Genomic DNA, 142,502 nt, shown 5'->3' with positions numbered 1-142,502 from the left:
ATTAAACAACAATTATAAATCAACTAGTAGATAATTTATCAAGTTCCTTTTTTCTCCATCTGTACATAACAGATTAAATGCTATTGTGAAATCATGAACAGGAAAAATGATTCACACTCTGAAAGTAGATCACCAGTTTCATGTATACATTCATTTATAACATTTTTCTCAGCTCATTTATCTCGATATGATCACGCCTACATGATAAATTCTATCACAATAGACAAAATCTAAAGTATGTGATCGGTATATATATATATATATATATATATATATATATATATATATATATGTATGTACAATAAAAATTATTGGTTTGAAGGAAAGCTGTAAGAAGAGAATGGAAAGGTGAAAAGAAGGGCAAAGAACTGGGCCTGGCGCAAGCTTTCAGTAGTATTGATTACAGTCTCCTATCCAGGTGCAGAAGCAGGGTCAAATCTCCCCTCTCTTTCTCTCACTCTTCCGCCCCATTTCCATCCATGTCGCGCACCCACTCTAGCTTGATTCACCTTTTCCAACTCTCCGCACTCTCTCGCCAAACCTGTACTGCCTGCAATCGCAGCTTATCCAGCTTCTTCCCCGCTTGATATCACTCGTTCCGTATCACCTGTGGGGAGCTTCAGTGTACCAAGACCGTCACGCACTAGAACTCATGTCAAAAGACGAGGAATAGAAAGGGAAATCAAATGCAAAGATGCTTTTCCATCAATATCACAAGCTTAGATCATAGGATCTGATCCAAGATGGGCAAATATATATATCCTGAAACCGCATATAAGGGAAGATTTATTTACGTACAAATTATAAAAGACAGATAAAGAAACAAGGAAAATATGATTTATTTCCGGAAGATAAGTGGATTATCTCTACTTCCCTGAAGCATCTGTTGATGAATAACTCAATTATCAGCTGAGTAATTACAACTTTTTTTCTTATTTTTTTTCTATTGTTATTATTGTGTTCATTAACGAAATTGAATAAATTATTTTTTTGTTTAAAAGGAGTTATTGTTTTTGTGGAATTAAAGTTTTATATTTAAACATTAATATTGTAGAAATATACCTGAGTTCATTGGCACTTAATCGTATTAACTATCATTTGATTCTTTGATTGAGTGATTTAATTCTATGGTTCCATTCATTTATTGTGTATTATAGGAGGATTTTATCAACAATAAACTGCTCCAATTTGAAAAAAAATATTTCTATTCATATAACTACTGTAGGTTAAATAAAAATAGTTTTAAAAAAATAGAAAAATCTATAAGATTATAAAATAGAATACATAAAGATGTTTTTTCAAAATAAAATGAAAAATTCATTAAAAAAAATTATCATTATAAAACAATTACACGGTCTATAAAGAACTTTTTTTTTTATCAAATAATTAAAATATAATTACATATTTTTTCCTTTTTTTTTGTTATTGTATAATTTTTATCCTGTTTCTCATTATAAGCTACTCAAGGAACTCATCACACTCATTAATCATCAAAAAAGATTGTTTCTCTTGTAGAAATAATTAGTGGAAAAAATATAAAGAAAAGAAGGAAAAAAAAGAAGCGAGAAGACGTCAAGTGTTCTATTATCAGGCATGAATATAGGAATATAGAAACATGGGCGTAGAAGGTTCGATATCGTAACGTTAACCCCAGAAGCAACTTTCGAATTGCCAAATACCACCCACTACATGTTTTGCATCCTCTGACTGTATATTTGAAACTATTGCCTCTAGTTTGTATGAGAAGCTTCAAAACGAGAACACTGTTGAACCCTGACCTATTCAACTAAAGCCCCGTGAGTTCGTTTTGTCGGTGGTACACCTGAAATATTCACGCCACGCCCCAGCCGATACGTTGAACGTCCTCCAACGTGCATACAACTCTACACTGCTGTCTGACTAAGCATTTATCCACTACCTATCTATATTTTTCCCTTGTTATACATTATTTTTTCTGACTTTTTATTTATTTCCTATCTTTCTGGTATTATATACACTATTAATGATACAATCCTTTGACCAATACCATCAAAATAAAAAAAATAATGATAGAAAAAAGGTCATATAAAATGATTCTACGATCAAGGAACTAGTATCCAGCTAATCTTTCTGCTCATCGTAGGAGATAAGTATTTGAAAAGTTCGTTATCGATTTCTAAATAAAGTCTGCATTATATATGAAGATTATTGAGTTAACTGATGCTACTGTTGATGAATAAATATTTCCAAATTTAAAAATATAAACTAAATTGGTTAAAACGTTAAAGAATATGAGTTTATTTGTAACAATAATCAATTAAAAAAAAACATGTAAAATCTAGAGTAAAAATAGGAAATTGACAATCCTGTTTCAATAAAATACCAAAGTATTTGAGGAACTATTTATAATTCTCTTTTGATAAAAATAATTTTTGATATATTTTTTAATATTTTCTGGTAAAATTTAGTTAAATACCAGAATTATTAGAATATTTACTGGATTTTTCTAATAATTATTGAAAGATATAATAAATGAAATTGCCTTTGTTTCTTGAATTTTAATATTATCAATGAATAATTATTGATAATTTCTATTTAATAAAATGTTGGAATAAATGGAAATCATTTTACAAAAATACAAAAAATAATTTAGGTGTTTTCGAATGAACAATAAACCGTTGACATCGATTGAAATTTAATATACTAGTAAACACAGAAGAGGATATGAGATAATAAAAAAGTCAGTAGTAAGCTTTAGACTCCATATAGTATGGGTTATACGTTGTCATTTATCTGAATTATACGTCACGTTTGACAGTTGCAAAATAGGGTAAACATAGTACACCGGAAACTAGAGATTCGTTTGTCTTTGTGGTTATATTCGATCCTGAGCTGTCCATGCTATTGACAGATGACCGTGGTGCCTTTAACATCGTCACCAAATACTGAAGTCAACTCGTCTTCTAAACCAAATATTTATTACTTTGGTCTATCTCATTCAGATGAAAATTTTATGAACATCTAAATAAACAATCTAATTTTTTAATTATTGATTTGGTAAAAAAAAAAAATAATTTCAATCCATCCATAAAATTTTTTTCATGATCTAAATTTATTCCAATCACTGGATTTGAAATATAAAATATTTTACTTCCAACTTCAAGTCTAGTTTTCGTGCTAATGAGTATAAACATAGTTGAAAACAGGTCAGAATTAATTTTGGTTTTGGTTTAGTTGACGAATTTTGTAGTTAAAACTAAACTTCAAAGTCAAAAGTAAGACAATCTTTTTATTCTCATGTTATTTCAAAGCTGAAAATTCAATTTTTTATTTTTACTGTAAAGTGAAAAAATTCTTCTCACTCAGAAAATAAATCTTATAAAATAAAAAAGTAAAAATAAAAATATTTCAAAGAAAATTCGAAGAGAATGTACAGGAAATTTCAATAAATTAAATTTCGATCAGTTATGTCATGTAATGCATAAAAAAACCATTGATTGTATTGACACACTGAATTTCTTCATTCACAATGATAAAAATGAATTCAAATAAAAAGGATAAAATTACTTATCAAACTTATATTAAATTTTATCTTCATAGAAATTTTCCATTTTCAACGATAATCTACATCTCGAAATCCACATTGGTTTGTAACAGTACATAATCTTTGTACACATTGTCCATTTCAGATTTGCCAGTGGGCTTGGAATTACCCTAGGGCCATTTGGTCTCGAGATGAGTCTGCTTTTCGATTGTACTTTACACGGAAACTTTGGTGCTATGATGGACCTCAGGGATAAGAGAGCAAAATAGAGGTCACCCAAGAGAGAAGAATGAAGAAAACGAATATGTAACGACAGGATTCCCTAGTCGACTGTAGAAGTAGCAAGAGTCATGAAGATTCCACGAAACGATTTTTATTTAAATTCGTCATAATCATATTGATGTTAACATCTTATCAGCCACTTTTTATTCTACCATTTTATAAACTATTTACTCTGTAATCAATTTTTCAATCATAATCATAAATAAAATTTTAGTGGCATACAAATGATGTCATTACATATTGCATAAAATATTAGAACAAAAATATGATATTATTTCAATGAAAAAACGAACTTACAATCAAATAATTTTAATAAAAATTTTTCAGAATAATTCAACATCTTATTGCCTTGAATTATTGGTAGTACTGATTTATAATGAAATGAACTCTTTTATCCTTATTCATTTTTATCTTATAACAGGTAATAAAAATATATAATTCATTAAACTTATTAAATTTATGACTAAAAGCTTGCATTTAAAATAGAGATTCATAATCTATCCTTTACTTCACTCTTACAAAAAATTGCAAAATTCTACTTAGCTTGTTAGAAATATTTCTTTTAACAAGAATTATTGCAGATTTACTCTAAATAAAAATAAACAAAAAATTTAAAGTAAAAAATAAAAGCAACTAAACTTAAATCCTCTCGATTAGCAACGATTCTATAAATTTAAAACAACTAAATGCTCCAACTATTTGAAACATAAATCCTTATTCCATTGCATTCTTCAAGAAGTACCAATGAACAACTTGAAACAATAAAAAAACTCATCTTCAAGTTAAATTCTCCAACTTAATATTTAATTCACTCATCCTGATAACATAGCACTGTGTTTCTTGATTTTCATCAACAAATCTGAAGGTAACAAGCATGTGAAACTTCATAATACTATTCTAAAGTCCAAGAGACATGATAAGCACAAACGAAACATCGTGGTTTGTAGCAATCAGAGGAGACAGGTTTAAGCACGCGAGAAATGCTGATACGAATGCAATGGTTTGGACAATGGACCCATTTAAAATTAGCTAACTTAAAGCATTAACAGACTGTGCAGACGCATGATATCTGGACTCTAAACTGTTATGTCCGGTCTACTAGGATATATCGTTTTAACATGACTGCAAGTTTCCAAGTAACTTCTATTTGTCGTCAACATGTTTGCCGCATATCTAATTCTCTTTAGCTGTGCTATATGAATTTTAGCTTCAGAATATAGCAGAGATTATTTAAAATAGATAATCTAAAAGGTTTACATATATATATATATATATATATATATATATATGTATTTGTCCAATCGAAATGTAAAACTCAATGAATCAAAACACTATTCAGCCTTGTAATTCCTATTGCAACTAAAAAATTGCCTTCTTGTGGCCTCCTACGCTCCATGTTGGCAAAAACATCAAACGAATGTGGCTAGTCAATTTGAAGATTGGCTAGAATTGGAATTGGAAATGAAATTTGTTAGATGCAGAAATAAGGTCACGAAAAACGCGTGGTTTATCGCTCGTCAAGAGAAAAGAAAGAAAGAATAGAGAGGAAAAGAATGGTCATCAATTCAACGACTTCTAAAGAATCACGATCAAAGTGTAGGATTTTCTTCAACTGCCGGAAATGGAGTTCCACTTATTTTAAATAGAGTGTAGTAAAATAGAAGTTCGACAATTGAAATTCAAGTGAAAAAATAAATTAATACTATCATGTCATTCATTTCCATCACATCTAATAATACAAAAAAAATTATAGTAAAAATATCTTCAATGTACTTTACTTAATGTTTCCTTTAACGGTGAAAAAAAAATCTTCAAGTAATTGGGTGAATCCATTAGATTTATATTTTCATATTTTTATCTCAGTTATAGCGTCATAAATTTGAGCATAACATTATTAATGTTGAAGTTAAAATTATCCTGATGACTTTTCTATTAAAATTCAATATCAAACTTTCCAACAGCACAATCTAGTTTTAAAACTAATAGACAACTACATTATTTCTTAGAAAAATTAATAACACTAATCCAAGATAATTATTTTGAAGTCAATGACCAGTTTTAATAACACCATGGTTGTTACTATGAACATTATTCTGAAATAACAATGTTTTTTGTCGAGAATTACATTGAATCTAAAATATGTAAATTCAGCAAACAAATATTGGAGTCAACCAAATATAATACTTGAACAAAATTATTTTTCCAGATTAAAGTAGATACAAAAAAATTCCTATTTATTTTTACAAATAGATATTGAAGTCAGAGGGTTTAGGATTAACTTAAGAAGATCCTTACAAAAAATCGGTTGTAAAAATACTATACTCAATTGATCGAAAAAGAAAAAAAAATAACTGCAAATTTTTTATATTTACATGAGAATAGTTTGCATGATATTTATTAATGAGAAGCAGTTTAAAATGACTAACGAATTTCCGATTATCCAAATATTTATCATAGGTAGGCATAATTAATTAAACTGTAACTCCAATTAAAACGAAGATAAAATACATGCGTAATGAATAAATATAATATCTAGATGAAAAACATATACCAATGCAGCTTGCATAATATCAACAAAATCGGGAAACATTATAGCTCAGCAGGGACCAGTTAAGTAGATGAAGATAAAATCGATACCAATACCAGCTCGAATAGATGACGGCGCCAAAGGGATTTCCCTAAATACCAACTTTTATATCTGTATATTCAGGGATAGAATACTTAAACTTAAACCATGACCATGTGGGCGGATTGAAAGTTAAGTATTTATGAATACCAATCTGTAAATCTTACTTTTAACCAGCTCTCAGAGTCCAGATTCGTATAACAACCGGAGCATTGGCAGTAATTTTTGATCCTGGCCCAACCACATATTTTTATGAAACACATTTTCCATGTCGTCCTGAAGATTTATAATGTCGACGTTAAATCGTGACCCAGCAGGGAACATCTTTCTCAGCCCCAGTGTAAAATTCTCAATGAACGTAGAGACGTTATACTTTTATGACTCCCTGATGATTGATAACCAGGTGTGTATATGCATGTACTGCATTGTATTAAAACATTGAAATTAATTAAATGGTTGATATTTTAATTAATTTTAATCCTCCTTGTTCATTTACTTTCGACAGATATTTAATCAAAAAAACATTTGTTTAAATAAAACAAATTTTACCAATTAACATCATGGACATTAAATTGATATTATATAATGATAATGATAATAATAATAATTATTATGATTATTATTATTGTAATAAAATGAGATAATGTTATGAATAAAACAAAAAATGAAGAAATCCTGAGTGTTTTAAATTTACAGTTTTTGATAGAAGAAGCAAGGAGTTATAACTATGATAAGCTTACGGTACCGCAGTCAGAAACGACCTGGTGATTTATCTTTGATGCAATAAAAAGCATCGTTTTGCCTCGCCTGCATTCGCTATATGATGCATAGTGTTAATAACGAAACTTCTATTTTTTGTTCATTTCTCTCGCCTCTGACCTGAGCATAAACTAATCTAGTTGAGATACACCTCTATCTACTGTGTATAAAAGCTTCAATACTTGTCTTGATGACGATTTGTGTGAAGCATAAATAAAGTTGTAAATATGCTTATATATATAATAAATTTAACCTATTTCAATCTTTTAATGATGTTATTGCATGATAGATTTATATCAAATTAATCTAAAAATGGCATTTAAAAAAATCTAATCTTATTCTTTAAAATTTATTTAGTCTAACATTAATATCTTTATGAACTAGTTCACTTAAATATTTTATCTGCGGAAAAATATCTTCTAAGTTTCAAAAGCAACTAAGTAAAAGGTATTGTACTCGTGTTGTAATGTATTTATTCTCTGGAAGTAATGTAGTCTACACGCAATAGCAAATGTTATTTTCAGTTAAACTTTACTCTGTTGTATTTACAATCCAATGAGTAGTTTCTAGGGATAACATTTGCTGTTTAAGAATTGCTTTAAAATAATTTTACATTAAATTAACAGCTGCATAGAACCTGGTTTGGATTAGCAACGTTCATGATCATCATACTTTCAACAAAATTAAGATCCTTTTCGTCCAAATGTTAACTATTTATGTTGGAGCAACTGGTCAATAAAAGATTGCACACAATAATAAGATTAGCTACATGTTCCTGCGAATTAATCGAATGGAATGGATTCCTTGTGCATTGATAAAATATTTACAGACGTTGATTGACGAAATATGAATTTATTTTTAATCTTACAGATAGTAAAAATTAAAACATCACTTAATGGTGACCAGCCTTCCTGATTTGGACAAGAATGTTACCCAATTCCTCACGCTTCCTTTTTGCACGGATGTGTGTGCCCAGCTACAAATGATTTATTGGCTTATTTTTTTTATTTTAAGGTAACATTTTTAAAATAAAGAACAACAAAAGGATAAAACACTGGAGAATAAGTACGAATAACAAAAAAGCAGGAAGTGATGGTTAGGAGTAAAAAAACAATGTCAGTACAACGACCCACTGGATTCTAAACTTACTAGCGTGTTAAAGTGATTAATTTTTTGCACGTAAACACTTAAGGTTTATTTTCTACCATGTTAAAATTAAAGAAGTGATTAAATCACACTTTGCAACATGAGTTTGTTAAATTTTTCTTGCATAATTAATTTAAAAGTAGAAGTTAAGAGCGGCATACGAAAATCGATAGAAGAAAATTAATAAACGTCCAGAATGAAACGGTTAATATTATAATAATGTAAAAAAGTTAGGAAGTTAAAGGAAGGAAATCATGCGTCAAATAAAAAAACAGAATTAATTTTTTACATTCAAGTACTTACTCTTCGTTTCAGGAACTTGAGAGCACGCTTATCTTTTGATACTTTCAACAACTCCATTGCTCGTTTCTCATAAGGAGCATGTCCAGTAACTTCGCGAATTAAATCTCTGACAAATTTACTATGTTTTGTTTGACGCTGGAAAACAAATGATATGTTAGATATTGTCAACATAATGTTTTTGGCAATAATATCAAGTGTACAGCAGACTTACTCCCTTAAAACGGGCTGGTCTGATAGCAACTGTTTTTTCTTTTTTGGATGGGTTCTTCGCAACGCGAATTTTTGTGGTTTTATGTCCTTTATTAAGGCCTACAGCCAATTCATACCTCGGTGCCATCCTGCAATACAACCATTGAGGTTAAACGGTACATGTCAACGATACATAAAAAAAATCGAACCATTTTCTTTAATATTTATAAAAAACTATTGTACGATAGTTTTTTAGGATGATACAATTGTTTTTTATCATAATTAATTAAAGATTCTTTAAAATTTCATGGATTAAAATATCAACGAACCTTACGCCGTTTCACCGTTGTTTATGAAAGAAAGACACTCCGTAGATTTCTGCGCATATCACGTGGCCATAGATCACGTGAACTAATATGGCTGTTAAAGCGCACATATTCAAATTTAAAAATATTGAATTATTTCAATTTAACTAAAGATTTAAGTTAATATAAAGTAATTTATTTTCCTATACAGAAATTCGAAAAAATAATATCTAGAAGCTCTTCAGTGCTAATTTGACCAGTAATTTTTCCTAATTCTCGCATCGCATTTCTTATCTGTTGAGCAGCAATTACCATATCGTAGTTTTTGTGACTAGAAATTTGTAAATAATTTTGTAAATATTGTACACAATTTGTTAAATGAACTCTATGTCTAGCTTGACTTATGGTTGGATTCTCTCGTGAAGGATTTCCACATCTGAAAAATAAGAATTTAATTTATTTTTTATGCCAACAATAAATAATTGTATAAGTTTAATATTACTATTGGTTTTTACTTACATATGTTGGAATTTTTTTGTTAGGGATTCCATTAAATCTGAAAAACCTTTCTCATGCTCACATGAAATTAAAATAGCTTCAGATTTCTTCAAATCTTCGAGACTCTTGTCGTCAATTAAGTCCATTTTGTTGACAACAATAATAAAATTATCAGTTAACTTTCCATCTCCTTTTACCAAATCTTCAATTTCCAATACTTTTATATAATTATGAACATAATCACTAAAAGACATTTTACTTTGATAATATACATTGGCATCAATCATTAAAATAATTAAATCTGCCCCTGAGGCATAAACTTTAGCTCGCCTAATCCCTTCTTGTTCGACAATATCTTCTGTTGCTTTAACAAGACCAGCAGTATCAGCCAGAATAATTGGATATCCAGCAATATTTACATTCAATTCAACAATATCTCTAGTTGTTCCAGCAATGGGAGTAACGATAGCCGCATTTCTTTGAACTAAATGATTTAACAAACTACTTTTCCCAACATTAGGTTGTCCAATAATGGCCGTTCTCACACCTGTCCTCAGTATTTCTCCTTTTCTTCCGTCAGAAAGATGTTGAGAAATATTGTCTAATAAATTTATTATGGAAGTATTGCATTCTTCTAAAATTCCATCTTCAATATTATCATCTTCACTAAAATCAATGTATGCTTCAATATTTGCTAAAGACTTTGATAATATTTTTTTCCAATTATTATATAATTTGCTTAGACTACCATCAGCCTGTAATAATGCTTGTCGTCTTTGCTGTTCAGTCTCAGCATGTATTAAATCTGCTAAACCTTCTATTTCAGTCAAATCCAATTTTCCATTATAAAAAGCACGTTTAGTGAATTCACCAGGTGTTGCTGGTTGAAAATTTAACTTCGATAATGCAGACATCAGTGCTTCTAAAATAGCTGAACCTCCATGCACTTGAAACTCTACACTATCTTCACCAGTAAATGAATTTGGACCTTAAAAAGAAATTAAAGTTATCATTCAATGAATGTGGTAATCATTAAGTAATTTGTACTTATATAAAATGAATGTAGCTTTAACAATGTAATTTAGTTTACTGCTCATTTATTTAATCGAGTAATTATTTACCAGGAAACCACAGACATAATCCTTTATCAATTATTTCTTTATCATCTGGGTGATAAATTTTTCTCAAGTAAGCTCTCCTTGGTTCTGGATTTGATAAACTTGTCATTCTTTTCAATGCTTCTGATGCATTGTCTCCAGAAATTCTTATTACTGCTACTCCACATTTTCCTTGGCCTGAAATAAAAGTAAGAAACTACCCTAAAAATGTGCTGATAATTACTTCAAGTTCAACTCTATTTGAACATGATTAAATTTAATGTCAAAAAGGATAATTATTTTATATGGAATACAAATGATGTATACAGATCATATAACAACGAAAACATAGAGTCAAATAAACAAACAATAATTTTTAAATGGTTAATATACATACCTGAAGACAACGCATAAATTGTAGGAGTAGTTCCACTCCCTCGAGCTGAGAAGATCCCGCCAGTATCGCCTGAATGCGTCGTGCAGGCAACAAGTCGTAATAAGATTTGTTTACACCAATTTTTACGTAATATTATCATTGTTTTTACATAAACAAGTATTGTCAATTGTTTATTTATTAATAATAATCAATTAATTCATAAGTTTGATATTTATTACAGGCTTACTTGCTGGAATATTATGATACAAAAGTGAAAATTGTACAGCATAACATTGGTGGTGTTGATAGAAAATCATCATGGCGATCGCTCAGTGCTAAACAGACGACCAACATAGAAGCTAAATTTGAGGGTATTTAAAAATTAAAGACCAATATTAATATCGTTATTTCAGTAATTTAATTCATATTGATTGTTTTCAATATTCTAAATTATCATTTTTGACATGTATCAATAAAAAAGGCGGGCTTTTTAAACTCATTCTTTGTCAGCTGACGTTTCTAGATTCTTTCATTGTTGTGAATGTTAAATATATATTAATTAATTATATATTATTTGATTATTGATTTTAATTATTGTTCTAGGTACTGATTAAAAAAAAAATTAAAGACTGAAACAATAGGATCATAATGGCAACGCCTCCAAGAGAATTAACAAAAAATGAAGAAATTAAAGAAAGATGTCAATTATGGGTGAAATCTCAAACTGAATCGCACCCTTTATCTAGTCCTTTGTGTTCTGAAAGAGGAGCCACTTGTGAATTAGATGATTGCATTGATACAGATTCAGAATTTGATTCTGTTTCGGAATGTGGTGGTATCAAGAAAAGACGAATAACTGTGTCGTCTAAGGATGAAGTTCTTAATTTATTGTGTGAATGGAAAAATTGTAATTTTAAGAGCATATCCCTCGATAGTTATACACGTCATGTAGCTCTTCATGCACCACATCTAGAGATTAAAACAGTTGATGATCAACAAGTTTACGCTTGTCAATGGAAAGGGTGTGAATATTTAGATGAAAATGCTGCTAAAATCACTAGACATCTTAATTATCATTCTTATCATACTAAATTAAAAGTGCTGGGCGCTAATCTCAGAGGAAAAATCAAATTACCGGTAAATATCAATTGAGTTTCATGGAAAAGATTATTGCAATTTTTTCTATTATATATTTTTTTTAGAAATGCCAACGTGAATCAATGACAACCAATGTATTTGACCCAACGCCCATGATACTCTGTCAATGGGGAGAATGTTTAAAATCTTTTAATAACTTTCAATTGTTTTTGTACCATGTTAGCCATCATCTAGAGAATTACCCACGTGGAAATAAAGTTGAAGGAGGTGTAAAATGTGAATGGGTGGGATGTAAAGGAAATTTTTCAAGTTTTCATAAGCTTAAGGATCACATAAAATGTCATACCAAAGAAAAAGTAGTTGCCTGTCCAACCTGTGGAGCAATTTTTGCCTCAAATACCAAGTTCTTTTATCATTGTCGTCGTCAAATTTCTATCGAAGGTAAGATAATAAAAACAAAATACAGTATTAGGAATCCTTAGAAATTTTTCTCATAATAATCAATATTTTACAATTATTTTTATTCATAGTTCAAGGATTTCAATGTTCTTACTGTACCAAATTCTATCCCACTGAAAGAATTCTCCGAGAACATATGAGATTTCATGTATTTAAATATAAATGCAATAAATGTGATATGAGTTGTGAATCTCCAGCAAGTTTAGCCAAACACATTCGATACAGGCATGTTTCTTCAAGACCATTTCACTGCCAATTATGTTCACATTCTACTAAATCTCAACAGGATCTTGATTCTCATATGACAGTACACACAAATGGTCCCAATTTCTTCTGTAATAATGAAGGGTGTACTTATACATGCAAGAATGCTTATGTACTTGACAGGTAATATTAAGAATTGATTGAATATATAAAATAAAACTCTGTGTGATTTGTTGAAATAAATTTTATTTAGCTTTATTTTATTGCAGACATATTGAAAGAGTTCACAGATCAGAAGTTCGATGGTATTGCTGTCATGAATGTCCAATAAAATATAGAAAGAGTTATACACTCACAAAGCATTTGATAGAAGCGCATAACTTACAGTGGCCTACAGGTCACAAACGTTTTCAATATACAAGAGATGATGAAGGTTGCTATAGATTACAAATGGTAAGATACGAATGCTTCGACGAAGATGCTGATGATTCTGACAAACAGATAGGCCTTCCTGATAAGGATTACAAATTAAAAATTGATTCAAATGCCGAAATTCCAAGGCTGGAGGTAAATGATGTTAAAAAATTGGACAATTCATTATTTTACTCAAGATAAATTTCAACATAATTTTCATGATTATTTACAGATCGTAGAAGACAAGGGAGAAGATGACAGTAATACAGCCTTGGAAGTTAATACAGATGTGGATGACAATATTGGAAAGTCAATGCCTGTTATTTCAAATATTTTGATCTCTATTGACGAGTTAGATGCATATGGAAATATCATCGATAGCAAAGTAATTGAAGCTCAAGAAACAAATGTTTTACCTCCTTCGGATGAACCTCCCATTATTTTAACATAGAAATATAGTATTTTAAAATAGAATTAGAAGAAAAAACAAGTATTTTTCATCAATTGATTATTTTTTATAAACTTTCGTAGTTATAAGAAAATGAACAGTTTGGAGTTTAAATAATAATAAATTATTTAATTTTCAATATTTTTTGGTTTTCAACTCATGAATGCTGAGTAAGTTTTTCATTATAAAAAAATGCATTTGGTAAAAAGCTACGTATTACAGAATTTTATATCAATTTCCGTTTAAATTCGACTAGACTTAAATAAACCATATCCAATTAATTTTAACAATCAAAACTAAATTCATTCTCATGTAAAGTATTCTTAATTTAAATTCATGTAAATACTTTTCTTGTATCGTTCATTATGCAAATCAGACAACAGAATAAAATTATTTTATTTTACTAAACAACAACAAAGCTTTCATAATTTTCTTTTCAATACTTAGAAAAATATCTTATCAAAGCTAATAAATATAAAAAATTTATAAATATATATATGTATATATATATAATCACGATTTCAAAGAATAAAAGATCAATCGCAAAATAAATAGATTAAACTGACCAAAAATCGGTGATCAGCAACCAAGGAAGAATAAAAAAAATTAATTGACAATAAGCATTTAAAATTAATATAATAATTACTGATGCGATCATTTACTGGTAAATTGCGAAGTATGAGAAAAATGCTTAGACCTGATGATCAAGTAAACGATCATCTCGACGAAATGAATAACGTGGTGGATTATGACAAGGAAGCAACCAAAAAATTGGATGACTTTTGCCGCATACTTGAGAAAGAAGAGTGAAGGCGCGACGAGATTTATGATGATGATAATGGTGGCCACCTTGTAGACGCTCTATTGCAGTTTCATCACCGAGGATTGCTTGAAATTGATCTACTAATATCGCTACCACGAACATTCCGAATAAGGCTGATTCCAGTACCAAGATAACGGAGTGGAGACTGTAACAAAAATATAAAAAATAAAATATTGTATTTCCTCTTATTATCGATGATTAAATTAACATTTTATGAGCAATGATATCAACTTACATCCTGCTTTGTTTTACCGTTATATCAGTGCTGCATTCTGGACACTCAGATACCCAAGATACAATGACCAAAGAAATTGCATAAATAGCTAGTATTCCAACATAAACGAGGAATTGAATAAAATACTTTTGATTTCTTTCTCCAACACAATTATTAATCCTATAATATTCACAATGACTTAAAATTATTTTGAAAGATTTTAAAATGTATTCATGTATATAATTTGAAAATTATCATTGTTTTCTACCATGGACAATGATGATCCATTCGTCTTATACATCTCTCACAAATTCTACAATGATGAGCTCTAGGGGGTCTATAAGTTTCACATCTTGTACAAACACTCCAATCATCTCTTTCTTCACAATCATCGCTAGCCCCTGAACCACCTGTGTGAATATCTGAAAAATCCATCCTTGTCTGTGGCAAAGGAACAACTCCTGGATCACTGCAGATAGCTTTCAGGTGAGACATCATTAATAGGAGAAGTATAGTATTGAAGAATATCACATGAAATGGACCCCACAAACTGCAAGAAAGCCATTCAATATAAATTAATAAAAATTTGTAATAATCAAGCTTTCAAATATCTGAATAATAGAATACTGACCTATCTTGCATAGTATGTAGGATAATCCATCGTATCACAACATAGTCTGCGTAAAATACAGCGACATACGTCACAAAAATGCAAACGATTCCGCATGGATCTTTCACAAACATTATTGCTCGTTAAATAATCAATGAAGGATACTTCAACTCCCAACTCAATCAAAATAACAACAAAATAATTACACGATAATTGCTACCCATTTAAAATCGTTTTTCTCTCATGTTTATCAATACAACTTTCTGCTTCGTGTCTGTTAAGTAATCAACACATTTTTTTGTTTCAATCTAATTAATCAAACAATCGCTCCAATTTATCAAGCTAAATCACACACTTAACTGTAATTTATATAACATCAAAATATCCAGTCAACACAAAACGTTACGTTTATTTCTACTGAAAAATCTATTTAAATTTCCAAAATAACAATCAATAAAATGAGTATTTATTTGTTGATATGTTCTTAATAAATAAATGATTGTTAACAACAATGTATGGTTATAATATACAAATACAATTATCGTGGTTGTCAGTTAGCAAATAAACTGAATAACATATGGCGTTAGTTTTTTTTCACTAGAAAACTTTCTTGGAACTTGTTTGCTTTTTCCATCTCTGAACTGTCAGAATTTGTTTATTGTTATAATCAGCAGTGGGCGACACTTGCCAAAGCCAATCATCAGTCGGTACTGATTTTGTATTTTCGCGCCACCAAATTATTAAACAGCTGTTCGCAGTGAAGTTATCTAATCGAAACTTCAACTCCAATCGATATTCCAATTCAAAACATTTGTTTCCGGAATTCAAACTGATGAAAAAAAACCAATATTTTAGATTCTTTTCATAAAATAAATAATACATTACATGCAAAAAAAATGTTCATTCAAAAATGATGATCACAGAGTATTCAAAGTAATTTGAGTTAAAAAATATGATAAAAATAAAAATTAGGGGTGGGGAAAAAATGACAGTAGAAGGGAGGCTTCGGATAATTTACGACAAATTCCGATGTCAATTCTTTGCTCATTTTTACTATAGTAATTTATTAGAGTAAATTCAGTACAGTTTTGCAATTGGAGCAATTGCAATGAAAGTATATGGTTTATTACTTTGAAGTGTCATTATTTCTAAAAAGTTTACTTTTTAAATGCATATAAGTGCATAAGTACATACATATATATACATATAAACACATGTATGTATATTCATTGATAATTCTCACGAATTTTGTTTTTTATGAGTAAGAAAGCACCGTTTATTATTTTTTACAACAATGAGAGATTTTTAAGAACTTGAACTGTAATAAGTGAGTGTATTGAACTATGGGTGGAGTCAATTTTAGTTGGGTGTTTTTAAGGAAATGAAATGGAAATATAGTCTAAATAATTTGTTAGTTTAAATCTTACTGTATTACGTCAAGCACAATGGCCCGCTCGATTCTTCCTAGTCAGCAGAAATTAGCCGAAAAAGTAATTATCCTCAATGACAGAGGTATAGGAATGTTAACTCGTATTTATAATATCAAAAAAGCTTGTGGAGATGCTAAATCCAAGCCAGCTTTTCTTTCTGATAAAACTCTTGAATCATCGATCAAGTTGATAGTCAGAAAATTTCCTAATATAGATATAAAAGGATTACAAGCTATCACAAATTTACGAAATGAAATTATCAAGTCATTATCTTTGTATTATTACACATTTGTTGATTTATTAGATTTTAAAGACAATGTTTGTGAATTATTAACAACTATGGATGCCTGTGGAGTACATATGGATATTACAATTAATTTTGATTTTACCAAGTTATATTTAGATCTAGTTATTACATATGTCAGCTTGATGATTTTACTTTCAAAAGTAGAAGATCGAAAAGCAGTTCTAGGTCTTTTTAACGCAGCACATGAAATGGTTCATAGTCAGTCTGATCCTAGTTTTCCACGATTAGGCCAAATGATAATGGACTATGATGTTCCACTGAAGAAATTATGTGAAGAATTTATACCACATGCAAAATTATTACGGAATGCATTAACATCATTATGGACTGTATATCCTGCAAAAAATTTATCAGCTGACTCATGGAGGGCAGACCAAAAATTAAGTTTAATTGCAAGTCCAAGCCAAATATTAAAAGCAGCATCAACTGATACAATGTCATGTGAGACATTAAGTTTGGACAGAATTGAAAGATGGATCATTCTTGGGTTTACACTGTGCCATTCATTCTTGAATCAAGAACAATCAAGTAAATTATGGACTACTGCTTTAGAGTCAAGATGGGTTTTGCCACTTTTTCGTGATGAGGTAATATATATCCATCAATATATTCAATCTTTTTTCGAGACTATCAAAGGATATGGTAAAAGAATATCTGAAATTAAAGATTGTTACAACCAAGCTATACAAAAAGCTGGCTATCGTCATCGAGAAAGGCGAAAATTTTTGAGAACAGCTTTAAAAGAACTAGGATTAATTTTAGCTGATCAACCAGGTCTTTTAGGACCCAAAGCATTACTAGTTTTTATGGGATTATCTCACGCACGAGATGAAATTTTATGGCTTTTGAGACATGCTGATAATCCTCCCAATCAAGGAAAAGGAAAAGGTCGTGGTAATGAAGATTTGTTAGACAGACAACTTCCAGAATTATTATTTCATTGTGAAGAATTACGAGCATTGGTTAGAAAGTATTCTCAAGTTCTTCAACGTTATTATGTACAATTTTTATCTGGCTTTGATGCACCTGCACTCCATCAAATCATTCAAAGTTTACCTATTTGTCCAGAAGATGAAGGCGCAATTCTCAGTGATTTATGCTCAACGATGTCAAATGTTACAGTAAAACAAGTGGAAGATAATGAACTATTTGATTTTCGTCCATTAAGACTTGACTGGATAAGATTACAAGCATATATGTCAGTCACAAAATGTAACATGAATCTTATGGATAATCGTGAATTAGCAGCATTTATGGATACTGTAATATTTCATACAAAAATGATTGATAATCTTGATGAAATGTTGATCGAAACATCTGATTTATCCATATTTTGTTTTTATAATAAAAATTTTGAGGACCAATTCCATATGTGTATAGAGTTTCCTGCTCAAAATAGATATATTATTGCATTTCCACTTATTTGCAGTCACTTTCAAAGTTGCACACATGATCTTTGTCCTGAAGAACGACATCATATACGTGAGAGAAGTCTTTCTGTTGTTAATATGTTTCTTGATGAAATGGCCAAAGAAGCAAAAAATATCATTACAACCATTTGTGATGATCAGTGTAATATGAGTGATAAACTTTTGCCGAAACATTGTGCTCAAATGATTTCACAAGTAGTAAATCGCAAGAAAAAGGATAAAAATAAGAAAAATATTTACGAAATCCATAAACCTGGTATCGAGAGCTACAGAAAAACTCGAGAAGAACTCACAACAATGGATAAATTACATATGGCATTGACAGAACTTTGTTATGCTATTAATTATTGTCCTACTATAAACGTTTGGGAGTACACTTTCGCACCAAGAGAGTATTTGAATCAACATCTTGAAACTCGATTCTCGAGAGCCTTAGTTGGTATGGTTATGTTCAATCCAGAAGCTAATGAAATAGCAAAACCTTCTGAGCTTTTAATTAGTGTAAGATCATATATGAATGTGCTTCAAACTGTAGAGAATTATGTTCATATCGATATTACTCGAGTATTCAACAATGCTTTACTACAACAAACACAAGCACTAGACAGTCATGGAGATAAAACTATTGCTGCTCTATACACACAATGGTATTCTGAAGTATTATTAAGAAGAGTTAGTGCAGGAAATATCTGCTATTCTCCAAATCAACGAGCTTTTGTCAGTTTGTCTGTAGAAGGAGCGATACCTTTTAATGCAGAAGAATTCTCAGATATCAATGAACTTCGAGCATTGGCAGAACTTATTGGACCTTATGGAATGAAAATGTTGAATGAAACACTCATGTGGCACATCGCTAGTCAAGTGCAAGAATTAAAAAAGCTTGTTGCAAGCAACAAAGAGATTCTTATAGCTTTAAGAACTAATTTTGACAAACCTGAAGTTATGAAAGATCAATTTAAAAGATTACAGCATGTGGATAATGTTCTTCAAAGAGTTACAATCATAGGTGTTATATTCAGTTTTCGTCAGCTTGCTCAATCTGCTCTTGTAGATGTTCTAGAAGAACGTATACCATTTTTATTAAGCTCAATATTAGATTTTCGTCATCATCTACCAGCTGGAGATCCCATGCGAGTGGTTTCTGAAATGACATCTGCTGCAGGATTAACGTGTAAAGTAGATCCAACACTTACTACAGCTCTTCGAACTCAAAAATCTGAAGTTGATGAAGAAGAACATGTACTTTCTTGTCTACTTATGGTTTTTATCGCTGTGTCCATTCCAAAACTTGCACGAAATGAGAATTCTTTCTACCGAGCATCATTAGAAGGTCATTCCAATAATATACATTGTGTAGCAACTGCTATAAACAATATATTTGGAGCTCTATTTACTATTTGTGGTCAAAATGATATTGAAGATCGAATGAAGGAGTTTTTAGCATTGGCATCATCAAGCCTCTTGCGACTTGGACAAGAAGTTGACAAAGAAGCTACTCGGAATAGGGAATCAATTTATCTTTTACTAGATCAAATTGTTCAAGAGTCTCCTTTTCTAACAATGGATCTATTAGAAAGTTGCTTCCCTTATGCACTGATACGTAATGCATACCATGATGTATACAAATTAGAACATAATCAAATATAAAAAAATCAAGTAATTCATTGAAATAGATACAATAAAACTTTTTACTAACATATATGTTAGAGATAAGAAATATTTTTAATCATGAAGCTTGAGAGTACCTCTATACTGAATGTAGTGTTGAAATAGTAGCATTGAATACAAATATAATCGCAATAATTTATTTCTTTGATATACTAATTATCTTAATGTAATATTTAAAATTTAATTTCTTATAAATTCATTACAAAAAATTTTTTACTATTGATAAAAAAAAACTTGTCTGTAAACAAAAAAAAATGTTTTTTAAATACAATATTGTTTATAATTTAATATTTAACTGCATAGTTAATAAATTATGTAATCAATTCGTAGTTTTTTTACTAAGCCTTTTTACAAAATATTGTATGTGACAACAATAAATGTACAAAAAGAAAATGAATTTTGCAAATAGTTTTTTGGGTCAATAACTCTGTATTGAGAATTGAATTTTTAATTATAAGTAGAAAAAATAGTAGTTATTTTTTACGGTTTCTATTCTTTCCAATAATTAATTTTCACACCTGGAAAGTATGAGATAAATCAAAAAGAATAACTAGTAAAAAAAAATAATGATAGTGCCGATTTATGTATTTTTATGAATTATTACATGACTGGATAGTGTCTTACTCCAAGTCAAGGATAGAAAAAATTATAGTGTTTTGTTCAAGGTTTAGTCTTCAACATATACCGTTTCAATATTGCAAGATAACTAACAAACGTTAACTCCAATCTATCATTAATGAATTGATTTTGATATCTATTAGTAACTATATGTTGTTAATAATTTTTTACGAATATTTATTAAATCTATTCACAATTTTCTTTGGTTAAATACGTACACAATTATTAGTATTTAAAATTTTCTATTAATAAAACAATGAACACTTTATCAGAGTTATGAAATATCTCTTACAAACAAAACAATAAAATATCTCTCTTTCTCTCTAATTACAAAATTAAAAAAAAATATATAGATTATTTAAGTACTTAGTTTTACATGTATACAAAATTTATCTAGAAAAGTATCTTCATTTGGCATTTTCATAGAATCAAATAAGGGATCAATGATGCATTTTGTAATCTGCTTCTCATTGTCTTCAGGCTAAAATAGAAATATTTTAACTAGCCGACGATTCGTTATGATCAGCCCACCGAACCCTTCGAGCAATTTCGAAATTTCCTCCGTGAATTCCATAAAGATGTCTTGCTAAGATATCGGCTCTATCTTCTTCAGCTTTTCTCGCTAATTTTCGATATCTTCGAATAACATAAATGCAAGTCACGGTTAAAAGGATTTGGACTATAAGCCAAAAAATCAATAAACCTAAAGCTAATGCCGCATTTACACAAAGTAGACCGTCCATGGATTCTAAAAAAAATTATATACCATGTTTACATAACATTATACACAAAAATAAAGATTAACAAATGCATTTAAGAAAATACTTACGTTCACCAGCGATGAGAACAGTATCAGGTCCTTTTCCTGCTCTCAATGGATCAGCTGCAACTTTAGCATCTCTCACAGTGAGAAATGATTCAAGTGATAATTCATCAATTGTTCCATTAGTAGAGTTTGGATTAATTGCACTAATTGTAGTAATTGCTCTCTTAGGTTTTGCAAGGTAAATTATGTCATTTCGACAAATCGGAGGCTCACAATAAGTCAGGCAAAATCTGACAATAACATTAAACTTAACACGGTAACTTTCAGGAAATTTGAAAGCTGTGAAAGTTGATATTAATGATCTGTTATCTGTAGGATCTTTATGCAACCCTGGGAATATTTTAGGATCAGTTGGACAACCCATTTCATCTAGTAGAAGAATAGAATCTTGACCAGATGCGCTACTTGCAACAAGATGCCCTGCTGAGATATCATAAGGACCTACAAAAAATTTTTAATTTAACAAAACCATGCGAGAAATATTTTTAAATCATTTTTTACCATTTGGTGGAATGATTTCAATTTTTAGAGTAAGTCTTTGGCCCAGCTCAGCAGACGTAATTTCATTCATGTCGTTATTGAGGATTTTCATTATAACTAAAGGTGGATCAGTTGTATTAAATACTGTCCCAGTTACTGGTGGTAATCCAGCACTACATGAAAATAATAATAAAAAAATATCATCCACATAAGATATTAAATTAAATTAAACTAAGCAAATACGTACTCGACATCCAAAAAACTAAAACTTGAGCCAACAGTAACATTTCTTGGATGAGGAACTTCTCCACTATCCAAAGTACATCCAACTCGGAGTGACTGATCACCTTGACGTTGAATTATTGGATTGAATTGCACGACAACTGTCACCCAAACTGCGGTTCGTGTTCTATAGTCATAAGAATGAGTTATTAAACATGATGAGAATATTGATGAGTATTAAATCAATAAATAGACAACTCACTGATTGTCATCATCAATGGCAAAAGCTGGAAGGATTCCACAATCAAGATTTCCCATTGCTATTTGATCTTTGCTAGGTAATTTAAGCTCTAGAATAGTCGCATTTGAACCATTTCCTTGAACGTTACATGTATCGCTATATTTATTGGCATAAAGTCTTCCAACAAACGGCTCAGGTGTATTCAACTCGATAATTAAACTTGTGTTGCCACAAGAGACTTTTACTGAAAAATTACATAGGTATTTATTACAAAATATGTGATAAATGTAACAAAATTAAAATTCAAATAAGAAGAAAAAAATGTTTCAAAGCCTTCACCTAAATATTTGATAGAATAGTTAGATGGATATTGACTTAATCAGTCAATTAATGTAGATAATAATAAAATTAATTGATACAATAAGAAGTTATAGGATAAATTAGAAAAATAATGAACTTACGATTAAGACAAGGTTCTCGTTCTCGGTATACGACATTGTTTCTTTTTATAAGTGAACTCACACCTGCGCTTATTGTATCATCAGAATGTAATAAGCAAACAGGTGAATCTTGTATTTCATAATTCACAGTGAATCCGCGGCATATAAATCCATCATTTGCTGCGTTACATCTTTCCTCGCACTGTTATTTAATGATTAATCATAAAGTTTTATCAGTAAAAATGATCGACAATAAAAAAATATTCACAATATTACCTGTCGTTCATTTAAATTTGATAGTTTTATATCTGAATAAGGTAGTGTCATATTTTTAAATTCCGCATATGAACAATAATCAGTATTTGCTGAAATTAAAAATTAAAAAATCATTTAAATAAACAGTTAGTGTTAATTAACATTTCATAATCTATTGATTTAAATATTTACACAACTTATGGCACTCAGTCTCCAAATATTCATCACGGTACATAGAAGCTCTGTAAGCTTGAGGTCTAGTTCCTCTTTGTATAGATAAAAGAGCACATTTCCCATTAACATCACCAATAGCAAGAGGCTTACTGGTTTGAAATTGAGCAGACTTACATGCTGGACCTAGAATAATCAATGATTAAAAAAGGCTAGAACTTTTTTGTATCATAAAAAAGATTATATCTTGCCTGCTGCTAGACATTGTTGATAACATTGACTTCTGGTCATCACATCAGGTAACCAGTTAGCTGCAGCGTCTATCAGGATTGCACCCAAGGTTCTTTGAACTTGCCATAGTCTGTCTATATTGCACTGTTGTAGAACTAATTACCCACAAATTATTTCATTATTACTATGATGAGTCTTTAGATGATAAGATTTACGTAATTTCCTCGTAAAATTATCTAAGTTGAAAATTTTTTGTTACCTTCTTTTAAGCATATTTTATGAAAAAAAATGGAACTCGGTGCCAGTACAAAGTCTTCACTACTTATCATGACCTTCGAGCAAGTACTTTGAACGATATCGACGTAAAATGCACTACAATTTGCTTTCAAACACCTTTAAAAAATATTTTTCTTGATTATTATTTTCTATTTAGTTAACAAAAATGTTTTTATATTTATTGGTATTATTTATTTGTTTTCAATATGAATACATGAATATCAAAAGAAGTAAGTATGCAATGTACCTGTCAAAACAAATGTTAATAATTCCATCAGAGTTCCCACTACTGTAAAGAATATCACCAGGTACATAATTTTCCGGCATCATTCCATCGACCTTCTCCCATCCTTGACAATTTTGTGAATTGACTATGAATCAAAAAGTGAAATGAATTAAATTAAATAGCTTCTTTAGAAAAACTAATGCAATGAGAAATCAATCATGTGCAACAGTAGGAGCACGTGGTTATTCAGCGGAGCGAATCAAAGATTAAACTTACACTAGGTCGCGATTGTAGGAAAAAAAAAACAAGCACATTGGACACTCACCTAACTTGATGTTGATGATCAAGAGAGTGGATATTAATTTAAATACAATATTTGGCATGGTTGTTTTGACACAATATATACACTAATTAAATAAATTTAAAACACTTTAAATGTTTAATAAAGTGAAAGTAATTTTGTTGTTAAACTAATTAGAATCCTGTCAAAGTGATCTTTGAATGAATTTCTTATGTCTCGCCATTCTCATGCGAATGAGACTCATCGTTTTAATTATTGTTACATAACACTCGTGACACGTGGATTATCGTATTATTGTGAATAGAGAGCAACAAATAAGGAAGAAATAATAAGAAGACGATGATGAACAGGATATACTAATTAGTCAACAGTCATCACCTATGATAAAATAATTATACAAAGTTCTCCACCACTTGATCACTATTTTTTCCAACTGCTTTCAACACTTCTGAAGAACTGACAGACTGCATCAAAAGTCTAATACATCTACACTCTTTGAGCTCAGGATTCGAACTAGGAAAATCAAGAGAAATATCCAACAGTCAGTGAGGTTTACGTAAAACAGCTTTGTTTGCCTAGTAAACGCAATTGGGTCACTTATTTTCACGCATCGTAGCAAGGTTTCGTTATCCGGCTATCATTTACCAGGTCCTTTAGTTTGCTCATCAATTTAGTTATTGATATTTCTGTATTAATGTCACATTTGATCAAGAAAATAAGTAGAACTCGAACACGATATGTGGCAATAGTTTGTAATGATTACAAATTTTATTATTAGTCTTTAGGTATCAAACTTATCACTTATTTTGCATCACAATAAAAAGAATGACGAGACGGCGATTGAAATGACGTGACAGAGCCAGTGGAACGTGAGCAAGTGTCTGCACAGTCAACCATTCCGAACATTAAATGCAACACAGAGTGGAAGACTGGGACACCTGTTTAGGTTCAAATGATTTCACGGATTCTCCCATCAAGCTTTATGTTTGATTCATTTTTATGTCGACTTGGAATCATTTTCAATTTTCCTCGCACTTTCTGTTCATGACACCTGTGTTTACTTGAGCTATAATAAATGACTTACTGATAAAATACCACCTAGCATAGACGAAGAAGAATTGTTTAGTCAGGTATAGACGATGGCAGAGAAATCGACGATTGAATATCATAAATATTTAATTTTCATCTTTCGAAATATTGTACTAGGTAAATCGTGGATTTAGGAAACAACCCGGTCTTTTATTCATCCTGACGATTTTTAATGAGTAGTCTGGTGGGTGCGCTCCGCTAACTCTCTGGATGTCTTCCCTTCTCACTCACTCCAGGAGACTGATCTTCATCATCTGGGTTTGAAAATCGGAAGTTACGTGGAATCAACGATAGTCTTATTATTATTCTAGTGAATAAAGAAAATGAATTTTTAAGTCAAGTATTGTTCAAGGTTGTTTTATTTTGTTTTAAGTCTATTGAGTTCAAAGAGTTTCATTTTCATTTACTGTAGCGTTAACACCTATTCAATTAAGAAGGAAATATTAATTTTATTATCAAGGATATTAGAAATAAGTTTGCTAGATAGCCATTCAATAGATAATGATAATATAATTTCATGGAAATATAATTATTGTACATAGATATGTATATAATTTTTTGATAACAGTTCATATATCTTATTGAGCATGTGTTGAGCATACATGATAATAAATTGAACTATTTTTTTCATGCATAGGAGTAAATATTTGAATTGAACAAAAATATTCTCCTTATTACAAAATGTTTACAGTGTAAACTGAAGTCTTTCCTAATTGTTGCTCAATGATTCCATACCTTTCATAGTCCACTTTATACCCACATGATTTTAGTACCGAAACTCCTTTTGAAAGATGTCCGATCTCACATCAGTTATTGCGAAAAATGCGTGAAACTTTGAATAAGATGTGGAATAATGCAAATACACCTGAGCATTCGTTTCCATGCTTGACGATGCTTAAAATAAATTTTCTGTTGTAATCTGCCTTTGAAGAGTAGTCAAAAAAAAATACGTTGTAGTTAGACTTATCATTCATGAGTCTTCTTCAATCTTGTATTTTTTTTTTTTATTCTTATTCAATACAGCTTTCTATTACAGAGTTATTTTGTTTGAATATAGATGTGAATACTGATCTATCCATCAGTTACAACTCCTACAAATGACACCTATGTCATTATGTTTTACCTTCTATAAGTGTTTAATTACTCATTAACTGTACAAGTAAGAGTTGCAACAAAGTCTTCTAATGTTTGTCAGCAAAGCAATTTTATTTTTATTTCTTTTTTCCGGATAATTCTTGGGTTATTGCTTCGTATTGAGAAAGACTGAACGCTTTATGCGGGCTTAAGTTGATGCCCGGATGTAATGAAAGGTTGTAGGTCAGTAGGGAAAGTTCAGACAATGAGTAAGAGTCATACATTTGTTTTTTGAAGATGTACAAATAATTGAGGTCTAATTTGCATATATTTTTAAAAACGTGTGTCATCAATGAAAACCTACAAAATATTAAAAAGGTTTCAATAATGATATTACAAAACCCTGAACATTTGATAATTTAAAATAACCGGATTACCTGAATCCTGTCATCAAGGGCTGCTCGTAACATCCGTTTCCTTTACTCTACCTTGGCATTCCGCTGCATCATAATCATATCAGTATACAAAATCTCGTACTCGATATAAATATAACATTGAGAACGTGCCAATGCAAGTGCAGGATAGCGTAACATACTTTTCTAATGGTCAATTTTTATATGTAAATTTATTTTATAATAAATAACCATTTAAAAAACAAACGTTAAATAGTTTAAAAAATTTTATCTTAAAAAAAAACCAAGCATTGAAGACTTCAACTAATAGAATTTTAATTATTATGCCGGAATTGTAAAAGAATTATCATGTACGTTATCATTGTGCTGAAAATCTAGAAAAAAAATCTTTCATTGTTAAACTTATTTGTGTTTAAAAGAAGACTTTTATAGTATTATTTAAATCATTCTTACGGATCTTAAAAGACTATTGTCGAGAGGGAATAACCCACAGGCACTGAAGTAGATGTGTTGATGTAATAATTCCACAGAGAATTGTTCGAGCTGTCAAATAAAAATAAATTTTACTTTTATTTCAAATATCTTACTTTTTATCTATTCTAATGCTCACTTCGTATTTTATTTGTGAATGAGTTTCATTTTCAATTATTGCTTTGTAGATTACGTAACTCGTTTTTCTCATCTAAAACAAATTGTTGAAAAAAAAAATTTTTTCAATTTTTAAACACAAAAAAATTATTTTATCAAATAAAAAATGTACTTATATACCTGGAGAATGATGTTGGTGACATTAGTCGTCAGAACAATAATTGGAAAGGCGGGTCTTATAATCCATAGCCAAGAATTAACTATTCTAAGTGTTTCAGTATAATTCATTATATCTGCTATAAACCTGTAGCAACTGTATATAATTCCAAAACAATAATAAGATAATGTTACTAATATAGGCCATGAATAAAAGTCAGAGATATCACGAGTAATTTCATAGAGATTTCGATGAGCTTGTCGAAGACCACTGAAATTTTTTATTGCTAAATTTTTCCTCATGATTATTGCATAATCACCCATTTCAATTGTACTATCAATTTGTGACAATGTAGGCATTACAAATAATTTATTCAATGTTTTAAATTTCTTTTCAATAAATGATAGCAAAAGTGAATACTGCAGTAAAAGACATCCAAAAATAAATACTGGAATGGTAAATATAATTACGTTGATTTCACCTTTGACAGGAGCAACTATCAGTTCAGTTATTGTGTGTATTATAGCAATTATAACGTGAACACCAAAAATGAAACATTCTTCATACTCGTAATGTTTCAGTCGATTATGAGGTATACAAACGTTTTTCAGGCCTTCACATTGATACTGAAGAAGTTTATTTCCTATTTTTACCATAGATTGTTGTTTTAAACAATAACTTATCATCAAGTTAACAGCAACACTGCTAATAGCAGCAGTGAGTCCAATTTCGTAGATGTTTTCGACTTTTTTTTCTTCTTTAGATAATTCAGCCGCCAACGTTGGCATGATGACAAATGCTATGGTTATAAAATAGATAGCTAAAAAAATGTTATAAACTGATCCAATAAAGGAGTAATTAAATTTCAAGTCCCACTTGGTTTTATTTTGATCATCGGATGTAATACTTAAAGTAAAAGGAGCCAAACCGAGAATTTTAAACATATTAATTGTTAAAGATAAGAAATTAATATGAGACTGAGTCGATTCATATTCGAAAGTCCTAGTATTTTTTGACATTGTGTATTGTTTGTTTGAGCACTAACTATGTTAAACTGATTGTTTTGTTGAAATATGAATTCGGAAGCCACTGTCTGCAAGGTGTCAAGTTCTCACGATGACGAATCAGTAGTAGTTTAAATAATTTATTTAATGGAAGTTGTAACTACTCATCAGCTATAAAAAGGAGATTTTCCGAAGATAAGATTAAAATCGATTGATAAACTCTAAAAGGTGAATATCCTTTCAGCCAGTGTTTTGGCTTTTGGAGATAAATGATTTATTTGAACAAATTATTAAACTTTTTTTTGTAACTATAATTACAGGTCTGGAGAGTATCTTCTTGGATTTGAATGGTTTATATAAATAAATTATACATCTCGGAAGTTGATTCTATAGTATTTTATTTACATACTAACTCTACTCACGTCCTTGTGATTATATAATTTTTTTATTTATCGTTATTGACCCATTCTGGTGAACAGAACATTAACTGTTGCTTTAATCATTTTTCTGATTACTTAAGATCTTTTTTCAATAAATTAATTATAAAGAAATGACATGGATTAACTGGAATGTAATCTTTATTTTGTAATGTCCAGGCTTACATTGTATTCTTTAATCCTTGTTAACTTATACTTCAATTTCGAACCATTTAAAATCCAATTATTCGTTAAATAATACTTTTATAAAGGAAATTATTAACTCCATCCTTGATTTAAGTTGTCACATAGAAAAAAAAGAAAATATTATAACAACATGGCAGAAATACTTATCAAAATAATCTGAAATATTGAACATTAGGTTTGGAACTCTTTCTTTTGTGTAACTTTATACGAACCTCTTTTCACGCTTAGTCGAATCATTTTAAGAGTAATTTCCTGCCGGGCCTAGCTGCGTCCGTTTGCTGGTTCACATTTAGAGTGGTTCTTTTTTTTTATATTCCCTAGTCTTTATGCCGGTCAATGGCCCGATAAGTATTCACAGATTTTGCATAAAATTGATCGTGATTTGTCAATGAATAATCGTGGGGTAGGACTAAATAATTGGGTGAAACGTGTAACTTAGTGATTTCAATCATGGGAAAAGTGAAGTAAATTGAATTCAATCATTGAAAACGTTTGCTTGAATTTAAAATTCTAATTATTTAGCATAACCCAATTGTAAACAAATTAAATAAAATTAATAAATACAACATTTATTATTTTTCCAATCAATGTAATTTTTTTTTTTTACTTAAATCTAAGGGTTGCAATAGCAGATTTATAGCAGCAATTAAGATATTTACGTAATATCTTTCATTAAAGGATGTATTGTTAAAATTACATTTATGTATAATAATTATTATAATAATAGTTTTAATCATCATGATTATTATATTATATACATGTGTATCTATATGCTTGTATACACAATCAAGTATTTGAAAAAGATAAAATGATTTTTATTAATAAATTCATTTACTTTGTAAAAAAAATAGATAATCAATATATCAAAGCTACATAATTTATTTCGATTGTGTGTACATTCACATACTTCACGTGCTGAGTTTTATAGCGAAATAGTCATTTTATTTATCAGTATAACTGAAATATAATTTTGAGTCATTAGATTAGTATTAATATTTATTTTCACAGATTTAATTTTTTTTTCTTTTTACGGAATGAATTGTGGTTAAAATAATCAAGTAGTAGCATAAAAATTAAGAAAACTTCAAAAAAATAGATCGACCAATGTTACTTATGTTATTAAAACTTCATTTTTTAGATGTAAAAGATCAGTCAGATTGCTTGAAAAAAAAGGTTTTGAATCGATAAACGTCGAGTGATATTGATCACTAACAAAAGCGACAATTATCGATATGTGAATGGTCTTTTTCTAATTTGTATTCAATAATAATCACAACAAATATTTTTTTATTACTTGCACTTACATTAACGTACGACAAGATTGACAAAACTGATGATAAAATTTGTGATTAAAATTTTACTTGCTTTATTCACACTAGTTTTAAATTCTAAATTGATTGTTATATGAAAAAATTATAACAATAGCCGTGACATAACGAAATTATACATCAAATTGTCTACGGCATAAATGTTTTTTTTCCATGCATTAACAATCTTGATAATCTATTCACAAATTCTAACATCAGTGAAGCCAATAGTGATTCCTTGAGTGTATTTTTTTTTCAATATATTTTTTTTTATTACTAAATGTTTGTTTTTTGCTATTTGCATACTTAATTCTGCACTAAAACTTTTGCAGGACATTTCATTTTCTATACTAAGCCGTGTGATTGCCACTCAATGAGGAAAATTAAAAGAAAATGTGAGAGGAAATGATTGTAGAAGATAATTTTACAGGTTTATAGAATAATATATGTTATTAAATATTGTATCGAATTGGAAACCAATCATCTTTTCGAGATGATTGATTCTATAGTTCGATGCTTAAATTTAATAAATGAAAATATTTCAAATTTATTACAATTAACAAAAGTACCCCCTTTTTAAGAATGATTATATCAATATTTAATTCGATTTTTTTCTAGATAAAAGTTTTTCAATACCTCAATTCACTTCATCATATATGCTTGAAAAAATGTTCTGTTTTTGTTGGATTCTTCGATTGGAATTAATTTACTAGGGAAATTAAATAGAGCAATGAGAAACAATTTCTGTGCATCCTCAGCTGTCTCATAGCAATAATTCCCTCCATAAACATACAGAGATTCTCACTAAGCATACAATCTGACCTGCATAGTTTTTTCCCCATTTATGATTGATTAAGTCATCTTTTGTAATCTTTATAACCCTAACAAGCACAAGAATCACCTTTGCCATTGGATCTTTGGTCATTAGTGAGTTTAATCTGATCTGGAAACTCGTTATAAAGTTCCACCTGAAAATTTTAATCTCAGCTTTAAAAACATTGAATAAAAAAAACATCATCAAGATTAGAGACATAAGCAAGTGAAAACTTTTTTACAAGTTGGAAGTAGTTATTTTTTAAAATAATTAAAAATGAACATAGACATTTAAATAAATCAAGAGACTTAGTATTAAATAAATTACCTCGCTCTCTTGAGCCAAAGCATTTTTTGCTATCGTTTGGAAAGCTTGCTCGACGTTGATTGCTTCCTTTGCACTAGTTTCAAAGTACGGAATATTATTTTTTGATTGACACCATTGATGCGCCCTTTTGCTGGAAACCTTGATAAATTTTTTATTTAATTAATTTAACCAAAATAAAAGAATTCTTTTAAGACCAATTCATTCCAAACTTACTGCTCTGTTCTCGAGATCAACTTTATTGCCCAAAACAACAAATGGGAAGTTATCTGGGTCTCTTGGTGATGCTTGAATTAAAAATTCATCTCTCCAAGAATCCAGGGACTTGAAAGAAGTTGGAGCAGCAACATCAAACACTAAAACACAACAATCTGCTCCTCGATAAAACGCTACACCAAGTGATTGGAATCTTTCTTGTCCTGCTGTATCCCAAATCTTAAAAATGATAAAATATTAAAATAATATTAATTGCTAGAGTATTGAAACAAAATGTATGACAATATCTTTTCTTAAATTAAACAATTTTTACCTGCATAGTAACTATCCTATCGTCAACCATGACTTCCTTAGTCAAAAAGTCAGCTCCAATAGTTGCTTTATATTGATTACTAAATTTTTTGTTGACATATTGGTTCATGAGCGAGGTTTTGCCAACTCCAGAATCACCCAGGATGATAACTTTAAGGAGTACTTTCTTACGAGAGGCCATTTTGCAATCTCTTCTGTAATAAAAAAACTTGTTTTATTCGTTTGATAAATGATAATTTAGAGTACGATTAGAGAGTTAAAATGTCTACACGAAGCAAACTTAAATACTGTCTAGCGTGATAAAAACTTGGTAGAACTAACAATAAAAAAATAAATGAATGTAATTATGTAAAAAACAAAGCAAATAGAATGACTAGTAAGCTAATGACCACACATGAAATCTGATGATAAATGTTTTGTTAAGAAAAACAGTCATTGAATTCTATAATAAGCTAAATAAGATTGGTAATACACAGCTGTAAATCACATACATATGTGTAATGCTGTGATTACTTTAACAAGCTATGACACAATGACATAGACGAGATTTTTGGAAGAGAATATACGTGATTAAAGTTATTTATATTTCTATAACTAGATAAATTGGCATAAACTCGTATTACTTTGACGTCTTAAATTTTCCTTACAAACAAAGGAAAACAACTAAAACACTTATTCATATAGCTAATAGTTAATGAAATCACAATCCATGAAACTACCAGTAGAAAGTGACGGATTAAGAGAAAGCATCTTGGAGTAATAAAATTTTCATAGTTGAAGATTTATTCTTTTTCATTTATCTCAACTATTTTGTAATGAATCATCCAATAATAAGCAGAATCATACTCCCCTCTATGACGTAGATACTTTGAAAAAAATACTTCCGTTTAATCAAAAAACTCTAAACATTAAAAACATGTCAATTTTAATCAATTGATTCTTTAATATTAATAGCCAAAAAAGTATATCAATAATATCCATCGACAATAATCGATGAATAAAAGCTTATTAAATTACAATCAAATCAATTTAACTGTGATAGCTAAAACCTGTCAACACACGAAGTGGTTGTTACTTTCTTTTGATTAACCTTCTATTGGGAAGGATAAATTAACGAGACAAATAGTTTTAACTGCTTATTAATACATCTGAGTATAAATTTTAGGAACAATTATGATTGATTAATCAAATTACCTTTAATTTTAATGAAAATACGTAGAAATTTTCAGAACTCGACACAGTGCACACAAAGAAAATGGCGTATTACGAAACTATGTGTATGAGATTGACACTGGTGTCGTCACCTGTTCATATCGAAAATCGAGACCTCTCTCTTTTTGTTGGTCGATAGTCGAAGAAGCAATCGAACCACCATCAGAAGCTGAGTTCATGTTGTAGTTTAGTCAGTCAGGCGGCAATCAAGAGTCAGAAGACGTTTGAAATAAATTTTTTATTATATTAACAAAAAACATTTGAAATTGACTCAGGTAATTATTTCTTTCTTAGTAATTACAATTTTTCATTTGAATATATAAAAATTATCTTAAGAGTTAACCTTATATCAGGTTTGTCAATGCATTAATATGGTATCTTATTTATAATTCGAGCTGTAATAAATCAATATGGATTAACGCAGTTTGCTAAGTATACTCAGTAATTATATTATAATTTTTTTTTTATATTGAATGCAATTATTCAGAAAATTGTTGAAAAGTTGATTAATGCATTGACATCAGCAATGACGCAATTGTTTTTATTTGGCTTCTATTTACTAAATCTTTAGTTTTGCTTTTCAACTGTATAATATATACAGGTTGAAGAATTTTTTTCTTTTACAGGATTTATTTATATTTCTTTGGATTCTTACAAACATGCGGAACGGTGTTGAATTACTAGAAGTTTTGTTAAAAACATCAGAAAAAGCTGCTAACATTGCCAGAGCTTGTAGACAAAATGAATCTCTTTTCAAATTATTAATTCAAGAAAAAAGTGATGATGAAAAAAATCCTCGATTCTTTCGAGATTTTAAAACTCTAGCTGATGTTCTTATCCAAGAAACTATTCGACATGATATAGGGCTTGAGGTAATCTATTTTCTGTTAATATATTTCTAAAATAACTTTAAAGTACAATTAATGCGTAGTTGAAAGGCTTCGAACATTGTACAGAAAAAAACAGTTTCCAGAGCTAGCCAAAATGGTAAAAGGTGAAGAAAATAATGTATTCAGTAACACATTGGGTAAAACAGTCATTGTTGAGGTCTGCCCGACTATTGAAGAGACAACAAAATTATTAACTGAAGTACTAGATAACAATGAAACAACAGCAAAGATTTTAGCTGATGAAGTTCATCGAAATATTGCGCTCTCAGAAGTTCCAACTAAAACAGAACTTGATGGCTGTGATGTAAATATTAATATTGATGATCTCGGAATATGGATAGATCCAATTGGTAAAAAAAATGCATAAATTTTTTTATAAAAGAACTATATTATGTAAAATATTAAAAAAAAGAATCCTTTCAGATTCGACTGCGGATTATATAAGTGCAAACACTTTGATAGATGAAGCAACAGGTCTACATTTAAGTGGGTTGCGATGTGTTTCAGTACTTATCGGTGCATATGTAAGAAGTACTGGTCTTCCGGTCATTGGAGTGACTAATCAACCATTCCATAACCACGATGGTACTCAGTAAGTGTTTATTTTATTTTATCAACCAAGGATTTCCTTGAATTATATGATAATCAGAAAATTGTTTAGCATTCACTTCTAAAAGCAAAAAAAAAATCAAGTCTGCGAACAAAATTTCTATGGTAAAATAATATACCAATAAATTAAGTAAAATAATTTTAAGGAAATCCTCAAATTAAATTATGTGCATGGTTAAAATTTTGTATCATAAATTCAGATGGAAAGGTCATTGTTATTGGGGTTTTGTGAATGAAGGAAACAGTCAATATTCATTCTCCAAGCCTGATCTTCTAAACAAAGTAATTGTATTAAGTCGATGTGAGAATTCAGAGATAAAAGTAAAACTCTCTAATAGTGGATTCAATCTAATAGAAGTAGCTGGCGCAGGCTATAAAATTTTAAGTGTTGCAATAGGCCAAGCAGATGCATATATCTTATCGAAAGGCTCGACTTACAAATGGGATACATGTTCACCTCATGCAATTCTTCGTTCTCTTGGTGGAGGAATTTTAGATTTTGTAACATTTAGTAGAAATGAAGGTACTGATTGTGAAGTAAAATACTGTGATAATGAAGATGATCATTCCAATAAAGGTGGGTTAGTAGCTTATCGTGATACTGAGACGCTAGAAGCTTTACGAAAATCTCTAGTCTTGTTGACAAAACTTTAAATAAATGGATAGCTATGTAATTTTTACTGTTGTAATTTTGAATTTTATTGACAATATATTTTCAAATGTTAGGGTTCTATATGTGGAAAATATTTTCTTAAATCATTCATGTCCAAGAGGGTTTAAATTGACTTTATTGACTTTATTATTACTCTTGTTGTAAACATATTTCTCTCATAATAAATATAACGATTATAAATAGTTTCAGGAACAATATACATGTGTTAAAGTTTATTATGTTTAAAATGATAAATGACTGTCATATATGTACATTGATGAGTGTATATCTCTTAAAAATTTTAACTAATATATACAAATGTATTTTGATGTTCAAAAACAATATTTCTCAATATGTTTAATCGTATGTTGATGGTACATACGTATTGTATGGCATAGATGTTGAGCAATTTAAAAAATTGTTCATGTATATTAAATGTTTATAATTAAATTCAGTCAATTAATATTAAAAATTCTGATTTTTATAAATTATTTTTGTTTACAATAAACATTAATTGCCCAAGTTAACTACATTAAACGACATTGATTAATCTTTTTTTCAACAACAATAGTGGCTCTGTGCCATTTTTTTATTTATATATTTGAAAAAGTTTCTTAATTACTTTTTTGTTGTAATTCAACTTATTTCAATTGTTTCATTTTTTTGATTGTAGTTTTTATTAATTACGTTAAATTTATTTTTTACAATTCTTCTTCTCGTTGACTTTCTAGTTTGAATAGATGTCTTTGTGTTTCGTGCATTGGTTTTAATGTTTCCGTATTACGAAAGTTAGCACCTTTTATGGGAATTCCATAATTGTAATCAGGCTTCCTCCGAACACTCACGTATGTTGTACAAGTGTTTATTCTTTTTAAAGTTGAATTATTTGTACCATCAAAACCTAAAATATAACAAAAAGTTAACATAAATATTTGTTTGAAGTATCTAAAATTGAATTAAATTGATTAACTTCAAAGTACACAAGCTATTAAGAATTCACTTTTTTAACTAATTTTATTAAATCTCAAATAGTATAAAAATAATTTACTACAGCTAGATTATTCGAAATAAATTATTTAAAAAATTTTTTTGTATGACAATAAGTTTTCAATTTTAATTTTACTCTATTCCAATAAAACACATTAACTACTTCATTTGAATGCTATTGTTCGAACGAAGAAGTCCATTTTTTAACTATTTAATCGGTAATTTCATTTAGAATCTATTAAACATTGTGATATTGTCATAATGAACTCTATAATAATTTTTTTTACATTATGTATTGTTCTTCACATACTGTATAATGAAAATTGAGATACTGGTTATTAATTACTATTTTTAATTACAATCTTAAAAAATGAATAGAAATATTTTTCATTAATAAAACTCACAATTGTTATGTCCATCAAATTATTAAAAAAAAATTTTAAAAAAAAGACTGTAGTGAGTTCGAGCAAGCACGATAATTTGTCTTTTATTAATCAACTTAAAAAATGTTTTAAAAAAATTCTTTAAAGTTGAAAGTTTTCAATTTTAGTTTAATCGTAGCTAATAATATCATTAATCAATTTTTGACATTTACAAACAGATGTTTACTTTAATAAATTTGTTTCTTATTTATTTTTATGCTGACTATTTTTACTCGACTTAGTGGTGACATTAGATTCTAGTTAGAAGTCTACAAATCTCTTAGAACAGCTTGAATATTTCATGATATTGTGATCGATAAGTTGGTTCAAGCGAAAATATTAACATCAGATAAAAGTTTAAGCATTTAATGTTTAGATAAAAATATCATATCTTATTTTGTAGATTTCAAAGAACTCGGTTTCAACTAAATTAAGCTATTGAAAGATGAATAATTCAAAGAGATCAATTTCTGTGAAAAAATTTTCTCACAGAAATAAATTTAATCTGTACATTTCTTGTCGATTATGAAATTTTCCATTTTTATTCTTAAGATTTACCTGTAAGTGCAATAGCTGCAGTACTATTGTTCTGACTATACCGATAATTTGGTAAAAATCTGTGGACTCCTGGGACTTTAGCAAGAGCGATTATGAAGCCAGATCGGAATCTGGCATTCATCCAGCAATAAATGACTGGATTGTAACAGGAATGAGACATTGAAAGCCAATGAAGAGCTGCCCAAGCATACGGTAACCCTTTCCAATTGGATATACTCTCGTTGTTGTCGAGTACTAACTGAAACAAAGCCACAGTCTGTCAAGAACTTTGGTAATCACAGCAGGATATAATTAAATAAACTTTTAAATTATATTAATATCACTTCAACTACTGTCTTACTTGATCGATTAAAAGTCGACGAAAGTTAATTGAATTCAAAATTAATAAATAAAATTCGACTGAGAATGAATATTCTTAATTATTTTGCACAGATATCTATAGATATTTAAATGATGGAATGAATCTTTTGCTTCTGAAGGATACTATAATATAAAATTTTCGATCAACCTAAGTGCTATGACAGAAGTTATTTAATTATGAAATTAATACTTGACCTGTGGAATATTGAATTATTCTTTTCGAAATTACTAAATAGTTATTGCTTTAGGCATATTGTATAAATGAATGCTTAATAATGCAGAATTTCCAATTACGAACTAAATAAGCTTCAGTTTAATTAATTTGAAGCAATAGTTTGGGGGAAAATAAAAATATTAGTTTTAAAAATATTTTTTTTTTATTTTCAAACCTCTGTTTTATACAAATATGATTTAAAAATGATTGAAGGTTCAGTTACATACTTATTTTTAAACCATTTAGAAAAATATTTTTTATAACAGAATAAATATCATTTGAGTCGATTTTTCCCTTTATCATTTTTTTTTATGTACAAATAACATTGAAACTTTCATTTACTTAACCAACGTAACTCAAAAGACTTTAAAATAATGAGATTTCTCTTGGAACTTGAAAATAATTTATTCAGTTAGACTTTTTAATCTTTCCAATAGCTTCAATTGTACAACTGTTTTTTGTAAATAATTTTTATTTCATTGAATCTTTTGTTTAAATGAAACTAAATATTAAAACTTGATTATTTTAATTTCATTGTAATTGTATTTCTCGTTCATTAAATCACACAAAAATTAAATTAAACTCAGTATTTATAGTGAAATTTTCTACTTGTCATCTGCAGAAGGACAACTTATCTATTTTTGTTGACTTGGTGTTACAATAATGACTACTGAACAATTGTGGCACAACCGTAATTTATTGGTATTCAATTGATTTTAACTAATGAAAGCATTCTCATCGATCACTTTTGTGGTTTTATTTTAACTCATTGCACATTTAACTGATAACCGATAATGATACGCAATCCAAATTGTGCAAAATGTTGAACCTGTTAATGTGATAAGAATATAAATTCATTATCACTTGAGCTTCAATGCGTGTGTTCATCAACCATTTATTTAAATATCCTACCCTAGTTGATAATTCAATAAAAGAGTGAGTTTCGCAAAAATCTGATAAAGTTAAACAAAAATCAAAATAAGATGATAAGAATTAAAAGTTTATTTTGGTTGTTAATATTTAGTTGAAGCTTGAGTTTGATGGATAAAGCTTTGGAAAAATATACTCATAAATGTATTTTATTGACTATTGGATTTTGCTTTAATATGCTACTGACCTAATTCTTTATTGAATGATTTTAAAATTGTTGAAAGATTTTCATGAGATTATTGATACTTACCATAAGTACGTTGAATGGTAACCAGCAAACTGTAAATACAGTTACAACGGTCATCATCATCTTGATCATCTGTAATGATAAAAATCAAAATTAGTATTAATAGTTTGAAATGAGAACTTAACAAATTGATACATAATTTCAAGAATATAATTCAGATTAGTGTACATTTTTTCAAAAATGAGGTAGTACAATTGTGAGGTGGATTTAAGTAAATTTATCTACAGTGAATAATAATGTGAAAAATTCTGTACTAAATTATAAAACAAGAATTTAATTTACTAGAGACTTTTTCTAATGTTTTTTATTCATGTCAATTAACTATTTTTTTAAATTACAAATTTCTCTATTAAGTTCAACAATGTGTAATTTTTTGTTATTTTTAAATCAATAAAATCCACATTTTGTTTGTTTTTTATGGAATATCAACAAAAATAAAAGATAAAATTTAACGTGGACATAAAGATTTATGCTTTCCATTAAAATTGTATTGATATTTAGCATCAGTAATTTTGACTTAGCTAAAAGCTATAAAAGTGGTTGTGACATAATCGACAGTATTTATTCTAAGGTTAAATTTTACAAGTAATAAAAATTATTTAAAGCTTAGAATTAAGTTTAAATTTCAATAAGAAATATTTTTTAGTTCTGAATGAAAAAAATATTTGGATTTAATCATGATTGAATCATACTGAAGTTGAAGATTCATTATCTTTTAAGCTTTGATTTATTGAAAATTTCTTTCAATGTCATGGAATTTAGACTGAAATTTGAATTCAATCTCAGCTTATATTCATTCAATAGCTGTTATTATTTTCTGTTGACAATTAAATTAAAATTCAAAATAAATAAACTAAATGTAAAAATATTATATAATTTTTTCTTGTTTTATTTTATAAATAAATACAGATTAAATTTTTTTTTATATCACAAATTGATAGGTTTGAAAAAATTATATCTGCTCACTATCAGTTTATTTAAATTTAACGAATGTTTAATCCAGCTCCAATCTTCCAGTTTTTAATTAAATTAAATTATATTTTTTTATAAAATTTTTCAAATAATTTTCTAAATAAACATAGTTTTATTCGTGTAATTCTAGATATTTTTATTAGTTCCAATCAGTAGAATTTCTTCGCAATGAGTATTTTAATTTGTTCAGAAAGTATTCGAATACAATGTAATCTATAAAATGCGTTCCAACAAAGTTTTTGAGGCATTAATTGAGTAAAAACGACTGAAAATAAAGAGAAACCTTTCGAATAAAATTAATTCTTTGTAGCGAAGCGTATAAAATTACTAGCTAGTGATCTCGAACTTTAGTGGACATTGCACTTTACGTTTACACGATAGTAAATTTTAATGAAAGCTTTCATCAGTATTTTATGTATTTTATTGTTCTTCTCTATTCAGTGTTATTTGAAAAAACGTTGCAATTCTATTTTTATTCAAAAAATGGTTGGAATGCTTTTTTGTTGAAAATATTGTAAAATATGTGACTATTTCTATATTGCTAAAATATCGAATATTAAAAATTGTTCAAATAATTAAACACTAACAAAAAGAGAAATTTCTTCATCCTTTATAATATTTTGTTCGATTATTATTTTTTTTTTATTTCAACTTACAAAGAGCACTGAATGATATTTCTCTGCCACAATAAAATATAAAGACTGTTTGAAACTAATCATAGAACAATTACCAAGATCCCGAAAGAAATGAAACTTTTTCCCTTTTATATATTTCTAGATATACGAACGTTAAAGATACAACTTTGCTCCAAACTGAGAATATATACACATATGTGCAAATATACTTTATGTCCTAACTTGTGTACATATTGGTAAAATATTTCATCAATTTGATATAGTATTTTGATACATTTTTCCAAACTTTTTCATTGATTTTCATCTAAACTTTAATTCTTCGACATTCTTTTCCACTTTTAACTAAACCACTACCGTTAAAAACAAATATATCTTGTCGATTTATTTTAAAAGCGATGATTATTTTTGTAGAGATATTGGAATAGATTGCCATTGGCTTTATGTTTTCATTCAGAGATCAAACTAATGGTATATATCTATATGGCATTTACATTTCTAAATTTAGAGTTAGAAAAGAAACATAGGCACTTCATGAACAAGCATGAAAATCAAAAATTTTATTCATTTCAAAATCAATATGAATTTAATGTAACTCTATGGGCTCGTTTTGGAAAAATGTGTATTCAAATATTTTCTTCATTTAAAATAAAAATATTCGAAAAGTTTTATGTTAAAGTAAACCTCGGAAACATAAGCGTATAAAATCTGATGTGAGACGGTCTTATTATCATCCTACTATCAGATTGTAAAAGGTATACGTATTTTGATACGATGTTAGCGTCGGATAGAATATATTATCGTTTTTTTGATAAACTTATTTTTATGCTTATCTACTTCAAAAAAATTTTATATCATTTTAATACTTTTTTTAATTTTTTTATCGTAAGAAATATGATATATTATTATTATTATTATTATTATATATATTATTATTATTAGTATGAAAAGAAGAAGAATTTTTTGATGTTTCTTATTTAGGTAATTATTATGGAATTAGAGTTTAGCACATCAAAGTATCAGTATTTAAAAAAGACTTGGTCCTTTCATTTTTTTTTAATTTAATGAATTTCATTTATGCTAGTAGGGAAAGGGTGGGCAAAGTGAAACACTCGAGAAAATGTACTAATTCATTAAAATAAGAGTAAAAACACTTATTGCACTTTTTATTTATAAATTTTTCAATTTATTAATGCACTAAAAATTGTAAAAAATTTTATTATTATGGATAATTTGTTGATTTAAATTTTTTTGTGGTGTTCCACTTTACCTCTTCTTCCCCTACGTTTTTTACTCCATCATATTTGTAGTGGTAGAAGGTTTCTCTCATTTTCACATAAATTTCTATAATTATTCGTAAACAACATCATTAATGAAAGCGAGAGAGAATTCTTGTTTTATTTCTTTACGCTCTTCTATGTTTTTTTTTTTATATTTCACAATTTTTATCGTATTTGCTGAAAAATTATTTTAAACAATAATAATTATATTCTCTATAAAATTTCATTCTGAAAAAAAATTTTTGAAAAGCATTTTCTCAATTAAAAATTTTTCATTATTTCTGTTGTCATAAAAAACTTTTCAAATCTTATCTCAATGAGTATTCGTTTGCAAGTTAGTTATATTTTTTAAAATATCAAACTTTTTTTTAAAGAATATAATATCATTATTTTTAATACGATTTTTTATTGTTTTCATCTGCTTAGATTTCTCGGCAAATGGAAAAAGGAAAAGACAATATTTTTTGTTGTTAAGAAAAAAAAAAATCTCTATCACACTATAAATAATAATAAACCATTCTTTATTGTTCATATTTACGTTGATTTTATCTTAAGTTAAAGAAGATAAAATTAGGGAGTGTTTGATCCCTCGGACAATAAATGGTTGCACGCCCTTGCATTTGAAGCAACGTAAGGGGAAACTCGAAGAGTGATGGAAATGAAGGGTAGACGACGGTTATTACTATTATAGGCATAATCGTCGCCTTAGATACACATAATTACTATTAATGATAAAGCAACAAGCTATAAATAATTAACTTGAGCACTATAAATTAGTCGAGTAACGATTAGTTTCTCTACTGACTATTTGAAAAGGACAGGCTAATGAAGAAGAGAAGGAAATGAAAGAAAATAACATGTGAATAGAGAAACATTAAAAATGGAAAATGGTAATGAAATGTATGGTATCACATTTTTTTGTCGTCGCCTTTCAGTAACAAGTTTTAAGAGGCTTGTCGACCAGGATAAGGATAAAATTGCCATAAATGTTTGTTAAAGTGATTTGAATAATTTTCTACCGTTGATAAGACTCAATTATATGTACCATAAGCACTAAAGCCACACACATTAACTGCTCGTTAAGATTTTATCCAATTTTCGAAATGTCGAGACCGTTGCAGAATTTAGTGATTTTTATTCTTTTTATTTTTATTGGTAAATATTAATTTTATTTTATTACTTATACTGTGCTCTTTTTTGCTCATTAATACTTTGAATGCTTTCTTTTGCATTCAACTTTAAAACAAAAAGAAAATTTTTCTTTAAAGAAAGATTGAAAGCATTTCTTTTAATGAACAGTAAGACAGACTGTGATAAATTAATTAAATACCAATCAAAGTATTAGTGGCAAAATCGAATTCTATTTTCAATGAATGAATGGTTAAAAAAATATAAACTACTTACTTATTTTTTATAATTATTTCAATTTATTTTTTACATTATCCCTAGAAAATAATCAATTTTTCTATCTTAAAAAATGTAATGAGTTTTTTTTATTCACATCTTTTTTTTTTTTTATTTCACAGTCGATGGAGCACCTTCCCAATTTCTCAGTACTATATTTTTTCGTCTCTATACTAGGTATGAAATTATATTTTGATCTTTTTTTTTAAATAACGAAATAGAAGCAAAGTAATTGATAAAAACACTCCATTCACGAGTTATTTAATTTTACTTTTTACTTTTAATATTTTTAATATCTTCAGCTATCATTTAACTCTTTTTTATTTTTTCTAAGTAATGATGTAAATCCGTTTATCGATGAATATTTGGAAAATACTAGTAATCTCGTTGCGCATATAGACACTAGAAAGAAAACAGTAATTTATATTCATGGTTTTACTGAGAGTATAAACAGTAGCAGTGTACGAGCAATCGTTGACGGTAAGTAATAAAATAAACATAATAATATCAATCCAATTAAAAAAAAGTACTTCAATGACACTTATCTATACAGCATAAATATGTTTCTTATACGTTTAGCATTTTAAAAAATTTTACAATTCTTCATTCGTATCAAATCAAAATATGTTTTATAAGCTACTTTGTAAAAGTATTCATCATATAAATCTACTAGAAATATTTATTGAAGTACTATAAAAGTTATTACTTTAAAACAAATAACATCAAATGTGTAATTTTCTTCGATAGGATATTTAGCACGTCAAGATCACAACATACTCGCAGTAGATTGGAGTGTATTAGCACGAGAGAATTACTTTCAAGTAGTGTCACATGTCGAAGACGTAGGTACACAAGTTGCAAATGCAATCACTTCAATGTTAGCAGCTGGTATTCCATTGGGAACGATTCATATCATAGGACATTCGATGGGAGCACAAATTGCTGGTGCTGTTGGAAGGAAGTGTCATTTTAAACTATCACGAATAACAGGTATGGTTCCTATCAACTTTATTTCTCAGCAAGAAGTTAAAAAAGTGTATGAAAGTCTAAAAGTTATTTTTTCGTCTCAAGGTCTTGATCCCGCTGGACCTTTATTCAATCTTCTGCAAAGTCCCCTTTCAGCTTCAGATGCCAAGTTTGTGGACATTATTCACACAGACGCCGGTCTCTATGGAATAGCCCGTATAACTGGAACTGTTGATTTTTGGCCGAATAGAGGCATAAGACTTCAGCCAGGCTGTCCTGAGAATGCACAGTTTTATACTCCAGAAGGTGAAATGTTCCATTCCTTTTTAATTTATTATAATCTATTCATCGTTTTTACTAATAAATAATATTCATATCGTGATATAAATATACAAGTATTTATATCTACTTTAGCTCACTGTTGTAGCAAAAAAATCAAAAGTATTTAAACGTATTCATGTAGAGTAAAAGCTTGCCAAAAGTTCTAGTACATTTTTTAGGTTTTTTATTTATTCATGCATTTACTCTTTTTTGGCTACATTCTTTATTTACTTCTACCTTCAAATTCACTCTCTTTTCATTGTATATAGATTTTTGCAGTCACCACCGGTCTTGGGTATTCTATGCAGAGTCTTTGGTGCGAGAAAACGCTTTTCTCGCAGTTAAATGTTCATTTAACTCTGACTACTCAAAAGCAAACTCTGAAATTATTCCAATGGGATATTCAACGCCTTTTAATGTGTAAATCGGTTTTTTTTTCTTTTGTTATCACATAATTCTATTTATCAATAAAAATTTATAATTCATACTGGTTTTAATTAAATTTAATAAAATAATAATGTATTTCAAGCGATATTAATTAAGCTCATAATTTTTTCAGGAAAGGAAGCTTCTGTCTGATTACATCTGATGAACCACCCTATGGTCTGGGCCAAAAGGGAGCTCAAGAGCAATAAATATTTCCGTGGTTTGCTTTAATTTTAGAAAATTACATGTACTAATATGTATTAAAAGCAGGATTAAAAAATAAATTGCAAAAAATGACAAACCTTTCTTTTTGATTTGGCCATCCTTTGATCTCTGATATTTTCCGCTTCACCAGGAGGCCTCTTTCCCCACACTTTAATTGCAATACTGCTATAGGTGAATATAAGAACTATAAGTGGCACAAGGTATTGGAGGACCAACAGTGCAATTGAGTAGTAGTATCTGTTGATGATAAGAGAGGAATTATTCAACAGCCATAAATAAATAGAGAGAAAAACTAAGAAAGTATCATAAGTTCAAGATTGATAATACCCTGAGCAGAAACTTATTAAGGTTATTACGACCATATCAGAAACCCCAGAAATTTTAAAGGACCCTTATTAAGAATGGAGCACCTAAAAACATAAGATCCTGATCAAGCTACTTTATGAAGCTGAAGAAGAATTAGGAAGTAATTGGATTTTTTAAACTAAACGTTATTTCGTGTTCAGTTTGATGATGTAATTACACAAAATTAACTACGGTGATTTGAAAATTTAATATAATTTAACAGAAATGGTAAAAAAAATCATCTTTGTTTCGACAAGATCTAATGAAGTATGACTTTCTTAAAGAATTATATTATGTGATTTTTTATCAGGACCTTATATAAAATACGATAATACAGTACATCCGGTCAAGTCTGATATAGTCCTGATCATAGTGTTGTATATTTTATCATTTTTCTGCTGCAGAAGGAATATCAAAGTTGAAATGAAAAAAAAACTAATAATGATATATAAATTACCGTTGATGTGCTGAAGGCCATTGCTCTTGGCATATGTATCGGTTACATTTCTGATATCTCTCGCTCGGTTGAGAAAGACGAGATACTACTGCAATCGGTGAGGAAACAGTCAAAGCAACTAACCAAACTGCCAAGATCAATAACTTAGCTTGACTCTTGCTCATACGTGGCTTTAACGGCCACATTATCGCAACATATCGATCTATGCTGATAGCAATCAGTGTGTAAGCACTGACAAGTACAGACACTGCCTACGAACACAGTAAATGACCAGCTGTAAGTTATAAATTAATAACGTCTAGTTTAGGAGCTTGTTCAATTGGCTTTACCTGAGAATAATTGACACTGGGACACATTTCAGCACCAAAAGGCCAATATTGTAAGATTAGGGTGCTTACAAAGCTTGTTGGAACGCAAAATAATGTCATGAGAATATCACCAAATGCAAGATTAACTATAAAAAAATTTGTCACTGTTTTCATACGTGGATTACTCCAGACCACGTAACATACTAGAGCATTTCCAACCAATGCTACTACAAATACTATTGAATAGAGTAAATAAACAGTTGTTTGGAACCAGACAGATGCCAAGACACTTCCTTGGGATAAAAAGTGATCACAGCAGAAAATGTCTTCTTCACTGACATTGGGAAAAAATGACGTGTGGTTCATACTATTTCCCCTACAGCTCGAGAGCTCGTAAATATCAGGAGATGAAGTCGTGATGTTCATGGCTGACTGAAGTAGAACCAGGCTTGCTTTATTATTAGCATCTTCAAATGTTATACCATCATTGTCTCTTATTGGTTTCATAGTCGTGCATTTCATGACTTTATTCCCTCAGTTTGTTGACTTTTCGGAGAATATATTGAATGAGGGAATTTTGGAATTGACATTGTTCTAAAGTTTCTGTTGTTCTTAACTTGGTGACTTATAATTCTCGCACCTGCAAAAGATTTACATGTGTTTATACATGCAATGAATTAGAACTATTCACTGCATTTATTTAATTAATTTACATGTATGAAATTATACGTGTTTATATGTAGAATACTATATTTCATGCTGTTTTAGACATAGAAGTTTTTTTAAAAAAGTTTAAAAAAAGCTGTATGCAATAAAAAATCTGTAACTTTGAGAATTATTAGACTTTGATAGACTGAAAACAGTTTAAAACATAGTTCTTCTACTTTTAAAAACTTCTCATAAATTCTTTACTTTCATCCAGCACTATATTATATTATGGAATAAAAACAAAAAAAAAATACAATTGATTTTTTCGTCTCTTTTATGAAGTTTCACATTTTTATAACTTTCAAAAGGAACATTTACACTACTTTGTATGAAAGGGAACTAAATGAAACAAAAGAATAAATATTTAAGTATCTAAGCTTATAAACAAAACACGATTTTTCAGGTTCAATAATTTTTGTTCAGATTGATGGAGTTTTCATTGTTTCCTTGTGACGGTTATTTGATACTACAAAAGTTTAAAGATACATAAAAATGAAAAATTTAATATTATAGCTAAAAATAAATCCGATACTCTGGAAATTCAATAAACAATAAATATTTTATTCAATATAACTCAATTGTTAACGAGTGAAAATTGAGTTTCCAATATTTTTTGCAACTTGCATTTATAAGTTACATAATAGAACTTGAGATTTTATTGAATAGACAAAGATAGCCGTTATGCATTTCGTTTATGAAAAGTTAGAAGTAATTCATTGAATTCTCGTTGATGAAAAGTTGAAAATTGATTTTCGATTCTTAAATTATAAAAGAAATTTATGAAGATTTTTTATTTTCAATTAAAAAATTTTTTTTTTCTATTAATTTACACATGAATTCTTGCGTTTATTTCATTTTCAACTAAAAAAATATTGATACAGTTAAAGATTTGCAATTGAGAATGAAATAGCCTGAAATATTTACTCAAAAGTAAAATGTCAATTTCAAACACTCAGAATAAAAATTTGTAATATCCGATGCAAATGAATTTATAAATAGTTATTGAAAGAAGAAAATTTCTATTTTTAATATCAAAGTATGCAAAACTACAAGATTCGAATTAATATTTTATCAAAAATGTCTCTAACAACGATAATTTAAGTGCATTATTTCATTTTTCAACTGCTACTGGATATAAAATTATTTTCTCTTAGCTCGTACCTACTATTTCTGTACAATTCCATTTTCTACAAATAAATTATAAGAAAGTGCATTATTATTATTATTAAAAAACTAATCTTAATCCTTAATTGGATCTTGAGATACACAATATGAACTTTATTAATGACATAGTTTTCAACAACGATCATCTCAATAGTTCCACAATAATTGGAACTTTATTGGAATGTTATATGTTAATATCGATAAAGTACGTTGTAATACTAACGTAAAAGATATCTATCAGGTGAATAATTTTATTAATGACATATTTGTCTGAATTATTTATCATAAAAGAAAATTAATAAACGAATAAGCTTTTGATACAATTTAAATCCATTATGGAGATTAAAAAATATGCCACGTATACGTTTTATCAAATGGGTTATGTTTAGAAACTAAAACTTGAAGAAAAATAGAAAACATAGTTTGAAAGTATGCACAACATAATCAACTTCAGTTGAAAGTACTGGACATTTTTATGCAAAATTTTTCTCAAGTTATTCCCAATGACGGGAATACTAATATTCTGGTACTTGAAGTTTTTCGTCAAATTGTATTGAAAATGATTATTAATAAATAAATTCTTCACTTATTATTAAATTATACTAATTCTAAATTCTATTTTTACGATCATGACGTTTATTAAATATGTTTTTATTCATTTTTTATTACTAATTAAATTTTTTACTGCCTTTATGTTAATTTATTGGTCCAAGAATCTCATTGGAATGTTGATAAGCTTCTACTATATAGCCAAAGTATGTCCATCTGTTTAATATTATAACTTGAGTACTCCAAAAAACTTTTCATTTTGCTGTAACAACAATCATAACTTTTTCTATAAACACAATATTTCAGACGAAAGAAATTTAATATAAAAAAACATTCATACTTGAGAAATGTCAATAGAACTAACGGATATGTATGATATATTTGGATGAGTAAACTGACGATTGGCAATAGTTTGTAGAGAAATGAGAGAATCTTGATCTCGTAAATATTGATTTGATCAAATACTTTAAAGTGCGATCGGCATGTAAATTTTTCTATCTACGTGCAAATTAAAAAAAGTTTGATATTTCAATATCTGCGTAGGCTTTTATATGTTCTCATTGAAAAAATTTTAGACTTTTTCGAGTTTCGTTTGAAATAAAGAATTCTCGAGTTCATTCATGGTTAAAATATTCTATAAAAGCTGGGTAATGTTTTTCGCATGAATGATTAAAATATTTCTATATGAAAAAAGACAAAACCTGAGGTGTATGTGTTCATTTATAATATCAAAAGTGTGATGTGCGTATTTATCGAAATATCAATACTAAGAAGCGCAAAAACTTAAGCTTTCTCATCACGTATCTTCGACGCTTTATTCATAAAAAGTATGTGGCACTGCTATACGATGTAAAGAAAAATATATTTTTCTCATAAATTTATCTAACGTAAATTTATATTCTTGTACAATGTAATCATGTTTGATTCATATTTCAACACATTTTCGCAGCTTTGGCGAATATATAGAAAAGATCTAGAGGCAAATAAAATATCTTAATTAAGTCTGCGTTACTTTTAGTTGTAAGCGGATTTTTTTTTAAGGGAAAATATTAAGTAGAACTTGAGATAATTTATAATTTCAGAAAACTGAAGGTTAATTTTCTTTTGCTTATAATTTATATTGGCTTGTATATTTTTTACAGTAATGTATTAAATTATTATTTTGTAACCTAGATGAAATTGATCACAAATTTTTTAATAAAAATTTTCTTTAGTCGAATAAAAATTGCTTGTTATTTACGATTATCAAAACTAATTAAATTTTCATTTTATGCTCTTTTCACTGCCAAATCCAATTTGTGTTATCTGAAAAACTTTAATTGACTTTTATAGAGTTTATTTTAAATAAAAAAATGTATAATTTAGTTTGTAATTCGATTCAAACTGATAGATTGAATAAACCACATTTAATTTTTTTTCATTAATAAAAAAAATGCATAATGTAATGAGTTGATGTAGTCACATAACTGATAAAATACAAAAAACAGAACTTTGAATAATTTCAAAGCCTGTGAAGTGTTTTGTCTTGAAGTAAATTGATGCCTTATTCTTTCAACTTCCTACACGTAGTTCAACTATAATTACACAGGGTAACCATATATTCGATTAGAACATAAACCACTGCTTCAACCTATCAAATCCCTTGCTATCGTAAACAACGATGATCTTTAGAACAACGCTATTATTCGATAATAAGTAAACTAGTTACATGACTCAAGATGAAACTTCATTAAATTTAGAAAATAATTATTAAATATTTCTATAAGAATCGAATTTTATTAAATTCATTCAGTTTTAAATTATTCCAATCAACTATCTCATATTATACTAACTTAAAGCCAGGAAAATAATTCACAAATATTTTTCACTTCATGTTTATATCAGTTAAAATATTATCATCTGTGTATTGTTATTCATAAGAATAATTGAAATAAATAAAATTCTCATGGAAACAACAGCAAAGCAAATCACTCTAATGGATTGATGACATTTTGAATAATATTACAACTGAATAATAGTGAAGTATGAATATTTTATTGTAAATAAATGTAAAATAATATTAAAAAAAAATATGTGTATCGTTCAAAAAGGTCATTTTTTTTATTTTAAAGAGTAATTGAACGTACATTATATAAATATTACGATTGGCTGTTTCATTTATGAGGTAAATACTAATTTATCAAAACCAGATAAATACCAGTCCCAGATTTAAAATCTAGAATCTAATTGTATAATTATTATTTATTAATATATAAATCTCGTGTACTACATGATTTTGCTCAATAATTCTGATATTAATTCTTCTGCTTATTCCAATGTAATGACATTTCAAATTGTGTAATGGCCACAAAATAAATGATGTAAACAATAGGTATCACATTAATCATAAACTGAGTATTATTATTTCTACATACTCAGCATGTTTTGGCATAATAACATATATTATTCCAATAATTATTAGAGCAGATTATGAATGACCAGTTGTAGAAAAATAATTATTAATATGGAACATTTAGCTGCATTATCATAATTCATTGAAAATATACTGAAATTGTAATATTTTCTGATACCAATTAACTTTATCATGAAAGATGCAGAAAATAGTTTGGTTATAATTGTAAACATGTCACTATTGACCATGCAAACACATTATTTTGATGATATAGAATGTTAGTATTATAGTAATAATAATAATACATCAACCCAATTAAATAAGTAAATACTAAACATATTGTAATAATATCGAAATACTTTTATTACAAAGGTATTACAAAGTGGAACTAATCTATTACAACTATTAACGCTTCATGTGATAATATTTAAATAGTTTATCATAAACATTAACTGGTAAATTAAGTTAAAAAGTCAAAAAAATTTCAGAATGCCCCTATTATCAGTGTAGTCAAGATAAATTATTGTATAAATACAGTCATCCTTATTGTTGGATTTATCTGTATCGAGGTGGAATAGTCTGGTTATTACTCAGCAAAATAAGTAAAAAAAGGTCATTGCTATAGGAGGGTGGAAATGTCATCACATAATAAAAATTTTTTTGGAGAAATATCTTAGAAAGTTAAATAATAATTTAAATGATTTTTATATTTAGTAAGAGTTTAGAATATTTAAAAGATTTACTAGATAGAGTTGAGGAGTCAATGTATTCACTGAGATTATAACAGAGAAGATAAAATATTAGGAAAATTGTGATTTATAAAGATAATGATATTTATTCAATTAATGATATCTTTAAGTTTAAGAAATCTGATAAAAAAATACTTGAATGATCAAAGTAAAACAAAATTCTTCTTTAAACCATCAAAGCTTTAATTAAATTGCCAAGAACATCTACATCTCTTCCTATAAGCTGGGTAAAACTTTTTATAGAGACATTGTCTCTGTAAGAGTTTAACTAAATGGTCATAAAAAAGTTATACTAAAATTATTTTATCAATGCTTAAAATTTTGTTAATAAAAATTTGGAAGTATTTAGGAATTGAAGTTAAAGTTGAAGAAAAAAGTTACTCCTTACAAGTGAAATGCAATTTACGTGATAGGAGCTATTCTTGAACTATGGAAATCATCATCGTTTGACGTCGTTGCTTTCATCGACAAATTTAAACTTCTATACTACTTTAGTATACACGAGTAGTCCCATGAGGAAATACTGAAAGTAAAATTATAATAAATATTTGATCTATGTCAAAATAAAGTATGAAATAATATTCCTCATCATCTAAAGGAATGAATGTTTATATTATTAGAGATAATTAGAGAATGGCAATATCGATTGAAAGACAACTTCATTTTTTATTTCTCCTCTTCAAGGGTTGATTCATATCATCATTTATCTTATGTTTGCCTATAAAGAACCCAGAATTCCGAAAATTTTAAATTACTAAATTTTCGTCATATGAAAAAAATCACCATGAGGATAAATAGCTCTAGTGCTATGGAATTCTTTTGACAATAAAGTTGAGGTTTTTTTTTGTACTAAACTTACTGGTATTAAAATTTTTTATAAACAACATTTTTCTTAATTTTTTTTTCTAAAAAGCATACTGATTTTGTTTTATAAAAAAATAAAATCAAAAGCGTTTTTTTTTTTCGTTTCCGAGTAGAAACATGAAAAATTACAATATTTTTCTAGTGAACTATTTTTATCAATAACCCTAGTTTTAACATCGACAAAAAAATTTCCTGATACTCTTTTTTTTCGTTTTAAATAAATAACAAAAAATTGTGAATTCATGCTCGATTATCTAAAAAATCTTAGTGAGTACTCTGTTTATTTTTTTTATTTTTATTTGGACTTGAAGAATATCTTTTTAAATTATGCTCAGCAGTAATACTAAAAACAGCAAAGGCATTAACACTCTCTTAGTTTTCTCTCAGTGAGAATAAAATATTTCTATAAATAATAGAGTTTTATTTGTAGATCTTGATGTTACTAAATGATAGACCAAATAAAACTTGCTACTGTTATTTCTACAGTGGTTGACTAATTTTACTTCTACTTCTTTGAAATATTCAAATTTCAAACGAAGCATTACTGAAAGCTTTCCACTCAAATTAATTATCTCGATTGTCTTTTTTAACATGAAAATACTTGGCTTAAGAACATTGTAAATGATAACAAAGCTTTTTAAAATTTTTTTCATGTCCCTCTTAAAACAAAGGATTCTATTTTATTTCTTTTTCTTACACTTAACTGTTATTCACTCATCGATTAATTGATTTATTCACACTCTTCAATTAGTAAACAATTTATTATATAAACGCTCATAATAGCAATTATAACATTAATTATTTGTTTAATTAAAATTTTATTCACTTTCGAAACATTTCATTTTCATTCAATTTTATAAAATTAAAACTAATGATATCTAATTCTATTAAATTCACATGCCTAAAATTAATTATGAAATTATCATCTAATTGAATAAATCTCTTCCTAATAAAATGCATCAACAAATTATAAAAAAATAAATATAACTTTAATAACACTTAATATTTAGATATTTTTTACATGAAGAAAAACTTAAGAAATCATGTATTTAGAGTTTAATTGTGAAGAAAGTTGTCTAGAAGAAGAATAATATTTTCAATTGAGCGATAAAAAAACAATTAAAAGTAAGGTAAGCTTATACTCTTATTTATTCATGGAAAAGAATAAAAGTGATCTTATATAATTGGACGTTATCAATTACCACAGAAGTATGATAAAAAATATAAGGATTTTTTTTAACGATAAAAGTTTTTGATAAATGTTTTTTTTTTTTTGCTCTCATCTATCACAGACCACAGTTCCACATATGTGCAAATTATAAAATTCACATACATGCAAAGCAAAAAAGTTTCCAAGTGTTTTATTTTTTCTGTTGAATGATGAGACGTGTACTAAGTTAATGAAATAAATGAATACATGAAATAATTAGCAAAAACAAGTTGAACCAACAATTGTAACTAAAGGAAAGAAACTTTTAATACTATACCTATTCATCCAGTTAAGTAGTCATAATCAACACGCAGTCAGGCTAAAATAAACATTTTGCACTTGAAAATTCATCGTGACTCCAGATAAGCAGTGAAAGCTCAGATGAGAATTTTATTTTATTTGCAAATATTAGTAGGCCATGAATTTTAATCAGAATACCAATAATCTCTTTTCATGTTTATTTTAATCAATTAAACACTTCTTGAATTATTCTTTGCTGTCACTTTACAAATTGGTTGAATTTATATGCACTTTTCACCACTTAACCACTATAGTACGTAATTCAACAACGGTTTTCTGTATCAAAGAAAATCAAAAATAGTAATAAAAAATTTTTTTACATCAAATTTAAAATACTGCTGAAGTGAAAATTTCAAACTTATGCAAATAGACACACGGTTTGTTTGGATTTCAGTAATTTAGCCTTTGATTGAGTAAGACGTACTTGCAACGAAATCGACGCGGATCTAACTGACTACAGTTTTGAAATGCGTCAAGGCATCATAGAGTACCGCGCTTCGACGAAACTCCGCACAGACGCACTAGTAAGATTTTGTTGTTTTTCTCCCCCTTGATATATTTTCTCTTTTTATATATTCTGATTTCTTTTAGTCTCTAGGGATATGCATAAGCTTTCCCATCACGATAGAGTGACATGTTGACCTGCTTATTCTTAAATTTTTTTTCTAGTGTAAATTAGTCTCAAAATAAAGTAGACTCGGTGGATTTAAAATCCCATCTACCATTTTTTTCCGATAATTATCTAAAATGGTATTTCTAATTCAATAATCATAGAATAATATTTTAATAGAACTAGAAAGGTAAAAGCTTTTAGAGAAAAAAAGCATCTTGATATTACTTGGATGAATGGTAATATAGAAAATAATCCTAAAAAGATTTTTATAAAGTTGGAAATGTATATATTCAGTATGTGCAGAATACGAAGTAGTTTATCACAATAAAAAATTTCTCATTGTGATTTCTAGTGGTGAGTTATTTTCAAACAATTGCCTACATTATCCACAATACATTTCATATTGATATCATCTATTTCATTTTATGAATTAATTTTTATCACGTCCAAATTCATTTATTTTTATCCCCATTTTTTACCAAACTTTATATTCATTATGTCATTTTTTTACTCAAATTTATCAATCTTACTCTATCTCATGCAAAATATTTGAAATTCAAAGCATCCTGCTAAGCTGTAGATGAAAGAGCACTGAAGCAGTAATGAGGATTGCAATGAATGTAATCATTAACGTCAGATGAAATTATCATATTCAACTCTGATACATATTAATCATTATTATAAGCTTGCTGTACTATAAAGAATTCTATTTCTTAATAGTTAGCCATAAGAATAATATCTCTTTTATCTATCTCTAATGCTGTGAGCCATCTTTTGGATGCAAACGGCTTTCACCATCAGTCGCAATTATTCTATGTAACTAGTATATTACTTTGAATCTCAAAGAAGATATTTCTTGTTTGAAAAACTTTTTGAATAAATAAATATGGAGTTTACATATGGGAGAAGAAATATTATCTCAAAAGAAAGAAGGAATTGTATGTATACAATGTCTCGATAAAATAAGCAATTGAAAGAATTTCTTTTAGAAAAATAATTTTTTATTCTCTCTGCTTAAGTTGTTTTTTATTGGAATATAATAATAGAAATCATATTACCATCAATACCACTAGGAAAATCTGATTTTTATGATCAATTTTATAACCTGAAAACTTAAAATGTCAAAATTCGAAAGCATTATCATTAAAACTATCTGCCAAACTTGATATTGGAAAGAGTTATCGATATTCAATCTTCTCTGGTACAACATTGGAGATACTGCTAGATGTACCAACTGATTTTTTATTTAAATCCAATTCCAGAGCTTGACAAATCCTAAAAAAAAAATTTACATAATTGTTTAGACCAGGAAAAATGTTGAAGTGATGATAAAAAAAATATAAGGCAGAGTAAAATAAATGGAAAATTACGCTGTAAAGTGTTTAATAGCCAAGTAAAAGGGATAAACGTGATGACCATAAAGACTCAAAAGATCACGAAACAGTGAAATAGTGTCCAGACAATTTAGTTAGTCTTCCAGAATATTCCAGTATTCTAATTTTATTAATGTCAGTGGATAATGTTATGAAAGGAGAACGTAATCCGCATATAATCCAGATCTGTCTCTATCCCAAGAGTTACATTCTGAAATTCTACACTTGAGGCCAATTACCACCGTTATGTATTCAAGAATTTTACTAAATTATGCTTACGGTTTTTTTAAAAGAAGTTATGCAATAAATTTAGGCTTATTGAGATAATATAGTATACTCTCTAGTTTTTATTATCCAAAATTTATATCATTTACATCAATAATCGAAGATGACATTAATTATTCAGTGAGGTGGCATTATCAAAATGTCATAGTTAAAGTCCCCAGCCATAATAGGTCTAAAATGCATAGGGTGCGTACAATAGAGATCAATGCATTATTATATATATACTGTATATAGATATGTTATTATGAATAGAAACGTGCCTGAAGCAACAAGGACGAGAATAAGATGAAGCTTATAAGCATGTAAAGACTGGATATCACACTTTATTTTGAGTACTTTTCTCCATTTGATAGGCTTAGTTAGTTATACTTTTCTATTTGGATATTCATTTTTCTTTGACAATCATAATTTTGCCCTTATTTTTTGAAAAATAAAAATATAGAAATTTAAATAGAAACGTCTAATTCTTATGTTATCTTTTGCTGCCAAAAAATTGTGCAAACATTAAATGTTCAAATGCAAAGTATGAGTCAAATGTTTTGAAAAGTTCACATTTTGTTTTGAGAGAAAAGTAATCTTTTTATTTTTCGTAACTTTTAGTAACATAAACTGTTTAAGTTAAAGAAACTCTAAGTTGAACCTTTTACACACTTATTTCAAAATACTTTTGGCGAAAAAAAAAACGTCAACCTTCTGATGGTTTAGATATATTTGTAATAGTCACTATCAATAGTTGAAAGAAAAAATAAATAAATAGTATAATTCTTGAATGTGGATCTAAAAAAAAAAGAATTGATCTATTTATTCACATCATTATTAACGAACATTTACATTAAATTAACTTAAAAAATTTTGCAGCTGGCTACCCACTATTGATTTTAGATATTTATTTTAATGCAATAAATATTAAATAATATGATGGGAAATTAAGGTTCTAAATTATCTCAATGATAAAAATATAAATAATATTCAGTCCATGCGTTTGTATGCATGTATTCAATGAAAAATGTATGACACAAACAGCTCTTAATTTGGCGTCATCTGCACTTAAACCATATTTTTTTATTGCCTATAAACTGGATGCCACAACGAAAGAATGAAAAATATTTTTCACAGTAGAAATCAATATGTGTGACAATCAAAAACTCACCTATCTTGGATGTCTCACAGAGATGTTATCAAAATTAAACGATTAATCTTCAATCTTGCAACAGAAAAAATTATGAATATATGATATCACAAATTTAGTGATTTCCACTCATTGATTGTCTATGTACACATAGAATGTATACCATCATCTCTGAATTTCTTACGTTAAATATCTATATAAGATTTTTTTTAATATAAATATAAGTCGTACTTAATTCATATAAGATTCATTAATATTCAACATAATATGTTAACTTAAAATAACTCCTTTTTTTATAGTTAACAGACAAGTATCTCTTCAGTATTTGATCTGAATTGAACACTGCATGCAAATATTCATCTTCCCCAGAGTGATGCAGAAAAAAATTTAACTTAGCACCGGAATTTCACTGTCATTCAAGCATTACTTGTTTGTTTCACTCTGTAGTCAATTGAACAATAACATGAGAACAATGGATAGAAAATTGAGACGATAAACATTTCACTGAAAAATGTCAATATTCATTAAACTAACGACAGGAGTGATTCGGTCTTGTAGGTCCAATCGAATTCCAGTTGTTTCAGGAGCTTAGATTATTCTTGTTCGATAATGGTTGAATATTATATATCCTAGCTGTAAGAAAAAATGAAGTGTATCAAATAAGAAATTACTTGAATCAACTATTTTGAATCAATGAATTAAAAAATATATTACTGATGCTGTATATATGTATGCAGTATTGATATATTGAATTCATATTTGTTCAAACTGAATCAATATTTATTTAATTCAAGGAACAAAATTACACTTAAGTATTTGGATACTTAAATGATCGATTTCAAGAATACTTCTCTATTTATAATATTTTTAACCCTCAACACAAAAAGAAGGGTGTGATAAGTTTGAAGCTTCTGTTTGTCAATGTATTTGTCTGTAACATTGGAGCTCTCAAAAGATGGACTGACTTTAATGCAACTTTTTTTGATTGAAAGTTCTTTTAATCAAGATGGTTCTTCGCTATCTTGATGACAATTATTTGAACCATTTTAAGATCATCAATTTATCATACAATTAGTACATGGGAAAAAACAAGATCTGAAATACTTGAGTTACACTAAAAAAAATTCTAGTCGTAGGAACAATCCAAATTATAGGTTAAGTAGATTGCTGTCACGACAATCCTTATGCCTACTCTAATTAATAATACTTAGATAGTCATTATAACTATCTAGATAGCTGCACTACTATGAATTTTAAAGGTGTTGCTTCTGTAATTATAGAATTTTTTCAGTGTATAATATGTAATATATACTGTATATTATTTTAACAAATTTCAGATAGATGCTGTTATTATAACTCAAATTTTGTTGCAGTAATGGAATTATCCTAGAATTGTAACAAGATTTGGCTTATTGAGAAGAAATTCTTTATATCAGAAAACCAAAGAATTTTATTATCATAAAAATTACTGTTGTTTTCTATTTTTTAATTTTATCTTTCTGGAATAAATATGAGAAATCTAATGCGAAATTTGAAAGATTTCATCATGTCTAATTAAAATTTGCATTTTAATCATTTATTTTCACTGCCTAAAATAAGGAAATTTCTGAAAAATTTTTTTTTTATATATTTTAGAGATAAAGACTATTAAATACTAAATAATTGGAATACATAATAAAAAATTTTTGATTCTTAAGAAATTCTTAATCTTTTAACTTCCAAAGAAGTTTCATTTAATATTCTATTTCTAGTTATCTTTAGCTTAAACTAAATTATTATTAAAGGACAAGGTTGATACATAAAAAGTCAGTATTTCAATAGCCCACTTTTCGTGAGACTTAGACTTTATTTAATACAAAATGATTATCCTAAGTAATATTATTTAAAACGTAATACATTATAAATTATTTACAGCATAAAAGAACATATTTTTCATACAATACTTTAAATTTCAACAAAAATTTTAACATTTATTATACATCAAGAAGAGAAGTTGCTATATTAAATACTTTCAAAGGAATTCTGATATATTTTAAAATCATCTTCTGGACCTTCGGATGGAAGGAAGTAAACATTCTCTCCAACTCCTGTATAAAATGTGGATATTTCTCCACAAGTCCCATGTAGAGAGCCAAACAGGCTCTGACAGTTGAACTGGTCCATTGAGTTTCTTGCTTTTCTCTCCCTTGATCTTTACTAAAAAGTTCTGATGGTGGTGCTTCCAATCTGAGGTACTGAATATGGAGAAAAGCGAAATCCGCAATCATCTTAGTAAAGGTGGGGTTCTCGTAGAAATTCATGGATATTTCAACGGCTCTTTTTCGAATAATGGAAATTTCATGTTTCGAAAATTGAAGTAAAACATTTATGAATTTGCGTAGTTTCTCTGGTCTCTTCATTATGATATTCCTCAGAAGCTCTATGACAACTAGTCCTCTCTCGTCGGGGATGATATTTTTCCAGCATTCAATTGCCTTGTCCGGTACTTCTGGAGCTTCTAAATACAATTTAGTCATCAACGGTTCTCGGTCTTCTTCTTTGGTTTCGCAGATAGCCGTTGTTAACATGCAGAAAAGAATCTTATAGGAAATTTGATTCTCATCTTCTGGTTTGTCATCGTGCAAACTGCGAAAAATGGCATATTCTTTGCTGAGCCATTCTAAACCCAAGTCCAATCTAGTTTTTATCTTGTCAGTGATGTATCTTATCGCTGACTTTTTGATAGAAGGGTTGATGTTCGTTGTAATGAACATCAAAAACTTTGATTTCACTGATGACCTTGATTGGGCGATGCTACATTTCTCTATCTTGAGGATCCTATTGATGGTGAGCAGGATAATGCACTGCTTAATTTGTCGTAACAGAGAAGTTTCACCCGTTGGTTGTGATAAAGTTCTCATGGCGTCCATCTGGCGGAGAAAATCGCTAGGATGGAAGTCCAAATCTTCACTTTGATCGTAAACCCAGTTGCTCTCATGATTTATTCCTTCCTCGCGATGTTCCTCTATTTTGTTGTAATATAAGGAATTCGAGGTGATCTGCAGCTCTGCATTTTCTAACACCGCCTGCAGTTTCGGCTTCTTCGCAGTTGCCATTGTACCAGAAGATACTTGAGTACGTTTTCTATCAACACTCAAGGATCTATCTTCCTCCTTTTTGATGTATCTACTAGCAACTAGTGGAATCATCTGTAACATAAAAATAAACACTTTATTTTAGTAATTTTATAAAATTCAATTAACAAGAGTAAACTCTAAAGAGGATACTTTTAGAGTTTAAGAGAGAAACACTGTTGAAAATTAAGTGAAAAGTTGAAAATTTTATTAGGTAAATATACTTACAATTTCTGGATTCATGATGAAACTTGAAGATATTTGCTGGATTCTAGATGGTGAATCAAAATAAGCTGCGTTCAACGAAAACGAAAAATTAACAGCGATTGCAAAAATACACAGTGGTAGCTCGATAACTAATGGTGATCGAATAGTGTGTGATGGATCGGACTGTAGGTTCGAGAAAGTTGTCATCCCCGGTCATCAGAGTCGAGAGGATAAGGGTAGGGCAAAAAGGTCAAGCAGGTAGTTGTTCTGATAGTTGCAAATTTTGGATTGGTCTGCATAAGGGCATCGCTCCTCCTTAGTAGAAGAAAGCCCAACCTTAGAGAAATTCTAAGAAAACTGGGAAAATCGTCGAGAAACGTTTTAAAATACTCACGAATACTTATGGCTGTTGGGAAAAACTGATTATTTATTAAAACAAGAAAAATTTCCCTGTATAAGAAACTTAATCTAGAAAATTTTCTATTGTTCAATATTTCTTAAATATTTAAAAATTAAAATAAATTAATTTGATAAAGTATATACTAGTAAAATAATTACACTATTTTACTATTACACAAATAGTGAATAATTTTTTAAATTAATAATTTGAAATTATACTTAAAATGTACATTACAGTAGTGCTATAGAGTATGAGTGGAAAATAAATTTGTCAACGCTGCATCATAAATTTATAGATAATGAAAGAACATCTGCCAATATCGTGGTGCTTCAATACCTGAAGAGTAGGTATTTTCGCCCTTTGCTAAGATCCTTTTTATTAGACTAAAGCCAGTTTTGAATTCTTCGGAGTGAAGAAAGTTAAGAGATTTATGGTAATTAAGCAGATTAGTGTTATTCTCACTCACTTTTACAATTATTGTAGGTACCTGGAAAGTAACCGAAAAAGCTATTTTGGTACTAATGCTGCTAAGTAAAAATGAAACTGGATTAGGCTTTCTTGAAGAAATATTACTGCTATATTTTTAAATGGAAAATTCGCTTATAAATAATCTAAAAAATTACTTTTACAATGTAGACAATAATTCAGATTTTACATTTTTAGGTAAACTGAAAGATATTTTTTAAAAAAATTAATTATGTAATTGCAGCTGGGCTGTTTAACTTAAAGTAGATCACAGTGAATTTATAATATAAAAAATAAGACTGCATGTATTCATAATTTTTGATGCACCGAAAGAAGTCCAAAAATAATACCCTATTGAAAATCTTAGAGTTGGAGATTTATACTTATTTTATATTTTAAGACGAGTCATAAGACACGTATTTTAAATTATCTCTGCGTGATCTATTACTACAAAGTTCAATAGTTTTGTACTCCCATAGTTTTCACAAAAGTGAATGGACAAACTCTGGCCCCCCTGTGGAGTCCTGCATAAGCCTTTCTTTGTTTGCTTTCGTAAAGTCAAAATTTGTCGATGAAATATACCAAGCCTTGTTGAATAACAGCTGTTACATAGTATAAGCAATAATTCCTAGCTAATTCTTTAATTATATTGTGTGCGTATGTAAAATTTTAATGATTCATTTGTTTTCCATTCTGTTATAAGTATTAAAAATTCTTAATTAACTGCATAAAAACAATATTTACGATAAAATAAAAAATTATTTGTTTTTTAGTAAATAAATACTTTATATTGACTTTTCACTTGTTACTATTTCTGACAGTAATTAACTCATTTAACATTGAAAACATATTCTATAGGTATATACACTCATAACATAGTAATTAGTGAGGTAGAAATTTTTTATTGAATTTACAATCAATTATTTTTCTAAAATACAGTAAAATCTTTCAAAGGTCCTTGAATCATACAATTTGGAGCTCTTGGGTTTTTCCGAGAGGTGTAATAAAATTTTATACTAAAATACAGCACAAATTTGGGGCAATAATGGACCTAAATATTTTAAGTAAGGATTAAAACAATTTAATCCCCAAAAAGTTGTCGAAATCGGACCTTTGAGAGATTCTAACTGTATAATGTCATTTTTTGCCAAAGTATAAAAATCAATCACTGAGGTTTATAAGTAAAGAAAAAATTTTCTTTCAGAGAAATATTTACTCAACATAGTATTTGACGCAATTTCTTTCAACAAAGTTTACGTAAAATTCAAATAACAAATATTTCTGTGAACTATAAGAAAAATAATTTTTTTTTTCACATCAAACTATTTGCTTATAGCTTTATTGTGATTCTTTTGAAGGGAAAATATAAAGAAGCATGTTACCGTAAGGTGGACTTGTAAAACTGAAAATCTACTTAAGATTCCATGTGTATGCGGGCTAAACCGATTCCCACATTCACAAGTGTCCTGAAACTTGGCTTAAGGTTGGGTTAAAAGTTAATAAATTTCTATCACGAAAGACGAAAAGTGAAAGAAGGTAAAAAATCACAAATATACTGGGACGATAATCGATATTTTTAATAAAGTTATCTTATAAAATCATTCATTAAATATTCACTTGCAGGAAGTCAAAAACCATCATTAAACTTCACTCCACAACAACATCCTGCAGGTATCTTGAATATTTTTGGACTTAACTTCTTCGACGAATCTATGGCAAGGAGTTTACGATTGACGTACTTTTGCTCGCATACTGATGTATAACCCGCAGGAAAATTTTCAGAAAAATCACAAGTTTTTTGATGATTGCTGGAAAAAATACTTTTATAGTAAAACAAAGTCGTTGAATTATGCTTTCTTAAATATCATTTTTAATTACTTGCATATCTCCACTTCAATGATCTGAACAAAATTCTCGTTGTTGACAACGAATAATAATTCATCAAGCTCAGTTCGAGCAGATTTTGGTCGAAGATATTGTCTCTGAAATCATGTTTTTCTAATTAAAATTTACTAACGAATACCAGAATAAAATACTTTACCATGGAATGACAAAGAGGTTGAAAATCTGGTTCTCCAAATCTATTTCCAATAACCACTGAGATCTGAAATTAAAAAGCACGAATTAGTGCAACAGTTTAATTGAAAATATGATTTAGTCATAGCAAAAAAAAAAAATACATATCTTTACCTCTTTATCTGTTTCATTCACCTCTAAATATCGAAAAGCTGGATTAGCATCTAGCTCTTTCTCAAGTAAATAACTTGGATAATCAGGAATTTCCTCACATATTCCAAATTCATTCTTACATTTTATTCCATCATCTACAAGATCCGTCGTGGTATTAGAATTAAATATCTCCCAGACTTTTTTCTGTATCTCTTCACTTATAAAAATGTCGTCTGTAAAAATAATTGAAAATAATTTTATAAACCATGGTATAAAGATAACCGGCGGCTATACTATTAACTTCCTAGTGATATTAAATTGATATCAATAATATTCAATAATGATAACTGAATGTAACTTGGCCGTGGCATAAATTGAGAATCGATTTTGGTAATTAGAAAGAAGATTATAAAAAGTAACTTATTTTTAAACTTATATACTTTGCTATTTAACTAATGTCTGTTACCGTAGACTATATAATTAAATATTAGATAATTTTATTTAAATAACACTAAAGTCTTCGATTAATTCATATTAAATCAAAAAATTATCAAAGAAAATATCTATAAAACATTCTACATTTATTTAATTGGGAAATACCCATGAATCATATCATTCATACAGATCACATTTATCAATAGTTCCAATTTTTTTTGAATTTCTAAACAGTACTAAGTGGAGATTGCTGTTGTTGCTTCAAAAACTTTTTAGGTAAATTTATGCTTGAAGTAAAAGTGTAGATAAAAGAAGCACTGAGTCTTTGTTAAATTTGTTCATAAATATCTTTCTTACTCTAAAAAAAGTAAAGTTTTTTTCCACCGTGTTTTATGAGTTATATTTACTAAAGACCCTGCATTGTATGATTTGTAAATTGGCATGAATGCATTATACTATATACAACTATTTATAAATATCTCTGAAAAACTTGGAATCATAGAAATGTATTAAATTTTTAATTCCATTATTTAAATTCATTACAATTTGTCATCCTATGAAATGAATAATTAGCATATTTATAGAATTACTGTGAGTTTTGAAAATAAAATCTACTTTTCAAGTTATATAGGATTAATTAATCTAATAAAATAATCTGCTATTCATTATTTTCATTCATCAGTGACTTGTTAAGCATTATTAATGACTGTTGAGAATTATTTCAGTATTATTATTAAAATAATGAGCATTTATTTCAATAATTCTACCAAAGAAAATGCTAATAATCATTCAGACTTATCACACTACATAAGCCCTAGATTATCTTTTAAACATTTTTTTGGAGTGATTAAAAATATTCTTGAATAATCTTACTTCTGTCGTTGGTGTCTTGTCCATTTTCATTGATAACATAAGAAGAATTTGATAACTCATTGTTTTCGAGTTGCTCTGATGTCTCATTCATTGATGGGCCTATGCCCACTATTTCTAGCAAATTATCTTGATTATGAATAAATATAGATGGTTTACTGTCTTCCACATCTTTAGATATCTCTTGGGATGGATTTTTGTCGACGTGAAAAGAGAGTTGGAAAAAATTTTCAGCATTTTTAATCAGAACATGTTCATTTTCTACTTTTAACCACGGATCCCAATAACCGTCAATGTTGTGGTTCATCTGAAAAAATTCATATTTAATATAGAAATATTAATTCCAAACTATTTTAGAATATACTTCATTGTGTTCCTTCATTTTTTAAAAATATGTATGTTTTAATAATCATCTATTGATTTTATATAACATATGAAAATATATAAAAAAGTTCTTATGTATTAAAATAGCTGTATAGAAAACTTAGAAGAATAGATAAACGACTTCACCAGAGGCTGCAATAAATTCATGTTAATCATAAAGCTACTGATAAATTTCTTAACTACATTCTCAACAATTAAGTTCTTGAATAACTTTTTAATCACATTCACATACTGATCATAAGATAAATAAAAATCGATAGTTTTGATTAATTTTTATCTATAAAAAAATGTGAAGAATCTGCATAAAATGGAAATGAGATTTACACAATGCAGCCAAATACATCAAAAGCTGTTGATAGAATCAGCATATATTTCATTCACTCGATTATCTATCATTGAAACAATTTATTACACATGAACTTTTGATTTTAACAAATTTAGTATTCATTGAAGAAATCAATAATTCATAACTCAGGATATTTATAAAAAGAGTTGAAGAGAATAATTAGTTACCCAGAAACTAACCACATATACTTATGATAAATTATTAATATTAGAAAACATTAGAATAATTACCAAGCACAAAAGAAATAACAATATCATCATTAATTCTCTATTTTAAATATTTTTTCAAAAAATATTCTCCAAATCAAGTTTGAACTCTTATAAATCTCACAATCATAAACTGATTACTCTATCACGATTAAATAGTCTGTTCAACTCTACTTAAACTGATTTACTATCTAGAACTTATAAAAGTTTCGTTTGTAATATACTAATTTTATCTATCCAACAATATATACTTGGTTTTAATAGAGCATAGCACATTATACATTAATAATACTTCTATTAATATCATTTAAATGGGTATTTTTTTTTAATATTACATAATAATTAATTCTATTGTTGAAACAGGTTCAATATCTGTTTTTGAAATAATTGATGCAATTAATATCGCAATTATTAGAACACATGCAGTGTAATAAAAATCTACTATAGCTAAAACAAGCACTGGACAATACTACTCATTTATAGTTTTTGAAATTTTTGGCTCATTGAATATTATTTCACCTGTATTTATTCTTACAATGGTATATTAATTACTCCAGTCGAACTCATTGAATATGATATTTTCTCTGATGCACCATCTAAAAATAAATGAATAAATATTCTGTTCTGACCAGTAATGTTTAAAGATATAATTTTCAATTTTATAATCAAACAATCTGACATTATGTCACCTTTTTTAATAACTTTATCGTCAGTCTTTATATATTTATAAATGACTGACAACTTCGATTTTGAAATGTTCAAAATAATACACTTTAGAAAAATGAGACCAGCAGTTCATATGAGAAAAAATGTAACCTTTAGTTGAGGTCTATTTTAAACAATTTTCTGATTCTTGGAACTGCATTAAACTACTGAGGGTAGTCATAAAAGTTTCTTTCACCTGTTGCTCGACTAATTAAAACAGAGTACCTCTATGTTACTCGACATTTTTTATTAAAACAATTGAAGGATGCCTATTGACAAAAGTGTTTTTTTTTAAAACATCGTTAGATATAGTGAAAAACAAATATTTATTTAAATTGATTAAATGAAAAAATTGAAATAATATTAGTTCAAGTTGATTTTGTAAAATATTTTATAAAAAAATTGAATAAATGAATAATAATTTATCGTTTAAAAATGGCTTCCGGAAAAGTAAAAAAAAAAAAATCATATCAATTTGAAACTAGATTAAAAATATTCATGAAAAATTTTAGAAAATATTTTCTGTAACACATGAAAAGGATCAATATTATTCATTTAATTGTTCAAATAATTTTTCTTCCGTATTGTCAATATAATTACTTCAAATATATTTAACTATAGAAGAAAATATAATTTCCTTAATATAATAATATGTTTATCGTTACATTCTATTAATAATATAACGACCACAATCAATACCTGTTTCACCGTATCTAAATGGAGTAAAGTGTCTTTTACTTATCGTTACTGAAGACTGCATGCGCTATTTATTAATCATGAACCATTTCCATAATTATGTGACAACCTACTTGAGGAAATTGACAATATTGCTTATGCCTAGTTAAGGAATGTGCAATGCACCACTTTCGCAATATCTATTATCAAAAGCATTACAATTTCATTATTATATTTATTTCGAAACAATCATTCCTAGTTACATTTTCCCTTCTTTCAGTAATGAACATTGCTTGTTCGAGAATTATATTTACTCGTTAAAATCACTTAATTATCAAGGAAGATACCTTTCATATTTCAATAATAATAAATATTCATTGACAAAAGACGTTTACCTACATAATACAAATGGAGAAAGTATTTTTTTCTCCGAATTTCACTCTTGCTGGAAGTCTGCCCAATAAATTTGGGAGTGATGAGGAGAAAGGATAGTTCCGTTATAAAAAATATCATTCAAATATTTATAAAATAGAAATATTCTAACATGGATATCACACAAAAAGTGTTTGAATAATTTTATTTGAAATAAAATTTAACATGCATACTAAATCTTTTATTTTTTAGAACAAAGTTGTAAAAAATTTCACCTTCATTAGAGACCATTAAAGCTCTTACCACGAATCTTCACTAATTTTCCGCCGGAATAGTGACAATGATGCACACCTGTTGTTTTGTATGTATCACACCATATTCGTCGAGTATATATAAGGAATATCAATCACAATAATGGATATTAAGGCTTTCTTATTTCTTTTTAAATGACCACTCAAGTAATGACGACTTTATTTGCAATTTTCCATTGCTTTTAAAGGAGAAGATTTCCTGTAGAAATTCAATTTTCATAAATTTCAGAAAGATTTAGTACATAGGAAATCATTAAAAAAAATCGCAAACATTTTTATGTTCAGAGAAAATCTTTGTGTAAGTGAAAATTACTGTAACAGTTTGGGTAATAGGATTTCATAGTATGATTGTGAGAGAAGTCTTTTTTTTTTGTAAACACCCAAATAATGGAAAAAGTCAAATCTATTGTGGTAGATTTTACCCAAAACTATTGTATTTGTTGTAGTATTTGTAGAGTTGTAATATGACAATATTTGATCTCTTTGAATACAATGTCATTTTGAAATAAAAAATACATAATCTTTGTTTGAAAAAACCATCATATGCTGTGATATTTTTCCACAACAAAAATGATTTCAAATACTTTTTTCATATGTATATTCTGTCGTGTGTAACCAAGTGTTTTATCAAAAGTTGGCTGATTCAAATCATAATACAAAGTAAAACGATCAATACCACCCTTTTGTTGGGTATTAAATCTATTCAAAATGCTTTCAAGATATTAATGAATCAAATCCAAAGCAGGAAGTTGAGTTAAAGAACAGAGAATCATGTTCAAACTTTTAATTTATTGAAAATCATTTCTCTGTGAAACGAAGTAATTAAAACAATGTTGATAAGTAAGTAAAAACTTGCTTGAATTAGGCATATTATTCAATTCTCACATTAATTTCCAACTGCATTTATTATTATTATGTTTTTTTAAAGGATCCACACGTGTTTAAATGAAGTGGGGACCAGTATAAGTAAAGTAGAATGGCAATGGTCGTGCTCAGTGAGTAAAGTGAGAGTGCCCGTGAGTTGCTGATGTGTTTCATCGTGAGATTTACCATGAAGGTACGGAATAAAAATTCATGTTTCGCGTGACGGATTATTATACTGCAGATCTGATTGATTGCTACATAATTTTCTTGGATGTGCAGTGTTTAACTATCACGAATCTCACAATTCTCTAGTGAATTGTTCGTTTATTTACTACTTATTTTTAATTGAAAAAATTATTAACCAACGTTAATAAGTGATTATTAGTAATTACACAGTGCAGATTATCGAGTGGAATTATATTTAAAAAATAATTTGAATATTCATTGAGTTTCTCAATGTTTCATTTTGTTGATTTCTCAGCATATATTCTTTTGTTCATGATATTTCTCAGTATACTCAAAAGGTTTTATTTGATGTCAAATAATGAAATGAAGTTGATGATTGGAAAGAAGATTGTTTTGGTTGATGGAAAAGTTTGGAGTATACTCGAATTTACTGTTGATTTGCAGTGATTATTTTTTAATCAAAATAATTTCTAATTGATCTTCTGATCCAAACCATCTTCAGTTTCCCCTTCTCTAGAATGAGAAAGTTGCTTGCACTTGTGTCCGTAACCTTTCCTTGAAGAGAATGTGTACTCTGGCTATTACCGGATTAGATTTTTCTATAAAAAAGTTTTATGTTTTACTTGCGTTAATTTTACCGGTCAAAAACTAACACTTTTACTATTCTTGACAAATAATGATCATCAAAGGAAGAAAATTGAGTCTTCTGACAAAAGTTATATTGATTTCTCACTGATGTATTAAATCTCTATCGACATATGATTCTTTAGAAAGTAGATCACGGCTTTTATTACAAAAAATATTAGAAAGATGACTGATGTTTAGTGAAGTAAAAGGTAAAAAATTATAAATTAATTATTTTGAATTCTTTAAATTTCACTACACTTGACTTTTTGATAGATGATTGGATGTTTAGACTGCATTTAATATTAATAAAACTGTGATACATTTCTTTATAAACTCTTAGCTTATTCTTATTAATTAATTACTTAAAAACAAAAAAAAAGTTTATTTCTTAATAGAAAAAACTCTTTATTCGTTGTTGTTCTTTCTAGTATAAATGGCGCTCTTGACATTGGAGCTGAATTAATGTATAAAATGACAAGAGAAATAAAACTTTCAAAAGTTTTTTCAATAGATTATGTATAACGATTATCTGTCATATTTGTGCTCTTTCACCCCAGAGGTGATGAACCAGAAGGAAGGAAAAAGACAGATGTCTCATCACGGAACAAGGATGAGTGTCTTGAGACGTAAGTTGGTGTGCATCATCCTCGTGACTTTCACCGAGAAGTTGAGTCGCTCCACTTGTTACATTCATGTTAGCACTCGAGTGCTTCCGAAATTTACAAAGATTGGTTGTCTTCTTTTCTCATCTTTTTATGTCTTAATATTCTTGTTATGATGGAAACTCTGAAGTCATGTACGAATTAGTAATGTTCCACGCTAAGTTTCGTGATCAAAATACTACGAGACACTACTATCAATCTTTGTTGTGTTAAGTAGGGTGTGTAGACCATTTATGAAATTAACAATATTGTAGCAGAATAGTTTTGAAATTTTGCTACATTATATTTTCTCGAGAAAAATTTATTTATTTAATATTTTATTATATAATGAGTTGCAAAAAATGTCCTTTACGTGAGCTAATATATTATTTATTTACGTAATTAATATCTGTAATTATGAATAAACGTGTCAGTACATTTCTCTGGCATTTCCGTCTCAAAGATTAAATAATTCATTTTGACCTCGACAGCTGAAAATTATGCATTGTGCAACGTCAAACGTCAAACATTGGATAGAAAGTTTTAGTTCATCTCAAACAAATATTTTCAGAAACGGAAGTAAATATAGAAGTATTTTTCAAAAATTCACATTCATATTCAATGTTATGTCTCAACTTTCTCTACTGAGTACGAGTTAATAATATCTAGACACTTTTTTAATTTAAAAGTAGAAACTTACGATTTTAATACGATATTTTGAATCAACTTTCCTTGAATGACTAATAATATATTTTATTATGAAAAGTTTTTCACAAACAATTATATTAAAAAACATTTATTGTTAATAAAAAAATACTTTATACTTTATTAATACACTTAAAGTGTCTAATAAACTTAAATTCAATCTTAACAAGACCTAATTTGATTGTTAAAAACTTATTTAAGAATTTTTACAACGTTTTTTACTTAAAACTTCGAGTTTGTTTATTAATTAAAGAACAAATTTAAGCTGATATCTTATCATTAATTAATAATTTTTTAATAAATTGGATATTGAAAAGATTAAAAATATATACTGGGTGAGAGACTGCAAAATTAATATTAATTAAGATTTACTGACCTAGTAATTAACTCTTGAACAACATCTAACATTTCAGAAATTATTCTTTCAATAGATAACTTAAAGTCTTTCAACTTTCAGCTGTCAGTCTTGTTACTGACACTTATTATAGTTTCTGCAGTCAAATCAGAAGAAGAGGAAGAATTACTGAGGCGAGCAGCCGCCCAATTGAAGCGGCTTTCAAGTTTTCGAAAGACACGAGAAGATCTCCAAACACATCTTCAAGAAGTTCCAAAGTTGGAACAAGTCCTTGAGGATGCAACAATTACAACAAGTCAAGATGTATTACAACGAAAGCAAAAAGGAGATGAAGATACTATTATAAAACCAAATCAAAGGTTTCTCATTAATGCCGATGCAATGAGACGAATCGATGAGCTCGCGACGACTGCTTACAAGCTTTTTAATGACCCTAATTACAAAGCAATGGCCCAAGAGAGAATAAAAAGATCAGGAAGTGGTGATTTTGTATCAGGAATAGCTGGAAAAGTAATAAATGGAGTCGTTGGTGGATCTGGTGGTTTATCTAGTGGGTTATCTGGTGGGTCATCTGGTGGTCATCAAGCTTATGATTCCTACGGAGCTCCAGTTCCAGCAGTAAGTTGTATTTTTTTCTCTTCAAGAAAAATACTGAAAAATAAATATACTGTTTAGTTCTGAGTCCATTCTGGGGCTGAAGAAATCCGATTATTTAGTATTTTTTTCATTGCACACATTAATAGAATTTGCAAAATTGAAAGTTACGGGGGTATTGTAATATATTTTTATTCCGTTTTTCTCAAGGAATCATTCAATAAGTTGAGTTGATTTCATCTTAAGCCTCTGTCGTTTACTATCGTAGGCAATCTAGGTCAGAACTAGATTACTATTAAGGAGGGAAATTCAAACAAAATACTTTTTTTCTCTCATTCTCTTTGTGCGATCAACTCGTATCCTTTCTTTTCGTTTCTATCGGCGTTCTTGAGCCAGTTTCTACGAGTCAACTTACTCAATTTACAATCAGGCATTTCTCATCGGTCCTGAGCAAACATTTGCCAGCATCAAATAACTTCTAGAAAAATTAATGTCAAAGGATTTCCAACTATTTAATGGTTTTTATAAATATCGGTTTTCATTTCAATTATTCAACAATAATTGTTTGTAATATTATTTACAAACGATGAAAAGTAAGTTAATATATTAAAGTGAGTTGCAAAAAAATTTATAAGATCTATTGAAAAGTTTAATTATAAAAATAGGTCAAGAAGTAAATAAAATTAAAGTATTGTCAATTACTTTAATTAATTTGATACTTTTTAAAACAATATATATAGTGTTTTTTAAAATATTGATTATTTATTTACTTTTATTACAGTATGAGGAGAAACCTTTAAGCATTTGGGACTTTAAGAAAGCCATTATAAATACTTTGATTCAAGCATTGAAAGCACTAGCTGGAGGAGCTATTGCATTTAAAGGACATCTAATCAAAGGTGGTGGTTTTCTCGTCCAAACTACAGGGCGTGTTATATCTTCTGCTGGAGAGGCAACTTCCTCTTTGGGAACACAATTAGCAAGTAGTGCTATTATCAGTGCTCCAAAACCTGCTTACGACTCCTCTGGATACTCCTACAATCCACCACACGCCCAAGGTATTAATTAAATAGATCCAAGTCTATATTTTTCCAATTTAATAACAAACTTTATTTTTCATAGAAATAAAAATTCTAAAATTTTGTTTACATTCAGATTATACTTATGATGGTCCACCACCGAGTCCGGATGCTGGGTATACAGAACAAGAGTATCAACAAGAATATCAACAAGAATACCAACAAGAGCATGAATCACCATCAGAAGGTATATATAACAATTAATTATATTTATAAATATTCCTGCCAGTTGAAATGATTGATATTGAATTAAACTAACTTTTCATTGCCTAACTATAATTAAATTGAACCGACTAATTAGCAAGGTATTATCTTTTGTGGAGTTTACTAACAAGTAAAAAGATTCATAACATCAATGGTTCCAATTATCCTCATTTTGAGATTTCTAAATAATATGGTATTAATAGTAGAAACGCCTTATTGAATATGTAATAAATATATTAACTGATTTAACAGTAGTTAAAAGTAACCATATTAAATAAAAACTAAAATATGACTAACAAAGTAGACAAGACTGACTGACGATACGATTTACAGACAACGCAGAAAAGGAGGCTGGACTACTTGTCATCAAACCGATGAAAAATGTGGAGGTTCATCACCATTATCATCACATAGAGGATCCATGTCAGCATGAAGACCAAACGAATCCATCTGACCATCAATTGGGTGTAATAACTTCAGGAGGAAATCAATTAAGCCACTCCCCAGGCTCTAATCCCATTACTAAACTCGTTGGTTTAGTAACTGGAACCTCGGTGCCTCTAAAGACTCATCAAAGCACTGAGTATTTACCAGTAGAACACAAAGATCAGCCCAACACTAGTCTTCAAAATGATTCACCCCACGTGCTCAATCAACCCTCATTAACTGACTACAATAAATACAATCATCATCAGCCAAATGAACAACACACTTTACCTTCTATTGAAAATAATAACTTGCAACAAAGTGTGAACTCATATTCTAATCAACAAGTGTATCCAGAGATTCAAACAATACTCAATCCTCACTTAGGTTTACCTATAAGTCCTGCTCAAAGCTTTAGAGGCCAAGAATTAAATTATGGAGTTGATGGATCGTTAGAACCCCTGAAAATTCCAATTCTCGATCATCAAAATGCACTTGATACTTCAAACCTTATTTCTGGTTTACCATTTAGTTATGGAGTTCCTATGGATAATGGTTTCGAAACAATTACTAACTACTATGGTAATTGGAAGCGATCGATGATGATTCCACTGTTGAGAAGAAAAAATATGAAAAGGAATGCGATGAGAAAATTAGTTGACTATAGAAATAGATATCCCAGTTTGTATAGGAAGCATTGATGTTTATTGATTGGAAATTTATTTCATTATTATTTGCAAATATAGAGATAACGAGATATACTAAGTGGTTTGTAAATATAAAAATGTATATTTTTATAATTCGTCCATTTTCATAAATTACTGCAAAAGTTTTTGCAAATTTATTTAATAATATAATAAATGTATAGTAATAGAATCTAGATTATTTATTCTCACATTTTCATCCAGCTTTTGAAAATTAATGAAGTATTATCTTTTTTAGAAAAAAAACTGATGAATGTTATTTAAAAAAAATTATTGTTTCAAAGAATAAATAAATTTTTTTATTAAAAATTGCAAAGACTTTTGTTTAGATTTAAAACATAATATAATATTCATTATATATTGTCTTTAAATATTAATAATATCGTCAAGAGCAACGAAAGTGAGGAAACCATCAGGTCGTTCCACGTGAGCTGACACGAGAGCGTAACCTCCTACGATACTTGAGACTTTCATTTTTCCTTGACAATCACATGAAGAGTACGTAGGGAAAGTATGATAATTACTTTCTGCAACCTCTTTGTCACTGCAAAAAGTAAACTTATCACTACTTCTTCTGGTTCATGCTCTTCCTTTGTAAAAAATATATAAAAATGATTAGGCGGCATATGTATGTCTATGACAGTCAATTAACTTAACGTTAAAATGCTCAAAATATAAATAGAGATTAAATTAGGACATTAAAGGAATTAAGAGAAATTTGCAAACAACAAATAGAATTATGTTTCTGACATACTTTGAAAAGTTTTAAATGGTTTTCTTTATTATATCAATTATAAGAGATTTAGTTTAATTTTAATGTGTAATGAACTGTTTAATATTCTGTATCAATTGTTAGAACGATTTCTGAATGTCATATTTTCTGCGACTATTGATGTTTGTTTCAGTTGTATATTCTTATGCGTACTATCCAACAAGGAAACGTTACTATAGGCTACGACCTTACAGAAAGTATATAGGATAAAATAAGAGAAGAAATGTATCTTGGAGGTATTGCGGAAAACTCCAATAAAATTTCCAAAGATCCCCTCAATTCTTCAGTTTAGATGCTGATAAACTAAAGACGTGTCACAGGATATACTCTGATTGATTTTCTCAATGAAACTGAGTAAGTTTCGAACGCCTAGAGAGAATATTCTGTCTTACTTAACAAGTTCTGAGAAATAGATTTAGAGGCTGAACGTGTGATACAAGTAATCAAGAATCAGTATACAATAGTTGTGTCAAATATTTGTTTGAATTAATTTATTTCTTTATTTTAAAAAAATTAGTCGTTAGTGGTGTTATTACTGATAATAATTTTTATTCGTGTTTATTTTTGTTGTTAGATATATTAAATAAAATTAACGAGAAGTGAATAAAAATCAACGTATAATGTACCCAAATTGTTGGGTGCTAAACTAAGGGTCAATTTTTCATATAAATGTTCAATTTATGTATTCATGATACTGATTGTAGGTCACTAACTGGTAATTTAAATAATCTAAATGTAAAAATAATGACGAGAATGCAAAATAAAATAGCATTATTAAACGAACTGAATACTTATTAATTACGTTATTATTCATTTTTATAAATATTAAATTTTAATTAAATTAAAATTCACATTTTTAAAAAACTAATTTAATAAAAGAGTCATATGGTATGTATGATATTTTCCGAAGATTAACTTGCATACATGAATAAAATGTTACTATTAATAATGTAAAAATGGTAAATCTATTTTGTTTTGCTCTGACTTTCTCTCTTGTAATTATACTTGTATGTATATATGTACTGGATATTTAAATAAATCCAATTAATTCAATAATAGGCCAGTAAATATTTATCACAATGCCTTCCTCATCCTTTGTCACGGTTTCAATTGTTGCATTATTCAAATTAAGTATGATCTAACAATTTATCATGTCACATAAATTGAAATCTAATTCCTATTGTATTTGAACGCTCCATACAAATGATACGTACAATGTTTTTTTTAAACACCTTCCTACTCTTCAGACACAAGCGGTATTTGCGCTTGCGCAAATCAATGATAGGGGCCTTGCTCGGAGGCCCTAGAAGTTGGGTCCAGTGGTTCCCCTTCTACAATACATTCTGATCGGGTCGAATCGGAGACGGTGATCGGCTCTGTTCGATTGGTGACTTAACACCCGTTTTGTGCATTTTTTTTACCGCAGATGCAACTGATCGTGATGAGTTTGTTGCCCTAGGGGCATTTCGATTGTTAATATTAGCCACAAAATAATTGTACTTACAAACCACTCCAAATGGACGTGGCTTTCGAATAAGGAATTCAGTCACATTCCAGCTGTGTGGAATATTTGGAATGCAAGATCAAGATGGTGGTAACTATAAAGAAAAGACTTAATGTCTCATACTACTGCTGATTTATCTCGTCAACGTTATCAAAGTAAGTTTTTATATTTGATAAATTTATTATTAATAATAATAAATATCAATATTTATAGATGCTTTTTGTAATTAAAGGTTGGAGAATGGAATGGATAACTCGTACCCTTTACTACTTTCCTCTTTCAACGATCAAATCTCTGATCGAACCATTAATCAACAGTTACAGAAACTGTCACTTTACTCTCCAACATCAGACTCCATAGATCTTGGATATCATACATTAGATAATAATCCTTGCAGATCATCATCATCACCATCTATCATCAATGTTCCTTCGAGGCAACATGTTCAACATAAAAGAAACTATAATATCGGTCTTTGTCAACTAGATGATAACATTTTATTGAAAATCATCAGCTGGTTGACTACACAAGAGCGATGTATATTGGCGCAAACTTGCAGAAAGCTTTGGGAAATAGCGTGGCATCCATCACTGTGGAAAGAAGTTGAAATTCGTTACCCACAGAATGCTACCATTGCTTTAAGATCAATCGCCAGACGTGGATGTCATTCTTATATAAAACGATTGGTCGTCGAAGGTGCTACTGGATTTTCTGGACTATTTTCTGTGCTACCATTTGCTAGCTTAACATCTCTGGTTCTTCGTCATTCACGAAGAGTAACTGATTCTAATGTTACAACTATTTTGGATAATTGCGTTCATTTAAAAGGATTAGATTTAACGGGGTGCATTAATGTAACACGAGCATACTCTCATGTGGGATCAACACAATTGGAGTCATTAGATTTAAGTGATTGCCATGGTGTTGATGATTCTGGTATAGTCGTAACACTTTCTCAAACCCCTCAACTGACTTTTTTGTATCTTCGACGGTGCATACGTATCACTGACGCTAGTCTCATTTCCATTGCTTCTTACTGCAGTGGTCTTAGACAATTATCAGTTTCTGACTGCACCAGAATTACTGATTTTGGAGTAAGAGAACTTGCAGCTCGACTTGGCCCATCATTGAGATATTTTTCTGTCGGTAAATGTGATCGAGTCTCTGATGCAGGATTACTTGTCGTTGCTAGGCATTGCTATAAGCTGAGATACTTGAATGCTCGTGGATGCGAAGCTTTGAGTGATGTTGCAACTATTGCATTAGCACGTGGATGTCCGAGATTACGAGCTTTAGATCTTGGCAAGTGTGATATCGGTGACCCTACACTTGAAGCACTATCTACAGGGTGTCCAAACTTAAAGAAACTTTCTTTGTGTGGGTGTGAACGTGTTACTGATGCTGGTTTAGAAGCTTTAGCTTATTATGTACGAGGATTACGTCAATTAAATATTGGAGAATGTACTAAAGTAACTAAAATCGGATACCGAGCTGTTAAAAGTTATTGTCGTCGATGTGTCATTGAACACACAAATCCTGGGTTTTCTAGCTGATATTTTGCCATTGCTTATTTTCGCTTTATTAAAATATTTTATTTATTAACAAACTATATAGAGTGGATTTTTATGTAGAAAAATTTTTAACAATTATTAATGCAATAATTGTCAAGTCATTCAATTTAAAATGTCATTGGCTGTAAAAAATTGCCTACTTATCTAAGTAAAATGGGTTATTTATTTGAGTTTGTAATATTTAAATAAAATAACATCTATTGGTCTAATGCTTTACTATAAAATGCATATAATTTTTTAATCATTTACAATAATTTTACTTGTTAGATATAAAGTATTGAAAAGAAGAATGAAAATTTATTTTTGTGTATGATTTTTGAGTACTTGTTAATTTAAGTTGATTATAAAAAATGTAATATTTTGTAAAATGGAGACGAAAAAATCGAAATTTTGATGAGAATTATTATAAAAGAAATTTAACAAATAATATTTGAAAGTGCAATCAATCATTGTATCCTTTTTATCTTCTTGACTTATTATAATCAATATGCAATAAAATTTTATAGATTTTTATTATAAAATAAATTGACTACTTACTTTGGTATAGAATACTTTATAACTTCAAGTGTTTATTTCATGATCATAATATTCATGTATTTGGTCAATTATAGATAAAGTTCTTTTGATTAACACAATTGCTGTTTAAATAATATAATGGCTGTTTTCATTAAGTTTATCGCGATGAACGATCATCACGACATCTACTACTATTGTTGGTAATGCACCTTCAATTGTAAACATTCAATAGTCAAGATACCAACCAAACCAACCTCAAACTCTATTACTCGGTGTGAGAATATTCACCATTGAAAGAGAATTTATGTGTACACATAAATTCATTTACACATGTATTTATGTGTGTACATATGAGACAAATCTTATCCATGCCTGTATGAGAAAAAAAATTAATATCATTACCTGTCATTTTGGTGAATGTTGAGTTTTTTATACTTAGAATAAACAATATGTAATTTGTCACAACGTAAAAATGTTCGAACAACTTTATCATATAAAAAGAATGTAAAAAAAGCCTATCAACAATTGTTAAATGAAATTTTTCTGTTAATTAAAATAATCATTATTTAAATTGGTAAAAGTATATATTGGAATTCTATAATTAACGATAATGGAAAATAAAAACAGCAATAATTTTATTAGTTACGTTGGGATGGAAGAAGAACACGAAATGCAGGTAACAAATAAAAACTTTCAAAAAATTTTACCATGTATTATTCATTTGCTCTAATAATAGAATTAATCTCATTTGTTTATCTATTATTTGTAGCCTGTTGTTCGAAGTCGAAGAAATTCTATAAGTGAAAGTAGTATAAAACTATTGCCAGGGGAGGTCTCAATAGCTGAAGCCCACAATGTTTTACTGTTTTCACCTGTAAGTGATTTAAAACAAGGAATTTCAGGAGTACTTGCTGTGACAAATTTTAAACTTACTTTTATCACTAGTGATGACTCAACTCCAGAGGTATTTTATTAATAAATCTATGTGAAGGATTTTTGGTTGATGCAAAAACAAACGTTGAAAGTTTATCAATGGCATTGAGTATGATGTAAGATTATTTATCTTAGTTTATTATGTATTGCAGGATATAAATCATCAGCAAAACAATTTTTATGGATATATGGACTCGTGTCTATCAAACATCGATGAAGTTTATTTAATTACAGGGGACAAAAAAAGAAAATTAATACCTGGTAGTAGTGTGCCTTCCAAAGTAAAAGGAATCTTTATTGTTTGTAAGGTATGGATGCTACTGTATTACATGTTGGTTTCCTTGATTTTGTATACTTATTGTTAACAATAATTTTATTAGAATTTCAGAACGTGGTCATTCTCATTCAAATTTTCTCCTGTAGGACATGGCAAAAATCTTTTAACAACGCTCCTTCATCATGCCTTTCCCAGAAAGCATTATTTATTGTTTTCTTATGATTACAAGTAATTATTTTTAAAATTAAAAATCACCATTATTTAAATTTCGGTCAATTATATGGTGATTATTTCAGGGAAGCATATTACAGTAGTTTAGATAAAAAAATAAAATTATTTCGTACTATGATCGATTGGCAAAGTGAATTAGAAAGAACGTCTTGTAGCAACGAACATACCAAAAAAAGTTGGCGATTATCTTCAGCTAATTATCAATTTCAATTATCTTCAAGGTAATTAAAAAATCCAATATAGTTTTTTTCCAATAGAAGCAATTAAAGTATCTGTTGTTTCTCTTTTAGCCTTCCTCGATTTATAATTGTTCCAGCATCTGTAACTGACAGCCAATTAACGGGAGCAGCCGGACACTTCCAAGACGGTCGACCTCCAATATGGTCTTGGTCAAATAGTCGAGGTGCAGCGTTAGTTAGAATGTCCGAACTGATACCGACTGTTACAGAAAGAACACAAGAAAATATAATGTTAGAAAATATAAGAAAAAGTCATCCACAAAAATTAGCAATGGCTGTGATTGATTTAAATAAGGACATTAATGTTAAGACTGTCGCAGCAGGATTTTCAAAATTTGTTACATTATGTGCACCAGGTTCGTTAATATAATTCTTTTGCAGAATATTCATTGAAAATTAATTATTCAATATTTTACAGAAAATATAAGGCAATTTTGGATGCAAGATAGTAATTTTTACTCGACATTAGAGAGTTCTAAATGGTTAAAATTTGTTTCTCATTGTTTGCAAAAAGCTGTTGAAGCTAGTGATTACTTAAATTCTGGAACTTCTGTTATTTTACAAGGTAAAATACTATTTTTTTTTAATATTATACATATATTTACAATAATTTGTACGTTGCAATGATTCATTTCAGAGAGTGCTGGCAGAGATATGTGTTGTGTTATATCAAGTTTAGTACAATTATTGCTAGATCCTTATTTTCGAACGATAACAGGATTTCAATCATTACTTCAAAAAGAATGGGTAGCTGCTGGTCATCCTTTTTGTGATCGATTAGGTCATATCATTAAACCAAATGCGGAAAAAGTAAATAATATTTATAATTTAATTTGATTATGAAGTATATTTAGATTTTTAATAACAAATAATTTTTTTAGTCTCCAATTTTTCTTCTTTTTCTTGACTGTGTGTGGCAATTATGTCAACAATTCCCCTCTAAATTTGAATTTACGGAGACTTATCTAACCAGTTTATGGGATACAGCACACGTTTCAATATTCGAAACATTTATCTTCAATTGTGAGAGAGATCGATCTGTTGCAACGATGGTTTGTTTTTTTCCATATCTGATTTAACTTTGAATATTTAAGATTAATTCTTATTTCTAATGTTAAAATTTAAATTGAAAAAAATCTGAGAAACATTATTGTTAAAATACTCTAAAAGAAAATTTCTTTCAGGATCCGAATAATCTGGTGCTTCGGAGTGTCTGGGATTGGCGAGAGCAATTTTCAGATCAAGATATATTATTATTTTATAGTCCATTTTTTGATCCCAATGATCCAGAAACGATTTTAAAGCCTCAGTACAATTTATCGTGTTTAGAATTGTGGACTCAGTGTTATTTTAGATGGATTCCGCCTTTGGAAATACGCAATGGCGGAAAAAATCATATTGAACTTTTTACTCGATTAATACAAAATAGTGTGAGCCAGCTTAAACTCAATTTAAATGGCAGCTATAGTTCGCCAATTGATAAAATAAGTACATTTTTAGTTCAAATGAACATAGACAGTTTCTATCCGTTTGGAAATAAGAAATCAGGCAATACAATAAGTACTCCAATAATGAATAGCTCAATGTTAATGGCAGAAAATTACATCGATTCTCAATCATTACTTACTGCACCTGATTGATAGTTTTGAACATTAATTTATCAATATTCATGTACAATTTATGACTCTTATTTTTATTAATAAGAATTCAAATATTTATAGTAATATAAAAGTTCTTATGTGCAGGGTAGAACGAGATACATAAAAATCAATTTTAGATTTTTCTAATAGAGCTTTATAATTTGTTACAATTTTAATATAATAGTGAAATGAAAAATTGTAAAAATATACACTTTTTTAACTTGAATTACGCAATATTCACTTGATTATTTATAAAACTACTATTTAAATATAGAATAAAAAATTATTGATTTGTTTGTCTTATTTGTGTGCTTTAAAACGAAAAAACTTAAGTAATATCAACTTTTGAAATGATTAACTATTCTTTTGATTGATTTTTACAATTACACTTTTTACTTCTGTGTAAGCTTGAAGACCATATTCTCCAAGTTCTCGACCGTGTCCACTCATCTTGTAACCTCCGAAAGGAACTTGATTTTTTAATACATTGTAAGTATTCACCCTGTAAAATGTAATTAATGAATCAGACTACAATACAAAGAATAAAAACTTAAACCATTATTTATAGTGATAAAGTGAAAATTAAATTTGCAAATCAGCCATCGTAATTCAGAAAATAAATAATTACCAAACAGTGCCTGCACGCAATCCTTGGATGAGATGGTTAGCTCTATCAATATCTTTTGTGAAGATTGCTGCAGCCAAACCGTAATCAGTTTTATTAGCTCGTTCAATTACTTCATTAAGGTCGCTGAATTTCAAAATTTGTTGAACCGGCCCAAAAATCTATGAAAACAGTCATTATTTGTATACATGGTAGTTTTTCAAAAATTTTTGATAAAAAAACGATTATGTTAGAATTACTTCTTCACGGGCGATTGTCATATCGTCTTTAACATCAGCAAAAACTGTAGGAGAAATAAAATATCCTTGGCTTCCTACTCTATCACCTCCAGTAACTAATTTGGCACCTTGTTTCTTTCCACTGTCGATCATTTGTAATATTTTATTCAATTGCTCTTCATCAATCTGGAATTCAGTTTTTAATGAATAAATAGATTTTCTAAAACTAGATACATTTTCGTTTCAAATTTAATTCAATATTTACTTGAGGTCCATGCTCGATTGACGGGTCAAATGGATTTCCAACTGTCCTTTTTTTCGCACGTTCCACACTTCTTTCTACAAACTCATCATAAATATCATCTTCTACAAAAGTTCGTGATCCAGCACAACAACATTGACCCTTGAAAAATTAATTATACACTACAATTACCATAAAAGTTTAATAGTTCATTAAATCTAGTGATAAAAATGAGTATCAAAAAAGTACCATGTTGAAAAATAAACCAAAATGAGCTGTTTCTACAGCATGATCCATATCAGCATCTTTAAAAATAATATTCGGTGATTTTCCTCCTAATTCAAGTGTTGTTCTTTTCAGGTTACTCTTAGCAGCTCCTTCTTGAACCAATTTGCCAACCTCAGTAGAACCAGTAAAAGCAATTTTGTCAACATCATTATGAGCCACAAGGGCTGCGCCGGCTTTTCCAAAGCCAGGTACTACATTAATTACACCAGGAGGAAAACCAGCTTCTTTCGTTAGTTGTGCTAAATATAAAGCTGTTAATGGTGTCTGTTCAGCCGGTTTAAGCACAATAGTATTTCCTAAAGATTTTAAGATAAACAATTATGATTCAAGTATGTTTTTTTTTTCAAAATTATATGATAAATTGTTCAACTAATAACCTGTTGCTAAAGCTGGAGCTAATTTCCATGCCATCATTAACAAAGGGAAATTCCAAGGAATAATTTGTCCACAAACTCCAATTGGTTCATGTCTGGTATAACCAAAAAAGTTTCCATCCATTGGAATAACTTTTCCATGATTTTTATCAGCCCATCCTGCATAATATCTTAATACAGATGCACTGTAAGGAACATCAAAAGCATAAGCAGCAGAAAAAGGTTTTCCATTATCCAGAGTCTCCAATGACTAAAAAATATAATTTCGTTGATAATCATTTTATTTTATTCTATTAATAAACGTTCAAGAAATCGATTATGCGATGTAGCAATATCCTTGATTCTTACAGCTAAGTATACATGATCACGTTCAATCAAGTCTGCCAATTTATGTAGAAGAACTCCTCTCTGGGATGCGTCCATTGTTCTCCATTGAGATCCGAATTTGAATGCTTTTTTAGCTGCTTGAACAGCAATATTAATGTCTTCAACATCACCTTCTTGAACTTCTTCTATTACTTCTCCTGTCGTAGGATTCTTTGTTTCGAAGGTTTTTCCTGATTGTGATTTGCACCATTCATTGTCTATAAAAATCTACAATATAAAATAATATATCTAAGGTTATATGAAACCTAAATGATTAATTAACAATAATACTATATAAAAAGTTTTATAAATAATAAAAAAACAATAAATGATTAATTGTTAATACATTTTTAGATAGAAAACAACTTACTCCTGCATACATAATGGAAGGATTGGTCTCAGGAGCCGGTAATGAAGCTGTCGCGAAAGACCTCAAGGGTTTTAAATTTTTCATTAAACGAAGCATTGTGTTGTATGTTATTAAATAAACTCTCAATTGTATAATCTATCAACAATTAGAAAGAAGGAAAATTTCCACAGAACTTTAAAGTACGTCTGTCACACTGGGAATAATGCTACGAGAATGTCGCTATCATTGAAAACATGAATACTGCTCACATTCAATGAAAACCTAACACAAACAAACCTTATGATACACGTGACCAATAATATCTGATAACCTTACAGTACTAAAAGTATTTACATATTGAACACGGTTGCAAGTGTCTTTAAAAAATCTTTTTATCTCGTGATTACTATTGCTAATTCTTATTTTCAAAACCGTAATACATATATGAATATTCATTGAAATGCATAATTCATGACATAGGAAAACGTTTATGTGTTATTTTTTATCAATGTTTTATTGATTTATCAAAATAAGTAGAACAAATTGTTATTTGTGTAAATGATTAATAAAAATAAATTGATAGAGCGTCAAATTAATTATCTTATCTATTATAATAAACATTATAATTATGTAACACTAAAAAATATCTATAAAAATCATGAATTCGTATCGAATTTAGCTGAATATTTCAGTTAATTTCTATTATAATTACACGATTTTATAAGTATTTATAGATAGAAAATTTTTAACATTAATATAATATTTCTTAATGCTTTATAAAGATTCAACAAAAAGTATTTCAGTCGAATAGTAGTACAAATTTTAAGCCTACAATGGACGATAAATATATAGTACATCTGTAGTAATATCCTGTAGTATGAATTTTTATGGTAATTAAGCATTCATTTTCTAATTTTACAATGAATATATCAATTCAAGATTTTTTGTCTGATTTCTTCTGAGATTTTTTGATAGCTAGTTTCTTTTTTCTAGCTTCATTCATGTGTGACATCATCGTATACATTCCAGGTAAAGCCAGCAGCAATAAATACATTCTTAAAACTGTTGGAAAATGAAAAGCAAAATTCCAACTGTTTGGTAATGAAATAGTAAATTTGTTTGTTTCTTCAAAGTAAGGAATATTTCTGAGAATGATTATTCCTTCACATAGAAAACCTAAAGGATATAAAGGTATCCAAATTGTGTATCTAAACCATGTCAACAGAGGAATATTAACATTCAATACTTGAGTAATGTAGTAAGGATATCGAAAAACTTCAACTAAACTCCAAATAAAAAACAGATAAAATACAACAGGTTTCGTTTGCATACGAGGTTCACATTCTATCATACAGAAGAGTACAAAAGCTCTTCCGCCAACTTGAAGAAATGCTACAAAAGTACTTCCTTTAGTGTATCCAAACATTGGATGCATCACTTCTAAGAATTGCAAAAGATGAATAAATTTCATAATATTTCCAACACTTTCATATGTTTTTTCCATTGAATCTGTAATAATAGAGGAGTACTTAAGAATTTATCAATAAATATTTGTTTGAGAAGTAAAAAACGTTTAGACCATAATTACGATTGAATACAAACCTGGACCTTCACGTGAATATCGTATTGTCATAATAGTAATAACATAAATGAAACCCACAAATTGACATAAATTATAAAGTACAAGATAGACAACTCTCAAGTCCTCTGTAAAATGAATTAATTGATTTAAAACTGATATAGCGATTCATCATACATAAAATTATCATTCTGTGTAACCTTTTCTGTATCCCATTTCTTCTTTATGAAGCTCATCATACATTTTAGGGTAATCTTCATGAACATCTCGTTTGTCGAGTTCTTCTCTGTGTATTTGTTCATTTAATTGTGCATATTCTTCACTAAGCTTTTTAAACCTTGGCTGGTATGTTGATTTTTTATTTTCTTTGTTACGTATATTTTTTTCTGGCTTTTCAGGCTCTAATGTAGTCCAAGATGGATCAGATTCTAATGATGTAAGTTGTGGCCACTCACCGTCACTTTTCTTTTTTAATAAAAACTGTAGTTGTTTATCAATTAGTTCATATACGTTTTCCTATAAAAATTTTTCCTCATAATAGAATTACATCAATCATAAGTATAAAATTTTAATGCATAATTAAAAGTTTATTTACCTCACGTTCTATCGAATCATAAAAATTAAGTGTAAAATTATATTCTACAGGACCAGCATCTCCTTGTCTAAAAGCTGAAAACCTCATACTTGATTCTTCAAAAGAAATTTCAGATCCCTTAAAAATAAAATAAACCATTTGTATATTGATTATAAAAAATATAATTTTTAGCAGAATTCATTATTTTAATCATGTCTATGAAACGTATTAATTATATTATAGAAATCATCCAAAAACACAGATAACAACTTACTTGGGGATTGTTTATATCAATTCTCAAAGAAATATCTTTATCAGTTTGATTCCAATAAACCGTAGGGAATCTAGAGGTAGCCATTTTAGATACGTTTTTTAACCAATAATAAAACAATTCCTACAGTTAAAAAAATTATTTAATGATACTAAGATAAAAATTCATTTAATGAAACAGAAATTTTAAATTTGTTTACCTTATAAATACGAAAATAAAGATAGGTTATAACAAACTCTTCTGACTTTTTCAATGAAAGTACGATTATAATGTTGATGACAATTGCGGTTTATCAATTACCTGTATTCAAGTAATCATATACATAAAATATTATAAAAAATTAATAATCAATGCTAAAATAATACAATAAAAAAGGTCATTATTATTCACACTTATCGACACAACTTCATAAATGATGTTAAAAAAATTCACACATGAAGATGGCGGCGCTAGTATCGATCACGTGATATTCAGGTAGATCAAGAAAACGAGGGAATTTTTCCTCATGTCCTCCATTTTTCCCATTTGTAAAAAATTTAGTTCACGGAATTTATAATAGAACAATTGATTATAAATTTGTAAAAATCTTGATAACTATTTGACTAGTATTTACTTAACTTCACACTTTTTCTATTCAATACTTAATCCATTTGGAACAGATGATTTATCCGTGCAAGCATTTAAGAAGTCAAGGAAAAAATGCAGAATTGTTTGTAGAATATTTTCTTCAGATCTTCCGAAACATTCAGCATAAATAACTTTTCTTTATTGTTGAAAATACAAAAGAGTAAGCCTGTTTACTTGGCAGTTTACAAAGCTGTGACAAAGTTGATGAATTGACACAATGAATAGAATGTAGTGACCGGAAGCAGCTACCAGAACTTTTTTCACTTAATTCTAACCTTGAACAATTGGGAAATAGTTGAATTGTGCAGAAAATCTAATGTAAGGTTAAAATAAACCACTGGAACAGACAGTACAAAACTTTCAAGTTTATACTCCTAAAATAATATTCAAAAATAAATATTTGATCATTATCTATGATTAAATGTAAATAATTTACGCAATTTTTTTTTATAATTTTTGAATTCTTCAAGTTCAACATATATATATTGAGCTGAATAAGAAAAAAAATTATCTTTTGAAAGGAGGATTACTCTTATATGAAAGTATTTTTTCACTATTTACTAAACAACAGAAGTATCAGTCATAAATTAGAACTTTAACGATCAATTTAGGTAAGCATTATTTTGAAAAATATTAATTTATAAGACACTTAATTTTGAAAAATCTGTTATATTAGAAATTTAAATTTAATCATTTAAAATCCTTAGAATGAATTCAGAGCTTATAAAGGGGAATGGAAGCTTTCTAAAGATCATCTGGCACACGACAAGTGTGTATTCTTGCAGCTGCTATATGCCGGGTGTCGATGAACACGCATGGTGGTTCCAAAAATCTTTGACCTTGAGACGCGTGACTACCTAATTTAGAACCTTTAAGACAAGTAAGATTTACATTTCTCTTCATTATCATATAATTTTATCTTCGTGACGACTCCAACTATTCTTCTCATGGATCTATATAGTGATTTTTTACAGAATAAGTGCCTACATGCTGAAACATAAGTATAGAATCATGATAACGGATGTAATAACATGCACAGCAGTAGTACCATCATGCAGCCTAGTAACTAAACCATACTTTGGAACATTCGATGATGTCCTCCGGCTTCATGTGTCGTGCGGGTGCTCGATGTAATGCTTTCGGTACAAAAGAGTAACCCCAGGTAAGCGTCGGTTTCAGGTAAGCATAAGCCAGGTACGCCAGGTGGTACGGTCTCTTTTTTTTCACCTCTTCCTTCTCTCACTCTGTCTCTCAACGATGCGATCGACCCACAGCTGTTTCCCTGGTTCATAAAGAGCTTTACCCTCATTGTCAACTGTGGTAAACTGGCTTTTCGTTTCTTCAATGTACTATAAGTTTATTTCTTTCCAATCTTACGCACTCACTTTTGAAGACTCCTACATCTATTAAACTTTTCAAGATGATTCAGTGCTTGACAAATTTATATAACTTTCGATGTTTATAATATGATCTGAAAAATTTTATTTAAACATCCGTGACATATAATTCTATTTTATGTTAAGATATTATTATGGTAATATTCAAGTTACACATTTCAATCAATATGATGCAATCACTTTTCATAAAATCTTTTTATTAGATTTGTTGATTTTAAATCATGATGTTGAATTATTTAAAGTTCTGAGAGTTGAATTCGTTGTCGATTTTACGTTTATTAGTTTTCTTCATGTCGAAATTTGAATAATATAATTTTTCCTATTCATTGATTGAATCTTGCAGTAATGTCAGACGATTAAATTATTTCAGATACAGCGTCAAAGTTTAATTCTAACGCAGTAAAAATCATGAATCAAAACAAACATTGGCCATCAACATCATTTAAATAGGTTTTCCAATGTCATTATTGAACTTCCTCAAGATGAATCAATATTTAATAAACTTATAATTCATGTTTAAGAATCAAAAGATTTGTTTAAAGAACAGAAAAAAATGTACATAGAAATATATTATTCCAGGAAGTCAAATCATGCCATATGCATAAATTGACGAAATTTCCGGCGATTCATGCCATATGTGTGAAGTTTCAAATTTTTACTGTGGGGAAATGAGTTTTGAAAATGTACCTAAGGTAGGAGGACTTTTGGAGCGAGAGTATATATCGATCCTGATCAACGTGGGGTATATACAGCTGGTAATTTTTCGGGGTCAGGACATAGGCATCTGTTACATTTTCTCTCAATAAGTCTCGTAATCGGTGTCCATGAGTGCCGTAATCGACTGGGGACTTTCTCGCTCGAATAAATAACCACTTATTTTACTGTTCGAAAGGCGGTAAAATAATAATTACATTAAAACTCATATTAGAATTTTTGATTCTTATTGAAGAGCATCAAAGTTCTTGGGGAAAATGAGAGCACCTTAGGGCTTTCCGGTCCTTTGTATGCATGTTTTTTCTTCCGGCCTATTGTAGATCGATTTGAAAAGGAATACAGTAGCTCCATAAAATATTGGAATATATAAAAAATAGTCCTGTCATTTAATATAAATTTGATTGTAGTTTAAATGTTTTTTTAATGATCTTTGAATGAACTATTTGTAGCTGTTAATCTTTTAATGTTTTAAAATGATCGAGGCTCATGACCCGAAGACAAGAAATAGAAATGAAAAGGAACAACAAATATAGATTCTTGGTTTCGTATCGCACGAAGGAACTTGATTCTTTTGCTCTTACTCATTTTCTTTTATTCTCTTTCTCGCCCGCGTGCCAAAGAGAGAGTTGCAAGTTTCGCAAAGCAACGACAATGATCATTGCAGAGGCAACCGGTTGCACGCGTTAAAAATGCGACGACCATTGCCCGAAGAACTTGGTTAATGCTTATGACCAGAAACTGCTGCATATCCTCTTGTCACCAATTCCTTACCCTTACTAAAGTTAAAAACATTTATATTCACCATGCTGCAATATTGAACTTTACATTGTGTTGGTTGTTGAACTTTTTGTTGGTTTTATTTTTTTTTTTCAATTTTAGTTCCACTCAAACATTCATCAATGGAGTCAGTACCAATGAAATGTGTGAAATAAATCAAAGGAAGTAATATAATAGGATGACAAATTGAACATTCAGCAAAATAGCAAGGACAAAATAGTGGATATATCTGACGGGGCAGAAAGAACGCATGGTCGCTTGGGTAAGGCAGGTGCTTCAGGCAAACGGCATGGTCGTGGCAGCCTTGAACGTTCGGGTCGTTGCTTCAGCTTAGTCTTCACGATCCAGAAAGAAAAGTGGCTGTCGGTCAAACTAAACTACCAAAGCGAAGCAATCTTCCCTGAAAGTTTTACCTGAGTCTTTACAAATATGTCAGTAAATAGGCTTGATAAAAATAGATGAATAAATATCAATATGAATGTATTCCATTTAATGGAAAGAACTTCAGCAGTGAACTGAAGGAAACTATAAACTAGCATAAAGTGTATTGTAGCATGGAGAGTCTTATAGCAGATAAAAGTTACTAAAGTATTCCAAGTTTCTTGATTTTTATATGATATTTGCATTATTTATTGAGCCAAATATATGGACACTAGAAATTTTATGATCTAGCAAAGACAATGGCATTGTTGATTATAGTTTTTATGATAGTAGTAATCGTAAAATAAATAATGGTTAATTGGATATCTTTGCATGTTTTATTTAATTGCTGCAAATTGAGTAGTATATCAGTTGTTAGATCAGTCAAACATTAACAGACGAAGATAAAGAATAAATATAAGCAATATGTAGTTTAAGAATAATTTTATACGTCCGGTTTTCGATAGTTAAATGAACTCGTCTTTTTTATAATTTGCTTTTTCGCAATTATGTTATAAAACTATTTAGTTATTCAAAATAGTCAGGTGTTCATAGAATTTCAATACATAGTTTATTTTTTCGGAGTAATGTATTTGTAAATGTGTTAATACATTACATTTTAATAAAAGTAACGGAATTGAGAGCTATATTTGCTATGTATTTGTGTTAGTATTGTCAAATTTCAATAGATAGTGTGGAAAGATCATTTTATTACTCCTGGTGTTGGAGTAATAGTCATATACTCATACACTTAAAATTTTCAAAATAAAGAAATGAAAGTTAGTGACAATTCTCTGGGTGTAACAAAATTTTACAAGGATAAGTCCAGAAATAATAAAAGACGAAATTGGTGTACAAGTAAATGAGTGGGGAGGAAAAATGTGTTAGTATGGTATTGTAAATTTTAAAATTTTAGTTCGTACAGAAAAGGTACAATGAAAGTAACGCAAGAATTTCTTTTTGACCATTTTGGTTTTATTGCCTGGTAACAATTTAATTGACCTTCGATCAACAATGTAGTTTCTCAGGTAAATTATCCAGAGAACAATTCATTTACCGAAATTATAAGTAAAAGCCTGCTGTGAGAATTGTTTAATGATCTTATTATAGGTCCAAGGATGCAGCAAAGCCTTCAGTTTACTTTTGTTCTTAAAAGTTTTAAGTTAAGACCGATCAGAGTAATCATGGTTTCTGGGACTTGCGATGAGCAGCCATGTCTTCAGGTATGGTATTAGAGCAGTTATTGTGAACTAATAGCAACTTTTCCATCTTCTATGCATGACTTACTATGCATGTAAGTTAGTTCAAACTCCAAACGATGTTAATTTAGGATTCTTGAGTTAACAGAAATTATTTATTCACTATTTTTGAATTAACAACGAATTCAAAAGTTTAAATGATGTAAAACTTTTTTTCAATAAAGTTATTTTTATTTATAATTAAAATATCAATATGAAAATAACAATTATTCTATATGACTTCATTAGATAATTATTTAAACGTAATTATTGGTGTGAGTCAGACTAAAAAATGTTTAAAATTAAAACAAAAATTAATTAAAATTAACATTATTATGACTAATGTTTTCATACATAATATTATGTTCATTATAAATAATGAACATAGAAAGAAATTAATTTAAAATTTTCATTTCAGCTGTTAATAATCTTTTAACCAGTACATTCACCCCAATAATATTATTAATGAATTCACAGTAAGCAGCATTTTGGAAATAAAATGTCGCGTGAGGGTTAGAAATATTGACATGAAAATTTTTAAAAAGTCACCCCGATTCGGGTGTTGGCTGTAGGGTATGAAAAACGCACTTACGTGTTATTCAGTACCTCAGTACGGTACAACGTACGCGTGTCTAAAGCTAAGCATGAGTAAGAGAGACAGTGAAGGAAGAGTGCAACGGTCGACCGAACAAGCGAGAACGCGGGTGCGCGAGTGTCCACACAGTGGCGCTGTCGGTCGTGTCGTGTCTACGTTTCGTCGAGGAGGGTGTTGATGGAGAAAGGGAAAATGAATGACCACGTGACTGAATGAGCCAATGAGAGCAGCGCAGAGCCGGCGTCCAGCACATGGCGGAGTACCGGCTGCTTGCCGCAGACGCAGTTCGTCGCAGTCAGTCGCAGTGGCACTCGAGCGAGAGGGTAGTCGTATGCGTCTGTCTTTTGAAGAAAAGGAAGACATTGCAAGTTTTAGTCTCGCGCGAACGCTCTCGGTTGAAACATACACAACAACTCACTTGTCCTTTTTAATTTAGAGACACGAATAATATAAGTGAGAAATAATACGCAGCCGAGGTAATTCAATTCACAAGCGAGTAAAAAATAATTTGATTACTCGTCGCGTGTATTAAATTACCCGCGGATAAGTAATTTAACGAGTGAACTTATACTGAAGTAATACTGCATAAATATTAGTGAAAGACATAATAAATGTTAAATCATAATACTTGAAGGAAATTATAACAGATCAAAAATAAACAAAGGAGGTATTAATTATAAATCAAGACGACGAATTGGAATCAAAGACAAAAAGAGGTACGTTACGAAGAAAGTGATCGAAGCAACCCGTTCAAGGGAATACAAACGAACTCACGACCTTCATACCAGAAAGGAAAAGACGAGAAGTACGCGTGTTTGTGTGAAGAACACGCAGATACCGAAAAGAGACAAGCTAGAGGAAGGTATCAAGACTTGATAATTTATTTTTGTACAGAGCCATCCTCTCATCATCGTTTTTCTGTGCTTCACACCATCTGCGGGAGTATAGAGTAGACAAAGATCTTGTAAGTGAAACAAAAGGAAAATTATCACCATTACTATCGTACTCCTCCCATCCACTATAAATATACATACGCTCAATCATCATCAATTTATCGACGAAAATTCAACGTGTCAATAATCAAAGTGATTAACATTATTCAATTGTCGAAAGTAAAGTGAATCGCGGTGTTATTAATAATCGTCGTGATCGTCAAATAAGCGTGGAAACAACATGCCGGCAAGTTTATTCAGCGATATGGATCGTGGCGTAAGTGCCGGTGGCACTGGTTCTCTTGAAGAACAGCGTGCTCTCCAACTTGCGTTTGAGCTTTCAATGTTGAGTCTTGATGGAACTCAAGGCTGCCCTGGTACCGGAGGTACTGGTCCAGGAAATGGTACAGCTTCTGATCCTACAGATCCTCTACAAGCAACACCAAGCAGCGTCTTCGAAGAAGCAAGATCCAAGAAAAGTCAGAATATGACTGAGTGCGTTCCTGTGCCCAGCAGTGAGCACGTGGCGGAGATCGTTGGCCGACAAGGTAAATCTTTTATCATATTTATTTTAAAACTTACTTTCAAGTCTACCAGAAAAAAATGATAATTCCAACACTCTATACTAAAACTTAGTTTTAACTTTTTTGTTTTAATAAGTATCGCACACTTCCGTTGGTTGTTATTTTATTTCTTGACTGGCATGAAAAATGCTTAAAAAAAATCTGATCACGTGTTAGTGATGAAAATGATGGCAAAAAGAAATGAGAAACGTGATAAATTTGAGAATACACTCTCATAGGTATTTGACTAATTGAACAGTCATGTTTCGCGCGATCAGTCAGTGGCTCTCATGACGTTCTTTATGTATATTTTAATTTCGAAGAACTTATTTAGAGTGTAACGGTCAAAAGTTGAAGTACTCAAATAACGAAGTTAAATAAATGGTTTCCAATATAAAATTCGTTAACGAGAGTTATGAATTCATCGTGTAGACTCGAAGCTCGCTGTATTGGTGTAGGTCATGGTGTGGAGGGGCTGAATATGTGTGCAAGTAAACGTAGGTCGTGGATTCTACCGGCAAACATTTGCAACAGCTCCTTAATTATCTGCCAATTATCGATTTTTTGTTAGTATTTTAATTTATTTTTTTATATCTGACATTTTTATTTATTTACATTTTTTCTAGACCAATCTGGTTTCTTATTCTTTAATTATAAAGTCAATTAGAGGTTTGAAATCCCTGCAAATCATCAGATTGACGTCCTTCGATCTTACAAAACTGTGAAGCATAAGGTGAATTGAGGGAGGTGGATAACCTTGCGAGATTGGCGAGACTGAGGTCGAATTCTTCGAAACCTACGAAATTCGTCGACACTTGGGTCTTCAAAATCGCGTTCCCAGACTTTGGAATAAATGGTTGAGGACCGGCTTCTTTGGTTTTGCTCTTTATCGCTCTTGACTTTTTTTTTTTTGATCCCAAAGAAATGAAACTTGATGTGGGTTCATTTCCATGAAATATATATGTATGTATATATTTAATTCGTGATAATAATTTTAAATAAAAATTTGAAAATTTTATTTAGAATTCAAGACTGAAATTTTCAAACTTCAATACCGTTAAGAATATATTTTAGATAGTACATCTGTTACTGGTATAAATTTCTTTAGATGAATTTATTGTTAGTAATATTAGTAATAAAATTGAACGAGAGTTTTAAACGTTTGTACATGAGAATATATAAATAGAACCAACCGTAAGCAAGGACGAGTTTCTTTTGTTCTAAAAGAAGTGGTGTATCACGTCTTATAACTTCCCATCTTTTCATTTTAGACTTTCTTAAGTCTACACTTTAATTATTCATTCACTCTTGAAACATTCAATATTCTCAGTATTCCTTTAAATAAATTTATCAATTCAATATAACCTACCCCAATGAATAACATTTAAATCTATGTCTATACAAATAAATGAAAAATTAAATTGTTTTGTATTATTAAAATGTAAAAGTCAAGATGAAGATTTTAATTTACTGACAATAGTTGATGATGAAGAAGTCAAAAGTTTATGAATAAAAATCGATTTAACAGGCGTGAATCGAAACGAATATCCGAATTCTTGGAGTAAAAGTAAATTCTCTGCGAAAGTGTGACTTTGAAAGAATTAGGCAACTCATGACTCTCCCAGTGGCCTCAACCTCCAGTTTCGTTTGATCTTTCTTTAGAATGACCGGTTTTCTTTTAACATAATTCTTTCAACGTACGATTCCATGATTTTGCTTAATCATTATCTCTTTTTCGTTAGTTTTGTTGAAGTAGGTAACAGAAAAAAATAACCAATCGTGTACATGTATCAGATAATAGAATGTTTAACTGATATAAGTTATGTGTGTAGGCAGATGGTATATATGTGTATATGATTCTATGCGAAATAGAGATAGATGAGGATTAAGAGTAGGAATGAAGAGACATAGAATCGATTACGCGTGCCATTGACCAATCCCTGCGTCGTTTCCTTTGATTCAATGTCCGTTCTCACTTTCTCATCCGTTTATACTAACACATTCTGACATCTTTCCCCATTTATACATTTAAATATATTTATTTAAAATTTAATAATTAATTTATTACAATGATATGTTGATTTATTTTCATGATGAATTTTCTATTAGTAGCTCATTATGATAAATATTTATTATTAAATTTCAAAATAAATGTAATATATGTGCAATTAATAATGAAGTCGACATTTATTTGAGCTTGAAAATAGAATGAGATATAATCAAAAGGAGAAAATCGATTGTTACGAGGTCGTATTGTCGATGAATGCCCATCGAAGGAAACACGACAGGAGACCAAGGGAAACTTTTAACATCTATATATATGTATTTCTATCTTTCGACCTCGAACTCTCTCAAGAACAAAATTCCCTGTCTAACTTGAAAACTTTCCCAGATGTTATTCCCCCCGAGTCTCTTCTCTTCTCACCCTACGACTTTATAGCAAATATTTTATTATTTTATCTGAAGGGTTGATTTTTATTTTTTTTTATTTTGCTCTCATGCTCTCTCATAGTTCACATCACTTGATGCATTGTGTTTCCGGGCCAAACTCAACTCTCTGAGGTCTAAAGGAACCAGTTTGACGTACCTGAATGTGAATCATCGTCATGGTCGCACGGGTACGCCATTGGGTTGAGTTTGCTTGGGAATTAGTTCTGATTTAAAGATCCTTCTTTATCATTTACATTTACAACACTATTTCTCGTTTATTTTAATCATTTCGTGTTTTCAAATTAAATAGAAAAAAAAATTTTCTTGCTATCATGTTGACGATCAATCAAGTTTTCATCTGCGTCAATTGTTATTTTCAATAATAGATTCAGTGTAAATTTCCAATCATTACTTAAATAGCTATATATTCTCTAACATCGCGCATACTCGAGTTATCGATCGCACTTCCGTCTAGATTTTCTCGGTGACTGCAGGGAATTCTCAGTTACTTAAAAACGCCCTTGACCAATCAAAAAAAAAGCATGTAATAAATTCCATTCGATCATTTCAGGGCATTCACATTTATTTGTTAATACATAAAAACACATGTAAATATTTATCTATTAGCTTTTATGATAATTTATCATTACTGTTGGAAATGTTTCGAAGTGGTTGTAATCAAGTTCACTGGCCCACGCGGAAGAAATCCAACTAAAGCAGTAAAGTAGTTGAAATTACGGACGTCCTGATTTTCTACGTCATGGCCACGTGGACGCACGTTGTGCGTTGTGCAAAAAAAAAAAATTGATGTCAACTCACAGCACTTGTTTTTTTTTCTGTAAATTACTATTCCTTTATTTTTCCTAACTACGTGTATGTACAAGTAATTTACACATGCAATTAGCCAGCTTCTCATTTTAATTCTTCATGTTAATGGCGGCCAAATTACATCACGTGTCTCCAGAAAACTGATCATCATGACCTATGATAAACTCTATTTTCTATTTCTATCCCATGATGATGTGAAATATTAAAATAAAATTTTAATTTCAATAATTGCTAATTAATTTTCACTATGATTACGATTAAATAATATTATGAAATAAATTTCTCTTATAAATATTAGAATGATAATTGGAGCAGATTTTATATGTAAGTTATTCAAATGTGTTATTTTCTATTGTCGATATAACGGCTTCTAATGAATTTGATACGCTGTTCCATTATGAGGATGTGCCTAGTTGTTGGATATTTTAAAGTGTATGTGCTCGATCGTACTCGATTTTTCTCCCTCTGATTCTCCTCTTCGCGTCTCTCTATTCCTTCTTTTGCTCCGTCTCGTTTTATACCGGAAGTAATAATGAGCTTCTCTGTCACCAGACTGTGACTGTACTCACTTAACTTCCAGCACATTTTTCTCGAAATATTCACGTTCTCTATTAAACTTTGTATATGTGTAGACATTAATGTACTTTGTATACAAAGATCTTTCTTTTTTTTTTTTGTTCAAATAATTAAATATCCAGTACATTTGTTACAATTCTCAAGTGATACGTAAGCAGAATGACATGTTGCTTGTGTTTTAAAGACAATTTAACGTCTTCTGAAACAGTTGAAAAAGCCGGTAAACTGTCATAAGTGTCGAGGGAAAAATAAGGAAGGCATTAAAAGAAAAAAAAATAAAAGATTTGGATATGTGTCGAGTAAATATCTTGTGTCTCCTTCATGTTCACGAATTTAGTGGCAACGACACATGGCGATGTGATGTTTTGTGTTAGCTTCTCTTTTATTCTTTAGTCTCTTTACTTTTTCGTTGAGCTTCTTTCGTTTGCCGCAGTATCCCTGAGGGAAAAGAAATAATGAATGAGATGAAGAGAAGCCAGTGCATCTCTTTGCTTACTGTTAGCGAAATTTCAAGTCATCCATTTTTCTTACAAAACTCTTGTATACATTTTTAGTAATAAAGTGGTGATACTTTCTCTTCTTTTCTCATCTACCCTTCTTTCTTTTTTTTTTGAAGATACATAAAAATATCTTTACAACTAAAAAATGATATTCTCACGAACCTGTGAACGATCTTCAAAACGTAATTGATGAAACTCTACTGTTGTCAATGTACAACTGCGTTGCATGTCAACCGCAGGGTCAACCGCAAAATTAAAAAATTTCCAAGGAAGAAGGAGGAGCTTCGTTGTACAGTAATGCTTATTTTTTTATGTGTACATACATGTATATATATAAAGTTTTTTCTTTCAATATTGGCAGTCTCACAGTGTACGTATGTATATACATGTATTCTCTCTTTCTTCTGCCTCCACATCCTCGCTTTCTATTTGGAGCTGAGCACCCAAAGAACACAAAAGAAGACGGTTATTCAGACGTTGAAATATATGTACATGCCTACGAAAACTGTAATTTTCCACACATTCATCGTTACAATTTTAAAAGAATTCCTCCAATCGATTGAAACTTTATTCAATATTACTCTGAGAAAATATTATCTTTACATAAGTATAATTTTTATTGCCATTGTATAATTCTTTCTTTAAAATTTTTGTGAAAAAAATTTTGATATTCTCTTTTTTTTTTAGCATCCAACATAAACAATTTAATTCTTTCTTAACATAACTGACTAAATGAAAAGTTGATTCTTTCTATCGGTCAATTTGACACACATACATTTTTTCTGCTTACGTAAATTGAGGATTTCGATAAGCATGTCTACTTGTATATCGCGGTTAGTGCCAATTTGCTGGTAATATACTAGCGGAAATTTTTACATTCATTTACGACGCATTTGCTGTTTTTTTTTCTCTCTCTTCACCCAACAATCATTTTGAGAGCTATCCATTAAGTGTTGATACGTTAAATGATTGAAGAATGTTCTGGAGAATCTTCGTGACGATATGTGGAACACGTAGTAGTAGTACCTAAACGTGAAGACGAGAGTTCCTGTTGGAGTAGCTATACAGTGTGCAGACAAGTAAAGCTATGGCAGTGGTTGGCGCCTTTTGTTGGCCTCTAAGAGCAGCTGCCGCCGATTCCAGGGGGCCTTTCCGTTCTCATGCTCTCGGAACTCGATCGACCCTCGAGCCTCTTCTCTTCCTCTCTTTCTCTCTCTATCACTCCTTCTTCTTCTCTTTCCTCTAACACACTCTGTAATATATATGTAATATATATTGAACGAGTCAACAAAAATAAAGAGGCAATGAGAGAGAGAAAAGGATGCGAATTGAATTCAGGAGAGAGCCCGCCCAGGATTTTTGCAGGATGCCAGGAGAGAGAAAGAGAGAGAGAGAGAGAGAAAACCACAAATGGACGGTTAAGAATGTTGAATCCTCGCCTAGCAGCTGTTTAAAATCTAAAATTCATTTTTTTCTTTTTTCTTCCATTTTTTCTACTCTCTCCTTATCCTGCTGCAGCCCATTATTGTAATTATTTTATTTACTATGTAAAGTGTTTCTACATTAGAGGTTCCACGTAGTTATATAGACATTCTTAGGTCGTGTTATTCTATCTATTATCTAGGATTTTCGACCCGGATAAGCATCCAAAATCCTCGTGTAATATCCGTTTTAAATTTTCCATTTTCGGAGTTTAAATTGTTTGAATAATTTTTATCTACTATATACATAATATTTATTGAAATTTTTCTACTTGGTTTGTCATGAAAATTGAGTTGCACCGCTTGCGTATAAATAAACTAATCTATATATTTTAATGTAAGAAATCAAATGAGATTTAATCAACGCCAGTTTGGCCTCGGCCGACTAGTGTCCTTGGATCGATTAAAATGACCGCATTACATTGATTTTATTCACGAAATTAGGTATCCTTATTTTTTATAGAATATTTCTTTCGATAGCAAAATTATTTTTAGGTTTATTATTCAGAAGTTAAATTAAATACAAACGGAAAATACATATTATCTTGTAAGCAATTTCATTTTCTTAGTTTGTATTTTTATATATTTAATAAAAATATATTGTTCCCCTTATAGTTTTCATGCGGAATGTATACATGCAATTAAGTTGCACTTGGACACTTGTGTTTCATGCATGAAAGTATCAAGTAACGTTCAGATATTTTTTCCACAAGGTAGACAAAATACAAAAGGGGAAAAAGTAAATTATCCCCATTTGATTATCTAACATTTTCTATCTTAATATATTTTTATAAAATAAAATATATCTCCTCTTGTTGGAGTTTATTATCACCCACACGTAAGTTATTAACAATTAGACAATATTTTATTACAATAGCACCTAAAACAATTTCCGGAAATGGTTTTTTTTGCCGATCGATCAAATGTCAGATTCAACGTCGACAGGAAGTGGTTTCCTTTGCGGTGTTCCACCCACAGTTGACCCAAGAACATATACCTTTTTGTACGTTTTACTTCCGAACATACAGCAAGTAGGTTTCACACAAATATCTACATAAACTAAACATCAGCTAATTTTTATGACTAGTTTAATTCCAAAAATATTCATTTAACACGAAAATCATCTGCATAAATTAAATGTTTTTATATCAAAAGTTGATTAATGATTGAATACTTTTTCTTGGAAGTTATATAAATTGATTTAGACTTTATATTGTAACTTATTAGTACAACTTGACCTTTATCATAAATGACATAATTATAATTAAGGATATGACATTACTTAGATGAATGAATCGGTGAGAAAATAAAGAACATAGTTCAAACTTCGTTGTGGTTGGTAGTGCGTATCCTAGGTCAAGACTCGTGTCTGTCAATGGCCGTGTCTTGCTACTTATATTTCTTATGACGATCCTTGAGTAGGAAGTGTCTATGCATTAAACACACACACATACATAGATGTAGACACTTTAAAATCAGCAATGTATAATTCATTAAATACAATCTAGAAAACACGAATGATAAATAGAAGAAAAGAAACATTGAAGCTCGTTAATTTTTCCATTTTCCTTGAAACTTCTAGAAAGTTCAGATCATTGTTTGACTTTGGTGATGGGTTTTGGCGTTAATTTACAGCTTAAAGATAGTGGGCTTAGACTTGAAGATTCATAGAAATGACTGCAACATTCCCTGGCACCTGTCTTTAAATTCTTGCTTGACCTCTTCTCCTCTCGCCTCGTCATCAACTTCTAAGCGCCGCGTTTTTTCGCTCGCTCACTCTCGATCTCGATGGAGTAAAAGTAAAGACGGCAGTGACCGTCACAAAGTTGAGGTTGGTGCTGCAGGAATAAGGAGAGAAGAGAAAGAAGCACAAGAGTGGGGAGAGAATCCTTTTCTTCAGGTGCTCCTTTGCCTTGAAATTTGTCCGATTATCTTTCTTCACTTTCAACATCTTGACAACTTGAATCAACTTTGAAATGTATATACGTAGGCACGTGAGAAAAAAAACCACCAAATTTACATGAAACATATTTGAATGATTAAAGTAATTATATTCTGGTATATATGTTATTTAATGGCTATTTAATTATCAACAATTGAACCTATGCTGTTATTGATTGATAGCTTGTGGGTTATCATTACATTAATAAATAGAAAGTAGATGATTGATTACAGATAATTGGAAAATTGGATATTAATTACTAATTCTTAATTAACTTCATAGAAACACTAAGTTTTGATAGAAATATATTTAAATAAACATGATGATTAATTAGTGATGTAACAGATAATCTTGATTAATTTAATTATTTATTTAAAGTATTATATATTTGAAAAAAATAATAATGGTGATAATATCTTGAAGGAAGAAAGGGAGAGCGATGATGAAATTGCTTGTTTTCTCTCACGTAATCTATCTCTTGGAATTTATTAAGAAAAAAAATCAGTTTGGTGAATGTAAACTCAGAGTCTTACAATCAACCTCCGGAGTTAACCAGCAAAATAACCATGCAAATAGCCCAACAATCATGACACTGACCTACTTCCGCTTTAATGTAGGACCTCAAGAAACAGCTTATTTTTCCAGACTGTTCAATTTATAACGCTTTTTATTTAAATTGTACTTTTTTTTTACTTTTTATTCTTTGCTTTTTACATAATATTTTTTTCTGTTTCAAAATACGCCAATATATAACGAATAAATGTCGAACCTGACGACCTCGTAATTCAACATATTTATCGGTTTATTTTTATTTCTATTTTTCTCAGAGGAAAATAAATATGTTAAATAATTGATTTGATTCAGATTATATATTATTAATAATCACAAATATATGATTTCATTTCAAGAGTCTCAATAAATACATGTTAGTTCAGTTACACCAGCAAAACGATCAATTGAATTTACTTTTGATAATATATTCTGTTTACTGATTACAATATTTACCAATTTGTGTAACTTGCGGTTAGTTTACAATCGTCACGAAATATTTATTACAAATATTTATGAATTTACATATCTTGATAAAAAAAAATGAAAATTAATACTTTCACGAATATTTTGCAATTATTTTCCCATGGAGTAGAATTTGGAAGATTTTCTCCCGATAATCTGTGCAAGACTTCTTATTTGAGATTGGTCTAATGAGCGATAGGCCAAGTAAAAAAGTTCACAGCCTCAATTTAACTCTAAGTAATACACTAACGATGTTATGTCAATCGACGAGAGTTACGCCATTCTAACGATACTAAAAACACATAAGACTTGTAAGTGTAATGAAGTTTTGTTATATCGTATGTTTCATTGCGTTATAAGTATTGCTATACATACTAGTTAGCTAGCTGTTTGCTCTCATTTACTTGTCTTTTAGCGATATATATATATATATGCTAACAAAATTACTAGGACACGCTATCGCTACTATGTTGACGATAATAACCAACAACGAGAATTGTCTGATTGTACCTTTGTTTCTTCCACGAACGGATTACTTTTACTCTGCCTGCATAATCGAGATAATATGGAATTTGGTCATTGCCAATTTTTCATAACTATTTTCAGAGTAAAATACAGTATTTAAGATCGTTAGTTGAAGGATTTTTTTATCATACGTTAATTTCAATGATAAGGAATTGATTGAAATGATTTGGATATTGCGAATAATTTTGCAATAATGTAGAAATAATTGTATAATTTTTGCAATAAAATAATAAAATACATTGTATTGAAAAGCCTCATCCGTAACAATTGTCTGATGCAAGGAAATAGACCCTTTTCAGGACAATTATAAAAACTAATTTCACAATTGACGGTGCACGTTTCAAGGACTCGTCACGCCTATTTCCTTATCATTCTACTCGTTGAGCACGTGTTTTTTTCATGTCCGAGAAAGTTATATATACCAGATGACTGTATAAGGTATCGGTGTAAAGTGAATATTATAAATTCACCGTAATCCTTACGTGTGTATCGTCAATAATAATAATCTTTCAACATAAATTAGCGAATAAATTAAAAAACAAATAATAAACTTTTGACTTATAAAATGGAAAAATATGTGAAAAGGCCTGTGAACTCAATTAAAAAATTTTTTTTACTAAACGACGTCTCAAGACTTGGCAAGATGCGTAGACAAAGAGTCTCAGAGGTTCTCAATCATTGACCATAAATCTGGAAGCAGATTGACTCAATCTTTGTTTGAGGACCACTCGCTTGCCTTGAGACAAAGCCAGAGTTTGTGTTCTCTGCAGTCTCATCGTTTCCTTTGCTTTTTCTCTCCCTCACTGCTCTCTATTATTAAGGTTTTTTTTGCTATTTATTTGTGTCTGATGCTCTGTTGGGTAGTTTGTGTTCTAGGGCGATTTTTTTTGTCTCCTTTCTTTGCTTATTTCTTTATACCTTTCTTTATCTCATTCGTCTGGCTCTCCACCTCCTGTGCGTGAACCTCACGAAGGAGTCGACGTCCTTCCGAAACACCGACAGGGTTTACATCTTCCGACAGGTGCGCGCCGTGCGTATTTCCAATTTAGCGTGGGAGAAAACAGCCAATCATTCATCTTTATTGCAAATTATCTCAATGTAATTTTGATTAAAAAAAAACATAATATTAAATTAATAAAAATAAACAACTTATTTATGATGATGTTATTAAAACGAAAAATATTATTTTGAAGTTCACTCATGATGACTAGGAGAATAAAAAATGTTCATTTATTGCAACAATGATAATAAAATGAGGGTCATTGAAAAAATTGATGACACAATTACCTCAATATTCATTTGGCAAAAAATAAATGAACAGTTTCAGTGTGACGTTAAGAGTAATATCAGAGATATAATTAGGAAAAATGGATGAATTCAATATTGATGATGGACATATTTCGAAGCAGATATAGCACACGGGTTGACGAGTAACTTAATCATTTGGTATAACAAGACAAAAATTTTATGGAGAAAGTCTTGAGTATATTGGCGCCGATATATCCGCACTCGTTTTGGGTTTGAGAGAAATCGGGCGCCGGTTCTTTCGTAGGTATTCATCACATATGTATATATGATGTATATGTTTTTTATTTGTCAGTGAATTTAATTCAAACTTCGAAATCTCAGTCCGCATTTACCTAAGATGACTTATTGGCATTTGGAGGATCATTTTACAAAAATAAAATTTAAAAATAAAACAGATCTACTACTAGCGCCTACTATATTCTGTATAAATAAATGTGCATGTATAGTCATAATATATACACACATGTTCGACTCACAATTCATTGGACTTAAAAAGGTCGAAACCGTCTCTGAGAATTAGGAATTGACCCATGAAATACCTTTTCTTTCTCCATGTCTACCTGGATGACCGAATTTCGCAAAGAAAGACGTTGCCACGTCCACAGTAAATTAGCTCAGATATTTATGACTTTTTATAGACGTAATTTCAATCAAACAAAAAATTATTGCTGTGAAATACCAAATTTATACAGCAAAAAAAATTATTTATTTATTTATTTATTTTTAATTAATAATCTAAAAAAGGAATATTTGTATTCACTTCTTTTTCTTAATTTTTTTTTTAATTAAAAAGCTCGTATATTATCGACATGTGAATGTGATGTCAGTGTGAAGAAAAACGGAAGAGACTGGCGGCGCGTGCGTTGAATTTGAAAAGCGCGCATGTTTACGAGCCACAGAAGTGGACGTAAAGTACAACGTAGAAACAAAGTGAGACAAAAGGAGATAAAAATGATAGCAACCACATAGACGTATCTATCACTTTCCCAATCTTTTTTTTTTTTTTTCTTTAAATAACGATCTAGACAAAAAAAAATGATCATGATGATCGTGGTAAGAAGGCTAAACATTACGATGATGAAAAATGATCGAAGGAAAGCTAACAAAGACAAATCGAGCATGAATTCAAGTATTTTAAAAGCAACAGAGAAAGATCTTTAGAAGTGTGGCATCTTCGTTCGCAATACAAGACTCGACCCCGTTTCTTGGAAGAATCTTCCAAGATTTTTTTTTTTTTTTTTCACTAAACCTCCACTCTGTGCTTCCAACTATACCTTAGTCTTCCTCTCTTCCTTTTCATCTTTCTACTCCTTCAATTCTCTTTCTCTTTTTACTCATTCTCTGTTGAGAGCGAGAGTTGCAGATTCAACTGCAGTTCACCTGCTTGTAAATTCCATGAATCTTTTTATTATAATTTTTATCCAAATTGAATATTCAATTAATCTGGAAAAAAGTATCAGCTAAATTTTCAAATGACTTTCGATTAAAAAAATTTTTATCTTTTTAATACATTTGGTATCAACCACATCAATATCACTCAATTTTTTTGTCGACATTTTTTTTCTGTTTGCCATCAAAGTTTTATGTACTCCAAAAATAACAGTTGACACTCATAAAATACTGATGATCAAATGGATTAATAAATTAATTAGTCGGTGAAATAATCAAATGAATGAGTTACAAATTATTGCTCCTTTTTTCGGATGAAATTTATTTCATAAGATCATGATAGAATTTACATCAAGGTCTACTGCTCGAAGATTACTTTAAATTTGGGATCCGTAAATTCTTTTCTGATTACTCATAGGTTAGAATAAAGAGTTCTTTGTTGATATACTTAAAAGAATGAAGTAGATGTCACCAATGATTTAGAGAAAACAGAATATAAAGTTGAGAACTACTGCGACATCGAATCGTTGAACTACGGAGTGGTTCAGTGGCTCCAAGGCCGGCGGAAACTACGGGTGGGATGTGCGACCGACAACGAGGGCCCCTCTTCCACGCGCCGGGAGTGCAGTTTGCCACCGCGAGGTCGGCTACACGCTAAGAATTAACCTCCTACTCAGATTTTGCACAAAAAAAAAAATTTTCCTCAATTTCCAAACCATATGAGGTATGAAATCAACCAACGAGTCTTTTTATCTTGGTATTCCTTCACAGTTGAATGGTAAATATTAGTTGTGAAAAATGAAGAGGAAATTAAAGGAACGAGGACACTTGACGGAAAAGAGAAAAAATTAATGAGTCGTGATATTGCAAGAAAAATTATTTTTCAGATGAGACAACCAAGAATAAATGACAATGAAAAAGACATTGCTCTGCGTAATTTGCGCTCCAACTTTTGCTATGTAGTTTGGTGCATGCAGAAATATATCACTTGCATTTTTTCATCATGATGGAATTATATTACAACCAACTTTATTCATAAAAAAATATATATTTATTCCTATTTATGTTAAATATTATATTAATTTATTAATTAATATAATATTTGTATTTAAATAGAAGTAAAATCAATATTAAAAATTTTTTTTTATTCCAAAAATTATAGATTCATTTTGAAAAAATTTTGAATGATAGTTTAGTAACCCTCCATTAATCTTAAAACATTAAATTAGATGATTTAGCAACATTTTATCTTCTGTAAAAAGATATATCTCGATTACTTTGTCTGAATAGTTGTTTCAGGAAATAACCATGTTCTGCGAATCAATTGACACATACTGTTTCGAGAATCGATATGTATAGATTTAAACATGGTACACGTGTATTTAATATATTTTTTGTCCCAAGTTATTACTAAAGGGGCTTCTCCTCAAGTGAAAAATTTCGTAAGATTTATTATGTATATAGAAACTTATATATATTCAAGGATAAACTTGAATCTCCTCAAGATTTCGCCACTTCTCTTGGGCGGTTTGTGGGGCCTTTCACGATCAATCTCGTCGTTATTTCCTCGTCGCGAAAACCCACCTACCTTTGTCCGCCAACTCTGTAATCCTAATCAAATTCCTTCAGTGAAAACTCTAGTTCACCTATTATTTCGTGAATATATTACACTCGGCAAATCTCCCTTTCCAACTAGGAAGCATATACTCCGAAAGCAAATCAATCATTTTATTATCATACATTCCAATTCAAATGTTTATTATTATCAATAATAACCACACATTGATTCAAGTTATAAATAAAACAATATTACGAGGAATAATATTTTTAAATAAAAAATGTACAAGTTGTTAATTCAATAGTTTCACAAAACATTACTACACTTTTAGCATAACATTATTAACACATAACATTGAAATAATAAAAATATTTTTGGTAATAATAATCACGTAGTAAAAATTAAAAAAAAAACAAACCAACGGGTATTAATATGTGAAACATGGAAAATTGAAGGTTACAAAAACAATGATGGTAAAAATGAAAATAATTTTTTTATGAATTTTTTACGCAAGATCATTAGAGTTGAACATTAGCTTTCACATTTGAAATTTTTCTGACCGATGAATCACGCGAATATTATTGTTACCTACCGCAGAGCAGAGAGTTAGGAGTCCATAAAAAGAAATAAAACATTCATTTCAACAAGTAGATTGTATGTGTTGATCTGAGAATTACTTAATTTGTAGATAGAAATAAAAAATATTGCCCACATGTATATTAGTAGCTTATAAACGAAAAAAAAAAGGAAAAATATGCATAAGTATAAACTAGATATGCACATGAGGACGATGAAAACATATTTCTACCACAGTCAAACCATTGGATGTAATATATAAGGTTGTAGAACCCACTCTCCCGCACATAAATCCAACAGGCTCAGTTCTGACACGCGCAGGTCGAAAATTAAACGCGATTATATCACGTGTGATTTCTTAATCGTATCCCAATAAGTACATTCGTTGTAATAAAGTGTAGATATGATGAACGTTATCATCAGCACTATATCATATGTATAAGCACGCGATATTTTTTTTTTCAATATTATTGTCAGCTGAGTTTTTATCAAATTTTATTTCTCATCATTTCTCTAAGTGTAATAGAAGATATTATTTACACTCATTTATTATTGATGTCATCATTTTTGGAACATAAATTAACCTCGAGTATATTATTAGTGTTTATCGTCGCGGTATTTTTCTATTTAATTATGTAGATGAATAATAATTTGATAGTAAGCAGACCGTTTTAATTATTTTCAATCCGAGTTGAATTTTTTTTTCTTTAATTAGATTGGTTTAATATTACGAACAATTGTTATGTTTCCATTATTTTCAGAGCAAAAAAAAACCAACTTGAAATGTTTATTTTAATAAAATGATTACATTAATAGTAAATATGGAAAAATATATACTAGTTGTATCTAAATTTCTCATCAACTGTTCCAAGTTTTTTTAGCTAATGAATTTAAAATCAATTAAAAATTAATTAAAATAAACAATAAATTGAATGAACAAATTGTGTAAATATAAAAAAATAGTCAAAGTTTTTTGTCATTAATTTTTGATGATGTATGATGAAAAAAAAGCATGTCACTAATGAGAATCTAGAGGTAGGGAGTTTCTTTATTTGCGTCGCGCGCCAAAAACTGGACAGAGATTTTGTCTGGATCCAGGGCGGTTGGAATACCACAGGAGCGCGGATCTCTTAATGGTGCGTGTGGTTCGGGTTCTCTTTCTCGCCGTGAACGACGTCGACGCCCGCTCTGTCGTTCCTACTGGAGAGTTCCCATGGAAACCATTGGCGTACAACGTGCTAATCCGGTTCTTCAACATCGTATAACAAAGTCTTGGCAGCAATCTCAAGTATTATATAGAATAGTTATTTTCATTTTTATTTTCACGTTGATCTTCAAGAATCTTCTTAATTTATCAATTCACATTCGAGTATTCTGCATAATTGTTTTAATAATTGCTTTAGAGTCTCACCAACTTGTCATTTCATCGTTATCTCAATCCGTTCTTTTATATGCTTTATTGGATTTTATCTTTTTTTTTCATCTCTTTTGCTCCAATACACATACACATATATTTTCATGCCATATATAAAAGTGAACCAGAGATAAGAATGGTAATAAAAATGAAAATCAAAAGATTAAAAAGTGCCGACAAACTTCCTGGGTTTTGGAGAATATCCAAAGGCATTTTTCATCATATTACCATGATTTCAATTATATGCCATACCGTGATTGAAATATTTATTCAAAAATCACGTCCAAAAAATAAATCAATGTCGAATATTATTCCCAACTACTTCCAAATATTTTGGTAAAAAATATAAAATTATTTAGAAAAGAAAAATATTAGTCATGGATGAATTCTTTATGAGATAATCTTTCATTGATGTTTAATTGAGTTGTTGAAAAAAAATTATTGTCTGAATAAATAATTGAGGGTAAGTCTCATGAATCAATCGTTAAACAAAGCTGCCGTCAGCATTTTATGTCAAGACAAATCGATAACGCGGACACGTAACGTAGACAAATATCCACGTGGATAAAAAAAAGGCTTTTCAACGTGTTAAATAGTAAATTAAAACAAAAATAAAAAGTAAACGAATCGTATTTTAAACGCATATTGATTAATTTACTATGTATAACTATAATTTTTTTTCACCGTGTGATTTGATTAATTTAATTTTAAATTGATTCTACAGCATACATAATTTTACTGGTCGTAAAAGTATCAGACTATGTATTTGAATGAATGGATTATTCCAATCGGATTTGTGAAGCACTACGACACTCTGTCTACGTAGTCGAGGCCATTGATAAAACTTTGCCAATGCTTGTTGATATTGCTAACATTGTAAATCTATAGACGATGGAGATCTTGATAAGTTTCTCACATCTCATGTTGATTTAATGACAATCATTTTTTTTGCACTATTTTTTATCGTCGTTTCTTTCACAAGTTTTTTCATTCAAATTTATTTCGGACATTTAATATCTAATTACACACAAGTGTAAAAATTCGAGATAATTGCAACGAGATTTTTTGCTTACATAAACCTGATTAACATTAAACATTGTTAAGAAGCCTATCGATGACGTTGTCAGCTTGGTTTGTTACTCAATGAGTTAAGTGTAGATATATATGTACGTGGATATTATACAGCGGCGAAAGCGTTCAACGTGCGTAACGGACGTGTAGATACCAGAGCACCAGTAGCAACAGTAATACAGTTCTCTGTACCAGTGTCCCCACGCCTCTTTCACGTGTGGGTCGCATACGTCATGAACACCCATATAAATCTCGAAACATTTTCACTCTTTTAAATAATTTCAAATTAACTCGTTTGCATATAATCTAGTCACTCCTGTCCTTCATTTGGCAAACATGGGAAATTTTTATTTAGATTTTCATTTTCTGCACCCACATATTTTCTCCATTTCTATCCATCTAAAGTTTCATTTTAATTAAAGGTTTGAATAGATATTTGAAAAAAAATATATACGAGACGAAAGCGAGAAAAAATTTAAATAAATTTTATTTCTTGAGTGTAAAATAAATAATACAAAATTTATAAAATATTAATATTTTATTTATTTATGAACCGACTGATAAATGGGGTTAATAGAGTAGGTATTGAAAATTACACGACATTAAATTTAAAAAGAGCTGAAAATTTTCTTGGTAATCTGTTTAATGATTTAAATTTATTTTAAATAAATTCTATACATGTGATAGATTCGAATTAAAATACTAAACACATTGCTGTGTTGTCGAGACAGTTTTCAAGGAATTGCAATTTATAAGTCGCCCATTGTTAATGACACGAATATTTTATTGATTAGATTTTAATTACATGATCATAGATATATTAAAATGTCATCAAATAAATCTAAAAGAGTCAATAGGTATTAATAAAATAAATTGCATCAACTACGGTCGATTTTATAGTAAATAAATTATTGGCTAAAGAAAATCATATCGATCATTTATCAGATTAAACTTTTGCAATAATTGCTGGTTTGAGAGTTCACCAACATAAATGTAATTTATTAAAACAATTTTTCTTGAACAACATCAAAGAAAATACACTTTGTTGAGTACCAAGCGTGGTTTTACACGATTAATATGTCCTGAGTGCCAGATCGGTGAGTCAACATACTCGAGACTTGGCCTAAGTCTAACCGGTCGTCGATTCTGTCTCTCATTTTCTCGTATATACACGTGGTAACGTACTTGAAGTTAGTTGTATTGTATATATCTTTCGACCAACGCGACGGAATCGCAACGGACGCAGCTGTCGCGACTAACTTGCTGCGAATTAAAACGAGCATTTGGTATGGTATATACTGAAAAGAAAATATATATCTATATATATATAGAAAATAAAAGAAAAAAAAAAGTATAATGGGGAAACAAAAGAGAAAAGAGAGAGTGGAAACAACAAGGGAAGAAAAAGATGAAGAGAATGGTGAACGAGAGGTGGAGGCCTCGGGTGTTTGTGTGGCCTCGAATTTCATCTGCGTCGTTGCTTTTTGGTTTCCAAAAGACCCTAGAGTCTCAAATCCTCACTGAGGACTTAAAATGGGGGATCATTGTGCGATGAAGAACTTGCTTAAAGAAACAGAGAGACTCCAAAATCTTCTAGATCGCCTTCAGGGGTAGTGAAGATCGTCTGGACATTTTTTATTCTTCATTTCTTTATATAAATTCTAATCTTTCTTCTCAATTTATCTTTATTGTTACTTAAAAAACTCAGAGGTACATTTTTTTCTTCCTTTTCTTTGCTACTTTTTTTTTTTTTGCCAGAAAAAAAAATATTACTCCAAAGAGAATTATCACAATGATTTGAATCTTTCTTCCTGGTTTGTGAAAGTTACGAAACAGCGATAATAGAAATTTCCGGTCAACTTGGGGCATTTGTATAGTGACTCAACACATAGCAGTGTGAGGAGAGTTGTAATGTAAGAAAAAAAAACACGTGAGAGTCGAGCAAAAGGCTTGTGAGAAGGTGGGTAGCTGTGTTGTTAATACAATAAAACTTACTGACAATGAGTAGTTTGGTCCATTGTCAATTTACATTTGCATTAACAACTGAACTTTATTCATACATTACAAACCATTTATAAAACTCAATTAAATGATTAGCAAACAGATTTCTAATCCTCTTGTTTCATCATTTGATGATGTAACTAATCAATAACCTTCTAGTTGAATTCTGAAATTATAATCTCCATGACGAATTATAATTAACTGTAACTATATAAAATATACTATTACTTTACCAAAGATTAATTTATATAATTATATCGACAACTTCTTTATTATTACAATTTCGAGAAATTTGTGTATTTCTAAAGCTTTGTATTTCTGGCTTGACAACGATAGAGATAAATTTAAATCCGTCCATCATCGATTTGAAATATATAAAATACAATAATTCATTCAGTGATTGTTATTTTGAAATAAACTAAGCTGAATGGCGTGCAAAACAGATATAAATATTTTCGTTGTAATTATTTAATTGATTACGTATGTCGTAAATTTTATTATTAAATTTTATTTTGAAATATTTCAACAATTAATCTTGCAGAAAAATACTTGAAAAGCGTTGTTAATACCGGCATAATCGTATTACTCATTCGGAACAGTTGATGATGGTCTTGAGAAGCATTAAAAAGTATATGAAAAGAGGAGTTAATATAATGATTATTAATAGATATTTATGTAACGACTATTCAATTAACCGCTCATTTATTTATTTATAGTAATTACATGTATCTATTTAAAAGTCATTTCATTGACCTGTCATAATCAATAAAAACGGGTGTGAATATGCGACAATTATGTTAATTTACCAATGCTAGCTCTCTCGGGTCAGTGCTCGGTTGATATTAATACTCTCGTTTCCTAGGCAGAAACACGTTGAAACTGTTGGGAGACCCTGCTGTGAGCTATATAGAGGACTACTGCGTATACTGGTATTGTGAGATGGTCATCGAGATGCGGATATGTTGCACGTAATTAACTACGTATGTCGAGTCGTAAACGTAGGTAGACGTACGTCCATTGGCTCCTTAACTCGGGGTGTTCATTTATCGCATCTTGTAGAGTTTGAGGTAGAGGAAGAATATGCAGTGTCAGTTGAGTTCAGTCTTAATATAGTGAGCGAACTCTCTATCATTTATTAGCTTTATTGCCATTTTCATTAAAAATTGTTCTACTGGAAAAATGCATTTTTTATCCATCTAAAAGTGTTGATGAAAAATAATGTTAATTCATTTATTGATGATGATATTTTTTATTACTTATCTATAATTAATTGGGTACATTTATTTACTTACTCATCGAAAAGCAGGAGGTTCAATTGTGTAGATGTCAGTAGAGTTCAATCTTAATATAGTGTGACCCCCACTGTCATTTGAAGTCTTGTTGAAGGAAAGAGTATGAAAGAGAAAGAGAGAAAGAGTCCAACTACTTACTTTACTTACTACTATGCGTGTAGCGAAACAAACGAACCCAGGACGCATCGATGGACGTGCGTGCATGCTCGCGTCCATTGCACTTTATCCCGTGCCCGGATATTTCAGAGACACTACGGATAAGATGGGAGTTGTGAGCGAGCAAGTAAAATCCAGGCATAGCACACACTAACTGCACCGGATTGTATGCGCACATCGCAGCGCAACGACGCACTTGTCGGATTGTGCGCGCACCACCACGAGATTGCTTGCTCGAGTGTCATCGATCTATTTGCGGAGCTGGAATTTCTGGCCTTCGCGCCAAAGACAAGAAAGATAGTAAGGGTATCAAGGAAGCATTCGATTTGGTGCCGTGAGTTATTGCTGACTGAGGAAATGATCTTCTGTAAATATAAGTACGTTACCAACGAGAAATGTCATTTTTATTCATGGCATTTTTAGCTTCTCTTTTCACTTGTCAGAATTTCAAGATATTTTTTGTTCCACCCAGATGATACTCTGATTAGGCTTTTTAGATATTAATGGTCTAGACTCCAGGGTTGGGATCGTTTTTTCCTTGAATCAGAATTTTTTGCATCATTAAATCATCGACAAAATTACCATTAAAATTAATTCACTAACAATTATTGATTATTGAACTTTTAACTGAATAAAAATAATTAAAAAACATTTTACTTCAATTTTGTCATATAAATAATAGAATATCGGTCAAATGAAAATTGTAGATCTAACTTGACTAAATTTTGCATTTAATCAATCAATTCAAGGAGACTTGAGTGAATGGATGGTTTCATAATAATATAAATTTCTAAAATTAATTACAATAAAATTTTCAAGCGTTAAAGATTTTCAAAGGTTAACGAATAAAGAATACAGAGATAATAAATATAAAAAGTTAGTTGGTATAAAAAAAAAAAAAAGTTGTAGAAGTGAATACTCAGATTATATAGCGAGAAGAGAGTGCAGAAAGAAAGAGGAGGGAATGGTTCTCTTTTATCAGGTTTGCGTGCATAGTGAAGTGGGTATGCACGTAGAAACAAGATTCTTCGAGGTCCCGTGCCGGTCGTCGCCTCCTTGGCGAGGTCACGGAAATCGATCGCACGCCTCTCTCTTTTCCTCTGCACTCCTGAATCATTTTATTTAAATTTGCCATTTAAGAAGCGTCATTCAACTCTTGAGCTCCGATCAGCATTAAAAAAGAAACTCCAAGAGCCGAGTCTTTAAACGATGAGTGAACAAAAAAAAAAAAATATCAGAAGACTCACAGCAAAAAGAAAATAAAAAAAAATTACCAGGGGATGTCTTTTGGAAAATGAATGAAAAAAAATGCAGCGGTCGTTACCATGAGGCTGTGTCATCCTTGCCGGTGCCATCGACTTTATCAGTCGGAGTTTCCTCGGATGTTAGGGAGCTGGAGAGAGTGGGGCTGGTGAACGTAAAAGGGCGAGTGGGGAATTAGAGAGTGCGGGGGATGCGCTCGTCACCACGACGGTAGTAGTGCGACGCCTGGTTTAGTAGTGGGGGACGCTCGACGCGTTCTCGGGTGCTCGTCCGATGCATTGTGGGGGTGTTGGCCTTCAACTTGACGGCGCAGTTTCACTGACCTGCCTGAGAAACTTGTACTCGCGCCGGCTCGCGGCTCGTGCCTACCACCAGAACGTCGTAAGCCTTTCATCCTTGTCTCTTTCACATTTATGCACTCCTCCCTCTCCCTCTCTTTCTCATGTCTTTATGCACACATACATACATCTAATGTATATATTGTTTTGCTGACAATTGACTACCATCTTTGCCAATAGACCTTTCAGGAAATTCAAAATTTTTCATACCTTTCTAGGGATTTGGTCAGGTAGTAGTCGTCATGATTGTAGACTTGGAATTTTGAGAGACGTGTATGTCGAATTGGGGTGTGGAAAATGATGATTGATTGTTTTTTTTATGGTTAGTTGTTATTCAATTAAGGTAGAATTTTGGAAGAGTATTTAGAAAGTTAATCCAGTAGTAGTTGAGGATTTGAAATATTGTATATATAATTTGTTCACATTGTCTATATTTGTACATCGAATATATGATTGATATTTGGTTGTAAAAATCAGAGCGGTAGGAAGACAAAGGAGATATAATACATACAGTCCAAAATGAAGCTCTGAAAAGGCTGTGGAATTTCGGTAGGCGTTCTCCATTTCAAGAGGAGCAAAATTACTAAAGTGCCGCGCACGCAGATGGCTCTTTAGTTTCTATTTCTCTTTTTCTTCATTTATTTTTCTCCTCTTACATATTTCTTTTTTCTCCAAATACTCCAAGAGTCTTTCACATCATTTCTGGTTGGATTCAACTGCCCTTTATATAGTGTGTATACTCCATGTCCATTGCACGTTTGGATCTTGTTTGTTACCGAACTTTCTGGGTGCGCAGTCATGCGAGAAATTGTTGGATATCTCTTGTTCTCGTGCAATTATTGTTTCAAGGTCTATAAAAATAACTTCTTAAATAACTTTCAACTTTTCACCCCATTGAATTTTTGTAAAAACAAATGACCGTTGTCAGGAATAAGGAAATTTTCGGTAAAGATTCAGAAAGGATAGTTACTGCATACAATATTCCATCAATCATTATGTGCATAAAGAGAAAAGGGTACAAGCGTAGAATTGAGAATAAGATGCTTTTAGAATCGTTTTACTGCTGTGTAAGGGTTGCTAGAAAATCTAGAATACTCGATTCCACGTGTCAAGAATGTTGAAGAGAGAATAAAAGAAGAAAAAAAACAACTGAAATCGATGGTACATTTCACAGCTCCATGATTATTATAGACACTTCATCCCTTTATTTTTTTTTTACACCTACTAATCTATAACATTATACTTTGGAGTATATATAACAGAGGATTGATTAAAAAAAAATTCTTACCAACGAAAGCAAGAAAAAAAAAGAAAGAAAGAATGAACAAAATTTCTTTCGATTGATAATAACTATAATTAAAATAATGAATACTGTCAGATGTTACGAAAATTCTGCAACAATTTTGGCAACAATTTGGCATTTTTTAAGAACTCCAAAAAAACTAGACAAAATAAAATGAAAAAATGAATTTCATCCAAAAACTGAAATTCGTCTCCAGTGTCGAATGAATTGAAGCATGAATCGTATGTGGGGGTTCTCGGGACGGAACTCTATCCACATCTACGGTTTCTCCAAGCGTAACATAATCAGAAGACATTGAGGACACATTGGTGAGAGTTGAGAGGACCGTTGGGTAAGACCTCTCCTTCGTTTTCGCCCTTCGTTGGTCGGTTTGCTTATGCGGACAAAGGCGAATCGTCTGACTCTCTCTGGCTCTCTTCCTACTTCTGTTTCTCGCTCGCTCGTTCATTTCACCTTGGCCGCGGCCCTTCAACTGTCTACGACCCACGCCCCCCTCTTGGCGAGTTCTTTCTTCGTCGCGTGGACACCCTCTCTTCGTCTTTCTCGCATCCCCGCGTCATATCTGCCCCCGGAGACGAGCATACCTGCCTACGCGATTCCGAGCTCACCTGCCCCTTCTCAAATACATCTATACATTGGTGCTTGATGTGTGTTGTATACATATATTTTATAAGTGAATATACACGTACAGAAAGAACACAAATACCACTTGAGAATGTCTGTTTGACCCACCAAGTCGTCGACTTAGTTCTTGAGGTCCTTCGCCTTCGATTTCCTCGAGCAGAATCGACGGCCACTTCTTCCCTTCTCTGTTTACTCTTGTTACTCTTTTTGCTCCTATTTATCACTCGATATTTCTCGACTCAGGTCACCTGAGATGAACGAACTTTTTCGATAGTATTTTTTACCACCCAATAGTCCAAAAATGAACATAAAATCTAACGGATATTTAATTAATGATCGTCTTTCTAGGTCTACTGATCTAGATTGAGAAATATCCTAAATCGAAAGATTCAATTTAGGAATGAGATTCGAGATATAATGACCTGTAATTTACACACTAATTGAGACAAACGCCCGTGATGACCTTAGTCCTTTACTCCCCCGTCATTCTGTATATTCTGACCATCAAATATCAAGGATAAGGTGTGGTTTTTTCATTCTTCATTACATATAAATACGTGTATACATAAATTCAATGGTCTTCCTTTCCCTTTAGTGTATTTTCACTGATGATTACTCCGGCTTCGTATCGTATTTATGTCAAGATTACTTGACTGCAGACTCACGTCCCTGAAGTAAACCTTGATATTGTCTTACATAATGCAATTAGTAAATAAAACGAATAAGTACAGAATATAAATGGTGGATTAGTAACTGCTGCTAGTCATTGGATTCTTGTAAATATATGAAAAGAGTATACGGGAAAAGAATAGAAGATAGAGATGAGAGAATCGCGTTGAGCACGCGATGAAGTAGCGGAGAATGCAGGAGAATGTGCAAGAGAAAAGAGCAAGAGAAAGAATTAAGATAGTATGTTAGAAAGGGATAAGATGAGGAGTGGTTCACCTGCATTGCTAGCATTGCGCCAACTCAAGGCCAGGGAGTCTGCGGCGGGACCAGACCGGGTCGGCGGGACGTTCTTCCTTTTAGTTTCCTACACCCTGCACTCTTCTTTCCCTTCTTTCAACGCTGCCTTACCTCAGGCGATGCCTCATCTCGCGTGAACAATTGTATATAGCTATGCTACTCTTATGCAGGTCTTTAAATGGACTTAAATCCAATAACACCAGCTCACTTTTTGCTGCCAAATTGGCCTCTCCACCCAATATCTTTTTTTTACACCCTCCAGCTTATTTTTTAGTATAAGAAATGATTGTTCTTATTCGAAAAGCTAATTTTCGGTGTTTTTTTTTGTGTTACAGGATGCAAAATCAAGGCTTTACGTGCTAAAACAAATACTTACATCAAGACTCCAGTACGCGGTGAAGAGCCTGTGTTCGTGGTAACCGGAAGGAAGGAAGATGTAGCACGTGCTAAACGTGAAATTCTATCTGCAGCCGAACATTTCTCGCAGATTCGCGCCTCTCGTAAGAGCTCTCTTGGCGCACTTCTTGGTACACCACCTGGACCACCAGCATCTGTCCCCGGACATGTGACAATTCAGGTACGCGTGCCATACAGAGTTGTTGGTTTGGTGGTTGGTCCAAAGGGAGCAACAATCAAGAGGATTCAACACCAGACACATACATACATTGTAACACCAAGTCGTGATAAAGAACCAGTGTTTGAAGTCACGGGATTACCAGAAAGTGTTGAGGCAGCAAGGCGTGAAATTGAAGCTCACATTGCATTGAGAACTGGTACAACAACTGGTCCAGGATTAGGTGCTGAAGAAGTAGATCTCCTCGGTGCTCTTTGTCGTGGTGGTTTGGGATCAATTCTTGGTAGTCTTGATCCACCTGGTTCTAACGGCTCGAATGGTTCAAGCAGTGGTGCTTTCTCAAGCAGTGGCAGTTGCAGCAGCTCATCTAGTAGCTCAGGAGCACCTGGGTTCAATGATATTGTTGCCATTTGGGGCGCAGGACTTGAAAGAGATGAAGGTCTTGGTGAATCACCATCATTTGAATCACAAACTGCATCAGCATCATCAATCTGGTCATTCCCAGGAGTAGCTTTACCATCAAGACCATCTCCACCAGCATCAGCAAGTCCCGCCAGCCCAACGGACTCACTTTTGGGAAGTGGAAGTGCCGGAGGTCGTCGTGAATGCGTTGTTTGTGGAGACAAAGAAGTAACAACTGCTTTAGTACCCTGTGGACACAATCTTTTCTGCTTGGAATGTGCGAACCGAGTCTGTGAAAATTCCGATCCCAGCTGCCCTGTGTGCTCCAGGCCTGTGCTCCAAGCACTTCGAATTCTCTCTTAAAATGGAAGCGTGTGAAGGAGTTATTGAAGATAATGCAGATGAAGAGTGTCGAAGGCGTATGAGGGGAGAATCAAGTGGATTAGAGAGATGAAGACAACTTCGAGGGACCCTAGAGTCTGGAAAGACGCGCACAAGATTTCAATTCCACTGCTGCTGCCAATATTTAAACCTTAAACAAGACAAACATTTAAAAGATACATTTACACACATACACCATACACAATACCCGGGGATATTAACGCGTTCTTCGCTCGCTCATTCCCGCGCCAACCGGATACAACGAATTGATTAAATATGCTGTAGGTGTAGGTCCCGACTCGCGGCGCGTCTTCTAAATGCGTGCTTTCTCGTTTAGAACCAAGAGAAAATTGTTTGATCACGTAAGCATGCGAATTTTGTCATTTAATTTTAAATAAATGTATTTTAAACAAGTGTAAAATTCTCTTGCTAATATAGATCTCGGTTCGTCTCAACAGACTATTGAATGTTTTTAAGCAACCACAAAACCAAGAGAATTTCACACTGATACTTGGGTATAGTGTATCGACGATAAATTAATTAACTAGTCGCGCCGTGAATCGAAATACGAGATATGTAGAATACTCGTAGATCATGATGATCACAAATTAATATGTCGGTTCATTTATTTGGTGAACGACGAAAAAATAAAATATTGATAAAAACATAATAATAATGAGATTAGATAAAAGTGGATTGTGGTAATGCGTAGTCATTTAGAGGCAAAGGATAATAATACGCAACCCCGCGAGTTGCCAATGGAAAAGTTTAGTAAAGGAAAGAATTTTTAGAAAGCAAGTATATAATAATTTTAAAAAATTTGAATTTAATAAATCAATAAAATATAAAATAATAATAAATAATAACGACAATTCATAGCTCAAACGGTATAAAACTTCTTCCACCCGTCATCTCTCGCTTAGAGTATTATCTTTACCTTTATATAAGCGATATAGTAATTGAAATAATATATATTATATATAAAAAAATATAAACATAAATATATATTATATATAAATATATATATGATATTTTATCGAGAATTTAGATTTTGTATTTTTGCGCGTTTGCCGATGGGATGACAGGCGGAAGTTTAAGTTGCCGATTATATTTAAAGAAAAAAAAAAAAAATGAACAAAATAAATAAAAATGGGGGGAGGGGGCATAAATGAGGTATAGGTAAGATAATGAGTTGATGATTGCTGTGCTGGGGTTTACACAAGTAAACCAATCAGGGGGTAAGATAAAATATTTCGGCTTACCCACGGGGTTGCGAAATATATTTCTGGGTGGAGTTCATTTCTCCTAATTCCCGCTACATATTAAAATCTATAGAACATACATTTAAATACATCCTCAAGCAATCTCCTCTCCTCGCGCCGCGTCCTCTGATTGTATTATTGACTCATAGTAATAATCAAGTAATAATTACTTCATAAATAATGATATCCTTCTTAGGAAAGGGTTGTCAGCAACACATGTAGTTTTCATTTCGAGAGACGTATTATATATTATTATTATTCTAATTATTATATTAAATAATTATACTAATTATTACTATTATTTAGAATATTATACATATTGCATAAATATCTGTATATCAAATATTATAGAGAAGGAACGAAAAGGATACAATTTTCTACATCTCTCTTTAGGTTTAAGCATACTTGAAAGGGAGAATATAATCTGGCTGTTGGTTCTCTATAGTATTTTTAAAAAATATAAGGGCTGTTTTTCTTTTTTAAGTCAGGGGTTTACTTTTCAAGCAGGTGAATAAAAAAATGAAAGAATGAAAATAATAATAATAAAACTATCGGGTAGTCGCGCCCCGTATTATTACCAGAAATAACCCCTGTGATTACTGTTATTTTTTCGTTCATTTCATTTTTCTATGTATCATGTCTTTCTTTTTTTTTATATAAAAAAATATATATTTTTCATTTTTTTGATCAATATAGCAATAACGTGCATATACGTTGAAGCTGTTTCATGACTTGTCCATGATGTCCTAAGATTATAATGGATTTCAGATTAATGATAATTTTTTCTTGTCAATCGTTGCCATTTTTAAAAAATTTTAAAAAAGACGAAGATTTATATATGTGCTCAAATAGTATCTTCAAGCCAACGTGTGTTTTAGACCCACCGGTGCAAGGAGTTTAAAAAAAATAGGAGGAAGACATAGCGTTTTTATTTGTGTATTTTTTTAATTTTTATTTTGTTAAAAATAATTATATTTTTTGGCGTTTTATTAATCTATAAATTTATAATAAATATAATTATATTCTGAGCGTGCGCGAGAGAGATATTATTGAAAATTTCGTCTCACCGGAAGCTTTCAACTTCTCACGTGTATTTTATATATGTATATTTATTTATTTTACATCCAACTCGCGTATATATTCTATTATCGTTGTTCGATGTTTAATCTATTAATTAATATAAAAAAAAAAAAAAAGATTTTAAAAAAGGAAAAAAAAAAATTAAATAATAAATACGCAACTCGAACTACCGATAAAGAATTTAACACGAGTAAATTTGTAATTCATTAGTTGGCGATAATTTAATTTTGCGACGACGTAAACGACCGTACGTTGCCGTGTTAAATGGTATTGGTCCGCACTTAAATGTATTATATACAAAGAAACAACAAAAACAAAGCAAAAAAAAATAATAAAAAAATTATAAAAAATACAATCCTCTGTGGAGGTTTATTATATACTTTAAGTTCGAACGGCAAAAATGAATTCTATATTTTTTCTATGTTAAATCTAAATAATAAAAATAATATGAAAATTAACTTAATGAAGAAGTGAACAAAAATCAATACGGTGATGACGTAAATATATTAAATATATAAATATATATACGTTTATATTTATAAGTCTTATCTCAAAACATCCAAGTTCCAACTTTTAATCAATAAAATAAGCAAGTAAAAATATAACAGTAGAAAAATAAAAATAAAAGGCACGTAATTGGAACATTTACACATACATAAATATATATTTACATAGATCATGAGAAGTAGATGAAACTGTTATCTCATGCACTTCATCATAAGTCTGATTGCGAGAGTGAGGTTTAATGTGAATGAAATTAATTATTAAAATAAAGAGGGAATCGAGCGAGACGATTTTTTTTAAATAAAAAATGAGAATGATCTCGAACGCAGGCTTCTACTGTTTGAATGATTAGATTGAATGGATTAATCGAAAGAGGAAGGAGGAAAGAATAATAATTCTCAATGTATATGTGTTTGACATATATAAATATAAATATATAAAAATATTTAAATATATACGTGAAGTATGAATGACAGAAAAATGCTAATAATTTATATTGCTATATATAAGGCGCGTAGGAATCTCTTCTTTCCTTTTTCTTTTTGTAGTTTATTACAATTGATGATAAATAAGTGAATTTGTGTAATGTGTAAGTAACAGCCATTATGTGCTGAGTCTTGCTGGTATGAGATCGAGCGGTTGCCAAAAGCTCTAAACTTTCGCATTCGAAATCGGAGCGCGATTTTTGTTCATAAGCAAGCGTGTAATCCTTTGGATGAGAGAACGAAAGAAAAAATTATGTTGTCGACGCGAGTGGAGCTTTCATGCTCTTAATAGCTTCATGTAGACATGTTTAAATGAAATATTTATCATAATTTAATGTCTAGGTCAGTCTAGAAAGAACCAATATTGTCTAGAACCTCCGCTAGACCTGGAGGATCATATCTCTAATCCAATAAATAGATAAAAAAGTTTTTCAATTCTGCTAAAAATCATTGAGCAAAAATAGAGACACCTTCACTTTGGCCGAGGTTCTGACATAGTCGACACTCCTACTATTTCATTGCTTTTTCATTCCCCCCCTTACATTTTCATATGCATAACCATGATTTTAACCACATCGTATAACTTATATTCTCAGTGTTGCTGTATAATACAAACATTCATTCTAATATCACAACTGCAATTCTCACCTTCAAGTCTCATTAAATTTAATATTCATATATATATACATATTTAATATAAAACTTTTTCGTCTTACTTTTTTTCACTTTCATATTTTTTTCAAATCATTAAATCTCTTAATAAAAAAAAAAAAAGGCGCAATAACTCAATAATAATAATAATAATGAGGATGATGAAGAAAAAATTATGAATAAAAATATAATACACGCTGTGAAACCCTTTGAGACACATTCTATACGTATTTAATATATAGTAAAAAAATTTAAAAATCTAAGCTTATATCTAATAAACGTATTAAGGCATTAAGCGTAATAAATATATAGCCATTGGCTGTGACCGATAACTGCCATTTTCGTAAAAAAAAAAAAAATACATGACAAAAAGAAAAAAAAAAGAAAAAAAATGTAAAAACAAGTTTTAGAGCGAAAAGACTACAGAGCGCAATAGCTTTGATGCAAATACGGTTTGTGATATTGATAGAGAAAAAATAAAGGTAAAAATTGTTTGAAGTGAAGTAAAATGTTAGGATGCAATTCAAAGCTTAGCGCATTTAATTGTAGATCTGCGATAAACTTTAGGAAACAGCAAAAAATTTTGTGGATTAATAATAATAATAATAAAAGTCTGAGGGATTAAGAGAGTGAGAATAGCAATTGTTAATGCCTCCCGCGTCGATCAAATCCTCTTGTCCTACTTCCGGTGCCTCTCCCACGGGTGCGACGAAGTTAAAAAAAAAAAAAAATAATGAAAAAGGAGTTTAGAGAACATGAGCACGACGATACATATCTCAAAGAATAATAATTAAATGTAAGGAAAAATCGAGTAATAGTTAGAAAAAGAGAGAGAAAAAAACAAAAATATTATACTTATAGGATTATTAATTATTATGGTAAATTAAAAAAAAAAAAAAACAAAACATATAGTAGAAAGAAAAGAGAGATAAAAATGATTGTTGCTTAATTTAAACTGTCTTTACTATATTGTCATATTCTATTGAATAGGTATGTTATGTATTATTATTAATTATTAATATTTGTATGATTATTATTATTATTATAATTATTATTATTACTATATTTTTACTATTATAATCATTATTATGAATATTATTGAGAAATTTAACGTGTAAATATATTTATTTGTGCGTAATTACTTCTTTTTTTTTGTTTTTTTTTTTGATAATCAAAACTAATTTTCGTATTTTATGTTTCTGCACGGTTTGCCATGCATTTTTGTCGTCACAAATTCTCGTGTCGAATCCCCAAACGATCGATCCAAAAATATATATGAATAAAAAAAAATATAAATATATTAATAAATATACGTGTAATAAATAAATAAATAAATATATTCGCAGTTTTCAAGTGTACATGTAAACGTTTGTCTTTCCACAGATATATAGAGTTGCCTACCTAGTGTTCCGGTATTTTTGATATTTCAGATTATTCGCATACGTATATAGATGTATGGATTTTAATTCAAGATCGCTCGTAGTGAGATTATTAAAAATTATGTTATGCAGAAAATTCAAATTAAACAACAATCGTGAATGGTATTAAATAAAATACAAGAAAAATAATGAAAAAAAATTTATAATAAAGTCAAACACGTGCAAAGTATGGTCTTTTTTAAAATTTTATTTAAAAGAAAAAATAAAGAGAGAAAAAAGTTTATTTCATTTTATTAATTATTAATCATTTTGTTTATTTTAATTACACACCATTCGCTACAGATCTTCAGACAATCGAGCGTTTGGTATGGTGATGGGATATGAATGAGAATGTTTGTATATTTGCGACTTATAAACAAATAAAAAATTCAATTTGACATAATAATTTGACTCCAATTAAACATAAATAAATATATTACATAATTTTAATTATTAAAAATATACATATTGCAAACGAAACTCTAAAAAAATATATATATAAAAAATCTATTATATGATATTATATTATATATAAAAAATTAAGCATTGAGCATTATAAAGTTAACAGTGAGAAAATAAATAATAAGAGAATCGTATTATAATCGTAACCGCTTACTTATTTACCTACTTAATTGTCAAATTATCTGTAGATGTTTACAGTAGAATTAATTGCGCAAAATATACATATATAATTCATTATTATTATTATCATTACAATAATTATTAGCATGGATCTATGCGTCCTCTTTATGCGTGAATTTCCAGCATAAATATCATGCAGGTGATGTTGTAGGAATACATATATGCATATATATTCCTATATCGCATTTGCATTGGTATTATTACCTAATTGTATCGATTAACTGAATGGTTAGTCGTTTTGTCAAACACGCCAAATAATTACTAATACATCGCCGCTAGGTCCCGTAATAATCATGCGATAATAATTAACGAATGCGGCTTACACGCGCAGCTCTCAGCCCACAAACTCGATCTCAGATTTTTGCAAATATTCAATCAATGCCTTTTTTTTAATTTTCTAACATGTTTCTGATTATTTTGTAACCACATTAATTCTCTAAGCTTTTGTACTTCATTCATTTTACCATCATCATTTTGAATGGCTTGCTTTTTCATATTTTTTTTTTTTTGTTGCAAATAATTTATTTATCATAACATTTCTTTCCCACCCCATAGTACATGTTTAGAAGTCTAGAATTTACATTTTTTTTTCTGTAACTCACCGAGCTTTCTTGGATGTGTGAGAGAGGAAACCAATTAGAATATTACATCCCTCGTTTGCGAACGCGAGTCAAAGTTGAGTAAGGCAACCGCTCAAAAATGAAAAAAAGAAAATAATAAAAGCTTGACTAGAAGTGATGAAATAAAAAAAAAAAAAAATAAAACTAGTGAATCAGTATTTCCAAGATATAATTATGAAACGTAATATTAGAAAATGATATTAAAAGTCGAGATGAAATTTTTTTACTTGTGAGCTTTGAGGATATTTGGATTACGTTATTTACGTACATAAGGTTAATAAGAAAAAATAAGAAAAAAAAATAATAGTGGTGCGAATGATTAAAATGATAATCGGATATTGTAAAAGCATAGTAGAAAATTTATTGAGACGATTCGGGATATATGAAAAATAAAAAAATAATTGTTTTCATGGCAAATGGATAAAACAACTCTAATCCAGAATATTAAAATTAAGATATCTTGAAAGAAAATTTTTTTAGCAAATATTTTATAAATATATATAATATATATAAATTAAAGCATGTGAATATTTATACATTAAAATACATTTACTAATAATTAAATGTGTTTGAATAGATGAGTATTTGCAAGCCAGGCATTATTATAGTTATTATATTATTATATGATTGATTTATTACTATTATTATTAATATTATTAATTATTATTACGATTATATATTGAATGTTGTGCTTAGTTTATTTTTGAAGCCCCTGAATCGTCAAGTTAACGAAAAGTAGCAAAAAATAGAAAAGAGAATAATTAAAAATGAACGCATGCGTGAATATAAGAAATGAGGATTAATATATGTAGCGGAGATATTTTATATTTGATATTTTATCATCAACATTTATTATTATAATTATAACTATTATTAATTAATTATTATTGTCATCGCAAGTATAAGCGATTAATTATTAATGCGTAGCCATGACAAAAAAAGCCATCTGCATTGATTTTGTTAAAAATAATACTGTTTAATGAAGTGAAAAAAAATCAAATCATTACTCGCATAAGTAACAACATAAAAAATAAAATAAAAAAAAAGTTCAGCTGTCAAAGCTTTCATGAGTAAGTAAATTAATTGACGATCAATGCAGTTTGCTTTTTAGGGTCGTGCAACCTTTGTGTTTTTGTGTTTGTATATAATTTATCAAATCGTCAATATAATTTTTAGTATTCTGATCCACTCTGACGTAATTTTTTGCCGAGGAATGTAATGAGAATGAGAAAATGTGAGATGACGAAAAAAATAAAAAAACAAAAAAAAAAAAAGAAATGAAAGGAAAAAATAAATAAATGGATAATAAGAAATGATAAATGATGAAAAATGGAAAACAGAATATAGATTGAAGGGAAATAAGTGAACTACCGGAGAGAATATCTCGGATGAAGTTAATGGGGACACGAGCCCAGTGTTCATTTTTAATGTGCGATTATAATAATTATTACTATATTATTGATAATGATTATTATTATATTATTATTTCTATTATTAATACTATTATTATTCTTACAATCATTATTATATTTATCATTTGTTTGTTTCAATTATCATTTGTTTATTTTGTCAATTATAAATAAGTTTTTTTTTTTAAGATTTCTTTAAGAGAAAAAATTATGAAACCTTCTTAGTTCTTTTATATCACTTATTTAAATATATCAATTCTCAATTTTTCTTTTCAATTTTTTTTTCGTTAAATTTTGTTGTTTTTGTCGATTCTTAGACACACGACTGACTGAGACTATATGCATTTAACGATATAAAGACTATCTTCCAATTCCCAAATAATAGAGAAAATAAGAAAAAAAAAGTAACTGTTGAAAAGAAAAATGAGAAAATATAATTTTTTGAAAGAGATTATATAATTTTTTGATTACAAGTTACAAATTTTAATTACTAATTTAAATTTATTTACTATAATATTTCATATATGATTCTTATACTCGAATAAAAATATCTCATAAATCACTTTAAATTCGAGATGATAAAAAAAAAAACAAAGAAACAGGAAGGTTTTTTCCATATATAAAATTTAAAAATAATTAAAAATAATAAAAAACTTTTTTCATATTAAAAATTTTTTCAATAAAACTCGTATACGTAAGACTCGTTCTCATACAACAAAGATAAATAAATAAAATAAAAATGACGGTAGGGCGCGCGATTTAATATGATCTGTGTATACTATAAAACGTTATTATAATTATTGAATTACATATAAATATAAATAAATAAATCTAGCAACGTGCTGAAAAAAAGAGATACGCGTATAAGAGTGAAAGAGAAAAAGTTATTTTCGAGTGTATGGGAAAGACAAAAAATAATAAGAAGACATAGCTACAAGTTTATTATTTTCTATATTTTTTTATGTAATTTTATGAACACGCGATAATATATTATGTCTATTATTAGTATAATTATGAATATTTTAATATATAATATGATTCAAATGTGATGTTTACTTTGGTTTTTATTTTTTATTCCCTCATTTCCTTTAAATTTACTTCATTATTATTTTATATCAATTTTAATTTATAAAATTTTATTTATTCATTCTAAAACTTACTGACATCAATACTTAATTTTAAGTCTCTCCGATGTTTCCTATTTCCTCATAATTAAATCAATACATGAAAAATTGTAATTCTCATGACAATTATTAAACATTAAAAATGTCGATATTTCAGTTTATTATTAAGCAATCGTTGGACTGAAAAAAAAAAAATTATTCGATAGAAATAATTCCATAATATTCTATTCTATAAAGAATAAGTTCAATCGTACGTAATAAATATTAAATATTTTTTATTAATTAAAATATATTTTCTAACAATTGTTTTCGACGCAGCTACTATACATCAGCTATATTTTTGCAAAATTTTGTCAGTCTCACACAAGTTGACGATTCGTAATCAAATATGAATTATTAATACCAAAAAAAAACCAAAAAAAAAAAATAACAAATAAAAATAATAATATTAACTTATTATTTAATGGCATGATTAGTAATTGTTAATAAACATAACTTAAAATTTTAACTTGTAATATCAATAAAAAAAAATAACATTTGATCGAACAGTAATACAGAAAAAGTCAAAAAAAATTATAATATGGTCTAAGATATGTATTTTTACAAAAATGGTATTTATTAATATTTTGCTAAAAAATCTAGTTACACAGAACATCGTTAAACATATAAAAACATATAAACAAACATTTATCTTAAATTTAAAAAATAATAAAAATTATGTAACTTTGATAAAGTAATCTGTTGAATTTTTTTTAAGCTCTATATCATTTTCAACAATATTTCGAATAGTTCAGCAAGGAATCTGGAGCTCCGGTGTATTTTCTTGCAAAGGTCTTTACCCTGGCCGCATTTTATTATTATTATCACCTCTTTATAATTTCTTTAATCATCCTCTCTCTATTCTGCATCTCTTTCATACACTGACAACGTATTTGAAATTAGCTCAAAATTCATCTTTTAAGATTAAAAAAAAAAAAACCATATATTTATAACTTAAAATAAAGCATTTTTTGTTGTATATATTGAATCAGCTCTTTCGGTCATTGAACTTTGAACTCGTTTAGTCTGGACGCCATTTCCAACCCCTGTCTTCCGTTCTGAATTCAGATTGGTTTATGAGCACATATAGAGAACAGTTGACACTTGAGGATGTGGGATATCGCGTCAAACTTGATAAAAAAAATTCTTGACGATTGTCTGAATCGTATGAGAATAAGGAAAAGGAGAAAATGATAAGAATGAAGGGGCAAAAAAGAGGAAGAAGACGGTGCAAAGCGAGTTTCGCAAGGGCTGTTGCCCGTTGGGATGGCAACGTCGCATTGCAGCGTTGGGTTGCGGTCGATGCCGTTCACCGGGTGGGGGGTGTCGGGAGTTCTCGACGATGGAAACGGGAGGCCGGCATGTGCTTCTCTATCCCTCAAACCAACTAACACATGAAGCCAACGTCCAACACTATTCTCTTGCACCCTCTATCATCCCTCCCGGTCTCTTTTTCTCCCTCGCGTTCTTTCTCTTCCTGCAGCGAATCGATAGCACGTCGACTCGTACCACGACTTTACATAGACGTAACTCAGGGGCTAGATTCTCCTACTCTAAAATCACTGATAAAACTTTGCACTTTACCTACTCCACAATGTACTATTTTTTATCAAGTTCCACTGCATTTTCTACTACACTAAATCAAATACTTTTATTAAACAAACATTTTTTATCATCTATCATAAATAGTGAGTAATTATATCTTCGTTTAAGTACTCAATATTGTCATGTATGATTTTTAACATCAGCTGTAACTTTAATCTACATATACTGTTAATCTATCAAAGTATTTATAATTAAAATTCTCAACTTTTATAAACTTTTTCTCGTAATAGATACATAATATATGGCAGTTAATTAAGCTCAATGGATGTTCAAAATTGTTACCTTAATGTCGTATATTTTTTAATCAACTTTTCCAAGTTTACTTATAATTTATATATAGGGGGGTGAATATGAGAGCATTTTTGTATTAAATTGAGTTTGATGTTTTTTTTCCCTATCTTATAGGAAGTGGAAATGAGAGAATACGAAGAATGAAAAGAAGAAAAGACAATATATATATACATAATATTTATATCCTTTTTCTTTTCATTTTATCTCATTTCATTTTCCCCTTGGCTCTTTACTTTTCTTCCTCTCCACAATCGTGCTTTCACCGGTCTCGGTCGATAGCTCGTGGGGGTCGCGGAAGAGACGCGGCGACGCCCTGTTTAACCACCCCCTTCACGATCACAGAGGTTCCCAACTTCTTCGAGTATTATTATCATTTTAATATCATCATTATATTTACTATCATTCAAAATGTATACTAAATTAAACAAATTTAATATTTCAATCTACAAATACTAGTCATTTCGATTAAAAAATTATCCGATAAAATAAATAAGTATCTAATGATATTATGAAATTTCATCGGAATCGAGTTCCTAATTAATAAACCTAAAAAAAAAGATACTCCAAACAAGGTTCGAAATAAATTAAAATATGAGAATATATATTACAAGCTACTTGGATTATGACGCTGTTGAAGCCAATGTAACACGTATTGATTAAAGTAGCGCCTATTTTAGCTTTTCTTAACTTTAATGATAAAATACTAGAGATATAAAATCCAAAAATATCGTGGAAACCATAAAAAATCAAGTACAACAGTAGCAAAAAATTCGACGTCAGAGTATGGAAATTATTTTTATTAAAAATTTCTTATTATTTATGACCTTTTGAGTCTTGCTTGTTATTATGTTTAATGTTACTTTGATAAAACTAATTCTCGGCTAATGCATGTATCGGATAGTTTTTTGAAATCGGGAAGTATACGAATCTCGATGTCTTAACTTGACAGAAGGCGAATAAAAATATATAACATTTAAAATACTTAAGTTAGAGGACGTATGTATGAAAAAAAAACACGTGTAGTGTATTAATGTGTAGCTTGTATAATAGTGTGGCCTCGACTAAAACGAGGCTTATTGATGCATTTTTCTATTTTACTATGGTATGACTAAAAATGGCATGATTTTTGAGTTATAAAGTCTAGAATTTAGGGCACAAAAAATCTTTACACAGGTAATAACATATAATATATATATAGGAAAACACTTTGATTAATAATGAGGTTTTATGAAGAATTAATATAAATAAATCAAGGTTATTAAATAAAACTCGTATGCGCATATATATGATATATATTTATTGTGTTGGTCGGGCATGTGTAAACATATAAGTATATTTATATATGATATCTTAAACCGATTAAAGACGGTAAGGGGTAAATTGTAGAGTTTTCGTAGTTTTCCAATTTTCCATAAATAAAATATAATGGAAAAGAAAAAAAATATAAACCCGTTTGAGTGTCTATTAAGAATGTTAAGGATTCGTATTTATATTGGTAAAAAAAATGAAAATATGGGACAATCCCATGTTAATTTGAGTGATGGGGATAATTAAAAAATTAAAAAAAATAAAAAAATATTAAAAATATGTAAAGAATTAATTTTGTACTTTTTCGTGTACTTTGTGAAATGCTCAACAAAAATGTCGTATCTATCGTATTTAAAATACCTGGCGTGTTAAACAAAAAAAATTGAACCAACGATCGGAAAAAAAATAATATCGATCTTGGGAGAGTAACAGTGCATGGTCAAGATGAAAATTCGTTTTCGCGTGAGTGTGAAATAATTTTTATTCTTTCGGGAATAATAATAAAATTATTATGAGGAATATAAGACATAAGGATGAACCGTGATCATTTTTATCCGGCTTATCATACAACGTCTAAGTCTTCCGGTTCGGGGATAAAAGTTTTATGAATGAATATCATGGAAAAATATTTCACTCTGTATACTTTTGGTATAATAAAATTCCTACAAGAGTTGAACAAAAAAAAAAATTGTAATAAAATGAAAAAAAAACCTAAAAAAATAAATAATAACTAAAGAAAATATAGCAAAAAAGTCAAAGACGTATCTCTCCGCGAAACGAGTTTTTCTGTCACCGAAAAAATTGAAATGATACTGAACAGAGAATAAGTCAGAGATATAAAGTTTAATGAAATAAGAATGACGGTATATAAGAAAAAAAAGAGTATCGCAAATAAAGACGGCTTAATGGAATTGTCTATGAAAAAATATAGAGGGTAAATGAGAGTGAAATAATGAAAAAAAAAGAAAAGATTAAAAGAAAGAGAAAAGAAAAATTATCGATACAAAAAATATTAATACCTAAATGCCCGGTTTATTTTTATATTTATTTTTCGATCTATGAAACGTTATAAAAGTTTAAAAGTAGTATTAAATTTGATGAAAAAAAAAGCAAAAAAAAATATATTAATAATAAATATTATTGTCTAACGCTACGTATATTTATAATGTCGATATATATTAACGAATATATAATTATATTTGCAAAAATTCATTCGCAATTATAAAATGATATTAAACTTCCATTATTATTGCGGCAAATCGCCCACTATCCTTAAAACAAATTTTCCCTTTTATCGCCCAATTTTCCTCTCCACCTATATTCGTATTTAATTAAAAAATCTATTTGCAAAAAAACCAAAAAAAACATAAATGATGAGCGTCTAACTTGGTGTAATTTTTAGAATAAGAAAAATTCATATAATGGATTAAAAATATTCTTGAATGATAAAATATTAAACCGTTATATGAACCATAATAGCAACTACGTCTTTGCAATTTCTTTATACTCCCCCTCTTTCAATAAAAATCGTCTGTTGAATCTGTCTATACTTATCGAATGCTATATGTTTCCGATAAAAAAATTCCAAAGACGTAATCATATATCAGCATCATTACATTACTGCCTGATGCTCCTTTAGCTTTAGTTCACGTGATGAGTGTAAGTGTGACACATTAAAGATAGAATTTTTAACAAGTGAATAATAAAGCACGAAAAAATGTCAAAAGAAATAATTATGAACGTCATTGTTGTTAACACGTGAACAAATATAATATGTGTAAGAAAAAAAAAAAATGATAAGAATTAATATAAAAAATAAAATGTAAACAATCTAGCTGTGTAACCGTGTAGCCTAAGTCATTGCGAACAGTTTTATTACAGTGTTTCATTAATCATACTGTGTAAATGATAATGTGGAACATTAATGAGCGAGCAAGAGAATGAAAATAAGATGAAAAAAAATTTATAAATAAAAGAAGATGAAATATTGAACAAAATAAATAGATTTAATATCGATGAAACGATAATTTTTATTGAATAAAAAAAGATATCACTTGTTCACTCATTAATTACTTTCACATAAGTAAAACTAATTAATCGTAATGGCTAACGTAATGATTTGTGATCTATAAATATATTAAACATAATATATCTATATATTTGAAGTTAATCTGTATATATAAATAATATATACATAATATATATATTTATTTATTTATTTATAATATGTCAATACACGGTGGATTTCGCGGTGATTTTTTGTTTATAAATGTTGGTGCTTTTTATTCACATTAAAAAAGATGTGATGAGCAGGAAAAAAAAGTATGAATAAGAGAAATAAACAAAGAGTATGATCATCAGGGAATACGTTCATTGCACCACATGTTTAATTAATTTTTTGTCGTAAATGTTATTGCACTTATCGCCGTGGAACACCCCGCGTATAAAAAAAATAATATGCATTAGCTTTTGGACTGATTACTGTAAAATGATGCGATAACAAAAGAAGACAATGAAATTATGAAACTTCACATTTAAAAGAGAAAAAAAATAACATAGACTTACGCACAGAGAAACAAACTAAAATAAATAAAATCACCATGTATACATGTTTTGATGTTCTTCATGTGATTTTTCATGCTTTTTAGAATTATCATCCCTTTTTTTAATTAAATATATAACTAATTAAATAAAAATTATGAAAAACCATTTTGATGCAATCGTTGCCAATTGATGATGTAGAAAAAAAAATAATTTTTTTATTATAAAATTGCACGATTTTTGTCAAAAAAATAATTAGTGATGAATTTTCATAAAAATTCATAATATTTATTATTATTATTATTATAATTATTATTATTGTAAGTTAAATATTTCTTTGTCACGCTAAATTCGAACGGACGTGCTTTCGTGATATCGTCCGCAAAACTATTTTTGATAAATTCGCAAGGGAATTTAATTCCGATCGTAATTGTCGTGTTATAAACAACATTTAAAAAATTAATAAAAATGAAATTTAATTAATTATTTGAATCAAATAAAATTCCAAATCCATTTTCAAGACAATTAAAAAAAAGAAAAAAAAAGAGAATGTTGAGTAAATCGAACAAAGTCGATAAAAAAAAAAATTTGTCTCTATTTGCTCACACGTGGACTTTGTGTGAATATACGTTATGCAGTGTACGTGAGTATTTGATGCTGATTAATTTATAAAAGTAACAAATATACTATTATTATGATGACATAAAGTGTAAGGCCTAAAGTAAAAAAAAAAAACACGTACACATTTATATAAAGATCCATAAGAAAATACGGGCACCTGACAAAATGTAGACATAAATATGCCGTGGAGTATCCGGACAATTCATTAAAAGCTCATACTGGAGCAAGTTTTAAATTATACAACTTGTAGTGCGAATATCTTGCATATTTATATTTACAAAGTGTCTGAGTAATAAAGGAAAGAAAGATAAGACCACGAGTATTGAATGAAAAAAAATAATTTATTTGTAAGTATAATTAATGATTATGATAAATATTAACAATATATTCTATATCTGTAATAATTATTATAACTATATACCTATAGATTCAAACGTAAAGGTGGCAATCCACCGGTAACGTAATCGATATGTAATAATCCTCACAAGGATATCATGTATGATCAGCATCTGTATTTCCTAGATCCCTTTAATCCCTCATTAATCCGACGTTTACTCGGTTTTACGTAAACGACAAGTCTTCGATATGGAATTTCAAAGCAATAAGTAATTAAAATATTTACTTAAGGTTACATAGGACGTATGCGAGAAATAAGATTTTAAAAAATGGTAGTGAGAGTTTAATATTTAATTGCTTTTGTTTATCATTTACAATTGGATATTTTGTGTAATGAAAATTAAAAAATTTCAAATATTCAAAAAAAAAGAAAAACAAATTGTATTTCATTCTTATTTTTTTTGTTTCTGTAAAATTTTTCTTTCATCCTCTCTTATTCTTTTCTCTCTTTCTCTCATTCTCTTGCCTCTTCTACTGTCTTTTATATCCATCTTCTGTGTGTATTTCTATTAAATGTCATGAGCCTGCTCGATCTTTCTACATCTATTGATTTGATAAACTTTTATGACCAAATGCGAGGATTAGAAGAAAATCTACATAAATAACTGAAATACATGAAACAATTTATTTGCTAATTTTTGTTATTTATGCTATTGATTTTCAATATAGGAATAAAAGTGTTAAGGTATACACATGGTAATGAATGTCATCATATTATACCAATTATTATAAGAAACATAAAAAAAAAATTAGATTCCATAAAAAATACAAATAAAACAACGATTTCAGTCGAATTTTAAAAATTATTTTTTCATTAAATTAATTGTTCATGTTTGAATTTATTGTTTCTATCAATTATCAAGCCAATTATTAAATATATATAAATACATAAATATATATACAACAATTAAGTAATATATAACAAAATATTTTTACTTACGCAAGTAAATTAAATAAATATTATATCGTTGCTGATAAACTTTAAGTGATTAAAAAACTTTTTTCCTAAAAAATTAACTTGAAAAAAATGACAAATGACAAAAACTACAACCAAAGCAATATTAAATTTTCATAAAATGCAATGGTAGTGATTTTTAAACCAAAAAAAAAAAAAAATTTCATAAGAATCAAATGATTTATAAGACACTGCAACAATTTCGAATTTCGTCAAAAAGGCCATATCAAAGCTTTCTGTGATTCACGAAGACTGATCATCCATTTTAAAGAGACATAAAAAAATAAAAAAGTGGGAATGACAGATAGAAATGAAAATTCGGGAAGGAGTGAAAGATTTGACGAGATTACTCAGTGAAAAAAGGGTCCAAAAAAGGGATGGATAAAACGTTAAGTTGCAGTGTCTATATGGCAACAAATTTTGGCCATGTCAGAAGGGTCGTAAACTCTTGCTCACTTTTTATGTAAAAAATCCAGAAACAATGACGATTGGTGAGTTCGAAGAGAAAGTAATGGTTTATTTAACGGCAAGAGACAAAAAAAAAAAAAATAAGCATGATTTTATATTTTTCTCCATTCATCACTGATTAATTTGTCATGTCATTAAATAATTTAATTACAATTAATAGAAATATAAATAGATATCATGACCTTTTTTTCTCACAAATGTAAACATAATATATAATGAAAAATAATGTAACAAAATAATTCATGATTATATACTATTATAAAATATATGGAATCACATATTATATATTGATGGAAAAAAGGTATATTATAAAAACAAAGATGTATTTAATTTTCCTCTGTTTTATATTTAGAATTTATATTTCAATAAAAACTTATAAATTTAAACATACGTAGAAATTGATGTCTTTATTTATCTCAATCATAAATATTTCATTGAATCTTATCATATTATCACAATCATTAGACTTATTTTTTATTTAAATCAGTATTTTTGTAGTTAATCATTCTTTCATGATCATTCGAAGTCATAGGTGGATCAGCGCAAATCAAATTACACAATAATCAGTTACTTAAGATATTGAAGGAGGGTATTTTTAAAAAATGATTCCCAATATGTTCAGCCACACATGTGCACATGAGAAACGATTTAGAAGGAAAGGTTGACAAGATGAAATAGGTGCTATGACAGCATGTACATTTGAAAAGTCATAAGGTCAGTTTAAAAAAAAATCAATTGTGAAAAATCGTTTTTGTTTAAATCGTTCTCATAAATTCGATCTCAATTCTATTGGTCACTGGAGAAAGATTGAGTGGGTGATAAAAAAACAACCAAACTGAAATGTGTATGATTTTTTAAAGATATGTTTTACACATATCTAAACATACATAGATGAACATTTATATATATATAAAGATGGATGCATATAGACATTCTCTCGACTCAAACGTCTGTATCGATCGTGACGTTCCAGTCTCGCGCTAGGCAAGTAAGGAGAAAAGAAAAAGAAGGGAGGAAAAAAATTACTCGTACCCTGTATTGCGACGAGTTGAAGCAGTAATTGCGCAGAGACTCTCATTCTCTATTCCTTTTTTCCCATTTTCCTTTGCAAAATTTATTTTCGACTAAAAAAGAATGAGAGAGAGAGAGAGAGAAAAACCTGAATCTAAAACATAATACATAGATGTATTTTTTTCTATTTGACAAAAAAAAAAGGGAAGAATTATTTTTAAATCGTGCACTAAAATATTTAAAATAATCGAAAACAAAATAAAAATAACTGTGCCAAAATGTCTGCATCTTAAATTCACGATAATATTATCTTTACGATTTACCGTTTTACTTTATTCGGAGATTGAACTCTTTATGTTGATTACACAATCTTAATTGCGTGTTAAACCTTGAAATACACGTGACAGATTTTTAAAAAGTTGTGAGTCCGAAAATAAAAAAAAAAATAGTAAGTGTTAATTATAGGGTAATAATAATTATCATAAAAAAAAACATTATTAAATAAAGACAAAGTGAGAGCTGTAATAAAAAGGTTGGTATTATTAAATAATAAACGTCAAGTGAAGACTGAGAAAAAGAGAGCAAATTGATTTTTAAGTGTGAAATGTTTTCAAATACGAATGTGTATGTGAGACAGACTAATTTGTATAATCAACTGTCTTATTATTTTTAATTATTGGTGTCTCAATGTTTGTTAGAGGGTAAAAAATATTACAGAAAAATCTCGTGGGGTTTCAAACCACTTCTTTACTCAGCATGACTATTAACATTACTCTCAATAATTAACGATAAATAATAAAAATAGTAAAGGAGTCAATGTTCTTCATCTTCCGCTCTATGGAATTCTTACAATTGGCCAACAGTTTTATCTGCATTAGAAATAAATAAAATCTCCCGAACTCGCGAGGTCTGAAACTACCTTGTATTATCAAAATCGAGCAATTTTATTACTAAAGAACATTGCACATTTGTATACGATGATATATAAATACATGCTCGATCATTAGAATGTCTATTCAAATGAAACAAAAAATATTCCATCAAAAAGTTTAAAAAAAAAATAGGGAATAATAAAAAAAGAGTATATTTTTACAATTGATTCTGATGTATACATTCATCGTTATTCACATTTATTCAGATTGGGATATGTATACCATTTTAGATATTAATAATAATTGTTAATTAGTTATTACCCATATTGTCAATGAAAAAATAAAAAGGCCCAAGATTATTGATAAAAATCATTAATAAAATAAATAAAAGTGAAAAATAATAAGTTTACAGGATAAATGTTGAGCATAGTATGGAGTTCAAGTCCTCGTGTATCATGGGAGAAATCAATTTTCGGAGTAAAATAATAATTGCTTAATGAAGTAATTTGGTTGGCAAAAAAATAGTGAAATACCTCGAATAATTTTTAATTTTATTTTTTTATTTAAGTCTACAAACTTTAATCCACAATGTAGCCACCATGTGCATCAATGATGTGTGTCCACTTCAAGAGCAAAAACACTGTGGTATCACCTTAATACTATACGTCCTCGAATGTTTAAATTATAAAAGTGTTTCTTTATTTTATTGCCAACTCAATAGCAACTGATGTTTTTTATTGCTAACCAAACATTTTGTAACCGAAGGCTAAATATTTGCATACATAATTTAATTTTAAATTAACTATGAAAAGGAGATAGAAAGTGGAAAATGCATTAGACCATTTTTATAGCTTCGATTAATCAAATAATGCAATTGAAAATAAATTAATGATCGTATCATCAAAGTGGAATATTTGACTATACAGGAAACGTCATCCCAATTTATCAGGGTTTCATACATGTTTAATATTACTGAAAGAAATCAAATATATTATTATGTAACATATTCTTCATCATATGTATATATCTATTAATATTATTAAATACATTATATTAATAAATAATATGTTATACCTGAATTTCTCAAATTACTACATTTCTCAAATCTTCATACAATCCTTTTCCCTCCATTATAGTTATTTCCCCGGTGTCTTTCTCACATTTGAATTTAATTCAGATATGAGCTTATTTCTAGCTAACTTTTACTTTGAAATAAATATTTACTTTTACCTTAAAAATCTATTAAAGTTTTCTTATGCATAAGTAAGTTTAAAAAAAAGAAATCATCACTTTTTTTTTTGTTTCAAAAGTTCTGCAGTTAATTTAAATAGTTTATTTAATCTTTAAACCTAAATTAAACTGATAATTAAATGTTTCAACCATGGAAACATCTAATCAACAGAACTCTTAAATATTTACTCCTAAATTTTCACTAGGAATAAAATGTGAAATATTCCCAGAAAATGTTGATAAAAATGCATAAAATGTCTGCCTCGGGGTTTTGAAGTTCTCTAAAAAATTTCATCGACAAAATATTTTTCCCCAATAAATCTAAAAAAATAATTTTTTATAATTGAAAACTGCTCGGAAAAAAGTAATTAAATTGGTGGAAAAAAAAATTTCTGGCCACAAAACAAATATAATTCGTTATTATCGAAGTAGAAAATGGAATAGTCGGATAGAAATCGATTGTTAGGGAGGTGTGTAGTAGTTTCGTATCGGCGTAGACATTGCAGGGGTGCATAATATGGTACATATGACGTGTGAGAACCACTGTAAGCCGGCAGATTCGAATGTTGCAGTGCAACAAACGCCCAGACGGTGCGGGTTTGTGAGTCTGTACAAATTCTCCATTATTTGAGGGGGTTCGAAGTACGAGCGTGGTTGTAGAGATAGTTTATATGTGTGTGCATACTTCTATCCGTTCGTCGGTCTGATGTCGGGGGTGCGAATCTCTGTTTAGTCTGGAAGTGATGGTGTCGCCATAGCAACGTACCCAGGGAACCCAGCCACTCTCTTGTCAACCCTCTCCCTTTCCACTGCGACTACTGCCAGGTTCATCCACCTCCTGCAACGGAGTCCCGGCGACCGACACGTTGCCGCTGCTGCACCATCATCTACAAGAGGGTGCAGCATCCGAGCTACAGCTCCCTTCCGCTTTTGCCGGGTTGTTCCCGGGCAACGCCCGGTGTTTTAATTCTTTGGAGTTGACAGCTCTCTAGAGTTATTGCTCGAGATATTCTC

At 29.5% G+C, this 142,502-nt stretch overlaps 18 protein-coding genes and 1 long non-coding RNA gene across 22 annotated transcripts; 9 read left to right on the top strand and 10 right to left on the bottom strand.

Annotated features, from left to right (window-relative positions):
• Positions 1-8,022: 8,022 nt before the first annotated feature.
• On the bottom strand, positions 8,023-9,297 carry RpL36 (ribosomal protein L36). Its single transcript, XM_035088038.1, has 4 exons — positions 9,158-9,297; positions 8,851-8,977; positions 8,640-8,774; positions 8,023-8,166 (listed from the first exon to the last, which is right to left on the bottom strand). The coding sequence occupies exons 2-4, from the start codon at positions 8,974-8,976 to the stop codon at positions 8,083-8,085; spliced, it is 345 nt and encodes a 114-aa protein (XP_034943929.1). The 5' UTR covers position 8,977; positions 9,158-9,297; the 3' UTR covers positions 8,023-8,082.
• Positions 9,298-9,307: 10 nt separating this feature from the next.
• LOC118069736 (tRNA modification GTPase GTPBP3, mitochondrial) lies at positions 9,308-11,397 on the bottom strand. The gene is made up of 4 exons (XM_035088037.1): positions 11,126-11,397; positions 10,753-10,926; positions 9,653-10,619; positions 9,308-9,569 (listed from the first exon to the last, which is right to left on the bottom strand). Exons 1-4 carry the CDS (start codon positions 11,262-11,264, stop codon positions 9,329-9,331), a joined length of 1,521 nt encoding a protein of 506 aa, XP_034943928.1. The 5' UTR covers positions 11,265-11,397; the 3' UTR covers positions 9,308-9,328.
• Hinfp (Histone H4 transcription factor) lies at positions 11,171-14,000 on the top strand. 2 transcript variants are annotated; one of them, XM_035088035.1, is made up of 7 exons: positions 11,171-11,251; positions 11,346-11,475; positions 11,708-12,241; positions 12,307-12,643; positions 12,733-13,048; positions 13,135-13,432; positions 13,512-14,000. In XM_035088035.1, exons 3-7 carry the CDS (start codon positions 11,753-11,755, stop codon positions 13,728-13,730), a joined length of 1,659 nt encoding a protein of 552 aa, XP_034943926.1. In that variant the 5' UTR covers positions 11,171-11,251; positions 11,346-11,475; positions 11,708-11,752; the 3' UTR covers positions 13,731-14,000. The 2 variants fall into 2 exon arrangements, with proteins under 2 accessions (XP_034943926.1, XP_034943927.1); XM_035088036.1 differs by having other exon boundaries at positions 11,200-11,281.
• A 247-nt stretch (positions 14,001-14,247) lies between these two features.
• Dnz1 (DNZDHHC/NEW1 zinc finger protein 11) lies at positions 14,248-16,032 on the bottom strand. Its single transcript, XM_035088009.1, has 4 exons — positions 15,396-16,032; positions 15,033-15,314; positions 14,786-14,944; positions 14,248-14,695 (listed from the first exon to the last, which is right to left on the bottom strand). Exons 1-4 carry the CDS (start codon positions 15,506-15,508, stop codon positions 14,419-14,421), a joined length of 831 nt encoding a protein of 276 aa, XP_034943900.1. The 5' UTR covers positions 15,509-16,032; the 3' UTR covers positions 14,248-14,418.
• A 441-nt stretch (positions 16,033-16,473) lies between these two features.
• Positions 16,474-20,444, top strand: Hem (Nck associated protein 1 Hem). Its single transcript, XM_035088039.1, has one exon. It carries the CDS (start codon positions 16,820-16,822, stop codon positions 20,186-20,188), a length of 3,369 nt encoding a protein of 1,122 aa, XP_034943930.1. The 5' UTR covers positions 16,474-16,819; the 3' UTR covers positions 20,189-20,444.
• A 268-nt stretch (positions 20,445-20,712) lies between these two features.
• Positions 20,713-25,356, bottom strand: LOC118069723 (uncharacterized). Its single transcript, XM_035088017.1, has 12 exons — positions 24,521-25,356; positions 24,217-24,340; positions 23,953-24,086; positions 23,714-23,848; positions 23,484-23,648; positions 23,313-23,401; positions 23,058-23,238; positions 22,618-22,840; positions 22,381-22,542; positions 22,155-22,306; positions 21,657-22,094; positions 20,713-21,575 (listed from the first exon to the last, which is right to left on the bottom strand). Exons 1-12 carry the CDS (start codon positions 24,576-24,578, stop codon positions 21,325-21,327), a joined length of 2,112 nt encoding a protein of 703 aa, XP_034943908.1. The 5' UTR covers positions 24,579-25,356; the 3' UTR covers positions 20,713-21,324.
• Positions 25,357-27,360: 2,004 nt separating this feature from the next.
• On the bottom strand, positions 27,361-28,605 carry LOC118069705 (putative gustatory receptor 28b). Its single transcript, XM_035087997.1, has 5 exons — positions 28,238-28,605; positions 27,841-28,150; positions 27,683-27,754; positions 27,526-27,615; positions 27,361-27,446 (listed from the first exon to the last, which is right to left on the bottom strand). Exons 1-5 carry the CDS (start codon positions 28,603-28,605, stop codon positions 27,387-27,389), a joined length of 900 nt encoding a protein of 299 aa, XP_034943888.1. The 3' UTR covers positions 27,361-27,386.
• Positions 28,606-30,305: 1,700 nt separating this feature from the next.
• Rab7 (RAS oncogene family member Rab7) lies at positions 30,306-33,766 on the bottom strand. Its single transcript, XM_035087971.1, has 5 exons — positions 33,612-33,766; positions 32,419-32,611; positions 32,106-32,324; positions 31,893-32,030; positions 30,306-31,719 (listed from the first exon to the last, which is right to left on the bottom strand). Exons 2-5 carry the CDS (start codon positions 32,596-32,598, stop codon positions 31,633-31,635), a joined length of 624 nt encoding a protein of 207 aa, XP_034943862.1. The 5' UTR covers positions 32,599-32,611; positions 33,612-33,766; the 3' UTR covers positions 30,306-31,632.
• Positions 33,767-35,983, top strand: Ipp (inositol polyphosphate 1-phosphatase). The gene is made up of 5 exons (XM_035087968.1): positions 33,767-33,904; positions 34,256-34,501; positions 34,596-34,869; positions 34,943-35,111; positions 35,329-35,983. Exons 2-5 carry the CDS (start codon positions 34,289-34,291, stop codon positions 35,780-35,782), a joined length of 1,110 nt encoding a protein of 369 aa, XP_034943859.1. The 5' UTR covers positions 33,767-33,904; positions 34,256-34,288; the 3' UTR covers positions 35,783-35,983.
• Positions 35,984-36,044: 61 nt separating this feature from the next.
• Positions 36,045-47,200, bottom strand: RYa-R (RYamide receptor). The gene is made up of 6 exons (XM_035087996.1): positions 46,856-47,200; positions 46,527-46,777; positions 45,802-45,961; positions 39,502-39,570; positions 37,748-37,985; positions 36,045-36,681 (listed from the first exon to the last, which is right to left on the bottom strand). Exons 1-6 carry the CDS (start codon positions 47,198-47,200, stop codon positions 36,482-36,484), a joined length of 1,263 nt encoding a protein of 420 aa, XP_034943887.1. The 3' UTR covers positions 36,045-36,481.
• Positions 42,908-45,812, top strand: LOC118069691 (pancreatic triacylglycerol lipase-like). 2 transcript variants are annotated; one of them, XM_035087969.1, is made up of 7 exons: positions 42,912-43,537; positions 43,909-43,963; positions 44,121-44,266; positions 44,534-44,776; positions 44,858-45,058; positions 45,343-45,493; positions 45,633-45,812. In XM_035087969.1, the coding sequence occupies exons 1-7, from the start codon at positions 43,486-43,488 to the stop codon at positions 45,706-45,708; spliced, it is 924 nt and encodes a 307-aa protein (XP_034943860.1). In that variant the 5' UTR covers positions 42,912-43,485; the 3' UTR covers positions 45,709-45,812. The 2 variants fall into 2 exon arrangements, with proteins under 2 accessions (XP_034943861.1, XP_034943860.1); XM_035087970.1 differs by lacking the exon at positions 45,343-45,493 and having other exon boundaries at positions 42,908-43,537; positions 45,633-45,791.
• A 16,708-nt stretch (positions 47,201-63,908) lies between the features above and the next one.
• Positions 63,909-79,834, bottom strand: LOC118069702 (uncharacterized). Its single transcript, XM_035087994.1, has 7 exons — positions 79,822-79,834; positions 79,598-79,698; positions 65,833-66,136; positions 64,546-64,757; positions 64,397-64,459; positions 64,234-64,337; positions 63,909-64,163 (listed from the first exon to the last, which is right to left on the bottom strand). The coding sequence occupies exons 3-7, from the start codon at positions 66,134-66,136 to the stop codon at positions 63,983-63,985; spliced, it is 864 nt and encodes a 287-aa protein (XP_034943885.1). The 5' UTR covers positions 79,598-79,698; positions 79,822-79,834; the 3' UTR covers positions 63,909-63,982.
• On the top strand, positions 69,880-75,250 carry LOC118069703 (uncharacterized). The gene is made up of 5 exons (XM_035087995.1): positions 69,880-69,885; positions 72,309-72,824; positions 73,582-73,858; positions 73,956-74,066; positions 74,417-75,250. Exons 1-5 carry the CDS (start codon positions 69,880-69,882, stop codon positions 75,208-75,210), a joined length of 1,704 nt encoding a protein of 567 aa, XP_034943886.1. The 3' UTR covers positions 75,211-75,250.
• On the top strand, positions 77,325-79,413 carry LOC118069701 (F-box and leucine-rich repeat protein 7). Its single transcript, XM_035087993.1, has 2 exons — positions 77,325-77,644; positions 77,722-79,413. The coding sequence occupies exon 2, from the start codon at positions 77,735-77,737 to the stop codon at positions 79,040-79,042; it is 1,308 nt and encodes a 435-aa protein (XP_034943884.1). The 5' UTR covers positions 77,325-77,644; positions 77,722-77,734; the 3' UTR covers positions 79,043-79,413.
• LOC118069699 (myotubularin-related protein 10-B) lies at positions 79,802-83,102 on the top strand. 2 transcript variants are annotated; one of them, XM_035087991.1, is made up of 11 exons: positions 79,802-80,150; positions 80,219-80,252; positions 80,346-80,540; positions 80,662-80,817; positions 80,890-81,014; positions 81,083-81,238; positions 81,308-81,612; positions 81,675-81,821; positions 81,894-82,066; positions 82,138-82,308; positions 82,441-83,102. In XM_035087991.1, exons 2-11 carry the CDS (start codon positions 80,229-80,231, stop codon positions 82,894-82,896), a joined length of 1,908 nt encoding a protein of 635 aa, XP_034943882.1. In that variant the 5' UTR covers positions 79,802-80,150; positions 80,219-80,228; the 3' UTR covers positions 82,897-83,102. The 2 variants fall into 2 exon arrangements, with proteins under 2 accessions (XP_034943882.1, XP_034943880.1); XM_035087989.1 differs by having other exon boundaries at positions 79,802-80,252.
• A 9-nt stretch (positions 83,103-83,111) lies between these two features.
• Positions 83,112-85,717, bottom strand: Aldh (Aldehyde dehydrogenase). Its single transcript, XM_035087992.1, has 8 exons — positions 85,379-85,717; positions 84,991-85,236; positions 84,646-84,892; positions 84,230-84,564; positions 84,005-84,142; positions 83,761-83,925; positions 83,525-83,682; positions 83,112-83,398 (listed from the first exon to the last, which is right to left on the bottom strand). Exons 1-8 carry the CDS (start codon positions 85,472-85,474, stop codon positions 83,251-83,253), a joined length of 1,533 nt encoding a protein of 510 aa, XP_034943883.1. The 5' UTR covers positions 85,475-85,717; the 3' UTR covers positions 83,112-83,250.
• Positions 85,718-86,153: 436 nt separating this feature from the next.
• Positions 86,154-88,313, bottom strand: Hacd2 (3-hydroxyacyl-CoA dehydratase 2). The gene is made up of 7 exons (XM_035088092.1): positions 88,172-88,313; positions 87,981-88,081; positions 87,785-87,904; positions 87,532-87,648; positions 87,137-87,452; positions 86,960-87,064; positions 86,154-86,866 (listed from the first exon to the last, which is right to left on the bottom strand). Exons 3-7 carry the CDS (start codon positions 87,866-87,868, stop codon positions 86,292-86,294), a joined length of 1,197 nt encoding a protein of 398 aa, XP_034943983.1. The 5' UTR covers positions 87,869-87,904; positions 87,981-88,081; positions 88,172-88,313; the 3' UTR covers positions 86,154-86,291.
• Positions 88,314-88,397: 84 nt separating this feature from the next.
• On the top strand, positions 88,398-89,847 carry LOC118069773 (uncharacterized). The gene is made up of 3 exons (XR_004690682.1): positions 88,398-89,019; positions 89,116-89,288; positions 89,383-89,847. It is a non-coding gene; the product is annotated as an uncharacterized lncRNA (long non-coding RNA).
• A 3,992-nt stretch (positions 89,848-93,839) lies between these two features.
• LOC118069776 (RNA-binding protein MEX3B) lies at positions 93,840-128,932 on the top strand. The gene is made up of 2 exons (XM_035088095.1): positions 93,840-95,029; positions 119,935-128,932. Exons 1-2 carry the CDS (start codon positions 94,723-94,725, stop codon positions 120,936-120,938), a joined length of 1,311 nt encoding a protein of 436 aa, XP_034943986.1. The 5' UTR covers positions 93,840-94,722; the 3' UTR covers positions 120,939-128,932.
• The last annotated feature ends 13,570 nt before the right edge of the window (positions 128,933-142,502 follow it).

Source organism: Chelonus insularis, unplaced genomic scaffold (genome assembly GCF_013357705.1).
Source record: "Chelonus insularis isolate UGA/USDA-ARS -01 unplaced genomic scaffold, ASM1335770v1 contig_42_pilon, whole genome shotgun sequence".
Taxonomy (NCBI): domain Eukaryota; kingdom Metazoa; phylum Arthropoda; class Insecta; order Hymenoptera; family Braconidae; genus Chelonus; species Chelonus insularis.
The sequence above is the reverse complement of the archived record's forward strand: the minus strand, read 5'-3'. Positions and strand labels throughout refer to the sequence as shown.

Excerpts from the sequence above, each read along its gene's own strand:
- RpL36 (XM_035088038.1), bottom strand. The coding sequence starts at position 8,976 with ATGGCACCGAGGTATGAATTGGCTGTAGGCCTTAATAAAGGACATAAA. Across the intron at positions 8,775-8,850 it reads GACCAGCCCGTTTTAAGGGA|CGTCAAACAAAACATAGTAA; the intron begins GTAAGTCTGCTG and ends TTTGTTTTCCAG. Across the intron at positions 8,167-8,639 it reads TCAAGTTCCTGAAACGAAGA|CTGGGCACACACATCCGTGC; the intron begins GTAAGTACTTGA and ends AATCATTTGTAG.
- LOC118069736 (XM_035088037.1), bottom strand. The coding sequence starts at position 11,264 with ATGATAATATTACGTAAAAATTGGTGTAAACAAATCTTATTACGACTT. Across the intron at positions 10,927-11,125 it reads AATTTATGCGTTGTCTTCAG|GCCAAGGAAAATGTGGAGTA; the intron begins GTATGTATATTA and ends CTTTTATTTCAG. Across the intron at positions 9,570-9,652 it reads ACAAAAAAATTCCAACATAT|ATGTGGAAATCCTTCACGAG; the intron begins GTAAGTAAAAAC and ends CTTATTTTTCAG.
- Hinfp (XM_035088035.1), top strand. The coding sequence starts at position 11,753 with ATGGCAACGCCTCCAAGAGAATTAACAAAAAATGAAGAAATTAAAGAA. Across the intron at positions 12,242-12,306 it reads GAGGAAAAATCAAATTACCG|AAATGCCAACGTGAATCAAT; the intron begins GTAAATATCAAT and ends TATTTTTTTTAG. Across the intron at positions 13,049-13,134 it reads AATGCTTATGTACTTGACAG|ACATATTGAAAGAGTTCACA; the intron begins GTAATATTAAGA and ends ATTTTATTGCAG.
- Dnz1 (XM_035088009.1), bottom strand. The coding sequence starts at position 15,508 with ATGTTTGTGAAAGATCCATGCGGAATCGTTTGCATTTTTGTGACGTAT. Across the intron at positions 14,945-15,032 it reads ATGGATCATCATTGTCCATG|GATTAATAATTGTGTTGGAG; the intron begins GTAGAAAACAAT and ends TGAATATTATAG. Across the intron at positions 14,696-14,785 it reads ACGGTAAAACAAAGCAGGAT|TCTCCACTCCGTTATCTTGG; the intron begins GTAAGTTGATAT and ends TTTTTGTTACAG.
- Hem (XM_035088039.1), top strand. The coding sequence starts at position 16,820 with ATGGCCCGCTCGATTCTTCCTAGTCAGCAGAAATTAGCCGAAAAAGTA.
- LOC118069723 (XM_035088017.1), bottom strand. The coding sequence starts at position 24,578 with ATGCCAAATATTGTATTTAAATTAATATCCACTCTCTTGATCATCAAC. Across the intron at positions 24,341-24,520 it reads GATCATCAACATCAAGTTAG|TCAATTCACAAAATTGTCAA; the intron begins GTGAGTGTCCAA and ends TTTGATTCATAG. Across the intron at positions 22,841-23,057 it reads ACGAGAACCTTGTCTTAATC|TAAAAGTCTCTTGTGGCAAC; the intron begins GTAAGTTCATTA and ends GTAATTTTTCAG.
- LOC118069705 (XM_035087997.1), bottom strand. The coding sequence starts at position 28,605 with ATGCCAACGTTGGCGGCTGAATTATCTAAAGAAGAAAAAAAAGTCGAA. Across the intron at positions 28,151-28,237 it reads TTTGGATGTCTTTTACTGCA|TACAATTGAAATGGGTGATT; the intron begins GTATTCACTTTT and ends ACAAATTGATAG. Across the intron at positions 27,755-27,840 it reads TCACCAACATCATTCTCCAG|ATGAGAAAAACGAGTTACGT; the intron begins GTATATAAGTAC and ends AATTTGTTTTAG.
- Rab7 (XM_035087971.1), bottom strand. The coding sequence starts at position 32,598 with ATGGCCTCTCGTAAGAAAGTACTCCTTAAAGTTATCATCCTGGGTGAT. Across the intron at positions 32,031-32,105 it reads TTGATCTCGAGAACAGAGCA|GTTTCCAGCAAAAGGGCGCA; the intron begins GTAAGTTTGGAA and ends AAATTTATCAAG. Across the intron at positions 31,720-31,892 it reads CTTTGGCTCAAGAGAGCGAG|GTGGAACTTTATAACGAGTT; the intron begins GTAATTTATTTA and ends TAAAATTTTCAG.
- Ipp (XM_035087968.1), top strand. The coding sequence starts at position 34,289 with ATGCGGAACGGTGTTGAATTACTAGAAGTTTTGTTAAAAACATCAGAA. Across the intron at positions 34,502-34,595 it reads GACATGATATAGGGCTTGAG|TTTCCAGAGCTAGCCAAAAT; the intron begins GTAATCTATTTT and ends AGAAAAAAACAG. Across the intron at positions 35,112-35,328 it reads CATAACCACGATGGTACTCA|ATGGAAAGGTCATTGTTATT; the intron begins GTAAGTGTTTAT and ends TCATAAATTCAG.
- LOC118069691 (XM_035087969.1), top strand. The coding sequence starts at position 43,486 with ATGTCGAGACCGTTGCAGAATTTAGTGATTTTTATTCTTTTTATTTTT. Across the intron at positions 43,538-43,908 it reads TATTCTTTTTATTTTTATTG|TCGATGGAGCACCTTCCCAA; the intron begins GTAAATATTAAT and ends TTTATTTCACAG. Across the intron at positions 45,494-45,632 it reads TATTCAACGCCTTTTAATGT|GAAAGGAAGCTTCTGTCTGA; the intron begins GTAAATCGGTTT and ends TAATTTTTTCAG.
- RYa-R (XM_035087996.1), bottom strand. The coding sequence starts at position 47,200 with ATGAACCACACGTCATTTTTTCCCAATGTCAGTGAAGAAGACATTTTC. Across the intron at positions 46,778-46,855 it reads CCAGTGTCAATTATTCTCAG|GCAGTGTCTGTACTTGTCAG; the intron begins GTAAAGCCAATT and ends CTGTGTTCGTAG. Across the intron at positions 39,571-45,801 it reads TGGCCAAATCAAAAAGAAAG|ATGATCAAGATGATGATGAC; the intron begins GTTTGTCATTTT and ends TTATCATTACAG.
- LOC118069702 (XM_035087994.1), bottom strand. The coding sequence starts at position 66,136 with ATGAACCACAACATTGACGGTTATTGGGATCCGTGGTTAAAAGTAGAA. Across the intron at positions 64,758-65,832 it reads ACAAGACACCAACGACAGAA|ACGACATTTTTATAAGTGAA; the intron begins GTAAGATTATTC and ends TTATTTTTACAG. Across the intron at positions 64,338-64,396 it reads AACCTCTTTGTCATTCCATG|AGACAATATCTTCGACCAAA; the intron begins GTAAAGTATTTT and ends ACATGATTTCAG.
- LOC118069703 (XM_035087995.1), top strand. Across the intron at positions 72,825-73,581 it reads ACGGAGCTCCAGTTCCAGCA|TATGAGGAGAAACCTTTAAG; the intron begins GTAAGTTGTATT and ends CTTTTATTACAG. Across the intron at positions 74,067-74,416 it reads GCATGAATCACCATCAGAAG|ACAACGCAGAAAAGGAGGCT; the intron begins GTATATATAACA and ends TACGATTTACAG.
- LOC118069701 (XM_035087993.1), top strand. The coding sequence starts at position 77,735 with ATGGATAACTCGTACCCTTTACTACTTTCCTCTTTCAACGATCAAATC.
- LOC118069699 (XM_035087989.1), top strand. The coding sequence starts at position 80,187 with ATGGAAAATAAAAACAGCAATAATTTTATTAGTTACGTTGGGATGGAA. Across the intron at positions 80,818-80,889 it reads GAATCTTTATTGTTTGTAAG|AATTTCAGAACGTGGTCATT; the intron begins GTATGGATGCTA and ends TAATTTTATTAG. Across the intron at positions 81,239-81,307 it reads CAATTTCAATTATCTTCAAG|CCTTCCTCGATTTATAATTG; the intron begins GTAATTAAAAAA and ends TTTCTCTTTTAG.
- Aldh (XM_035087992.1), bottom strand. The coding sequence starts at position 85,474 with ATGCTTCGTTTAATGAAAAATTTAAAACCCTTGAGGTCTTTCGCGACA. Across the intron at positions 84,565-84,645 it reads AGCTCCAGCTTTAGCAACAG|GAAATACTATTGTGCTTAAA; the intron begins GTTATTAGTTGA and ends TAAAATCTTTAG. Across the intron at positions 84,143-84,229 it reads TTGGTTTATTTTTCAACATG|GGTCAATGTTGTTGTGCTGG; the intron begins GTACTTTTTTGA and ends TAATTTTTCAAG.
- Hacd2 (XM_035088092.1), bottom strand. The coding sequence starts at position 87,868 with ATGGCTACCTCTAGATTCCCTACGGTTTATTGGAATCAAACTGATAAA. Across the intron at positions 87,065-87,136 it reads AGAAATGGGATACAGAAAAG|AGGACTTGAGAGTTGTCTAT; the intron begins GTTACACAGAAT and ends TTCATTTTACAG. Across the intron at positions 86,867-86,959 it reads ATATTCACGTGAAGGTCCAG|ATTCAATGGAAAAAACATAT; the intron begins GTTTGTATTCAA and ends CTATTATTACAG.
- LOC118069776 (XM_035088095.1), top strand. The coding sequence starts at position 94,723 with ATGCCGGCAAGTTTATTCAGCGATATGGATCGTGGCGTAAGTGCCGGT. Across the intron at positions 95,030-119,934 it reads GGAGATCGTTGGCCGACAAG|GATGCAAAATCAAGGCTTTA; the intron begins GTAAATCTTTTA and ends TTTGTGTTACAG.